Genomic DNA, 144,179 nt, shown 5'->3' on the forward strand with positions numbered 1-144,179 from the left:
CAGTGTCATGGGCGTACAGTGTCAAGGGCGTACAGTGTCATGGGCGTGCAGTGTCATGGGCGTGCAGTGTCATGGGCGTACAGTGTCATGGGCGTACAGTGTCATGGGCGTGCAGTGTCATGGGCGTACAGTGTCATGGGCGTGCAGTGTCATGGGCGTGCAGTGTCATGGGCGTGAATGTTAAATGTCATGATTGCAACCAGGGGCGTAGCGACCCTTCCCGGCGCCCGGGAACAACTTTTCAATTTTCAATTTGAACCCCACCCCTCAACCCATTTTGGCGCCCCTTAAGGTCGAAGCCCGGGGATATATGTAACCCCCCCCCCTCGATATGCCTCTGATTGCAACCAACGGAAAAGATTTTTAAGTTTTTAAAAGGGACGTAACTCCAGGTAATAGCAGACACAAAGATTAGGCAGTTTAAAATCAAAGTTTACTTGTCATATAATAAATTAGATCACAATATTAATGGATGATGTTGTCAATGATATGAACGACCCTTGCCTATGTAGTATGTAGGCTATATAAAAAAGACGAAAATCATTTCATTATATTTGTCTACATATTAGAATGCTTGCAGTTCATAGAAAATATGTAGTGTAGGCCATGTCTATTTTTAAAATTATGTCTTAAAAATCTATTTTAAAAAAAAGTTTCAGAATAAAAACATCCAACTGATTATAATATTATATATCTTGATTTCTAGATCTAGATATATATAACGTCACTGGGCGGTCCGCATCGGGTGACGCCACTTAGGGAATGAAACTAAAACGAAAAAAAGTTAAATATATCGTCAAAACAATGGTTTACCCACTTAAAATAAATTTGGGAGAGGGGTAATAACAAGTCGGAAAAAGTTTTAAAGGGGGGAGGAGGGACAACCCCCCCCCCCCATACACACACCTAGTGACCGAACAGGGCGACATCCGACCCAGTGACGCCTCTGATTCTAGTTAATCTATATATATAAAAAGCAATGTATGTTTGTTTGTTTGTTTGTTTGTTTGTCCTTTATGCATTACTACACCTCTCATCACATCGCCGTGAAACTTTGGGAAGTTGTTGAGAATATTCCTGGGGAGGTTTCTGCGAAAAAAAAAATTTCAAATTCGCAGGGGTGGCGCCCCGGCAGGGCGCGATTTGTTTTTCTCTATATACGGTATATAAAAATAAAAGTCGATTTTGGCTTGGCATCGTTCATCCGATAGCCATGAGACTTTGGGGAGCTCATTATACCACTCTAGGAAAGGGCTCTGTAAAAAAAATCATTTTTAATTTCGCAAGGGCGGCGCCACGGGAGGGTCCGATTTTTCTCTATATACGGTATATACAAATAATAAAAGTGAATGAGGGTCCGATTTTTCTCTATATACGGTATATACAAATAATAAAAGTGAATTGCAGTGACACCGTTTATCCGATAGGCATGAAACTTTAGGTAGTTGTTGAGAATATTCCTGGGGTGGTTTCTGAGAAAAAAAATAATTTCAAATTCGCAGGGGTGGCGCCCCGACAGGGCGTGATTTGCTTTTTTCTATATACGGTATATAAAAATAAAAGTCGATTTTAGTTTGGCATCGTTCATCCGATAGTCATGAGACTTTAGGGAGTTCATTATACCACTCTAGGGAAGGGTTCTGTAAAAAAAATCATTTTTAATTTCGCAAGGGCGGCGCCACGGGAGGGTCCGATTTTTCTCTATTTACGGTATATAAAAATAATAAAAGTGAATTGCAGTGACACCGTTTATCCGATAGGCATGAAACTTTGGGGAGTTCATTATAAAACTCTAGGGAAGGGTTCTGTAAAAGATCATTTTTAATTTCGCAAGGGCGGCGCCACGGGAGGGTGCGATTTTTCTCTATAAACAGTATATAAAAATAAAAGTCGATTTTGGTGTGACACCGTTATCCGATAGCCATGAGACTTTAGGGGAGTTGATTAGAAAAATTCAGGGAAGGGTTCTGTAAAAAAAAAAAAATCCTTTTTTAATTTCGCAAGGGCGGCGTTACGGGAGGCTGCAATTTTTCTGTATATACGGTTTATAAAATTTCGGTTTCACACCGTTCATCCGTGTACCATGAAACTTTGAGGAGATGATTAGATCACTCAATGGTAGGGTTCTGTAAAAAAAAGAATTTAATATTGCAAGGGCGGCGCCCCAGAGGGAGAGCGATTTTTTTCTCTATACACGGTATATAAAAAATAAAACTCGGATGCAGTTCATCCGAGTGCCATGAAACTTTATGGAGTAGATGAGAATACTCCTGAGAATATTTCTGCGAAAAAGAAAACTAAAGTTTCTTATGGGCGGCGCCATGTAGGGTACAATTTTCGTCAATACACGGTTTGGCGCCTAAAGTTTTAGAGCGACTATGTTGGCACTTGGCATCCGTTAATCGAGCGTCCTGCATAGCGAGTAAGGGGTACTACTATATTCAGCGGTAAAGCTACAACAGGCTTCTAAAAAATAACTTTGTAACGCGAGGAAATCCTTCTGTACAGTTTCGTCACCTTGCGAAAGATGAAAAAATAACTTTTTGAATATGAGGAGCCTACTGTAGAGTTTCGTCACTTTGCGAATGATGCAATAAGTATCTATTATTAGACGATCCAGTCAGAAATTGAGATCGAGCATCTAATAATAGACCATTAGTAACGCTACCATATTGCATCAGTCACACTGATGTTTAAAACACGTCAAATAATTTTTACGTGTTAAAGAAAAAAAATCCTGTTCATTTGTGTCACTTCAGCGAATGACGAAATGTGCATCATTGTTTACAGGATGCTATTTGGTACTCTGGGTTATCCTATGAGCACGATGGCGCCTGTTAGTTTTAAGGAGTCAGGGGCCGTACTCTGCGCCTATGCGATAGTGTAATCGGGGGGGGGGGGCTCCTGAGAGCGCCCCTCTACGTCCCTGACACATGGGTGGTCACCGAAGTGTGTTCTACCTCATTATTTCGGTGAGTGATTAATGTACACATAAGGTTTTCACGCGGTAGTGTAGATAAACCCGTGTCCCGGTATTTTTTATCCAAGCGCAGGCATTGTTTTCATTTAAATAACTTACTTTTAGAAAACAAGGTCACGAGTCTAAGAATATAGGATTGGTAACGCATGGATGAATACCTTCTTATATATTTCGTCGGACTATCTTCTATTCCCGCGGCAACGCGCGGGGACGGGTACGCTAGTGTAAAAATAAAACACGGACTTGAACATATCTTGTTGAACTCTCCATTTTTAACCATCATTTTTTCAATGTTTAACTGATCTAGAATCTAGTTTAGATTTAGATCAAGAAAAATCTAGAATCTACATCTGGCAATATTCAGTAAAAACAACAACCACTAGATCTAGATCTAGAAATACCTTGTCTGTTTATTTCTAGATCTAGCATACGTTATTTGGTTTCGATGAAACTTAAACAACTAGAGATCTAGATAACCACTCGCAAAATGTGTGGAAGGAAGAATAAGTAAGTTGATGTAGAGATCTAGAATCTAGATTTCTAGATCTATCTAGATTTTAGATCTACAAGTCTAGATCTGGAATCTATTTAAAACTGTTTTTGTTGGACTGCTGTTGTTTATTCTTTCGTTTGGTAAAAATATTGTTTGAGGAGATCATAACAGACTGAAAGCCAGAATAATTTGAGAATAAATGGAAATTTCAAGGGAACATTAAAGATTGAATTAATAAGTTCAACTCACATAGATATAAATAAAATTGAAAGCATGGAAATCAAATCTAGATCTAGAAAAACTAAGAAAAAAAATTAACAGCAAAATTGCTATTCAATTAAAATAATTTATACTATAAAAAATTACCATTGATAAATCTAACCAACAAAACTGAAAGAAAATATTACAGGCCTAGATATGTAGATTACAATATCATTCAATATGATGGATAAAGGATTTAGTATTATATATTATATAAGTAGATCTCTTAATAAATTTAAACTTAACTTAAAAGCTAAAATAAAACAGTGTAATATTTAGTAGTTAAAGACTATTCAGTTAGAAAGCTAAAAAATGGACTACATTTAAGTATGTTCCAGACATCCATAACTAAAATAAACTACTAATTATGTTTTTAACTAGGCCTACTATATTTAATTTTATTTGATTACTTTACCCCATTTCTCATAAATCAACAACAACAAAAAACCTGATAATTACATATAATTGTTTACATAACTGCAAATAGAGGGTAAAAAGAACAGAAAATATGTATTCAACAAAATGTTATGAATCTTTTTTTTAAATATTCAGCTTAGAAATTTTATACTTCCCCCTTTAAAAAAGTTTTATATATTTGTAGTTGATAGCACTTTGTTTTTCTGACATGATGAAATACATTTAAAGAAACAATAAAAGAATATTTCAAATCAAAGTCAAATTGGAATTAAAAAATAATTATAACTTTTAAATAAATTTTAAAAACAAAAAGGGATCAAAATTATTTGGGAGGGTCACAGGGCCTTTTATAGGTAGTTAACATATTACTAGTCACAAAGATTTAACACTTTCACTACCTTTACTTTAGTCCACATGTCTACTTTACTTTCAAATTCACATCATGACCACTAAACATGTAGGCCTAATTAAAATTCGCACCTTATAATTTAACTCACAAGACAACACATCTCTCACACAATAGCTAACAACATTTAATAAATGAACTTAAGACATGCAACTTAAATTAAAAATGGAAATATGAACAACCAAAAATTGTAGGTGATTTATTCACTGGGTTAATTAATTAATTCAATGGTAAACTTCATTGATATATTCAATGGTAAACTTCATTGATATATTCAATGGTAAACTTCATTGATATATTCAATGGTAAACTTCATTGATATATTCAATGATAAACTTCATTGATATATTCAATGGTAAACTTCACTGATATAGTCAATGGTAAACTTTAGTAATATGTTCAATAAAAAAAGTAAAATAATTTTCTATAATCACAAGAATGGGAACAAACTCAATAAAAGAATCAACAAAAATGTCAAATAAGACAGTAAAAACCTAAATAAATGTATTCGTTAATTCACACCTTTAAAAAGTTAATTTGTATTTAGCACCAGGAGAGGATGATGGATTTGGACTTGTGTAAATACGGGATATCATCAATTATACTGTGAACTGAAATCCTGCAGTTCAAAAGTTCTAAAAATGCAACTACATTCAAGATTAACATGCCATGATAAAGCTTAACATTTTTAAAGAATATGTGTGTGTGTGTATGCGCTATTAAAAGTTGAATATTAGTTGTCATATGACTTTTATTTCAAATGAAAGTGGCAAAAATTTTATTTAAAAAAATATTTGCCAGACAGAGCATAAAAACCAAATTAGTACTAAAGCAAAGAGGATTGAGAAGGGAAATACATCTATAAAAATTATTGTAGGTAAGAGTAAGAGTTATACAGACAAGTATGGCTAAAAATATTCATTTTTAAAATTCCGATATTTCAATTGACAACATCTGCAAAAAACATTGATTCGTTGATAACTATATAATTTACTGAGACTAAAATCTCTCTGTTTATTCAACAACAATTAACATCATAGTTTTTCAGTACATAATATATTTCAACATTAGTGTACAGGAGTCAAAACTTAATCGGAAAAGTCACTAACAAATGTTTCAAAATTAAAATAATTTTCTTGGTGAAAATAAAATTGTCATGAAAACAGATGAAAATAATCAGCTTGGGACGTTCACCTCAATAAAAGCCTCACAGTAACAGGTAAATTATGCCCACCATAGCAGGTAGATCATACCTCATTCACAGGTAATATTTCTGCTCTGGAATGGTTGTGAACATTTGCAAAAACGAAAACAATGATTCTATTTAAAGCCTACAAAGTTATAATAAAAATAAAGTAACTTTCGGCTAATACAATTTTACTTGTAGTTTATAAAGCTTTCAAAATAAGAAATCTTTTGTTTGGAGTTATTTATGGAGCCACCTTAGTGACAAATGTTTCATAACAGTCTCAAATTTGATAGATTTCAACTAGATTCAAATATTCAGCCATAGGTGTTCCAAGATCATGTGACCAAAATGTATGTAGCTATTGGTGGACCAAAGTTGATTCTATGTGTAGTGATTTTCTTATCTGATGGAAGACTTGATTTTTTATAGACTGTTTTGAGGGTGTGAAAATGTGTTTTGTTTAATAAAATCTTTTCATGCCTGTTTTTTTAAAGAAATTGTGTATGGTAAAAAGGTATTCTTTGAGAACTATATTTAGTTATGGGTTAGGTAAAATAAAATGAAATGTCCATATCACACGTTAAGTCACATGATAGGTCACAACAGGTTGATGAGTAGAGGAACTGCCCCAAGCTATCAATGCAAAAAGTGGTTTGCTTAAATCACAGAAAAGAAAGTAAAATAAACAAGCAACACCAACATCACAAATCAAGCATTATGACGGATTCAAAACAAAATGTTTTAAACAAATATTTTGCATAAAGTAAAAAAAGCCAAAAAAGTGTAATGAGACAGAGGCATATAAATTACAAGACGATTTTTCAAAAACAAAACAAATATTATGTTTTTAAAAAAAAACTAGTCAAAAATCCATAAAAGAATTATATCAACAAAATTGCATTGAATCTAGTTAAAATATAGGAACTCATTCTAAAAAAAAATTACATTTTAAAGTAAATATGATAAACATTATTCTAAAACATACACTAGGATTTACATTAAGAACCAAAAAATTCAATCACTAATATCTTTCTGTTAAAGTAATATTTTTATATTTCAGCTTTGGCTGCAGTATTTACATTGATGAAACCACTATGTACAGATGGTAGATAGATGACTCAAATGCTAGCAGCAGTTCTCAACTGCATGCCACAAAAAACTGATGGCTCAAAATGCTTTTGGTTAGGAAATGTACATTCTGCGTCAGCTCTCCCAAGTTTGGCATATAAATGTATAAAAAATGATGGCATAGATTTAGAACTGAATATTTACAAATGTTTAGCAACAGGGTCAGTAGATTCAATCAATTTGTATCTAATCAAATCTCTTTCACACATACGTTCATGTAAATTTTTGGTAAACTTTGAACAGACTCGTTTTAATTTGTTTCATTTTTATAGAGCTAAACAATATTTTTATAATCTCATCATACAATACGTGCTAAAACCACCCAGCTCTCAAAAGTACAGGCACACAAACTGGTAAATACTCTGCCATCTTACAAATCTCACAGTTACACAAACTGTCAATAGCTTGACCATTTTACAATTCACATACCCACAGTTAAAAGCTTGGCTATCTCACAAATCTCACACTTACACAAACTGTCAACACTTGGCCATCTCACAATTCTCACACTTACACAAACTGTCAATACCTCTCACTTACACAAACTATCAACACTTGGCCATCTCACAAATCTCTTTCTACCAAATCTGGACCGAAGTCGTCGACTAAAATATCTTTGGCTCGCTTGATGGCAATAATCAGGATGACCAGTTCTCTCCGTAGCTGGTCTCTGTCCACGTCTGAACTGTCCTCACTGACCACTAGCCCTGGGAAGATCACTTCCTCGTTCAGGTTGTCAGGGTGGGGTGCTATCAGCACATTTCTAAATCAGGGAGAAAAAAAGCAGTTGTAGCATGACTGGGGGGGTGGGGGGAGCTATCAACACGTTTCTAAATCAGAGGGGAAAATAAACAAGTTAAATACTAAATTTACCTTACATTCACTTCAGTTAAGTTCATGTGTCTTAGCTGTGTTGTATCACCCTATCCAGCCAGAAAAGATCAAATGACCATACCTGTATTGGCCTGATGTAAAAGTCCACCTTCATAAATTATCTTACCTGTATCTACCCTGATGTAAAAGTCCACCTTCATAAATTATCTTACCTGTATCTACCCTGATGTAAAAGTCCACCTTCATAAATTATCTTACCTGTATCTACCCTGATGTAAAAGTCCACCTTCATAAATTATCTTACATGTATCTACCCTGATGTAAAAGTCCACCTTCATAAATTATCTTACCTGTATCTACCCTGATGTAAAAGTCCACCTTCATAAATTATCTTACCTGTATCTACCCTGATGTAAAAGTCCACCTTCATAAATAAAAGCTCTTGAGATACGAATCAGCTTGTCATTAATTTCCAAAACATCAAATTCCCTGGAAAAAAAAGTTTTCGTGCTTAACTCAAGAATGGACCATTGTAAACATGAAGCTAGTAAATTCTGTAGTGTTTATAGTTTTTGATAACAAAACAAACCAATCAAGGATAAGTTAGTCTAGATTTTTCAGTTTGAAGAAGAATGATCAAAATATATTAGTATATTGTGATATGGAAGAAGAAATTTTAAAAATCTACAGCTGTAGATATGCGATCAAGCCAGAGGTTTTAAAGAAATATTGTAGACTTGCGTCAGAGGTTTAAGGAAATATTGTAGACTTGCGTCAGAGGTTTAAAGAAATATTGTAGACTTGCGTCAGAGGTTTAAGGAAATATTGTAGACTTGCGTCAGAGGTTTTAAAGAAATATTGTAGACTTGCGTCAGAGGTTTAAAGAAATATTGTAGACTTGCGTCAGAGGTTTAAAGAAATATTGTAGACTTGCGTCAGAGGTTTAAGGAAATGTAAACTTACGTCAGGTCTGTTTTGTTTCTGAGGGCTGTGTCAAAGGTTAAGGTTGCCTGTGTGAATTCTGACACTGCATCAGACAGCAGATCTGTTGACAAAATATAACTTGTTAAATGTTAATTAATCTAAAATATGTTACTAATGCTTGGCCATTTACTCAAAAAAGTGTATATATACATTTTTTTCTTAATTTGAAAAATAGAGGGACGTTTATGAAGTAGTGCAATAACGAATAATGGCCTTATTAGCATGAAAAGGCCATACACACACTAGATAGCTGTAGAAATATAGCTAAATATATAATTAACAATTAACACTCCTACAAAAACTTTAAACTGAGAAGGGGACAGTACTCAATTTAACTGGTGTTTCTTCTCTATACAGAGTTATTGTTCCTCATCCTTGAAAAGTTGATGATAAGTAGATAATGTGAGGTTTGTGATTAAAATATACATGACATTGTCTATGTCAGATGCATTAACCTGACATTAGCAGTATACCCACAGGTACATGATCCTAACATTAACAATATACCCACAGGTACATCAACCTAACATTAACAATATACCCACATTAACCTGACATTAGCAATATACACACAGGTACATCATCCTGACATTAACAATGCACCAACAATAACACCTACCTGAGTCATTACTTGATAAATGCGAGGTGAAAATGTGCCTAACTTTGGCAATGCCCTGGTTCATCATGGTGCTGTAGTGTGTGACATTCATTGGAATGATGGCAGAGTCTGCTAGTCTCAACACTATATCGCTGAGTACCTACAACAAGAATTGTTTTATTAGACATTCAATAATTAGAATTTTATAGTTAAAAACAGTTGGTGAGAATGTTTACAGTAATTCTATAATTAGATACTTAGTTTAAAAGATTTATGATTTGATAATTAGAAATACTAAAACTGTGTGGTTTGATATTAAGTTATAAAAAAATTTCTTTCTACAAAAACTGTGTGGTTAGATTGTGTAGGGCCCTAAAATGACCGTATGATTAGCAAGATGTATGAACTATTGGGGGCTTATACTTGCTGTCTATATTTTATGTGTATCACCTTCTCTTTCTTAACACACATTATGGTGACATTAATATGCGATTCTTAAACAAAATTCTAAACCAAGATCAAATTTAAAATGGGCTGAATTAATTATTGTTTTAAAAACTTAGAAAACAATGTTATTGAGAAGGCCTACTGAATTTAATTTGTTCACAATGTTGAACCATACCTGAACTAAAGCCGAGTGAAATAAATATTTCTTGTCGATGTTGAGCACATAGTCCATGGTGTCCTGTAATGTGTTGTGGGCGGGGTAGGTGGGTAAATTTGGGTATGCCTGGTGGGACGTTAAAAAATAAAATGGATATATTCAAGTGCATGAGATTTAAACTAAATATTCTATAACAATGACTCTCTTACCACCATGGCTTAAAACATTGCTGAAGACAGAAGATATAGTAAAAATACATTTGGTTCATTTTATTTCATGATAATATTTTAAATTAAATGCCTGCTAATATAATTAGAGGTTATATCTTGACCTGCCTAGCGACATTATATCCAATGTTTTTCATTTTTAATTTAATTAATGTTCATCTGTTGTAAGAGGATTTTAAAATTGTTGAAACTAAACTAGCTGAATCCAAATATCTACAGTAGAGAACATGACTGCTAACCTGAAATTGTAACCTCCATAATGCAATTATTCTACTGAAATATTAAAGTTAAGTAAAGACATTGATATTTTAGCCTACTTAGGACTAATTACTGATATTTATGTAAATACCTTCATATTTTAGCCTACTTAGGCCGAATTAGTGATATTTATGTAAATACCTTCATATTATATGTAAATGCAGTCAGCACTGAAGACATGCCTAGCCTGTACATAAATGGACTGTGGTCTTGGTCACCTGACAAATAATTTATCCTGGAATAAAACAAAAATACATTTAGCTTCATAAACTTTTTTAAAATATCATACTAATTTACCATCCTCAATTATTTTGTAACTAGATGACAATATTTTATGGAACAGCTAAACACTTTGAAATATATCAAATATTATTTTCTAAATTTAAAGCCTATTTAATCAAGGGAGAACTTTTACCAGGGTTCAGTGGCCGAGAATTCAGAGTTACTGGCCCTTTCCTTCCAGACATCATAGACAGACTTGCCATCTTGGCCTGGTTCTGGCCACTTCACAGACATAGCTGCCTTGTAAATTACATCATAGAGAAGTGGGTTGGATTCTGCATAAAAACTATAGTTACCTAAAACAAAAAGGACAAAAGATTTTTTGAAATATTCAAGTAAATCAAATTTACATAAATAAATTATGCAATTTTATGGACATCTTGCACACACACACAAAAAAAACCAAATTATATGGCAATATGGTGATGATACATTCTTCTCTTTGATATCATTTTACATTTAGTATTATTATATCTACTTGTTACACTAAAACTGGCTTCAATATATTAAAAAATTTAAAACGAAATTTACCATTTTTATATGGACTAATCAAGTGATTTTTCTCTATGATGTTGTGGACTTCAAGTTAATAGTTTATTTTTTAAAAATTGTTTTTTAGATACGGAAACTATGTTGTCAAAGTTATTACATAATGAAAAGGTATGTGATTGAAAGTAATGTGATTTTTTTTTTTTTTTTGTGGATGATCTCTGCAGACATTTTTTAAAAAATCCTAATCATTTATACAACTTCAGCAGCTATTAATTTTGATATTTGAGAAACAGGATTTGTTTTTAAAACACTTACCTCGTATAGCAGAATCTATGTTAATGTATGCCACACCACCCGTACTCAACTGCTTTTCATACTCCTGGGTAAAACACAAAAAATATGTTGGTAAACTAAAGCTAACATACAGACATATTAACACAAATTAGGAAGAAATGTAATACTAAAGTTGGTTTTCTTTACACAAAAATGACAACATTTTCTACTCTTTTTCTATTTATGATGCTTTAGTCAATGAATCATAAAAACAAAACAAGGTTAGTCAGTCAAATGTAGTAAAACAAAAAAAAACAAAGTTCAGTTACAAATGAAGTGAACCAACCTGAACCCATTCATAAGCACCAACATGGCCGTACTTTGAAGCATCCCATAATGCAAATATAATTGTCCTTCTCGGCCTCCAGCCTGTACAAGCAAGGGAGATAATTACATTCTGGTTGACACAAATCTTCATAATCTAATGGCACTCAAACTGGAACTGACAATGTACATTTACTTTTTGGGAAATGTCAAAACAATTTATTTTCTGATCAGTAAGATAATAATTAAGGTTAAATACTTTCTAAACTTACGTTACAGTTAATTGGAAGTGGTTATATACGCCATAGATTTGTTAACAAAAATGTTTAGCAAATAAGAAAGACATTTGTCCTACAATTATTTGGTAAGGTATTTTGGTAGTCCAAGAAATAAAAATTTTCAGGGAAGTATTTTAAATATACACAGATATGATTGTAATACTGATAGTGACTGAATAAAAATAACTAAAATCTTCAAGTAAATTTGATAGTCTGATTGTAAAAATAAAAATTAAGGTTCATGTCCCCACCCCCTTCACCTATCCTGGCAAAACAACTAAAAGTATAAAAACTCTTATCATATACAGGAAACCAGCTGACAGCTGACTGACTCACCATATAGGTGAGCCACTAAAACCTAGCTGACTCACCATATACAGGTAACCAGCTAAATGATAACTGACTCACCATCTACAGGTAACCAGCTAAATGATAACTGACTCACCATCTACAGGTAACCAGCTAAATGATAACTGACTCACTATCTACAGGTAACCAGCTAAATGATCATTGACTCACCATCTACAGGTAACCAGCTAAATGATAACTGACTCACTATCTACAGGTAACCAGCTAAATGATAACTGACTCACCATCTACAGGTAACCAGCTAAATGATAACTGACTCACCATCTACAGGTAACCAGCTAAATGATAACTGACTCACCATCTACAGGTAACCAGCTAAATGATAACTGACTCACCATCTACAGGTAACCAGCTAAATGATAACTGACTCACCATCTACATGTAACCAGCTAAATGATAACTGACTCACTATCTACAGGTAACCAGCTAAATGATAACTGACTCACCATATAGGCCTATAAGTGAGTCACTAAAACCTGACTCACTATCTACAAGTAACCAGCTAAATGATAACTGACTCACCTTTCCCCACCTGTGTGGAAAATGTCCTGGCCAAGTCCATAATGATAGCAAAACTAGTTCCAGCGTCAATGGCACCGTATCCCCAGGCGTCTATATGAGCTCCTATAACCACGTAATGATCTGAGGGACAATGAGAAGATCTCAAAAACTGTTTCACCTGTTTTATCTATCATCTACCCTTCTTTAATTCAATATGGAACATTTGTGACAAGAATTCAACTTATTTGTTATTAATGTTTGCACTTCTCTTTATGTATATTTAATGTTGCTCTCATCTTTAAAATCATTTATCATTTTGTATCAAATTTTTACTTATTTCAGAAAAGCTAAAATATTCCTCAAATAAGCAGAAAAAACATTCAGTGAGCATTGAGAAAAAGTCAAAACTTTAATTTTTTTTTCCAAATAACTAGTTAAAAACAGTCAACAAACTTTGTTCATAACATTTTCAGATAACCAGATATGAAATGAACAGATAAAAAAAGTCAACAAACTTTGTTCTTGACTTTTTCAGATAACCAGATATGAAATGAACAGATAAAAAAGTCTACAAACTTTGTTCTTAATTTTTTCAGATAACCAGATATGAAATGAACAGATAAAAAAGTCTACAAACTTTGTTCATATTTCCCCCGTAGGACAGCTATAACATTGTGGATATCTCTGTAGCTAAAGCTGTTGCTGATGTTCAGTTCAACTTTGCTGAAAAGATTCAATTCAGGTCAGTGACTTTATATAGACAACACATGAACTTATATACAAAATCTTATAAATTATAAATTTTTAATCTACAAATGTTTTCTGAGTAAAATGAAAAAAACAGTTTACATCTAAACAATTAGAAAATTCAAGCAATAATACTCAAGGCTGATTAAACTGAATTAAAACTGTACTTAATTAAATGCTGCAAAAGTATGAATTGAGTACGAAATAAAAAAAAAAATATTTATAAGATTATTTTCTGTGTAGTCTGTATCCATACATATTCATATTTAAGATAGTTCTGAGCAGGACACTTTGATCAAAGCAAACATTCGAATAAATAAAGTTACTGAAGAAAAGCTTGAAAATGTCCATTGACTTACTAGTCTTGCCATGGCCCAGTGAAGCCTGGTCCAGTGTTGTAGGAAACGTTAAGTCCACCTAGCCAATCTCCTGTAGTGGACGTCCCACCCAGGTGCCTACATTTAAATAATATGTTGTGAAAGTTGTTTACTCCATCAAAAAACTATACAAAAGTAAAAACATCATTAGAGCTGATGCAGCTTACGTTTGTATTAATGTAACATATTTCACAACAAAATTACATAGGTAATATACTGGAATGTTCTAGGCTTTGAATTACCTGAGCATCATCTCGGCATCGTTGTAGGAGATGGGGTAGACAGGTATTCCAGGTGTGCTGGCTGTAGAGGAGCCAGTTCTAGGGACACCTACTGTCAATAGTAGGGAAACATCAAACATGGTTCATTTTTTTGTTCGAACAGAAAAAATGTCAGAATATGTTATCACCATACCTAGAGCAGTCAAGTGTATGCTCTACTTAAGGTCAGAAGTATGAGCTACCTTGAGCAGGGTAGTCTGGTGTCTGACTTACCTAGAGCAGTCTGGTGTCTGACTTACCTAGAGCAGTCTGGTGTCTGACCTACTTAGACCTGTCATGTGTTTGACCTACTTAGACCAGTCATGTGTTTGACCTACTTAGACCTGTCATGTGTTTGACCTACTTAGACATGTCATGTGTTTGACCTACTTAGACATGTCATGTGTTTGACCTACTTAGACCAGTCTGGTGTCTGACCTACTTAGACCAGTCTGGTGTCTGACCTACTTAGACATGTCTAGTGCCTGACCTACTTAGACATGTCTAGTGCCTGACCTACTTGGACAAGTCTGGTGTCTGACCTACTTGGACCAGTCTGGTGTCTGACCTACTTAGACCAGTCTGGTGTCTGGCCTACTTAGAGCAGTGGTGTCTGACCTACTTAGACCAGTCAGGTGTCTGACCTACTTAGAGCAGTGGTATCTGACATACTTAGACCAGCCTGGTGTCTGACCTACTTAGACCAGTCAGATGTGACCTACCTAGACCGGTCTGGTGTCTGACCTACTTAGACCAGTCAGATGTGACCTACCTAGACCAGTCTGGTGTCTGACCTACCTAGACCAGTCTGGTGTCTGACCTACTTAGACAAGTCTAGTGCCTGACCTACCTAGAGCAGGATAGTCAGGTGTTTGACCTACCTAGAGCAGGATAGTCAGGTGTTTGACCTACCTAGAGCAGGATAGTCAGGTGTTTGACCTACCTAGAGCAGGATAGTCAGGTGTGCTGGGGTCACCTGTCAGCCAGTACCTGACGTGCTCACTGGGCACCTGATCCCCACGTAGCCACCAGGTGCCAGACACGTTGGTCATCCCATTGCAGTAGTCCGAGGGGTCGGGGTACAGGATGACCCCACTGGCGCCATTTTCTTCCGCCAGTTTGATCTACAGGGATAGATGTCAACATGTTGGCGAGAAGTTGTCAAGTTTTACAGGAACTATAATCAGTATTTAGTTTGGATGTAATTTCTAACTACTTATGGTTGCCATCCAAGAGAGATGAAGACAGACCCAGAAGACAGACGCAGACAGACCAAATAACCCATACCTTATTGCTCGGATGGACCTTGCCGTACCGAATGAGGTGAATGACCCCCTTCGTGTTGACCCCTCTCTCCTGCAGCCATCTGTAGTCAGATCTCCGACCAAAGTTACAGTAGACAATGTCCCCCTACACGTAATATAAGAGTTACATGTTGGCACCAAAGTTACAGTAGACTGTCCCCCTACACGTAATACTAGAGTTAAATGTTGGCACCAAAGCTACAGTAGACAATGTCCCCCTACACGTAATACTAGAGTTAAATGTTGGCACCAAAGCTACAGTAGACTATGTCCCCCTACACGTAATACAAAAGTTACATGTTTGGCACCAAAGTTACACTAGACTATGTCCCCCTACACGTAATACAAGATACACTAGACTACAGTAGACTATGTTTGAACACACAGAACCGAATAATTCAATGAACGTTATTAAACTTAAGGTCCGACTCGTTCAACCAAAATACACCAACAAAGGTTTCAGTTATGTGCCCGGAAGCCAATTGGGGAGACTAATTTGCCCCGTCATTAAAAATTAACGGGCTCACTTAATTACAGTAACCAATATTTTTTTTTAAATTTCCGTCAAAGGCATGCAGTCGTTCTCCCAATACTTTTAGCATGTGTGTTCGTGTGGCAGTGTGGGGAGGGAGTGGGCAGCGTATTTCACACGTGTGTGTGTGTACTGGCGGCCATACATAGGTCTACACGATAGTGGTAATAGAGGTTTACGTCATCGGGTGGTGTTCCTTGTAGAGTTCCCTAATGAGGTGGTGTTCCTAAAAAAAATGGATTCCCTCATGGTGGGGCTTCTAGTATCATTTAAACTGACAGTTCGAGGTAACCGTGTTTGTTTCAACGTCGATAGTAACGTGTGAGGCTTGTGTGAAACTTGTGTGAAACGTGTGTGAACACCTAAGGGTCTCAGGCTACTTTAGGTATCTTATTTGAAAAAGGGGGCAGGGGTCTTTCAGATTCTCTGTCTAGATTAAAGATCACGGTTAGAAATCACATGACCAAGACGCCCATACTAAAAATTCTCTGATTATTCTTCTAAAACTGTCTGTAAATTACGCCTCAAGGCATGCTCTAAAGACCGGCTCCTATGGCCTGTGATTGATAAAAAGAACTATTTTAAAGACCCGTGGTTGAGGAAATGGTGTGGTTGGGGAAATAATGTGAACGGTGACTGTGGTTGAGGAAATGATGTGAAAGATGACTGTGGTTGGGGGAATGATGTGAACGGTGACTGTGGTTGGGGGAATGATGTGAACGGTGACTGTGGTTGAGGAAATGATGTGAAAGATGACTGTGGTTGAGGGAATGATGTGAACGTACTGTGGTTGGGGCAATGATGTGAACGGAGACTGTGGTTGGGGAATGATGTGAACGGAGGCTGTGGTTGGGTAAATGATGTGAACGGACTGTGGTTGGGGAAATGGTGTGATCGGTGACTGTGGTTGGGGCAATGATGTGAACGGTGACTGTGGTTGAGGAAATGGTGTGAACGGTGACTGTGGTTGAGGAAATGGTGTGAACGATGGGTGTGGTTGGGGAATCACGTGAACGGTGACTGTGGTTGGGGAAATGGTGTGAACGGAGACTGTGGTTAGGGAAATGATTTGAAAGGAGACTCGGGTTGGGGAAATGATGTGAACGGAGACTGTGGTTGAGGAAATGACGTAAAAGATGACTGTGGTTGGGGAAATGATGTGAACGGTGGGTGTAGTTGGGGAAAGATATGAAAGATGAGCGTACCTCGACGTTCCCCGAGGCTGAGTAGGCGTTGAATGGGGATATGTCGGGGTGGATGTTGGAGTTGTTGGTCCACGTCTCGAACACCAGGGTGTTGTTGTTGGTTTTAATCGCCACGTGGTTCTCGTCTTGCCTGGTGAGAGGGAGAAGAAATTTTTTGAAAATCTTGACGAAACAATATTTATAGATAATAAAAAGTTTAAAATCTTAACGAAAAAATGATACAGTTACAGACAAAAATTTGGAAATCTTAAACAGTGTCCACAGACAATAAAAAGTTTAAAATCTTGATGCAACAATGTTTATAGAGAATAAAAAGTTTAAAATCTTAACGAAACAATGTTTACCGAAAATAAAAAGTTAAAAATATTTTAATTTTTAATCAATGTTACACGCAATAAAAAGTTGAAAACCTTAACGAAACAATGTGTACACACAATAAAAAGTTCAAAATCTTATGGCTACAATGTTTACAAAATCTATTTTTTAGTAATTTACTTTCAATAAAAGAAAAAAATTGATTTCTTCGTTTTTTTGTTCGAACTTGCTGCACTGGATTAAAATAGCTCTGTTTTCTTCATAGAAAAAGAAACAAAAACATAATAAAAAGTTTAACTGGAAAAAGTTTTACAGATCTAAACATTTTAAACAAATACCAGCACATAGACCGCCAACGACAGGCGTTAAAAAAAGACAAAAAAAAACACGTCTGCAAGTTTGATTTATTTTCCAGAACTCTAAAGAAACCTCTGGCATTCAAATCGACTATTTTTGTCAGCAGGTAAAGATGACAAGTTTATCCAGTTCTGATCGCGTGCTATATCGTCTGTCAAAATTTAAATTGCTTCGTTTGTCTAATACTTTATGCTGTACTTGAAACTATTTCAATTTGTTTCATTCGAAATGTCAGCCTTGGGTGAAGCATTTGATTTTCTTTCATTTGAGCGGGTATTGTATGGGAAATGGGTTGGTAGATGATTACATGGGATATGATGGGCTAGCCATTGATGATTACATGGGATATGATGGGCTAGCCAGAGATTACATGGGATATGATGGGCTAGCCATTGATGATTACATGGGATATGATGGGCTAGCCAGAGATTACATGGGATATGATGGGCTAGCCATTGATGATTACATGGGATATGATGGGCTAGCCAGAGATTACATGGGATATGATGGGCTAGCCATTGATGATTACATGGGATATGGGCTTACCAAGTGGCTGGTGCTAGACACATCTCGCCACATACACACCGTATCAGACAAGATTCGAACCCATACCTCTCCCACAACATGCACCCATGTTTACTAAATCCCATTCAGAATCTCAACGCTAGGCCATACTCCCCTTTCTAAAGTCTCATCATTTCCGCATGCATACAGCAACAAGTGATAAACTACCACGGCGTGTAATACATCTTATTTCTTTATATCTTTATCCCCCCCCCCCTTCCCCGGCGTATATATAAAATTGATTTCTTACATTTTTCTCGCCCCGTCTAGAGAACCCAAACAAGACAAATAGATTCCCGCCCTTTATCTCCCAACTTCCGTCAGACGTTATGACAAACCGCGAAACATTTTCCTCTGACGCCCCAATTCTCTCCAGACGTCCAGTCGGCCGTCTGACAACAATGGGGTCCGGTGGTCTCCCTTACCCCACCCCCTAAACCCCTGCCTTTAACAGGAATTATTCATCAAAGTTAGTTTCAATTAACCCTGTCTGACCTGGGACGTCAGCCATTTCATTTCTCTGTGTGCAGCCGACATTTTGAAAGGTTCGCGGGAAGTGGTGAACAAAATGTTCAAATTATTGTTCAAATTTTTCTCAAATATTTTTCTCAAAAACTTTTAATAAATATGTCAGTAAAATAGTTATAATAATTTGGTTGTAAGAAATACGTTATAATTAGGGTTATACATTAATGACGATCAATAGTTAATGTCACCCTTGGGCGAAGAGATATCGTTTAATAAATGTTTAAAATCTGCTTCCCGTAGGATGGCATAAAACTGTACCGATTGATTTAATATAAGCCAGTGGTCATAATCATTCTAACTTTATCAGGCCTCCATTACATAAAGTCACGCTAAAACTTTATCAGGCCTCCATTACATAAAGTCACGCTAAAACTTTATCAGGCCTCCATTACATAAAGTCACGCTAAAACTTTATCAGGCCTCCATTACATAAAGTCACGCTAAAACTTTATCAGGCCTCCATTACATAAAGTCACGCTAAAACTTTATCAGGCCTCCATTACATAAAGTCACGCTAAAACTTTATCAGGCCTCCATTACATAAAGTCACGCTAAAACTTTATCAGCCTACCTTACATAAACTCACGCTAAAATTTTATCAACGCCTACATTACATAAACTCACGCTAAAACTTTATCAGCCTACATTACATAAAGTCACGCTAAAACTTTATCAGGCCTCCATTACATAAAGTCACGCTAAAACTTTATCAGCCTACCTTACATAAACTCACGCTAAAATTTTATCAACGCCTACATTACATAAACTCACGCTAAAACTTTATCAGCCTACATTACATAAAGTCACGCTAAAACTTTATCAGGCCTCCATTACATAAAGTCACGCTAAAACTTTATCAGCCTACCTTTCATAAACTCACTCTAAAATTTTATCAACGCCTACATTACATAAACTCACGCTAAAACTTTATCAGCCTACATTACATAAAGTCACGCTAAAACTTTATCAGGCCTCCATTTCATAAAGTCACGCTAAAACTTTATCAGGCCCACATTACATAAAGTCACGCTAAAACTTTATCAGGCCTCCATTACATAAAGTCACGCTAAAACTTTATCAGCCTACCTTACATAAACTCACGCTAAAATTTTATCAACGCCTACATTACATAAACTCACGCTAAAACTTTATCAGCCTACATTACATAAAGTCACGCTAAAACTTTATCAGCCTAAATTACATAAAGTCACGCTAAAACTTTATCAGGCTCACATTACATAAAGTCACGCTAAAACTTTATCAGCCTACATTACATAAAGTCAAGCTAAAACTTTATCAGCCTACATTGCATAAAGTCAAGCTAAAACTTTATCAGCCTACATTACATAAAGTCAAGCTAAAACTTTATCAGCCTACATTACATAAAGTCAAGCTAGAACTTTATCAGCCTACATTACATAAAGTCAAGCTAAAACTTTATTAGGCCTACATTACATAAAGTCAAGCTAAAACTTTATCAAGGCCTCCATTACATAAACTATTCACCAAATTACATCCCTAAAGCTGCTCGCTGCAATCTAATTATACGCGAATACATTAAATTACACCCATAACCAAGCTTAAATCAGATCCCATAAAATGATATAAATCTTGTAAAGTAGGTAATCAAATAGAGCAGGGGATCTCAAACTCTATGGTGTGGAAGTGCACTTATGTATGAGGCCATAGCATCAGATCCTTAGATAAAACCGTCAGTAATATATAAAAAAGATGTCACACTAAAGTCAGATAAAATTGTCAGCATTATCTAAAACACTGCCCACAAATGTTAAGTTAAAACCTTTAGTATGTCTAAAAGCATGAAAAATCTAACCACTGACCCACTAATGTCAGTGTATCTAAAACCCTGACAGATCTAACCACTGAACCACTCACGCCACATAGTCGGGATAGACCAGCTGGACGCTGTAGTTCTTGATGGCCAGACTGTCGAAGTTGAAGTTCCTCCACCAGTCCCGCACGTAGATCAGGATCCGGTTGGTGCCGCCCACCCCCGACAGCCGTACGTCCCTCGTCAGTAGCCTGGGGTAGAGACAACAAAACTGGGTCAAGGTCATCCGTCGTAGTGTCATCTGTCGGTTAGTTGGCAAAGGTTCTATCATCGTCATCTTTCCCCGTTCGTGCCCAAAACACATGGGGCAGATGAAGTAGAGTTTATCTGATTCAGGGACCTCGGCATAAGAAGGGATAGTGTGGTCAGCACTATGCCCAGGTAATTTTGCTTCCCTAACGAGAGTTAGGTACGCATCAGAGCTGGGTGGACTCAGGGACGCTCTACTGACTTGAACCCGGATTCGAACTCGAGACTTTCGGGTTAGCAGTCCAGCTCTCTACCGCTGGGTCACGCCGTCCCCACAGTTTCTATATTTATACGATTCTATCAGAAGTAAACTGTAGAACTATCTGGGCAGGTGAACATTGGTCACGGCCATTACTATGTCGTGTAAGGCGAGAGTGAATCACCACTGCTGTCTTAAAACCTGACATACTGAGATGTGGTGACTGGCCACAAAAGATTGATTTCGTGTTTCCAATTTTTGAAATATCTCCGATTAAAAATTTCTATTTTAGGCGTCTAATGCCATTTGTGGTGGGATCATGGGAAATGTGTGAAATCGATGCTTCGGGATGACTTTCAGAAAGACCTTGATTCTCATTAGATTTTATTTCGCTCACGTCACTAATGGTGACGATTTTCGCCATCAAATATTCATACGCTAATGTTGAAAATTCGAACCTGACTTTGTCGATTCACCCGCCTGTTTTGTCAAATCTCTAGCATCGTGTAAAAAGGGAAACAAAGATTTGTAAAAGATTTTTCCTACAAAAGAAAATTTTGCTTTTCTGGTAAATTGTTTAACTTTTTAAAAAGTATATGTTACCGGCAAAGTGTAAAACCGACACTATAGAATACCTAGGCGGTGTGTACAATGCCTGCAATGGGCCGTCAGAGTATGAAATACATCAATAATTTATACGTTTCCTCGTCATTCTATAGAATAACAAATAACAAACAGGCTGAGCATAGAATAATAGCAAAATATCAAGGTTTAGGAATTGGGTTAAGGTTAGGGTTAGAAAGAAAAATAAATTAAGTGCAATTAAAAATGCCATTCTAACCTTACATTATGCAACCAATTCATTTTCTATTTTTTTTTTTTTTTTTTTTTTTTTTTTTTTTGACTTTTTGTTATTAAAGACTTTTGCAATCAGGGCATTTCACACTTTGAGCAGTTCTTGGCATTCTAAATAAAGCCTTGGCATTTTATGTAATGCCTGTGAAGTATAGAACAACGCTGATAAATGCCTAAAACGCCAGTAATTGTAACATTGCCTAGGTATTCCATAGAATGCCGGGTTTTTATCCATTGCCGGCAACATATATCGCAGGGTATAGTAGCAGTAGCAGAGTGACTCTGTCTGACGCTGTCTGTCAGTGTCTGACATCACAGTGACGCAGCGTCTAGTATCAGAGTGACTCTGTCAACGTCTGTCAGATGACAACTTACTGCAGGCTGTCCTCAAAGTTGGAGACGTGGGTCACACGGGCCTGTAGCTCGTCCCTTACACGTGGGTTGTAGTCCTGGCAACAGAAACAAACATCACGTGATCTCACATCATTAACATAAACTACGCTAAAATATCCCTTATCTAGTAATGCGATACACAAACTTGCATCCATTAGCACGAAGACCAAAGCATGTCGTGCGTGTTGCGACAATCAGTCAGAACATGAGCGTGTTGTAGAACAAACAGAACTATATATTTGTTGCAGAACTGAATGGAACATGCACAATCAAAATAATAAGTCGATCTGTCTACAGCTTTTCAAGGCCCACGATATATACCTCATTCTACCTTACTGAAGACTGACTAAAATAAATATTACCATAAAAGAACATTATCCTAAAATAACAAGTATATGAAATGACCCTGGATCTGAAATTAATACCCCGACAAGACAATTGATCTGAAATAACATGAATCTGAAATGACCTTGAATCTGAAATGACCATGGATGTGAAATGACCTTGGACCTGAAATGACCTTGGACCTGAAATGACCCTGGACCTGAAGTGACCACAGACAAGCACTAACCACCTGGACTGACCTGTTGCACGCCCAGGTACTTCTGTTTGATGGACGCCGAGACAAAGACCTCGTGGATGTTCCTCCTGATGACGTAGCCGATGATGAGGCCGACAAAGAGCACGGCGAGGATAAGAAGAGCCTGGGGAGGAGAGGACACACGCAAGGTCAAGGTTGAACTTTGGCAAGTCTGTTTTGTTTCTAAATGCTGAAGTTTAGTAGTGGAGTATTCTCATGGCCATGCTGTGGTAACTTGGCCTGAATGTTTGTGGTATTGCCAGGTAATTTTCTAAAGTCTCTAATTCAATCTCCAAATTGAACCACTAAACAGGGGAGTGGTGGGATTCGAAATAGTCAATCGAGTTACACGGAGCTAATCTGCTGCCTCCCCATCCCTTCCCTTCCAGATACAATAGGCGTGAGTTGGTATACCAAAAAGTCATTAATTCTCCCCCCCCCCCACCCCCCAACAACAATAGTCAAAACATACACAGATGAATCTGTGCTATAAATATTTATTAGATCGGTGAACTGGTACTCCGAATAGTTTACGACTCATACAATGGTAACCTGGTGCTCCGACGGTCATTAGACGCACACAATGGGTAACGTGACGCGTGACTCCAGGTTCATCCGGTACACTTGACCAAACTGATCGGAAGATCGCGTGATGGCGTCACAGTATCCGCCTCAATCATTTTTTTCTGACGATTCTTTAAAAATTGTTCCGTGGCTTTACAACTAACGATTTTTTTCCCTTCCCACAACTATTCTAGAAAATGTGACTTAATTAAAGAACAAGCATGCTTTAATTAGGAATGCTTAATCTATTTATAAGTTTGGGAGTTTTCTGAGTGAGTTGGTTATGTTGTCGATATAGAAAGTTTACAAATGTTTAACCTATTTATATAAATAAATAAAATAAATCCCTTAACACTTGGGTGGAGGGGCATTGGGGCACCACAGATTTGTGTGGTGTGTCTAGGGCTAAGTATTGCATGATGGCACCCATCCCTCTCCGTGCCTGACCACAGACGGATGCTTCCACCTAGGTGGCTCGCATTGGTCACGATCACAAGGTCGTTGAAGGTCATCTAGGAACTCTAGTGCCCGGGTCGGTGACTTTACTACAAGGTCATGCGCCCAGTGATGCATCACGTGTTTGATTTTGGAGTTGTCTCTCCTAGATGGGTTGCTGTCCCCAGGTGACAAGCCTCATCTGTCTGGGGGTTCGAACTCGGTACTTTTGATCTTTACCGACCCGACCACACCGACCCCGTTTAAACTATGCACCAAATCAAACAAATGTGACATTTTTAATCCAACTCTATCGTTAACAAGGGAATTCACAGAAAAAAAAATCAGCTTTCTTTCGCCAACACTTATGTTGTGTTAGTCTTTAAGTAACTACAAAAAAAAAAAAAAAACTAGCAAAAAGACATCAAAGACAAGTTTAAAACAATGTTATTACAGTGACTGTTTACACCATTGTAAAACATCTTTTTTGATGTGAAGTTTTGGAATCGTGAAACTAAACCGGATATTAAGTTCCCGATCCCAAACTGAAGTGGAATTCTGGGAATTATCGGCCTAAGACGGCTGACGCTTGACAAGTCCACAAAAAAACTAATCCGGTTAGAAAAGACGCCGGGAAAAAATATTTCCGGCTGAAAACAAAATAGAGATTTTTTTTTTTTAAACTATTGAAAAGTGACTCACGGTTTTATGCTGAACAGAGTATTTTTGGCCCAACTACATCAGACTACGCATGCGCAGATAAATGAGCAAATAAATACATGTTTATACTTGTTTGTATTTATTATCATACAAACATAGGGCACAAACACATACACATATACAAATAAAGTTTATGGATCTTTTCCCCATTAGAAATTATATAATACGAGCCGACCCGCGGCATATCATACGCCGCTATTTTGTTGTTGTTTTTTCTACTTTCAGTAATTCATAATTTGTGAATTCGACACTACCAACGCTGCCATTGAAAATATTTCTTTTAAACACTATAAGTAGCTCGTTAAGGACGATAACCCTCCAACCCCCCCCCCCCCCCCCCCGTTAAAGTAAACTCCACTTAGTTACCCCCCCCCCCTACGTTTAAAATCGTTTCAAACTAAATTATCCGCCCCTAATAGTCGTCACTAAGCCCGGCTCTGCTTGTAAACATTTAGCGTGAACCACAGCTCACTAGACCATGTAGGGGTGGGGGTGGTAGGGAGCGCGCTTACAGCTTGTTTTCTAGCGTCTCCCAGAAGAGAATTATATATATATACGAGCCGACCCGCGGCGTATCATACGCCGCTATTTAGTTGTTTTTTTTCTTCTACTTTTCAGTAATTTATAATTTGTGAATTCGACATTACCAATGCTGCCACTGAAAATATTTGCTTAAAAACACTAAACCCCCCTCCCCCCCCCCCCACGTGAAAGCAGCCACCTCTTAGTTACCTCCTCTAAGTTTAAAATCGTTTCAAACTAAATTATCTGCCCCTAATAGCCGTCACCAAACCCGTCTCTATGATTGTAAAATGTAAACAGCGTGACCACAGCTCACCAGACAATGTGGGGGTGGGGTGGGGTGGTAGTGATAGAGAGAAAGAGAGGGGACTGCAAGGAGGTGCTTGCAGCTTGTTTTCTAACGGCTCCCAGAAGAGAATTATATATATATAGAATAGATAGATAGATAGATTACAAAACAAGAATAATGTTTCTTGCTCCAAAAAACCTGAAGAATGTTTCTAGATACTGCAAATCTAAATCATATTACTAGCCCCTACCAATACTAAAACATATTTTTGGCTTCCACATAACGAAAGCACATTTCAAACTCCTACGAAACTAAAGCTGTTCTAGCTCCTACAAAACTAAAGTACACGGTGACTAGATACTGTCCCTTAAGACCCATTTCACTTTATGTGAGTTCTGTCCCCTGGGCTGGCTATAGTGCTGGCGACAGTGGCGCAAGAGATGAAATTACGTAAACGTACAGGGAGAGACCTGTTTAAAATACTGCTGTAGCAGGATCTATTATTCTAGTGAACTCTCGAGACTTTGTACACCGTTCTCTCCTGGGACCATTGCTTTAAATATTGCATGGTTAGTGAAAGATTACATTCATATTTATGGGATGCATTTTTGTATGTGTATGTATAATAATTTTTTTACATACACACATAGACCAGCATCAGTGACCAGTGCATATACTTACACCTACGTCAAGCATGTAAATCAGGGGTCTCCAAACTTTTTAACCCGAGGGCCGCATTACGTATCAAATATCAGTTCGGGGGCCAGAGTTTCTTCCAGGCATTTCTTCGGGACGGCAGACCAGCCCCCCCCCCCCCCGAAGAACGTCTACTCCACCCCCCCCCCCCACCCCCCACGACGAAATATAATTTATGTAGATATATATACACATTTCAAGTGTCCCCCTCCCGGAGAAAATACCGGAGCATAATACCGTGCAGGAGCATTGGTTGTAGAATATTTTTTCTCATTCGCTTGTCAAACCAAGCCTTTCTTTTTGCCACGCATGTACTTTCCTCCATCAACAGTCAGTTAACTGAGATTAGTCCAGTCCAAGTTATAATCATCAAATGTTTTTTTAACTCATTGAATATATCGTCTCCGGCTACAGTGATATACATGTTATGTAGGGAAGACAGCTCTTGTGTTAAGGTTCATGTCTTCATCCGCACCTCTAATGAACATAAGCAGTTAAGAGGTAGAACAGCTGTCTAGCGACTCATCCATTGCAATCAGTGTTTCTTCCAGACTTTTTTCTCCGGGTGGGCACTCGAAATTTTCAGGGGGGGGGGGGGGGGGCGGACACTGTTAAAAGTATATATTTTCTATATAAAGTATATAAATTTCGTTCGGGGGGGGGGGGGCGGTAAAAATTTTTTGGGGGGGCTAAGCCCCCCCCCCCCCCCCCCCCCGAAGAGATGCCTGGATGAAACTCTGATTGCAATGTTTTAAAAAATAGCAAAACTTGCTTGTATTTTTTGCTATTTGAGTCACAATGTTTTCACCAATGTCTGCAACACGGTGGGCAATTGTATTAGCACCCAAAGCTACATTTTCAAGTTGTTTTGAATTTTCTGGGCATAGATCCTCAGCCACCTCCAACAAACTTTTTTTCCGTGGACAAAAAGATATCCGCGGGCCGGATGAGAGGACTTAGCGGGCCGCATGCGGCCCGCGGGCCGTAGTTTGGAGACCCCTGATGTAAATGATTGTTGATTAGCAAAAAGTAAATGTCAAAGTAAAAAAAAAAATTGAATACCTTCCACAAACGAGTTTTGCCAGTTTGGAAAACGGCCACGGCCGATAACATGGACGAAGACGCTAATGTTAAGGCGGTACCCTGGTAGCTTTGTTCTTGCTACAACACCCCCACCCCTAACCCCTGATTTCACATTCATAGTTAATTACGTCACACACTTCCCAATAATGTCCCTTAAGCTGTTCAACCTCAACAGTAAATTGCCAACCCCCCCCCCCCCGGCTAATTTGAATGTGTTACCTTGATATCTCATCCCCCCCCCCCAAACTAATCTGACTGTTGTATTACCTTGATGGCTAATCCCTTCTTGCCACTAAAGCACTGTGCACATCTGATTATATTTACCTTAATGGCTAATCCCCCCCCCCCCACTAATCTGACTGTTGTATTACCTTGATGGCTAGCTAATCCTCCCACTAATCTCACTGTTGTATTACCTTGATAGCTAATCCCTTCTTGCCACTAAGGCACTGGGCCCACCTGGCTATATTTACCTTGATGGCTACCCCCCCCCCCCCACTAATCTGACAAATTCCCTTGATGGCTAATCCCTCCTTGTCACTAAGGCACTGGGCACACCTGGCTATATTTACCTTGATGGCTAATACCCCCTACTAATCTGACGGATTACCTTGATGGCTAATCCCTTCTTGCCACTCAGGCACTGGGCACACCTGGCTATATTTACCTTAATGGCTAATCCCCCACTAATCTGACTGTTGTGTAACCTTGATGGCTCATCCCCCACCCCGTCCCCACCCCCACCCCCACCCCCACTAATCTGACAGATTACCTTGATGGCTAATCCCTGTGACCTACTTAGGTCCAGTAATGTTTTATTTTGACATTGTGTTAATACCATATATGGATTGATGGTGCAACAACCGGGTTTTTTCCACTGTCTTACTAAGAGTGTCTAAGACGTAGAAATTTTCCATCAAGATCTGATTGATTGATTCAGACCAGATGACCACCCCATAGCTCAGTGGTTAGGATCTCGGCGCGCCACGGCGGCGGCCGAGGTTCGATTACTCGGTGTGGAGCTGAGTATAGTCTATGGTGTCTAGTGGTCTAGTGGCTTAGAATCTCGGTTTGGAGCCGAGTAGTGTGGCACAGTGGTTAGGAACACCATTAGTGGCCTAGTGGTTAGAACCACATAAGTGTCACACAATAGGAAACACAACCAGCACCAGGCAGTCCATTCTGACCAGGCAGTCCACCTTGATCAAGCAGTCTATCTTGACCAGGCCGTCCATTTTGTCCGGCAGTAGATTCTGACCATTTGAACGTGAGAGAGCTTAAGTCCTGAGTGTGCTATGCATTCTTAAGTTGTTTAAATATTCTAGTATTATATTACTTGTGGCCAAGTGATTCTTGATGCTATAGCAGTGTTGTGTGACCTGTGGCTATTTTTATACAGTGTTAGAATCTGTGATAGTATTTTTTCTTACGCTTTGTAAGTTGGGTTTTGTTATTTTTTAAACTAAATATTTTATGTTGTTTAACCTTGTGATCTGCCACAACTGTGTTCGCTTATTAAAGGTTGTATGCAGATTGAATGAGTTGTTAACTTCAATAGTTTCACTAGTTTTCCCTAGACATCGAAATCGAGCCCTAGTGTGATGTTGAGTTAATGTCCATTCATTTAGGCTTTAAGTCATTTGCATATAACCCCAAGAAAGAATCCGGGGGCGTTCACCATCTATCTGGCTGGTAGATAGGTGTCCGTTACATCCCTTCTTGCCACTCAGGCACTGGGCACACCTGGCTATATACCTTGATGGCTAATCTCCCCACTAATCTGACAGATTACCTTGATGGCTAATCCCCCCACTAATCTGACAGATTACCTTGATGGCTAATCCCCCCACTAATCTGACTGTTATATTACCTTGATGGCTAATCTCCCCACTAATCTGACAGATTACCTTGATGGCTAATCCCCCCACTAATCTGACAGATTACCTTGATGGCTAATCCCTTCTTGCCACTAAGGCACTGGGCACACCAGGCTATATTTACCTTGATGGCTAATCCCCCCACTAATCTGACAGATTACCTTGATGGCTAATCCCTTCTTGCCACTCAGACACTGGGCACACCTGGCTATAATTACCTTGATGGCTAATCTCCCCACTAATCTGACAGATTACCTTGATGGCTAAACCCTTCTTGCCACTCAGACACTGGGCACACCTGGCTTGCTGGACGGGCTTGTCCAGGTTCTTGTACTCGATGTCGATGTTGTCCGAGTCGGCCTCCCATCGCGACACCGGCTTGCCGGCTATGTAACCCCGGGACGGCATGCTGAAACACAGAGAAGAGCTTAAGTTAGGGCAGAGTTAGGAGCTTATGTTGTGGGGGGCAGAGTTAGGAGCTTAAGTCGTGGGGGGCAGATTTAAAAACGTAGACGAGGTAAAAAGAGAAGAGCTAAAGTGAACGTACATGAAACATTTAAGTAAAACATAGAGCATAAATCAACAAGCGGTAACATTTTAACGTATTTAGTTTTCTTCAACCAAAAAGAAAAAAAAAGTGTATTTCTCTGAGAGAAAAAAGTCATCTTCTCTTTTTAACTAAGTTAACGGCGTGAGTACACTTCTCCTGCCCGGAGTAAACCCTGGACACTGGGCACATTTACATATTAGGAGCCAAGTCTTGGGTTCGTCCACCTCGGTACAAACACGCCAAAGTCTACGGTACAATCCACAAGTTGAACGAGAAATTTGAAAAAGTCAACTGTACAAACTTAAATCTAAAGTCGCCTTGATATCAAATGTTACCTGTTAGAAATGTATCATCACAGAGCCGGTATAGTACGAGATGGTCAAACACGGATGTAGCAACCAAGGGCAGACAACACACTGAACGGACGAGGGTGAAAGCCGCGCCTGCCCGGGGTGGGGCGGGGTGACAAAGGTGGTCGCCCTCGACTGCAGGGCCGGCAACAATAAGGCTACAGTCCGAGTTTTTAAGTGACTCATTAACGCCGATATTCATTAGTGGGTGAGTCAACGGATCAATTCAGCGGTCTGGGGGTGGGGGCAGGCACGAGGTGGCGCGAGGCATTGATTCCCCATCCAGGTAACTTCCAGGTGAGATGGTCAGCCCCGATACGGCCAATCACACGTGACGGTGAGCGAGATAGTTCTTTGTTATTGCTCACGTGCCGACCCCTAATTAGCGTAGTTGTTGTTGGCGTTCTTCGTTACAGCCTAATGGCGCCCTTCGTTACCACTATACTACTATGGGCGTCTTAGGTAAACATAACGTTTGCATTTGACCCCTTTTAGCACCCAGGTTGGTTTTCTCCTATGCTTGAATATGTCAAGCATGTTCTCCTTATACCACTAGTAAATCGGCGTAGCGACATAGACAAAAAACGTACGTGATTTCGGCCTCACTTTCGTGCTCGTTGTTTGCATGAGAGAGGCTTAGAGTAAATGTTGCTGTTTTTTTTTATGTGGGTATAAGCAATAGCTCACCATCTTGTTCTGGGGAAAAATTGAGTACGTCTCCACACTAACCATTAAAATAATGGTCTTTGAAATAAGGTTAAAATTGCTTCAAGGGACAGCAACTCTTCTAGGAAAGACAACTCAAAAACTGCTTTTTTTTGTAGTTAGTTCTTTGTTGCACAAAGGCTATGGAAACCAAAAAAAAAGAATAATAATATTAATAGCAGGCTGAAATTGGAGCAACGGCCTACATGGCGCATAACAAGTTGACACGTAATAGTTGATTGAGTTGGAGGGATCCCACATTAAAAATTAAGAAAGAAGAAGCTTTAACAAATCACACAAAATCTGTTAGTAAAATGGTTATTTTGGCGTTTATGTATTTAATTTAGTTATTAGGGGGAAAAAAGTTCCAGTAAAACATTTCGGATCCACTGACAAATCCCCACGCCTCCCCGGAAGGAGCACGTTTGTGTTTGTGAGCCCCGGTATAAAACATCGGAACTACAATTTGAATTAAAAAGGCGCCGACATGTTCAAATTACAAACAAGCAAAGAAATAAAACCTGTACGCCTTTAATACTCGATGCGGGTAAAACGAAACGCAATTCGAGACGGACAATGGCGGCTGCTGTACGAAGCCAAAACCAGGTATAAATTTTAAATCGAGTGAGACAGGTTAATGGAACATCAACATGGCGGCATGTCCAATCCTCGGCTCGGATGGAAGGAAAACAAAATCTGAGTTCTAAAAATCTGGACTGTCCTGGGTGGACGGTTTAACGGACTGTGCTGATTGGTTTAACGGGAGACGTCTCAGGTAAACCCTCATCAGTCACGTGACCAGTTGATAGATCCGGCACATCAAAACAAAAACATCAAAGCCACGGCAACATTCGCACGTGCAGCATGACAGCTCGGGGGTGGACAAAACACGAAGCATAAAACATTGGGGTGGGGTGGGGGGGCAAAACACGAGACCGCACACAAGGGGGCGGGGGGGGGGGGGCGAGAACCACGGTTGGCGGTGGGGGGGGGGGGACACGATACCTCACACGTGGGGGGGGGGGCAAAACACGAGGCATCACACATGTGGGGGACGGTGGTGGGGGACAAAACACAAGGCATCATAGTTGGGGGTGAGGGTCAAAACACGAGGCGTCACACGTTGGGGGGTAGACAAAACACGAGGCATCACACATGGGGGAGGGGAGAGTAATAAACTTCTTACATCAAAGTGCGTGACACATGATGACATTCGGACAAAGATGTGTATAGAAATGGACCTCTAGTAAAACTGCTTGACCACATGTACACCAGGTCGCCTGACCTCATGTACACCAAGGTCCAAGTGGCGTGACCTCCCTCATGTACACCTCATGTGCTCAAATATAGTCAAAAGACCTAACCCTAACTTACAATGTCACATAACCTCAAGTGGTTATACCATCTCATGAAGTCACAAGACCCCATGAAGTCACAAGACCTCACGTACATCAGGTCATGTGACCTCTTCTCCCCCCCCCCCCCCACCCTCTTACATCGCCCCCAAACAACGAAACCCCAGCCTCTGCCCTGCCTACAAGCAGACGTCGCGTGCCACACCACCACAAGCCTGTCCGACACCCGGAACCGACACCCGGAACCGCCACACGATAACTCTGTAGGGGGACGAGAAGAGAGTTACTCCCCCCCTCCCCACCCAACGAGACATTGCATGCAGACGTGGACATTAACAATTTACGACCCGTACGGTAATCGGGGTCCGATGCTTGTGGACCCACAACCCCGCCACCAGAGGGAATCAACATTCAGCAGTAAAAGCATGTGTTAAATTTACATCCAACCTTGACATTCATGGCCCAAGCTTATCAACGCGGCGCTAGCCAGCCGTCGCACGTCAAGCTAGGTCACGTGATTTTAAAATCCCACCAATCAGCCGATAGATGTGGCGGTGGGGCGTAAACTATTAAAAGAAACACTAGAAAACTCTAAATAAAATAAACTGGGAGTGATCTCCCCTAAACTTTCTCGAATATTCTTATATAACTTGGAATATAGACATGATTTTTAATTACTTAAACTTTTAAAAATAGAATAGAATCTCATAGAAAAAAGAATTGCGCACCAAGCGAACGCCAAAACAAAATGTACATAATAGTGCGCAATATTATTAGTACTTTAGAAATTTACATGCGTTTTTTGAGAAATCGGAAATAGCGTAAATTAGTACTTCCGGTCAACGGAAATTACTCATGTGAAATTTCATTTATCTATCTGAAATAGTACTCAAGTTATAGGCTTTTGAAAAATTCAAAGTAGAAAAAGTACCACTTCCGGTTATCGGAAATCGTTAAAAAGTTGATACGGATCTATGATTTTGATAAAATACTTATATATGAAATTTCATAAACCTAGCTGTAACGGTAATCAAGTTATCGTGTTTACATACAGACAGACACACACACAGACAGACAGACACACACACAGACAGACAGACACACAGACATAAGGACAAGATTGCAAAATTATGTTTTTCCGTATCAGTGAGGTGTAAAACGTCGAGATATGTGAAAATCTCGATTTTTTTTTGCACGATTACAAGACTTTCTCTATACTTCGTATATACGAGAAAGTAAAAAGTTAATTGCATGAAAACTTCAGCAATTCTTTTATCACGAGCGCCTTCTCATTTGGTTCCATTTAGTACATGAACTTGTCACTAAAAATTTTCAGAGAAATTAAAATTGTGATGTCCCTACGAAAGTAAACAATTCATCATCAAGTCCAGGGAGGACTAGTTGCGGGGTCTCTCTAGCAAAAAATGTCAACCAATAGAGGCCAGAGTAAATAACGGCTAAGTTCATTATGGGACGTTACTATGGTAACGGGCGCCTGGAGCAGGCTCTAAGGTGGCACCAGTTCAAATCACAGCTAGATACTCTGGTATACCTCTCTTATACACACACTTTACACACATCACAGCTAGATACTCGGGTATACCTCTCTTATACACAGCTAGATACTCGGGTATACCTCTCTTATACACAGGTATACCAGAGTATCTTGCTGTGATTAAAGTCTCTCTTATACACAGACTTTACACACAGCTAGATACTCGGGTATACCTCTCTTATACACAGACTTTACACACATAGAGACACACGCATATGTATATATATAAGGTGTGTGTGTGTGTGTATAAACAGGTAAGTAAACAGTTTACCTGGTAATAAAGTCTAATGCACCAAGAACAGCTAGAAAAACCAGCTAGCACAAGCTAACCAAAATCTTTGAATTCACATTTGACGGTGCTTAAAATTTCTAAGATTAGTTGGTAACCAAATTTGGCTAAGCTACGAGAAAGTCTCACTTTCGTATGGTGAACACGTGGTGGTCATGTGGTCCAAGTCTCACTATTGTGTGGTGATCTGGCAGTAGAACTAGTAGAAGTGAGGCTCAAGTCTCACCATGCGGCCAGGAGATGCCGACACACATATAACTAAAACTATGTCAGAAGAAAAAAGTCGATGGGAAACTTTTGACACGAATATAGATCTATCCATTTCTGCATGTTTACTGTTGGATCATGTAGAGTCGACAAAAACCAACTGCGGAAATGTAATGAATACATAACACATAACAATCAACCAAGGGCGGTAACCCCACGTGATAAAAGGGGGGATAAACGTAACAATAATAAATTTTTCTGCACTAGAATCTTTGCAGCAGGTTGTTTTATGATTGAGTATTGTTTGCTGAGGCACGCTGGGAGCCGGTTATCTATAAATAGAATCAAGGTGCTCAGCAATAGCTCATGCACGTGTGTGGGTGACATGACCGCGAGTGTGAGCGGAATGACCACTCCATATCAATTTATCACTACAGGACGTCCGGGCTATAGAGATGTAATTACAACTCAGTAAATCTGAAATTCACAACCAGAATGGAGTAGAAGAAGTAGAGTTTCAGACAATCATATTGGAATTAAAAGATATTAAATTTTTACTATTTAAAACACAATAGTATGTTTTAAACTGCGATAGATTTTATAGACGATGAACAAACATTAACGACATTTACACACACAAAGTTTAATCTTTTTTATTCTGTAATAAATTTTGCTTAAATTAGTTTTATCCTATAGTGCCCCCCCCCTCTTTCATCATGATAGATAATCTAACAGACGCCATGGCATTTAACCGTATGCACGTGATGATATCCCTCTCCAGACGACAAGAAGTATCACATGTCAGTGATGACATTGCCAGATGACATCGGATATGACAGCAGTGATATGTGAGACCATCTAATGTGTTGTAATTTTCTGTGCTGATCGCGGAGTCCATGTTTGATTAAAGGTATCGGGTATCATGCCTAGGGTGGGGGGGTATGATGTCTGGGGTGGGGGTATCATGTTTGGGGTGGAGGGTATCATGCCAGGGATGGAAGGGTTCACTCCTGGAGGTGTGGGAATCACGTCGAGGATGGGGCATTTGAATACCATGCCTTCGGGGGGGGGGGGTGGGTAAGGCGTGGTATATCTTCAGGTTGTATTGTGTTAGTGTTACATAAACATACACACAAGAACACACAGACGAAATGATACACAAATATCAACCCGTCAGTAACCCTCTCACCCCCCTCCCCTCCCTATACCCCTGGGACAAATTCCCTCACAGTTCTTTGTATCATGTGACCCTATACCCACCTTCCAACGCCCTATCTCAGTCTTCAAGGGACGCACTAACGGGGGATAATTCCCCCAACTCTTTGTTGTATCGCGCAGCGTATTCGTCTTATCGATACTAATTTATCAATAACATCAAAGTGATATCGATCCCATCCATACACTGAGCGTAATTAGACGGATAATCCGCTTAGGATTGATTGGCGGATAGGGACCACGTGGTCACCGTATTCTGTGGTATCGTCCTGTTGGGATAACCTCCTTGCTCTGACTCAGATCACGTGACACATCAACAAATGGTCAACATTTAAAGACGAAAAACTCGCCTATACTTAGACACGATACATTCACCCACTATTGGGGCGAACAAGTCGCCGAGATTTAGACGACAATTCACTAGCGATTAATGACGAACAAGACTCCAGTTTTTAAAGAAATTTAATGGCGACCGAACTATTGACTATCCTTTATAGGCGAACAATTCACCCACTTTTAAAAACGAATAAGATACCCACTTTTAATGACGAACAAGATACCCAATTTTAAAGGCGAACAAGAAACCCACTTTTAAAGACGAACAAGAAACCAAGTTTTAAAGACGAACAAGAAACCAACTTTTAATGACGAACAAGAAACCCACTTTTAATGACGAACAAGAAACCCACTTTTAATGACGAAAAAGAAACCCACTTTCAATAACGAACAAGAAATTTACTGTTATTGACGAACAAGAAACCCACTTTAAATCACGAACAAGAAACCCACTTTTAATTACGAACAAGAAACCCACTTTTAATGACGAACAAGAAACCCACTTTTAATGACGAACAAGAAACCCACTTTTAATGACGAACAAGAAACCAAGTTTTAATGACGAACAAGAAACCCACTTTTAATGGCGAACAAGACACCCACTTTTAATGACGAACAAGAAACCCACTTTTAATGACGAACAAGAAACCCACTTTTAATGTCGAACAAGAAACCCACTTTTAATGGCGAACAAGACACCCACTTTTAATGACGAACAAGAAACCCACTTTTAATGTCGTGCTAGAAACCCGCTTTTAATGACGAACAAGAAACCCACTTATAATGACGAACAAAAAAAACACTTTTTAATGACGAACAAGAAACCCACTTTTAATGTCGTACAAGAAACCCACTTTTAATGGCGAACAAGACACCCACTTTTAATGACGAACAAGAAACCCACTTTTAATGACGAACAAGAAACCCACTTTTAATGACGAACAAGAAACCCACTAGACGAAGCAGACGTTATGACCTAGAAACTAAAACCTGAGCTCCCTAAACACGTGACCTGGTCAAACGTAAGATGAAGCCGTTTTCTTTAAATATTCAGCATGGAAATGTCAAGAAATGAACACAAAAAATAACTTTGCTATCTCGTTGCTTAGCCACAGTAATTGCCGAATAATGATTTTCTAGGCGCAATTAAAACAAAAAGCCACATAAATTGATGAATAATGATTTTTTGGCATTAATTAAAGCAAATTAATCAGTTCTCCCCAGTGAAGCAAATATAAACACTGCAGCACAGACATTCACGTGCCTATACGAAGATTCTTGACTTTACAAGTAAAATAGGTTTTGTACTAATTATTCAATGTTTTTATATATTTAACACGTGTTTTGTTAAAATACATAGATTTGTCTAGTTTAACTAATCTTCATAGTGATTTCTCTCATGAGCGTAGCGATCTATTCCGGCACCAGGGGCGAACTAGCAATCTCGTCGCACACCCCCCCCCCCCCCCCCGCCAATATTTATATTATTCTACCACTTCTATCGCTAAAAATGATATTTAAATTTTTTTTCTACCACTTTTGGCGCCCCAAAGGATGGGCGCCCTTATTGTTGTCGCCCCATCTCCCCTGTCCTAACTACGTCACTGATTTCTAGTTTTGAATGTCGCAACACGATCCACTCTCCTCACATAAGTCTAGATTAGTAAAAAAAAAAAAAAAAAAAGAACATCCTTCAGAATAACGATGAGATGTAAGAAGCTTTATAAAATCCTGGAATCCCCTCCCCGCATACCCCCCCCTCCCCCACACCCCCCGGGGTATTGATTGACGTAGACTCAGGCTACATCGTACCCCTGTCTACGGTGTCGTGAATAATTTATTCCATAAACAAATCAAACGCGGCCGAACATGACAGTTAATTACCAGATTAAATTGATGATGCGGGGGTCTATCCTGGTGATTTACTTTACGCTTTGAAATTTAATATTTAGACCCCCCCCCCCCCGGGTGGGGATGGGAGGTCGAGGTCGGTACAAACCAAATATAAGCGGAGTCGTCAGAATTTTGTTTCAAGCAAATATGGAATGTTTGTTGTTGGCTTCAAATCGTGGAAATGTTTATCATCAACATAATATCGTTTACAATCAACATCATTAAGCTCAACATTCAACATGCAGATGTTTATAATGAACACATTACTCCGGCTGAATCTGGCATATAAAGGTAGTGGGGCGAAAGGTCAGTTCTCCCCACGTCTACGTAGGTCTATGCCTGGTGTAGACATTTCTCTCAGAAGTTATAAATAACCAAATAGCGTAATGATGGCAAAATGTTATGGTTAATAGCTGGGCAAAAAAATAAAATCGTAAGGCCAACAACTCTAGCCAAAAATAAACTTTTAAGGACAATAATTCTAGGGAGAATGCGTTTTTAGGTAAAAATGCCAATTTAAGGCTAATTATTCTAACCAAAAATATAATTTCAAAACAAATTTCTCTAGCAAAAAAAAAATTAATAATAATAATTAAGTCCAACAACTCTGCCGAAAATACAGTTTTAAAGTCTATACGTCAAGGCAAAAACTTTTCTAAGTCCGATAACTCCAGCCTCAAATAAAATTTATAAGACAACACTTTTAAAATCTCTAAGGCCCATAATTCGAATAAAAAACTACAATTTAAAGGCCAATAACTGAAGCCGACATAAAATCTTGAAGCTCTCACAGCCAACACACACGAGCCACCGTATCAAATATTCAAAGACAAGTGCTCAGGGCCGTTCTGATTGACATCTAAAACTAGCCTCGCTGGCACAACGTTTTGGATGGAACATAAGGCTGGGCACAGTCTACACGGCTGTCATATTTGGTTGTCATACAGGACTGTCATACAGGACTGTCATACAGGACTGTCATACTTGACTGTCATACTTGGCTGTTATACAAGGCTGTTATACTGGGCTGTTATACAGGACTGTCCTAGAGGTGTGTTTAATAGAGGGTTGTCATTCAAGTGTGACCTACAAAACTGCCCAATATACAGCGTTGTCCATCCTATATTCCTGTATTACAGCTGTCCTTGAAGGCTGACTGTCCTAGAGGGCAGCTGTCTGGCAGATGCACTACAAAACTGTCCAACATGTTAGGCTGTACTAAATGTCTGTCTAACAAGACTGTCCAACATTTTAAAACCTGCGTTTTCTCCATGTCAGAAGAATCAAAAGACGACCAAATAAAAAAACGGATGTTTTTTATTTGATGGACCTCTAATGGGCTCGCTGATAAATAATGTCTGATAAAAGACAGATTTCAGATGTTCTATCATCTCAATTACATGTTGTAAGCCTGATGTCAGTGTTGGGATGTTCTAAATTACATCTGTAATTGTCAGGGATAATACGGCTGGTAATAAACATGTCCAACTAATTAAATGTTATTCGATATCCCCGGTTGTCATATAAAGCTTAAAAAAACCATGAGGGATATTTATGACTGAGCAAATCACTAAAATATCCAATGCATCAGATTTGATGAGTTGAACCATTTCAGTCCACCCGACACCGTACATCAGACTCCAATGATTTGATCACGTGACCTGGTCCCAAAAGTTCTTGAAATCTTGCCTCTCACATGTCAAGAAGGCAATTCGTCTGCTCCGTGTGGGTCAGCAGACGACCCAGACGGGGTGGCAGCTATGTTTGTTTGGATGCTGCTGGGTAGAAGACCCCCCCCCCCAACCCCGACCCCCCATCCCGGTGTCTAACAGCCGAAAGTGGAGGCACATTATTTTAATTTGTCAAACAGGGCCCGAGACGGGGAAGGATACAGAGACCTGGATGTCGAGAAGCTTCTAGAAATAGTTTTCCGTTAAAAAAAATCGAATTTTCTAGAGTGGCTTAAAATAAAAGAAGCAGACGACAGCTTAGCGGTTATAAAAAAACATGTTTTAAAATGTCCAGCCGACTCAATGTAAACATAGACGTGTTGGGTTGATATGAGATGTATACTCAGTTGGTGATTGGCTGAGGTACCTCAGTTGGTGATTCGCTGAGGTACCTCAGTTGGTGATTCGCTGAGGTACCTCAGTTGGTGATTCGCTGAGGTACCTCAGTTGGTGGTTGGCTGAGGTAACTCAGTTGGTGGTTGGCTGAGATACCTCATATGTCGGCTGTTACAATATGAAGAACTGTATTGGCAGACGTTATGGATCACGTGACCGTGGACAGCAGAAGAGACAATCAATGAAAGAACATCTTCTACCAAGAAAACCAAACATAAAAAAACCCATACAATAAAACCTACACAATAAAACAACACAAGAATACCCACACGCTCTAAGATTACTGAGAACCCTCACGAAGAAAGAAAAAAATACAAGAGAAGAGGAAGCCAAACACAGCGAAATGTGAAGAAAAATACAGCGAAATGTGAAGACAAATGTGAAGCCAAATACAGCGAAATTTGAAGACGACAGTTTTTGGTCAATGAGGTCAAGTATCACTAGCGTCGCCACGTATCTCGTGGAAGAAGTTATATCAGTTTTTGGATGTCTAATTTACCTCAGTTGTTGAATATCTAAGGTACCTCAGTTGTTGAATATCTAAGGTACCTCAGTTGTTGAATATCTAAGGTACCTCAGTTGTTGAATATCTGAGGTACCTCAGTTGTTGGATATCTGCGGTACCTCAGTTGTTGGATATCTGAGGTACCTCAGTTGTTGGATGTCTGAGGTACCTCAGTTGTTGGATATCTGAGGTACCTCAGTTGTTGAATATCTGAGGTACCTCAGTTGTTGAAGTACCAATAACAAGTGAAATGTGGAACAAAACTAGACAGATTATAGTCCAAAAGTACATTCCCACATCTGGTTTCAGTGAATATAAGATAAAAATATAGACCATCTTGGCCAAATCACGTTAACTTTAAGACAAACTTGGCCAAATCAGTGTTAACTTTAAGACAAACTTGATCACATTAATTCAAAGTGAAGACAAAACTGATTGTTTCCCTTACTGCTAACATAACAAAAGTAAAAGAGAAAAGAAATATCTTCACCATAACAGTTGAAAACATCACAAAAGTGATGTCAGAAATGTCACTGTATTATAGCAATAACTTTTGAAAACATCACAAATATGATGTCGAAAATATCACCGCAATAACCGTTGAAAACAAGGAATAAAGCGACGGTCTAAAAACGCCCGCGCTATTTTTAGCGACGTGATTCCCAATTTCCTGTCTGTTGAATGCCATTGTCGTCAGAGAGCGGATTTCTCCATACGTGGTTCCGGAACGTCTGAACCGCAAGGGCTTGTGGGAGAAAAACGTCAGCACCAGTTACTTGGCAGCGATGCTACGGTTCGCTGACCACGGTGATTGTAGCAGGCCCATTGCTGTCTACACACTCAAGGTAGTTATTCGCTTTCTGAACATAAGCTGCTATATAAATGTAACTGATTGTAATATAAACAATGTGTTAAGTATTCTAATAATAATATAAACTATGTAGGTAGGTATTGAGTGTGGAAAGTATAAAATGACGGAGATATGGACTATGTGAGGTATAGATGGAGGAAGGTATGGAGCGAAGGAGGTATAGCGAGAGAGAGGGGTGGTGAAAAGTATGTGGTTGGGAGGTATGGAGAGTGGGCAGTGTTTCTTTCAGACTTTTTTCCGGGGGATCGCGAGGGGGGGGGGGGGGCACTTGCAAATTTTGGAGGGAGAGGCGGAAAATGGTAAAAGTATATATTTTCTATATAAATTTCTCTTTCGTTCTGAAGGCGGACGGTACCCGCTGTTATGTGGAGGGGGAGGGGGGATCTGAAGAGATTCCTGAGTGAGGGAGGTATAAAGTGTGCGAGATATTAAATGTCTGACAAATGTGTCTGTAAGACAACTCCTATGATACACGTCATCTTCCCCTTACACAATATCTTCCCACTGCTCTCCCCTTACACAATATCTTCCCACTGCCCCGCCCAATGTTTGTTTAACTTTGCCAATAAGCCATAGCAGGGGGGGGGGGACAAATCTTTTCGTTTCAAGCCGTTTTCATCAATCAACCACGTGACCTTTTTGTAATTTCTTACAAAACAATTCAAGCCCCGCAAAGTGGCGCGAATAAATTATTCACGCTGACCCTTCAACGTCACAACTGGACTCATGGGAGTTCAGGGGCTCACCGAGTCCAACAGTTAAGTCCCTTGATTTCTTATTCACTCCCCTGGCGAGCGAGGGGATGAAAATGAATTATTCGGCCATGATTGTGATTCGAGACGCAATTTATTTTCAACAGCAGCTCAGTGGGTCAATGGCGGTCAGTGGTGGTCTTGTGGTGGTCTTGTGATGGATGTGTGGTGATGGTGTGGTGTTGGGTACTGATTGTGCGGCTACTGAATGTGTGGTGGTTGTCTATAGGTCGTATGCCAGTGAGTGGTGGTCGTATGGAGGTCGTGTGGTCAACCACCCATACTCTCCACATAACCCACCTGAATATCACTAGAACTACCACATAGACTCTTTATCAACCAACAACTTACAACACAAAACATCTATTTAGAGTTCCACCTAACAATTTACAACACAAAACATATTTTCTCCTAGTTAACAGCGTGTATGCTGCATCAAACATTGATCTAAATCCTGTAAATGCCTAAAATATTCATTACCATTTAATTATCCAATTTTTATTTTATTCCGGGGCGTCAAAAAATCTATAGTTTATACAATATACAAAAAGATTACGGCTAATGTTGCATGATAAAAAAATGGCTTACTGTAGACTATGCAGTAAATGGAGACAAAGGGGATAAACGTATTGCTGAGTTACCTAACATTTTTATTATTCAAAGATGGACGCCCTACACTCAAAATTACACTACAAGCCTCTTAGGCTGTACACTTATTTACACAAACATTGCACAACATTTTGCAATCAATATAACTCTAAGCCCCATGTCTTGGTTGATGATTAATTTGATTATGATTAAATAATCCTTAATCTCCCGCGTGTACACTGGGCTAGCCAAGATCAATAACTCTTCCGATACCAGCCTCCGTTTTGACAAATCTGACCTTTTAAAGATAGAGTTAATTTCTCTTCCCCTCCCAAATTAGACCTGCATTGTTTACACTGAACGACCGTCGAGTGGGAGGTTATCTGATAAGGAACAAACAGACAGCTCTAAAAGCTGAGACAAAGACAGGGGAAGGGGGGGGGGGGGGCACCTGATCTGTCAGGGCCCGGAGGAGTTACCCTAACGTGGAGACTACGAAGCCATACATTATTCAAACACAAACACTTTGGAAAAATACATTGAGTATCTACAGCGATATATAGCACGTAGTCGTTTTAGTTTTATCAACTCTGTTGATGGATAACTACATTTAAAAGATTTGAACAAGATTAGCTTACAACTAAAATAATGTGGTCTCGTTGTGTAATGACGCCATGATTTCTCTCTACTTCATCTACACCAGCATGCAAACATCTCACAGCTAATCGTAGTTCTAAATGTTAATCGTCCTTTTTACAATTTAAAACATGTTATTTTTTTTATAATGCTAAGGCGGGTTCGCACGCCCGTACACAATACGAACAATTTTAATCGTTGCGTTATTTCTATCGTGAATAAAAAAAAAACTAAACAAAGAATACACTGTAGCAGATCTTCCAGATGGTCACTTTAAGGCAACAAAATTTTGCACTGTAGTAGATCGATATGCGATCGATTGGATTGAATCAATGTCAAGGTAACCGGGTCTAAGACCTTGTGTCGAGACAGCTGGATGAGATGGATCCAGGGGCGGCAACTACGTTTTAATTCCAGTTTTATACTGGTTCAAATTTTAATAGCGCCGTGGGCGCCTCCAGGAGAGGGGGACAGTACGGGGGTAAGGGGAGGGGGCGTGTCTTGGAAAGAGGTAGACCGAACGAGTCTAAGGAAAGAGGGGGGTGTTATATCATGTAAAATTACATTTTAAAAATCACATGGCAATTTCTAGAATGTCAGCTGAGTTAATGAATCTATCTTACACATACCGTAACCGACAGCACATACATTAATGCTAAGATTACTAAAACATATGACTCCCCACATACACTTAACCCCCTCCACCCCCCTTCCCCCCCCCCCCCCCCCCCCCACACACACACATACAAAGACCCGAGCCCATATAACTAGCATGAGAAACACAAGTCACAAAATCCACAAAATCAAAATACACTTGACTTTTGTTTTATTTTTAAAAGTGTTTGTTTAAGGAGAGGTGCTAATTGATTAAGTTGATTGCATTTGATTTTAATCAGGACTGAATCCAGCGATTTAAACAGCAGTACCTGTGTTTGTATTTAACGTGTGATTTAGCTACGCTGTTTAGCTGTAATTAGAACGTGTGGTTTCCAATTTGTTTTGACTCCTGCTGTCATGTGGTTTAGTTATAACTTGTGGTTCCTAACATCACACGTGGTTTTATAATATCACATGTGGTTCCTAACATGTGTAGTTCCTACCATCAATGTGGTTCCTACCATCACATGTGGTTCCTACATCCCATGTGGTTTCCGTCTTGATGTGGATTCTGCTGTAGTCCCGTCCAAGCCTAGATGTCCAAGATACCCGGGTTTTATTTCGTTTCCTGTGGCCCGAGTTTGTTTTGCGATGTTTAAATCTGCTAATGATCTCATCACGTGATGCCCGCTAATTTGGTGTCATTAGCACGAGATAGCCGGACACGATAAAAATTGACCTCATCGATGCATGTCTCAGATCTCAACATTATCTTTGCCGATGTTTCCAATTTCAACATTATCTTTGTCGATGTTTTTAATTTCATCATTATCTTTGCCGATGTTTCAAATATCAACATTATCTGTCCGCTGTAGATGATTCAACTTTCAACATCATCTTTGCCTTTGTTTTTAATCTCAACATCATCGCCTTCAACAAACTTACAAAAAACTGGCATCAACAAAATTTACACAAACATTACCTTGTCTTGTGGGAATGTTTTTAAACAAAACCGTAACGAGCTCGTCAAAATACGTTTGTAGCTATATTTAGCTGTTTAATTCATCTCCTATAACTTCCATTTTCCCAGTGAATTAAATCTCCTTTATCAGAGTTGTTCCGTCTATTTTTGGCTGACCTATTGTTGCCACTAATATATGAGTAATACGATTAATATTTCTCCAGCGCTTGGATATCTCATAAAAAACCGGCCTTACAATCGTCAATGCGAACAAGCCGGCAGTTGTGTTTCATACCGCTGACCTGGCCCAAACAAAACCCCACCTAAATTAAAGCCGGAACAAAACCGGCAATGAAGCCGGCCATCGACCGGACGCACGGCGCGGACAACTTTCTGCTCTCAGCCGTTCCGCCTCATTGGCCGGCCGTTTGTTCCGCCTGACTGACGCCGGCCAGAGCGAAAGATTTTATCCTTCGCCTACCTTTTGAGCTGTTTTTATTTTCGCTCAGCTATTAAATTTTATTTTTATGGTAAGTTTCAAACTTTGCTTATTATGAAGGGAACGTTGATAGTTATTTATACATTTTAAATCGGCTCGCAGGCTTGAAGGAGTTAAGGAGTTAACAAAAGCTCGCTTTGTTAAGTAACGTCTTGCCTGAATCAAGTGGGGTAGGGGGGAGATTTACGATAGCTTTTTTTTTAGTTTTTATTTTCTTTTTACTGAAATTCAAAGACCTAATTAGTTCAAAGGGCATGACGTCAATAATTAAAATCAATAATTAATCGAGTAATTGCAGTGGTTGGTCTGCCGGAGAAAGACTCGGTGTGTGAAAGAACAATGGATTAGGGATTAAGCTGATCATTTATTGATCGATCTCTAATGGGATTAGGCTGTCTGTAAGGTCAAGTAACGCTCCTGGACTTAAAGGTCCCTAGGGGAGGGGAAGTAGAGTTTATCTGTTCTTGACCGAGGTAGAAGGCCAGTTGTTGTAAGACCGCGTTGCCCAGTAGAACAGCGCGGAGCTTATGTTTGTGGTCTGAGCTCGGAGCTTATGTTTGTGATCTGAGCTCGGAGCTTATGTTTGTGGTCTGAGCTCGGAACTTATGTTTGGGATCTGTGTTCTGAGCACGGCGGGGGGCGCTTGATGTGGTTGGTCAAAGAGAATCACTTTCTGAAAATTTTAGGCTACGATTGACAGCTTATAAAATACCAGCAAAAACAAGCAGAAGACAACTAGATAACCGGCAGAAAATCAGAAGAATAAAGACAAAAAAGTTTAAGAATTAGTTGACAGGTGACTAATTATAGGCGGGCAATTAAAGATGGCTAAAGTCACGTGTGTAGATCGAGTGCGGACAATTAGTGCCAACCTTAAACATCAAAGAGAAGGTGACTTATTAAAAGGATCTAAAATTACATCAGGGATTGAGTAGATGCTAGAGGTCTCTGAGACAGCAGTCCCTTATTGTATGGATTGAGAACCTGTGGCTATACAAATCTTGATAGACTGTATAAATATACGTTGCGCTAATGGCATTTCTTGTCATAAGAATTAAAAAACAAACTCACTTTTGATGCCAAATGATGTATCCAGAAATAATGTATTAATTGTTGGTTGCCATACAACAAAGGTCGATGACGCTGAGTCAGAACGAGGCAATCTTAAACTGCCTCACACTGCCCCACACAACCTCACACCGCCAACCGTCCTCAATCCGCCTCTGGATAACTATCTTATTAACATACCACATTAACATTCAACACTGAAACACGCACAACTTGAATGTTATGATTACGGTAAAATAACCGGGAATATCCGATTACCATGCAAGTAAAAGGGAATATCCAGTTACACGGTAATAAAAAGATAATAAAAAATAAAAAATTAATCAAAGAAAACAAAATAAAAGCTAATGAATGTAATCATACACTGTGAGTAGGCCGTCAAACATAATAACGTGAGTACATTATTCTATTGACGTGATAGCCCCATACCCAGGAGCCAATGCTCACCTACACAGGGACTGTTCATTATCGTGTACACACACAGCTAGCGTAGAACAAAGAGCAGGAATATCATTGTGTTAATTACTGTTTGTTTGTGACGCATACAGTCGTTATTAAAAAATACAGCAATTGGTCCTGAATACAGCTATATACGTTTTCTCACATTACTAAGTCACTCGAAACAAATAATAACACAAATTGGTCAAGATAGAATGATTTCTTTATACATACACTCACAATAATATATATATATATATATATATATATATATATATATATATATATATATATATATATATATAACTATGTATTATGTGTGTGCGTGTTGTTTTCTCTGTTAATTTTCTTACCTCCCATTCAATTATCGCCCTTTATTACTAAATGCCAAGCACAGTTCTGTACGACGAAAGCTTCCAGCAAATCGCCCAACGATGAATGAGTCGTTCAATATTCTAAATGTCATGTATCGACAAAAGCCGAATGGATGTGTCACTGAATCAATCACATAGCTGTACATACCAGCAGCACACGACATAACACATTTTGAAATAACAATTATAATTTCCACCAATGTAATAAGATTTACACCATGCTCGGAACCTTTATGTAGCCAGTTACACAAGCAAGCACTTAAGGGTAAAATCAATGTTAGTTAAAACCCGTTTGCCACGATATCCATCTGTCTCACTTTACATGCCTTTCAATAAACCAGCTTCCTTTTTCCATCTATATTTGATTGTAGAGATTCTTCTGGGACTAGGGCAGCGAGATAACTCTTGGCACACATTGACAGCAAGATTTCTCTCTACATTGACAGCAAGATTTCTCTATACAAAGACAGCAAGATTTCTCTCTACATTGACAGCTAGATTTCTCTCAATACTGACAGCTAGATTTCTCTCAATACTGACAGCTAGATTTCTCTCTATGTGGACAGCAAGATTTCTCTCTACATTGACAGCAAGATTTCTCTCTATGTGGACAGCAAGATTTCTCTCTACATTGACAGCAAGATTTCTGTCTACACTGACAGCAAGATTTCTCTCTAAATCATCTGACAGCAAGATTGCTCTCTGCACTATCTAACAAGATAGTTAAGCTTTGTTTTGGCTAGGTATTCGGCTAAACTCTAGACACCTGCGCTTGGATTTGACGCACATGAATTTTTTTTTTACAAATATTATTTATTCTTATCTTTGTATTCCACAAGCATTGAATCTAGCAGTATTAATATTAATATATCAGCAAACAGATTGAAAGCCTAGCTGGAATATCGAATTCACTCGCCAACAACAAAAAAGTAAAACAAGTTGGTTGAACTTTTGACCTCAACAAATCCAGAAATAATACACACACTTGTTAGTTGAAGTGCGGTTATGTGTCAAAAATTCACCCCTGTATAAATGAAGAACTAATGTCTTGTTTCTACAGCCATTTATGTTTTTCAACTCCACGTCTAAAACTGGTTTCTGCCGAAATTCGCGCCTTCTGCTCATTTGTTTCATACGTCTGCCATAGTTTCATTTACATACCACACTCGGGTCACCAAGGGCACATTACTCTAATCTAAACGAGAACAAACGATTGCATGCATTGCTTCAAGCGGCTCGCTGCGTGTCGTTAGAGACGACCAATCTATTCTAAAGGTCAAAGGTCCATGGCAAAGGTCGGAGGTCCATCTAGATGTCTCGTCTCTTTCACTTCCCGACTTGACTCGCGTCAGTCAAACTCCCCAATCAAGAAATCACCAGCACAGCTAGCTCTAACCCCTCCCCTGACCTCTCCCAGTGTGGGCTTCTCTCCCCCTAACCTCCCCTGTGTAGGCTTATCTCCCCTGACATCCCAAATTGTGGGCTTCTCTCCCCTGACCTCGCACAGTGTGCGCTTCACTCCCCTTGAATTCCTACAGTGTGGGCTTTTCTCCCCAGTGTGGGCTTCTCTCCCCTGTGTAGGGCTTCTCTCCCCCTGACCTGCCATCGAGTACCCCTAACCTCCCCCAGTATAGAACATCTCTCCCCCGACCGGGGGTAATCGCCATTACAGTTATCTCGGATCCCCCCCCCCCCCCCTCACTGCCGATCATACGTCCGCACGAGACATGTCTGATCAGATATCGATCACCCCAATCTTATTGCTGATTTGTACACTCAATTTGAAGATAAGAAAAGTGCACTAAGTACGACGGGTCAGACAAAGATGGACAAACACAGTACAGTACTCACGTGCTACCTGAGATAATGTTACATAATGTTAGTGTTACCGTTCATTACATTATGTTGTGTGTGTTTGTGTATGTAAGGGGGTATATACGTTGCCGGTTTATTTCTAACCCTGTCTAATTAGCCGCCACAAAGAACAGCTATTCATCACAAAAACAAGAAAGTCATTATCCAGTGGTTAATATTTAATTATTTTAAAAAGGGATTTTATATTCACTTTTAAAACAACGCTGATTCAACAGTAAAACATATCTGAATTTGATCGTTAAAGACACAAGAGATAGATACACCCCCCCCCCACTCCAAAAAAAAAATTATAATTTTATTTAATTTTTCTCTAATTAGACGTTTTTGCTCTAAATGTATTTGCCAACTAAATTTGTGATTCTTTACATTAGAGTCGATAAAACGTTATGTACGTGTGTTTGAGAGACATTGCAACTGTTCAGATATTGCTCTGGTGTTTTTAGGCAAATGTTCAGATATTGCTCTGGTGTTTTTAGGCAAATGTTCAGATATTGCTCCGGTGTTTTTAGGCAAATGTTCAGATATTGCTCTGGTGTTTTTAGGCAACAGCAAGAGCTCGTGCTCACTGAGAGCTCAGTAGAAACAGGTCGGTTACAAGCACGTGCGCTAATTGCTCACCCCGGAGGAGGGGGGGGGGGGTCATTAACGGTGACCCTGCGTCTTTCAATGGGGTCACTCCAACAAGATTTGTCCATCACGCCACGCTGTGTGATGCCAGATGACAGACGACAGATGACAGAGCTGGCTCCGGTGATGGATCATTAGAGTGCCCGTTGCATGACTGATACCAGGCATAATTGTCTCTCTGTCACGTGCTGGCCAGTAGGCATGCGCACTGAAACAACGGAAGTAAACGATCGGTTTTCTTTACTTAAAGGGAATGAATGTTTCTAGTGTCTTCCACGTTCTAGAAAAATCGTGCGAGTTTACCAAAATTTTATTTTCATTTTGTATGGAAATGGAAATGATTTTTCTTTCGAAAGAACTCACATTTTCAAAAGACGTTTTCAAAAAACGAAAATTATAGATTAACGTTTTAAAAAGTTACATTTTAAAACGGAACAAATGATAGAACTTTCGGGAAATCTCCGCCGAAGACTAAATTAGTATTATAGAACGGTTGAGAATGATCAAAATTATCTTAATGATCCGAAATACTCGAGGGAATCGAAGAATACGAGAAATTTGGGATTTTCTCTCGAAATCAAATCTTGAGTTGAGAACGAAGACGGACGAGGCGAAGGGGCAATTTACCGTGATGAGGGTCCACTAGGGCTGATTAAGTTTGAAAACGACTATTCAATACTTGTTAGTGGGGGGGGGGGGAATAGGGATGCATGCTTTGGGATGTCGTTGGATGAAGCTAGAGATCAAGTGAGATGTTTGTGTGGGTGGTGTGTGGGGTGGGATGTAGGTGGTGTTATGTGTGCTGTGTGTGAGGTGATATGTGAGCTGTGTAAGTGCGGGTTGTTTAACAGTATAATAAAATAAGTTAGGAACCAGGTTTGCCTCCACACCCACAAGCATTGACTGAAATATGACAAAAATTATGCACATTTATATTGACGTTGAACAGTAACTCTGGAACAAAAGGGACAAAACCACGAAAGATTACTGGTTGTAATTGTGTAATGTAAATTATGTAACAGGGACTTCTTTCTTCTTCGTTCTTATTTTTGTTGGAAGGGATCCCCTCCAACACAATTAAGTCAACTGGTTATGCGCCATTGATCTTGGCCTGTTTTTCTTTTTGGATTTGCTTCCATAGCCTTTGGACAACCAAGAACAAACTACAAGGCAGCAGTTGTTTGATTTGCTTCCATAGCCTTTGCACAACCAAGAGCAAACTACAAGGCAGCAGTTGTTTGATTTGCTTCCATAGCCTTTGGACAACCAAGAACAAACTACAAGGCAGCAGTTGTTTGATTTGCTTCCATAGCCTTTGCACAACCAAGAGCAAACTACAAGGCAGCAGTTGTTTGATTTGCTTCCATAGCCTTTGGACAACCAAGAACAAACTACAAGGCAGCAGTTGTTTGATTTGCTTCCATAGCCTTTGCACAACCAAGAGCAAACTACAAGGCAGCAGTTGTTTGATTTTGAAGTAACTGTCTTCTGCCCGAGGGTTCGAACTCGAGACTTTTCGGTTTAGCAACCATGAGCTTTACCTACTCGACCACGCCGACCCCTTAACGTAGGACAAAATCACGTAAGTTGAAATATAAATTATGTAAAAGGGGACAAAACAACAAAAGTTTACCCGTTTAAATGTAGATGTCAAAAAAGAATTACTATCTTTATATTTTCTTATCAAACATCTAGCTAGAGTCTTCCTTTTTCCTTAAATCCCCAAGATTCTTCTTCGACACCTCTTTACAAAAATTTTCTTCCAGAACCTTCCAACCTCTGGTACCATGTTCCTCCAAGACGTTGCTCACAGGCCCCTCCCAGTCTCTCCTATCCTCCCCCACTGTCCAACCACCACACCCAGACTTTCCTTCCAAGCCTCGCCTCCCACACACGACAGAGGCTCATGTATATACATTGAACTCCCCCCGCCTCGTTACATTGAGTCCCCCAGACCAGTCCGATACAATAGAATCTAATTCACTTTCTATCTCCGCCTAGTCAGACCCCCGTCTATCTCCGCCTAGTCGAATCCCCGTCTATCTCCGCCTAGTCAAACCCCCGTCTATCTCAGCCTAGTCAAACCCCCGTCTATCTCCGCCTAGTCTGACCCCGTCGATCTCCGCCTAGTCAGACCCCGTCTATCACCGACAGATCTATCTCGGGCCGATCTCAGGCCGATCTCAGGCCGATCTCAGGCCGATCGCAGCCCGGGCAGGACGCACAAGGTGTAAAATGAGAAGAGGGGCCGCCCATGAATATTGACAGAAGCAATCAGCCCGGGGCCGGGGGTCGGGCCGCCAGAGGTCGCTACTCGTGTGACAGTTGATTTAAATATATAGCTTCTGCTTTAAATAACGTCGCTCTCCTTCACACGGAGGTAGAAACAGCAGGCGTGTTACTGTGATGGACTAATGACTGAACCCCACCCCCACACCTTCAACACACACACATGTTTATATATACACATTCACGCACATTACATATATACATTGTATATCTTAATGGACAAAACTCGGGCGTTTCTTGAAGATCACTGCAACACATACTCGCAAATCTTTTGATATCTTTACTATAGACTGAGTAAGGAGGGGGTATTTTCTAAACTGAATATTAGTGTATACAGTTAGTGCACTCAATATTTCAGAACAAAATAAAAAGCCCCAAAATACATCATGACAAGACGCTTTGACCTGTAGAGCTTCACAAAAAAGAAAAAAAAAAGAAGACGTGGCTCCACTCAACAAGAACCCGGCCGAAAGTTCTTCAAACTATTTCGACTCCACTTTTCGGGCGACAGACAAACAAAAAAGTGTGTATAAATTTCCCAGCTAGAAGCCCCAGGGGTGGGGGAGTATCGACCCCAGGCCCCGCGAGCCCCTCTAGTAGTGTCTAGCTACTCAACTGACGGCCATGTTTGCTCGCGATGATACTGGTCTCGTCTCCGCCAAATAAATGTTCCCCGCCTCCCACCTTGCCAGATCAATTTTTCAGCTTTAGGTAATAACTTTTAATCTCATCTCTCAAGTCTAGCCCGCCCGACTTGACCTCGTCAGGGAACGCTTGTGTTACGTTGGATGGTATTGATGGTACCACCGAGGTTGTATCCGTTAACTTATCTTAAAGTAGTCATTTTAAGTGAAATTGGGTCCGATTGTGGTGGAGAATTAATTATACCATGTCAAAATGTTGGCCTTTTTGGTTCAACCCTCGCTATTTTCAAGCGACGTCAGGGAAAGGGGTCGTTCGGGGCACACGCAATGAATGGTGGAGACTTCCGGTAAAATTCCGCTTTTAAACTTGAGAGTAAATGTCTAGCGTTTGTTGGTTGATATCAATACCCAATGTCTAGCGTTTGTTGGTTGATATCAATACCCAATGTCTAGCGTTTGTTGGTTGATATCAATACCCAATGTCTAGCGTTTGTTGGTTGATATCAATCTCCAATGTCTAGCGTTTGTTGGTTGATATCAATCTCCAATGTCTAGCGTTTGTTGGTTGATATCAATCCCCAATGTCTAGGGTTTGTTGGTTGATATCAATCCCCAATGTCTAGGGTTTGTTGGTTGATATCAATCCCCAATGTAACGTCCATCTCCTAGAATAAACAGAGCTTGCTGACAAGGGGGTTATGACCTGGAGGGGTAGTACACAGTCTAGGGATAGTGTCCTATATGGTCAAACATCGTCACATGATGTGGTAAAACGTCAAACATTATGAGATGATGTTCTAGTAGATCACATAGTAAGATGGTGTGCTAAAATATCGAAGGTGGTGGCAGCAGAGAGAGAGGACATGGCAGAAAACATGCTGATGTTGGGATAATGTTACAAGATGTTGGGATAATGTCACAAGATGTGAGATGATGTCTAAACATGACAGAAGATGTCATAGACGGGTCATATATCACGCTGCAGGTGATATAAACGTACTCATGTGTGTCACTGTAAGCAGACACACATGTAACAATTACACCATCTGATGTAACTGATACACCATCAGATGTAAAGGATACACCATCTGATGTAACAGATACACCATCAGATGTAACTGATACACCATCAGATGTAACGGATACACCATCAGATGTAAGGATACACCATCAGATGTAAGGATACACCATCAGATGTAACAGTTGATGCAATCTGTTTGGGTGGGGTCGGGGTGGACGGGGTTAACAAACGCCCAGACATTGTACGTTACCACCACGACCAGGGGAGGACAACCCATGCAACCACACACAGCAGTAACGGCATCTGGTCGTAATGTGAATGTATTATTCCGCATCACAGTTTCACCGCACAAAAAATAAATGAAATGATGAATATTAATAGCCGGAGACAGATTTTTGTGTGTGTGATAATGTTTCATTTCCCCATAGCAACTTTATCAATATGCACGACGCTATATTAATTTGAAGTCAGGGAATATCATGGTATGATGGGGACATGACTGAAGAATGGCAACTCTTGGTACCATTAAAGTAACGTTAGGGTTAAACGATGTTAAAACCTAATCCTTTGACAGCTTCTATTACGAACAGGTGAATTCACAGTCTATAATCTAATGGATATCTGAGTCTGGGTTAAGATTAAAGTATTTTTTTTTAAATTAATTTCTCCGACTCTTTAATCTGATTTAACTTTTCAAATGTCAGGCAAAAAAACGACTATCTTTTCCCCGGCTCGTAACGTCGATTGAAGGAATATCCAACTCTGTAATCATATGTAACTGTACAGCTAATAATAGAACATCTAATAATAGTACATCTAAGCGATGGTTGTTTCCGCTGTCCGGTGATTATATTCGCTAATTAGCCAACCGCAGTGACCAATCTAATTAGCAGTAACACAGCCGTGTTTTGTGCCGGCATTGTCTCGCTGGTCGTAGCCTGGTGATCAGTCAATGACGTCTGATTAGGGCCAGGGGGCCCAGGGGACCTGAACGGTGGCTTGACTTGCTCAGCTTGTGGTCTAGTACTAGAAAACTGTGGTCTAGTGCTAAAGAACTCTGTGGCTAGTACTGGAGAACTTAAGGCTGTGGTCTAGTACTGGAGAACTTAAGGCTGTGGTCTAGTACTAGAGAACTTAAGACTGTGGTCTAGTACTAGAGAACTTAAGGTTGTGGTCTAGTACTGGAGAACACTGTGGTCTAGTACTAGAGAACTTAAGGCTGTGGTCTAGTACTAGAGAACTTAAGGCTGTGGTCTAGTACTGGAGAACACTGTGGTCTAGTACTAGAGAACTTAAGGCTGTGGTCTAGTACTGGAGAACTTAAGGCTGTGGTCTAGTACTGGAGAACTTAAGGCTGTGGTCTAGTACTAGAGAACTTAAGGCTGTGGTCTAGTACTAGAGAACTTAAGGCTGTGGTCTAGTACTAGAGAACTTAAGGCTGTGGTCTAGTACTGGAGAACACTGTGGTCTAGTACTAGAGAACTTAAGGCTGTGGTCTAGTACTGGAGAACTTAAGGCTGTGGTCTAGTACTGGAGAACTTAAGGCTGTGGTCTAGTACTAGAGAACTTAAGGCTGTGGTCTAGTACTAGAGAACTTAAGGTTGTGGTCTAGTACTGGAGAACTCTGTGGTCTAGTACTGGAGAACTTAAGGTTGTGGTCTAGTACTAGAGAACTTAAGGCTGTGGTCTAGTACTGGAGAACTTAAGGCTGTGGTCTAGTACTAGAGAACTTAAGGTTGTGGTCTAGTACTGGAGAACACTGTGGTCTAGTACTAGAGAACTTAAGGTTGTGGTCTAGTACTGGAGAACTTAAGGCTGTGGTCTAGTACTAGAGAACTTAAGGCTGTGGTCTAGTACTAGAGAACTTAAGGCTGTGGTCTAGTACTAGAGAACTTAAGGTTGTGGTCTAGTACTGGAGAACTCTGTGGTCTAGTACTAGAGAACTTAAGGCTGTGGTCTAGTACTGGAGAACACTGTGGTCTAGTACTAGAGAACTTAAGGCTGTGGTCTAGTACTCGAGAACTTAAGGCTGTGGTCTAGTACTGGAGAACTTAAGGAAGTCGTGTTTCAATATAGCTGTTACTTAATGGAGGCAAATTTTACAGAGCTAAAGGACTTTAACGTAACTGTTACCAAATGACTGGTAGAGTTGTACCCACACTACTCAGTGTTGTTATTATTTAACGCTACTAACACAGTAACCACAAAGTAGTTGGAATATCACTGTAGAAGTCACGTGATTCGGTGGGCTAGAGATCTGGCGCTTTGATAAAGGTACAGAGTTATGTAACACTGTCTTCACAGAGCATTGTACAGTACATTGTGCAGTACATTAAACTGAACATTTTATAGAACATTGTACAGTACATTGTATAGAACATTGCGATTACAGAAAAATGACAGAACATTGCACAGAGCATTGTAAAGAACACGGCATAAAACTTTGTACAAACGTTTTACAGAACACTAGGTTTAGAGAACATTGTACAGAACACAAAGTTTAGAGAACATTGTACAGAACACAAAGTTTAGAGAACATTGTACAAAACACAAAGTTTAGAGAACATTGTACAGAACACAAAGTTTAGAGAACATTGTACAGAACACAAAGTTTAGAGAACATTGTACAGAACACTAAGTTTAGAGAACATTGTACGGAACACAAAGTTTAAAGAACATTTTACAGAACACAAAGTTTAGAGAACATTGTACAGAACACCACCACAGGCTAGACAAACTCTAGAGAATGTCCTATCCCATTTGAAGCTGTGTCCTGTGTGTCTATAGAAGTCGCCATCAGCGTAACTTGATTCTTAGATCCAGCAATACAATTACAGGCAGGGGGGGGGGGGGGGCGCAAGATGGGGTGGGGTAAATGGGTGGGGTATGGGCTATCGGAAGTTGGATGAAAAAACAAGTATCAGATAATCAAATAAAGCATATGGAAAGTATTGACGTATTGGGATTTTGGGAGAAATATATTTTTATTATAAACCCGCATGTACACACACTTTCCTTAACACACACTTTCACACTCACACACACACACATACATATATATATATATATATATATATATATATATATATATATATATATATATATATATATATATATATATATATATATATATATATATATATATATATATGGAGTGATCTCAAATACGGAGGTCAAGGCGAATGAATGCGAGATATGGAAGCAGAAGCTGCCAGCTTGAAGCCAACACTATGCTTCAAGTCATCTCACAGCTTCACGAAGTTTTCCTCCTTGTGTTGTGTTCGACATAAATATTTATAGATGGGTTAAGTGCGTCTAATGACTCGCTGAATCAATCTCAACGTCTTGGTGTGTACTAGCTTCAGATCACAGCAAGAGCACTAACCAGGATTCCACACACTAGCACCCACACACACGCACACACAAATACACATCGAGTGCAAAAAGGGCAAGTTTATTAATTAATTTTACACATAATCAAGCTGCTCACTTTGTACAGACTCTAACCATTAACCCATTCGCAACCAATGTTCACGAACCGTTCGAGCATTTTCTTAGCGCATTTTAATAATAAATTCTTCACAAAGGTCACTCATTGTAGATTACCCCCCCCCCCCCCACCTCCCACAGCCTCAAGACTTCCTTATGCGAGTCCACTCAGAACACACCTACTCCAAAGAACCTCCCCTACTCAAAAAACCTCTCTGACTCCAAAGAACCTCCCTACTCCAAAGAACCTCCCTGCTCCAAAGAACCTCCCCTACTCCAAAGAACCTCCCCTACTCCGAAGAACGTCCCCTACTACAAAGAACATCCCTTCTCTAAAACGCCGGTAAATCTACACAACTAGTCTCGGGTGTTGTGAAGAAGCTCCCCTATATCTTAACATGACCCACCCAACCTCCCTAAAGCCTATTCCAATTTACCAACCCCAATATCCCTCCTCCCTCACCACACACAAACTAGACCCACACACACAAACACAAACTACACACACTACACACAGCCCAGCCCGACTCCCCGACACAGAAGAATGGATGGGCTAAAAACTCAATTCAATTTTCCACAAAGCTTTCTCTCGGGAATTAACTGAGCCAATTTTTACCATAATGTATCATTAACTTCACGCCGGGGTGGGTGCTAGGTGGGGCGGAGGGGTGGGGGTGGGAGTGGTCAGTGATGGGAGATTGTACACGTGTTGACCTACTTAAGACAGTGTACTCACTCGGTAGTTAGGTGTAACACAATGGATGTCCATTGCGTGCATTTCACGCTTAAGCTTGTGTAGGCAATGATATACATACAGACATATATGTATATATATACATATACAATTATATTTATATATATATATATATATATATATATATATATATATATATATATATATATATATATATATATATATATATATATATATATATATATATATATATATATATATATATATATATATATATATTATATATATATATATATATATATATATATATATATATATATATATATATTAGTTGTATGTGTGAAAGCATTTGCAACCAAAATTTCTTACAACTTCCATGGAAACAAAGTTAAACAAGGATTGAAAGCGAAAAATGCATGCGCCATTTTTTACCGGTTCAAGTGCGACAAAACGATCGCAATAAATATTTACACGTGAGTAATGTACGTGCAATTATATTTTTTTACCGCGAATAGCGCGTTCAATCCAATTTGACTCAATAATTATTATCTCACCGTGGATCATTAATTAATGCCGCTCGTTTGTAGCGCGCGGGCTCGCGTGATAAGAATGGTCACGTGACCGTGAGGAAGCGGGTCACAGTGACCGGGCCTATGAGGACAGTTTTTGTGTCCTATGATAAAACACCGTATCTGCGGCAAATTTGGTGGGATATTTTAGAGGGGGCAAACAGTGAAGAAAAAAATATTCTCATTTTAGCCCGAGGAAGAAACTGTTTTTTCTCATTTTGGAGATTTTCGGGCTGTTATTGAGATAACAGAGGAGTTTTTTTTTTAAAGAAATTAATCTACAAAGTGTTTTTTGTGTTGATAGCTGGGGAAATTTCTTACAGGACAGGGGTTAGATGATCTATGAGAGGTTTCGATTTTTTGGTCTGGGCTCATGGGAGATACTGTAGTGGTTGGGGGGGGGGGGCTCATGGGAGATACAGTAGTTGTTGGGGGAGGGGCTCATAGGAGATACAGTAGTGGTTGGTGGGGGGGGCTCATGGGAGATACTGTAGTGGTTGGAGGAGGGGGGGCTCATGGGGGATAGTTGTTGGAGGGGGGCTTCATGAAAGATAGAGCAGTTATTGGGGGTGGGGGCTTACAGGTGATACACTAGTTGTTGGGGGCGGGGGGATGGGGCTTATGGGTGATACACTAGTTGTTGGGGGTGGGGGGGGCTTATAGGTGATATAGTAGTTGTTGAGGGTGGGGGCTTATAGGTGATACACTAGTTGTTGGGGGTGGGGTGGGAGGCTAATAGGTGATACGGTAGTTGTTGGGGGAGGGGCTTCATGAAAGATAGAGCAGTTGTTGGGGGGTGTGGGCTTATAGGTGTCGTTTATTTGCATGGCGTCGAAAGGCATTGGGCCCAGTGCGTGTGGTCATACTTAGGTATCTGGACACACTCTGACAGAACACGGAAACACACTGACAGAACATGGACACACACTGACAGAACATGGACACACACTGACAGAACATGGACACACACTGACAGAACATGGACACACACTGACAGAACATGGACACACACTGACAGAACATGGACACACTCTGACACATGGACACACACTAAATGAAAGAAAGGCGTTGTTGAATAGACGGAATAGATAGTAGCTAGGCATTGATGCATGTTGCAAGTGGCCGTTTGTAGTTGTTTTTTGTAGATCAAGTACAAGTACCGTAGTAGCGCTGCACATATTTTTAGTTGTAAGTTTGAGTAGTTGTAAGTAAGTTTGAGTTGTTGTGAGTTTAGCTAGTTGTAAGTTTAGCTAGTTGTACCTTGTAGAAAACCACGAAACTGTGATCTACACATGTTTGTGCTGACGGATGCGGAAGTAACAAAAGATCAAGTATCCTCCAGAGACTTGCCCCAAGTCTTCAAAACATACGCCCCTTATTTTTAAGCACTCGCATCAAAAGAAATATCGATCATGTTATTCTGCGCATGCGCGCTAGTTTACACACGCGGATCGCTTCCCTTCGTGATGCAATTCTATGACGTCACTGAAGGGAAAAAAATTAAAATTCAACAATGTGATTTGACCAGTCTTAAAATTAAACCCTGAGAATGAGGGATGTGTGGGTGTGTGGGGGATATTTTAACACGGCGTTGTGTGGGGGTATCAACAGGGTATCCAGAAATCTCGGGGAGATAAAGGACCCGCCTATAGAAAGTTTGATGTTGCTATCTAGAAGTATGGTTTGACAAGGATAATCTATGAGCTAAAGCTGAGCTTAACAAAGATAATGTATGTGCGTGAGTTCAGTTTCACAGAGATAATCTTCAGCTAGTGCTCCGTTTTACAAAGATTATCTATGTGCTAGATTTCAGCTTCACTAAGATAATCTATGTGATAGAGTTCAGTTTCACAGAAATTATCTATGTGCTAGAGTTCAGTTTCACAAGGATAATACTGTGCTACAAATGAGCCTCACAAAGATAATCTTGAGCTAGAGTTCCGTTTTACAAAGATAATCTATGAGCTAAAATGAGTCTCGCAAAGATAATATGCCAGAGTTCAGCTTCACAAAGATAATCAGTGGGTTAGAGTTTAACCAAACAAAAACAATATAGGGTGGAGTTATGGTTAGACAACAATCAGTTGTTTACATGACAACCATTATCCAGCTGTTAAAACGGTAATTTGACACCGACAGTCGAAGTGTTGGGTCTTAATGTGGCCAACAGGTGTTGGGCCTTAAGAGTGTAAACTTTCATGTCGATCTACCACGATTTGAACACGATTTGAAAATTATACATAGCCTGGTATGAACTAGTTGTTATAGCTCTAAGATCTACAAGTTAAACCAAAAAAGATAAGTAGTTTAGTTTTGTACGTTCAATCTTGCAATGATAATCCTCATTAGGTTGTTAATCTCGAAACACCATTTCAATTGTCTGAGAACAATTTGCTAGTGAAACTAAAATTGCCTTGAAGCCTTCTCAAACCTAATGATATCCCCAGTAATAAACTGCCCAATAAAAGTGAAACTTTCAGTTCGTAATGCCCCATACACTGCCGATTAAAAAAGAAACGTTTGCTATGTTATGCCACATACACTGCCCATTAAAAAAGAAATTTACGCTATGTTATGTCCCATACACTGCCCATTAAAAAAGAAACTTACGCTATGTTATGCCCCATACACTGCCGATTAAAAGCGAAACTTACGCTATGTTATGTCAAATACACTGCCCATTAAAAAAGAAACGTTTGCTATGTTATGCCACATACACTGCCCATTAAAAAAGAAACTTACGCTATGTTATGTCCCATACACTGCCCATTAAAAAAGAAACTTACGCTATGTTATGCCCCATACACTCCCCATTAAACGGGAAACTTACGCTATGTTATGCCCCATACACTCCCCATTAAACGGGAAACTTACGCTATGTTATGCCCCATACACTGCCCATTAAAAAAGAAACTTGATGCAGAATGTGCCCGTCAACAGTTTCCTGAAGCCCCCTAAAGCTCACCAGATCAATATGGAGGGAGGGGGTAATGGAATATGTTTGTGTCGAGTGGACTGTTTTTTCGGAGTTTTACGGTTTTTTGTATCTGTAGCCTATAGCTTTTTTTTGGTGTGATGTGCGGGGGGAGGGGGGGGTACATTTTTTTTAAAGGTACACACTTTTTATGTGGGTATCTAGGGAGAGTAAAATGTGAGAAGAAAACAGTTGTGTGAATGTGTGAGCGCGATGTGAAATGTGAGATGTGTGTTAATGTGTGGATGTGTGAATGAGTCGTGTGTGTCAATGAGTGATATGTGTGAATGGGTCGTGAGTTAATGAGTGAATAGGTCGTGAGTTAATGAGTGAGGTGTGTGAATGAGTCGTGAGTTAATGAGTGATATGTGTGAATGGGTATACGAGAGTAAGATTTCTACCAAATCGCCAGTGATGTGTGATTGTTCTCCTTAGACTTACATGGTAGTCATGTAACGACTATGAAAAGTAAATATTGTGTAGCGAGATTATGCGACGTGTGTATGTGTGTTTGTTACATCGTTTCTTGTATTACATAATCATGGTTATGTCCCTTGACACTTGCACACATAACTTTTCACGGAATCAATAATTTTTAAAATAACAATTGTAATACATATAGAGAACCAGCGGCAATATTTTATATGTGAAGAAACAGGAAGTGGTCGATGTATTGTCATCTTTTACAGTGCGAAACAGCAGATACTGGTAAAGTTTGAGTAGAGAGTTAGAGAGAAGGTAGGGGCTACTGGTAAAGTTTGGGTAGAGAGTTAGAGAGAAGGTAGGAGATACTGGTAAAGTTTGAGTAGAGAGTTAGAGAGAAGGTAGGATTGGCACATACAGTTTTGTAAGTATAGCTGAACTATTGCTAGAGTGTTCACTAGACAGCATATATGGGGACACCATTACAAGCAAGACTTTGGTGCCAGAATTTTTAAAATAACAAAACGTTTTTAATATATTCAAATGTAATTTTACAATAGCACCATCAACGTGTCATAGTCAAATGGTTTGTAAATTGGAACTAGTTTGTGTTAAAATATTTTTCATTTAAAAAAAAAATCGATTAAAGGGAAGTAATTTGGAGGAAAGGTGTGACAAAAAGGGAGACGACAACAACACAGAAAGAACTACTAGAGAAACAGAATTAGAAATATATAGACGGCTAAAGGGAAACAACGATAATGGGAGAAACATTACAGTAAAGAGAGGCAACTATAGAGAGAAAAAAACATGCTAAAGGGAGACAATTTTCGTAAAAAATAAAAAAAACCATGGTTAAGGGAGACAAATTTAGTAAAGAGAAAAAAATAACTAAGTAATAAGAACTATACTAAAGATAGAAACCCGTGATAAAGGGAGATAAAAAATGATGAAGCGAGAAATCAATGGTAGAGGGAGACAATCATGAAATAACTCACAAGAAAATCTACGCTTTAGTCTTACCCCCAGCCGAACATCAGCGCCACGATCGATGACATACTCGATCACAGGCTGTATCGATGACGTCACGTGGTAATCCGGGTATGCACGCCTCGACTGGTGGTACCGGAAGTTACTGTTAGATCGGGTGGTTGGTGGCCGAGTGGCGAGGCACCTTCACCAGAGGCATCGTTGTCGTGGAACACAGAACACACCACAGCCATATGAAAGTCGCGGGTTCGCGGCCATCGCACACTTTTATGAGTCTACATGTTACCATCAACTTGCCCGGCAGAAAATGTTAACATCAACTCACTAGCACAAAGTGTTAACATCAACTCACCAGCACGAAATGTTAACATCAACTCGTCCGGCACAAAATGTTAACATCAACTCAGTAGCACAAAATGTTAACATCAACTCACTAGCACAAAGTGTTAACATCAACTCACCAGCACGAAATGTTAAATTAAAGAATTCTGTTATTTTAACACTCACAGCCACACTCGTTTTCCCAGTGAATTCGTGTATTTTATCCCACACGATTTGCTAACTTTGAAAGTTTGTTTCAGGTTTTAAACACAGCACATAAAAATGTTTCTGTGGCAATTGAACAAAACAATGCAACGAATCAAATTTCTAAACGCAGGTGTTGTTAATTACGGCGCCATCTTGATTCACAGTTTTTGCCGATTAAAGCTTTGATGATTTAGATTTATGAACGCGTGGATGAGCCTACAGGTAAGATGATTTTTACCTGTTACACATTACACGAAAGGTAAATTGTTTCTTAGCTGTAACACGCACAAAATTACACGCATGTTATGGAAGAAATTATCACTGCATGTTCCCAGGTTCTGTTAAATCAGGGGTCGCATTAATCAGGGGTCGCATGAATCAGGGGTCGCATCAATCAGGGGTCGCATTAATCAGGGGTCGCATCAATCAGGGGTCCTACTTAGATTTAGGTTTATTACAAAGTCTGTTAAAGGGGTTCCGGTATTGTTCGAGTCACACAATCTCATCACTTTATGACCTCACTCTGAGACCCCCCAACTTGCAATCCCCACCCAGTTTTAACATACCTAAAACACAAACTTGCTGTAACGTTAGAGCGAGAACCCATGCACGCAACTGAACTACCGAAAACTAATTACATTTGGACGTGGGATGTTCTCAGTGAGTGATTCCAAGCCACGGATCTGACTGCTGATTGTACTCACATTAGGGGAACATTTTGTTGATCTTGGGCAACACATTACACAGATCAAAGGCACTAGCGCTACACCATATAGATCAAAGGAACTAGTGCTACACCATATAGATCAAAGGAACTAGTGCTACACCATATAGATCAAAGGAACTAGTGCTACACCATATAGATCAAAGGAACTAGTGCTACACCATATAGATCAAAGGAACTAGTGCTACACCATATAGATCAAAGGAACTAGTGCTACACCATATAGATCAAAGGAACTAGTGCTACACCATATAGATCAGAGGAACTAGTGCTACACCATATAGAGACATGAGTGCTACACCATATAGATCAGAGACATAAGTGCTACACCGCAGATGCACTGGTTATGTCCACCACAGAGACTAAAATCATAATCTGTGTACAAAAACTCGTGTACAACACATTCCTCACATTGTTATAAATGAAAGAAGAAAAGTCATTCTTCAATCGACAGGTAAGGACAACTGTGAAACTGATAGTTAGAAATAACACTGTGGGACCCCTTCACTGTGGGATCCCTTCACCGTGGGATCTCTTCACTGCGGGACCCCTTTACTGTGGGACCGCTACTCTTACACAGGGTTCCCACAGCAGGGACCCCACAGCAGGGACCCCACAGCAGGGACCCCACAGCAGGGACCCCACAGCAGGGACCCCACAGCAGGGACCCCACAGCAGGGACCCCATTCCCCGTGGAAATCACTCGGCAGGTTAGATCACTGAGGGAAAACCTATTACACGAGGTTCAATCGGAGATCGAACCAAAGTCAATAAACCACACGGTGCGGTGAACGGTCTTTTAAACAACTGTACGTTGATCAAACGACGGAGGCATGACTCACGTTAGGGAACGTGAAGGCTGCTCTGTATAGTGCTGACCACATTACCCCTTCATGTGTTGAGATCAAATAAACAGGTGAACTCTACTTGACCTGCACCATGGACCGTCAGGTTCGATAGGGAGCTTTACGTTGTCGTGCTGATAAAACTCATGACTCCAGAATTGGACAGCTACAACTGTGGTTTAAATCCCGTTATTGTGGGTTGACTATCAACATGATGGGATATCAAGACAATTAACATCATATTGTATCACCTTACTGTACCATCCACACGTTCAACCTCCAAGACGTAGTAACAATATCAACATTGATGTACCATTATACCATCGACGGGTTGTATAATCAATTGTTTAAACCATCAATAGGATGTACAATAAAGATGTTATACTGCTGTATCATCAACCTCTTGTACCATTGTACCATCAAGATGTTGAACTACTGTACCATCAACAGGTTGAACCATCAACTGTTTATACCACCAAGACGTAGTAACATTATCAACATGTAGTACCATTGTACCATCAAAATGTTATGTCATTGTAACATTAACACGCAGCGTAATCAACACTTTGTGTACTACACAGCAGAATATTACCATGTGTACTATCCAACAGTCTGTGAACTATCTTTCCAAAAGTCTGTGTACTATCTATCCAACAGTCTGTGTACTATCTATCCAACAGTCTGTGTACTATCTATCCAACAGTCTGTGTGTACTATCCAACAGTCTGTGTACTATCCAACAGTCTGTGTACAATCCAACAGTCTGTGTGTACTATCCAACAGTCTGTGTACTATCCATCAGTGTTAAGTCCACGTAAAATTTTTCCCTGCGCCATCTTGTAACTGGTTGCAACAAGTCTTTCCCCGGGGTATCTCCTACTCTTTCCAATCCTGCCCCCTCCTCCTCACTTCCAAATTCCCCCTCCCCCCCCACCCACCCACACACCCACACATTCCCCGGAAGCAAAAATGTCCAGCTGATCCCTAACAGTACAACAACACACTGATTAACGACAGCAAAGATTTGAAAATGTCAGGGGCTATCAATAAAAACTGAAATAAAATAAAGATTTCAACAATAAAACAAAATGACATTTCATAACATGTATTTCGTCACACAGCAAACTTCCTCTTTGATCAGTGTGAGGGCGGGGGGTAGGGTTCCAGGCTGGGGTGGGGTGGACAGTGGTTTGACGGTAAACAATAGTTTACTTCTTGTAAAGCGTGGGCATCTAGACGTAACCTGACACGTAGCAGGGGTCGGGATGGTGGTCGTGGGGTCGGATGACTATAGGATGAGGGGGTGGGTCTAGAAAATAAAAACAGTGAAACTAGAGATGGAAAGAAAATATTTCATCTTGACCTTCACCTCAGTACCTGAATTCCAAGTTTGGGTGATCGATCTCATTATAGCTGTAATGCTCTACGATACAACTGTGTACAATTTAGATTGACAAAGATATTTGAAACATCAACATCATCAGCGGTACCTGTGTATAACCTCAATCAGCGGGTAGAGACCGAGTGCGTGTTATTCAAGCTATGAATCTGGCTCGGTCGACATGTTCTGTCGTTGTCATCTTACTGCACACCCCAGACGTTTAGCCAAACTTGCCGGGAGGGTGTGGTTGTAGGCCAAACTTGCCGGCTTGCCGAGAAGTGTTTCCCAAACTTGCCGGATTGCCGCAAAGTGTTACCCAAACTTACCGGCTTGCAGTGAGGTGTTACCCCAACTTGCCGGCTTGCCGTGAAGTGTTACCCAAACTTGCCGGATTGCCGTAAAGTGTTACCCAAACTTGCCGGCTTGCTGTGAAGTGTTACCCAAACTTGCCGGCTTGCAGTGAGGTGTTACCCCAACTTGCCGGCTTGCCGTGAAGTGTTACCCAAACTTTCCGGCTTGCTGTCAAGTGTTACCCAAACTTGCCGGCTTGCAGTGAAGTGTTACCCAAACTTGCCGGCTTGCAGTGAAGTGTTACCCAAACTTACCGGCTTGCAGTGAGGTGTTACCCCAACTTGCCGGCTTGCCGTGAAGTGTTACCCAAACTTGCCGGATTGCCGTAAAGTGTTACCCAAACTTGCCGGCTTGCTGTGAAGTGTTACCCAAACTTGCCGGCTTGCAGTGAGGTGTTACCCCAACTTGCCGGCTTGCCGTGAAGTGTTACCCAAACTTTCCGGCTTGCTGTCAAGTGTTACCCAAACTTTCCGGCTTGCAGTGAAGTGTTACCCAAACTTGCCGGCTTGCAGTGAAGTGTTACCCAAACTTGCCGGCTTGCCGTGAGGTGTTACCCAAACTTGCCGGCTTGCCGTAGGGGGGTTACCCAAACTTGCCGGCTTGCCGTGGGGTGTTACCCAAACTTGCCGGCTTGCCGTGAGGTGTTACCCAAACTTGCCGGCTAGCCGTGAGGTGTTACCCAAACTTGCCGGCTTGCCGTGAGGTGTTACCCAAACTTGCCGGCTTGCTGTGAAGTGTTACCCAAACTTGCCGGCTTGCCGTGAGGTGTTACCCAAACTTGCAGGCTTGCCGTGAGGTGTTACCCAAAACTTGCCGGCTTGCCGTGAGGTGTTACCCAAACTTGCCGGCTTGCCGTGAGGTGTTACCAAAACTTACAGCCCGGGTGTGAGGTGTGAGCCCATCCTAGCAAGCCGCCTCTCACTACTTAGATTTATCTCCCAACCCCCCCCCCCTCCACAATTATTGACAAAAACTCGCTGGCTACGAAGTTCCGTTGAAAGAAAATCTCCGTGATTTTAAGCTCCTGAAATATGCATGACCTGTGGATCTTAAAGCTCTGAAATATGCATGCTCAGCTGAGCTTAAACGGGAGCGACAACGGGACTAAACAGAGTATCCCCACTCTATGTGACCAATTCTTTCACAGATTTTCGGCGACAATAATTCAAGTTCCAATCCTAGCCACATATAACACTATGTATAGTTCTGACTAGTTTTTAAAGAACACAAAGGCATAGAAGAAAAAGATATGGAGTACTTGTGAGGACGGGGGAGGGAGGGGAGGGAGGCGGTTAGTCGCCGGCTTCAAGAGGATAATGTTCCAGTCTTTGGCGGACGGGGGCGATTTGGAGTAGGACTTGCATGGGATAATAGAGCCTGGTCGTCTATTGATGTTCTTGTCCGTTTGTCTTTGTGTCGTGGGGTATTTGTAATCTGGGGGTTTTAGATATCAAGACACTGGAGTCTTAAAATCGCGTCACTGACAAGTGCATGACGCAAGATTAATGAGATGATATTGACGTTTTAAACAGAGTTCTGAAAGGGATTCTCGCAGTCAAAACACTGTGGCATTTGATGTGATCGTTGGTCTACTCTTTGATGAGAACATCTCATACAAGTTAGTCTTGATACTAGATGCATCATATCAGCGCCACTTTAAATGTGTACTTTTATAATGAGATGATCGATGTAGAGGGTACAGCAATGATGAGGAAGCTTAGGGGTGGGGTTATAACATGACAGAACATATCAGGACTGAATAAAATAGTACACAATATCCGGGAAACAAATATCGGAACACCGAATATCTTAAGAAGGAAATGTCTTAGCATGAAAGTAATAGCATATAAAGAAACATCGTAGGAAGAAATAGCATAAGAAGAAATATTTTAACAAAAACTAACTTATGAAACAATATCTTAAGACAAAAATATCTATTTCCCCTAATTGGTATATCCATTACATTTTACTATCATTAAACTGGAAAGTCCCTACTTCCTATTGTCTAACATTTCGAATGTCGCTACATCAACGAGTCCCTAGCCATTCACAGTCTCTAGATACAGCGGTACCAAGTGTTTGTTCTGTAGTTCTTGAGGCATCTGCGTGCTACAAAATGTCCTCTTCTTTAACTAACATATTCATCACATACGGGCAACATCATACAGTGATAAAATTATTCAACATTTAATTATACACGGACAGCACATCGACGTGTTGTTGCTTGATCCGATCCAGTAACGCAACATAAACATACTGGACAGAATTACAAAGCGCCAGATAAAAAACTGGACAGATTTACAAAACACTATATACACAAAACGTTCCACTACTGAACCAATTCGACTCCACTCGCAGCTATCCCAGTTAAAGCTACCCACCAGACCAATTCGCTATTTGATACCACTCAGCCGTAAAGGACGAAACAAAAATTAATTGGCTAATAATCTAATCCGTCCAGCGTTGATCTTTAAACCTGAAACCTAATCCCTTAACGCTAATTGAATATTTAATCTCCTTCAGCCTAGCGCGTCACTAAGCGGTTTAACTCGGGACTAATCTGATATTTAGCCAACACCTCAGTTATAAACTGTAAACATGATTATAATCTTGGAGCTAGGAACAGACGTATGAACTAATCAACACCTCAGTTATAAACTATAAACATGATTACAATCTTCGAACTAGGAACAGACGTATGACCTGTGAACTAGCTAACACCTCACTTATAAACTATAAACATGATTATAATCTTGGAGCTAGGAACAGACGTATGACCTATGAACTATAAACACGGTTATATTAAAATGTATGAATTATAAGCAAAATATAATCTGGGAACTATAACTGAATCAAGTGATCATCTTGGTACAGTAAACAAGGTTATATTACTAGTACTGTAAGTAAGTTCATTATTTGAACTCCATTGACAAGTATAAAGACGCTACATCAACAGAAATTATACCACAAGTAGAGACACAATACCATCAAACACACAAAACCCACAAACATACAAGTCCAACAAACATACCAACAAGCACAATAACAACAAACACAATACCAACAAAGATACAAACACAATACCAAAGACAAAAGCACAATACTAAAAAACACAATACCATCTAAGACACAAGGCCCACAAACATACAAGACCAACACACATACCAACAAACATAATACCAACAAACATACAAACACAATACCAACAAAGACACAAGGCCCACAAACATACAATACCAACAAACACAATACCAACAAACACAATACCAACACAGATACAAAAACAAGATACGGACCTCCACCATCGTATTGGTGACCAACGAAGACAGACAAATGTAGACAGATTTCCGAGAGAAGACATTAGACAGACAGATAAAACAGGATAATCAGCTTGACATCTACACTGGGGCATAGCTCCAGACAGGAGGATGAACTTATGATATTAGCTCCAGAATAGCAGAGAGGCTGCCGTCACATTTAATTAGGCTAACGACGTCATTGCAAGTATCTAACGACCTCGTGTTTCTACGTCATTGGTCACGTTACAGTCAAAATTCATATTGATTGGTTGATTTCTACCAGGAAAACAAGGATACATATATATATATATATATATATATATATATATATATATATATATATATAATAGATAACTAGTTGATTGCTTAACTGCCATGTTTAGAATCGCAATCATGTGATTATGCTGACACAAACAATAGTGTACGGAGGATATTTTCAAAATCAGCAGGTAATTAAAAAGCCTTATACCAGTGATTCTCCATCTCCATAACGACATGGTACCACAGCTGATTAAGGGGAGGGTGTGTATAATATGGGACCCGCCATGATAAGGGACCCTCCAAGATATGGGACCCTCCAAGATATGGGACCCACCATGATATGGGGCCCTCCATGATATGGGAACCTCCATGATATGGGAACCTCCATGAAAGAAATCTAATGCTGGTTCTAGCGGAGTCTACATCCTATTTGGACAGATCGTTAACCAACGGCGCCCTTCTGTGTATCAATACATCTTAGACGTGGGTAGGTTTTTTTTTATTTCTATTGATTCATGTAAGTGCTATCGTATGTTGAATCAATATGTTTGTTTATTTCTATTATTTTTATCGGGGTAAAATTGTGTTACTGTGTAGTCGAGTTTGTCATGAACGATTGTTAAGTAATCCTTGTGCTGAAAATATTTATATTGAGTAAGCTCAGTGTCATTCTGTGTGAACTATAGTGTTGTCTGACGTAATGTCTAAGCTCTAAAACTGTGTGCTATAGTGCTGTCTACTGTCTGAGCTTCAATACTCTCTAAAGCTCCCCTACTGTCTGAGCACTATTGCTGTCTGACTTAACTTCCCAATTATCTAAGCTCTATTTGTGTCTCCGCATTATGTTGTAAATGAAATAAGCCTTTTTACATGTATATGGTTGAAACTAATACAAACATATGCAAAATACATACAACATACATGGCATAATATAATCTTACAACAGGAATATTCAACACATAACATAAGAATAGAACATAGACATTAAACTTAAACACACAACAGTAAACAGTCGAAGGTATTTACAAATCAAATACCCTCGCTAGCAAACTGTCACTAAAGGTTATTACTTTTATTTTCAGCACTATTTAATAGCTAAACGACCACCCATAAACCAGCCCTTTTGCATGTGCAATGATAAAAAAAAATTCTCCATTTTCCTCTTTCCTTGGGGGCAAAACGTTATTGGGTATAGAGGGGCTCTCGTCTAGAAAACCTACTTTGTGCAGATCAATGCTGAGCTTAATCCCAAGACAGACACTGGTTGGGCCATTTCACAGATCTGTGGCCCCACAGAAAGGAACCCGCGCTGGGGTGGGGGGGGGGGGGAGGGGCAGCACGTCCGAGAGATGGAGAAATGATCCACGTATTTATTATTTATTGGGTTTGGTTTTTCAGACGGAAAAAAAACACACAAGATTTTTATGAAGATGATTTACGACAAACACACAGGCTGAGGAAATAAGACGGAGACTCGCCAATAATTTAGGAGAAAAATGCTAGACTATCTAGTAGACATCCCATTTATATTGTTAGGTCAGCTAAACTGTTTTTGTATTAAGTGTGTCAGTCCGACTTTAGGTCAGCTTTTCTGCAACTAGATGTAGTATGAACATATGCTCATATGAGACGAGTTTGAAACCACAGAAAGTATTCGTGCATCAGGTCACATACACACACACATACACACACACATACACATAACTAAGACGTGTGTTTACATCAGGTCACACACACAAATACACACACACACATACAGCTAAGATAACCCCACTGTTTGTGGACCTAAATATATTTATTTACCAAAGTGGCGGCGGGGATTCAAAATGCAAGATTATTTTTCTTGGATAGAATGAGGATCGAATCTTAGCGACAGACTGAAATTCGGGCTTCACTAGATGGACAGAGAATCAGATTTTTTCAATAGACAGTATCTGGTAAATGCAACTCACTATAAGTTCATCGTCAGGTAAACGAATGGTCACATTTCTTAATAGACTGAGGTTTCGTTTACTTTTATAACAAACAAATCACTGAGACAAGTATATTGTTTACAACCAAATAAACAGAAAAGGGCCTTATCAGAATGTAGTTATATTTACCCCAACCAGTTTAAATGTTGAAATGTTCGCTATACATGGAGAATGTTCTCTGCTAGTTTCTAGCAGTGTAAAATCTGTGCTGTGCTCTGTAAAAATATTGAACACACCACCACTACCATGTTGTGTTCTGTGAAAGTATTGAACACAACACTACCCCAGCCCCAGTCTATTTCAGTCTACTCTACTAGTTACTCCAGATCTATTTAGCTTACAGCATATCACTCTCTTTTCTTCAACAGACAACAGAATTACTTGAAGCTATGGAGATAGAGACATGAGACCGGACAGAGACACACAAAAACATAAGTGGATTGTAGATCTACATGTATGCATGGAGTTTGGAGCTTTTCACGTTCTAATCCCATGGCTGGATTGTAGGGCTTCGGAATTTCCCGTTCAAAGACGCAAAATAGAATGTGCAGCTCCGCGCGAAGTCTTAAATTTCCGTTTCTAAAAACAGAGCAGGATCTTAAGGCCGAACATAGGGGCAAGGGAATTTCCGTTTCTACAAATCTAGACATAGCAATCAAAATTAGAAACAAAATCAACCGGGGGTAATCTCCCCTAAACTTTCTCGAATATTCTTATATAACACTACGGGGATGACAAATAGATGGCAAATTTTTAATCCATTTTTAATTACTTAAACTTTCAAAAAAAATAGAATCTCGTAGAAAAAAGAATTGCGCAGCAAGTGAACGGTAAGCAGTATGTGTTTAATAGTGCGGAATATTATTAGTATTTTATAAATTAATATGCCTTTTTTTTGAGAAATCGGAAATAGCGTAAATTACTACTTCCGGTAAACGGAAATGACTCAAAATTTGTAAGAAGGCAGAAAACAAGATCTTTTACTTATATTTGAAATTTCGTTTATCTATCTGAAACAGTACTCAAGTTATAGGCTTTTGAAAAACTAAAAGTAGAATAAGTTCCACTTCCAGTTATCGGAAATCGTGAAAAGTTTATACAGAACTACAAATTCGATATAATAATCTTATAAGAAATGTCATCAACCTAGCTGTAACGGTACTCACGTCATAGTGTTCACAGACACACATAAACACATGCATACACACATACAAATACACACACAGACACGCGGACAAAATTGCAAAACTTTGTTTTTCCGACTCAGGAACGATTAAAATACTTCCTCTATACTTCGTATACGAGGAAGTAAAAACTAAACTAAACTTTACAGTAACGTCAAGTGTAAAAGTTTTGTTTCTATCTCGCCTTTTTAATGCACATTTTTAAGTCAGTATATTTAGTTGAGTTTTAAATAACCAAATTAGAAGTGATCGTTGAACTCGGACAAACAGAGTAGATAATGAGCACCATTACGTCACGCCCACCCACCAACTAGATCTTTTTCTTTATCCTGGTCCTTGAGTAACCAGATTTATGTCTGAAGAATTAGAGTTATCCTTCCTGCGCTAAACATTAGAGAGTTAACGTTCCTTCACAATGTTCTGCTAACGTCCGGATATCTCCCAATTAAACGGTGCCATTAAATTAGAATAACGGTCAAGCAAGATCAATCTATCTCGCAAGCGAGACAAGTCGTGTCAACATTCAGCAATTTCATAACATAAATATATATATATATATATATATATATATATATATATATATATATGCCATATATTTACGGATGTATATAAGTATTTATGTATTTAGATATGATGTATCAAGCTGTATCTGCTTTACCTATGTTTGCACTACCAAACCCTAAAGTAACAATCCTAAACCAAGTTAATGTTACCCTTAAGTTCAACACAACAGCAGCATCCGACTAACAACAGTAGAAAAAGTGACGAAGAATGGAAAGCAAACTCCAGGCACCGATCACATTAGGAATTCATGGAAGAAAATAGTCCATTATCAGGCGGGTATCAGCCCGAACGGCCGTCCAAATAAGAAGGCATTCAGTGTTATTAACAGCCACGAGTTGCTCGGCCCCTCTTTGCGCTTTTCACGGGGCGGTCTATTGATCGGGCGTCAAGCGCTGGGGAGACGGTGCCAGCATCGGTACACAAAAACACGACGTCGCAGGACTGGTGGCACTAGCTGGCTGGGGTGTGGGGACAAACCCACGGGTAGCTGGGGTGTGGGGACCGACCCACGAGCTGGCTGGGGTGTGGGGACCGACCCACGGGCTAACTGTGGGGACAAACCCCGGGGCTGGGGTGTGGGGACCAACCCACGGGCTAACTGTGGGGGCCAACCTACGGGCTAACTGTGGGGACAAACCCACGGGCTAACTGTGGGGACAAACCCACGGGCTAACTGTGGGGACAAACCCACGGGCTAACTGTGGGGACAAACCCACGGGCTAACTGTGGGGACAAACCCACGGGCTAACTGTGGGGACAAACCCACGGGCTAACTGTGGGGACAAACCCACGGGCTAACTGTGGGGACAAACCCACGGGCTAACTGTGGGGACAAACCCACGGGCTAACTGTGGGGACAAACCCACGGGCTGGCTGGGGTGTAGGGACCAACCCACCAGAAAAATAGGGGGAAAAGTTAACCCATAGCCTTCAAGTCAACTTAATTCATAAGATAAAACACACGAAGTATCAACTGAGTCTAACTTAGATATTAATTGTTTAATAGGAAATATGTGCGGCTTTTTGTACAACAAAGCTGAATGATGCTCAATTTATAAACGTGCCTAATAGAAAGCTCCGCCATTAACAAGCATTAGATCACCTGCAGAGGACCCCCACCGATCACAATGCTTGTTGTTTATGACAAGCACATCATGTCTTACCTCAAACTTTGTATCTTACATTTAGAATTTGTTCAACAATAGATTAATTATTTACAAAGTTTTATTAAATTATTAATGAATGTGTTAATGTTAACCAAGAAGTTTTAATTCTGTCGTGAAATTCTATAGTTATTTCACCGTTAAAAAACGTAAATTAATGTTAGTTTAATTAAGATTTGAATTTAGATACACCATTTAAAGTCATGATCAAGGTGAATGATTGGACAAATCAGGCTAACAACAGCACTATTGATACGATTTTTTAAAGTATTCTTAAAACAACTATCTCCACAATGTGTTTTTTTTCAAACACTATTTTCACGGTGATTCTCAAAAACAATTATCTTCAGAATGTTTCTCAAAACGATACCTGGACCTTATCAAGGTGGGGGTTATCTGCCATACAACATGACACAATGTAGGTACAAGTAGTGGTTGATATAAATCTATATTGTGATTTCTATATAAGACCTAATGAGCTGGTCAGCTGGTTATAAAATGGCACCAAGGCTAACGTCAACAATAACGCCAAACTCATTAACGTAAGGTTAAGACAAATTAGGAGAAGTGATAGGTTTAGGGTTTAGGCTTGAGAATTATTTCTATATGCGAATAAGCTGATTAAATTTGTTGCCGGCTACCCTAGGAATTTTATAAAATCCTCAGACACCTAGGCCCTTTTCGGGCATTCTAAAGAATGCCAAGATTCACACTTTCAGGTAACTTTAAAGTAATTACCATAGGGGTGGGGGAGTTGACAAAAGCGGGGGGGGGGTTACTGGTAGGGGAGTGTGGCAAGAGGGGGAATTGAGCTCTAGAACACCGAATAAAACTGTTAATGTTGAAAGCAAATAATGAAAGATGTCTGTTGAAAGCTAATGTTGAAAGATGTATGTTAAAACTTTTAATGTTGAAAGCTAATATTGAAGGATGTCTGTTGAGATTTGTAATGTTGAAAGCTAATGTTAAAAGATGTCTATTAGAAATTTACTTCAGATGTTGCTGAAAGTAAAAGGAGGATATTGTCAAATAAAGTCACAGTGACGGAGATCATACCTAGATGAGATATGTCGTTAAGAAATAATACATGATGCTAGTCACAAAGTGATCTGAAGGAATGGAGAATGGTTTTCCAAACTTTTCTAGGAACTTTCACAGTGGAAACCCAAAGATTTCTGAGATGTAACAGTTATCATGGTCAGGATGTAACAGTGAGAGATTGGGATGCCAGGGTGTAAGAGTAAAAGGTTTTAAAACATTAGTGTATTCCAGAGAAACAAATCGGTAAGACAAATCGTTCCACCCTCCCACCCCCACCCCTCAAATGGAAGATTCGAATCCAAAGACGTCCCAGCCACAACACCGTATCAGATACTGCATTAAAGGGAAACCATCGTGACAAAAGTTCGCAGAACAGTTTTTAAAAAAAATTATGTCTAAAGGAGAGAAAAAAACCTGGACCAAAGTTTGGAAAGCGAGGACCAGACTCATGGCTAGCAACAAACTTGTGTAAGATTCTGTTGCTTTTTTTTTTCAGTAGAAACAGTTTTAAAGTAATGGAACGTTCGATGTTTATGGAGTTCTTTCCCTTTTCTCGAGATTGACTTTGAAAATCAAGTTTAAAACACGAAATGTTTGAAGCTCGTACTGTTCCGTTGCAACCAAAAATCTTTGTCCTTAACATCACCTAAAGTATCAGATGCTAAATATGTTGATTTACTACATCCCATAAAGGTTGATCAAGTAGATGATTCACGTATGTTTAAGTACCAGGTGGTCAATATGTTGATTTACATCCCATAAAGGTTGATATCAAGTAGATGATTCACGTATGTTTAAGTACCAGACGGTCAATATGTTGTGTTGATTTACATCCCATATAGGCGGATCAAGTAGATGGTTGGCGAATGCTACTCTATCGCTAAATATGGTTGGACAAGAAGTTCACTGAAGTGAATTCAACTTCCGGTGGAGGGACGGGGAAGAATTTTTGTATTGTATCCAGCGACTTTGAAGATGGCAATTGAAGGCAAGCGCAGCGGATGAATGGACGGCAAAATGGCCAGCTTTGATCGAAAATCGGCAGTTTGTCTGCGATTTGTCATCAAGTAATGGACGGCGGCTGGGCGCCCCACTCCATGCGACTTGCAGATTCCGCGCCCTTTGTTCTTCCCCCGCTTACACTAATATTTCACAAGAGCTATTGATCAACCGGACCCGCGTCATTACAGGAAATTTATGACGCCCTGAAGACGGCTATAGAAAACAGATCGCGTGACTCGATGCTTCTAGATGTGCGGGCTTTTAAAGTAAATGTCCCGATTGTTATTTTATTCCCTTTTATTATCGGCTTACTTAATATATCGGTTCTGGCCTTTATAAAAGGATATTCGATTACTTTTTTGTTAAAATAAAACTTGTTTTGACCTGCGTGAACTCCTGACCTTGCATTTACCAGCACGTGCTGTCGTACTCAGCCAACTCGCGTGCATCCTCCTAAAACGTCAGTAATAAGATCAACCCCCATCCCTTTCTACTCCCCCCCCCCCCCTCCCCCCTTCTCTGCCTCCCTAGACTTAACTGCCCAGAACAGATCCTAAAGCTAATGCCATTTACATACGTGTAATGGAATATCAAAGCCTGGCCCGTAAAAACGACACAGATGATATTATTTATCCACATGCCCGTCTCCTCGCCATCGATTTTGGGGGCCCAAGCAAAGCCTCGCTCAGCGAAGACGCCAGCCCGGGTGTAATGGAAAAGGGCCGGGGAAAAAGTGGGGAGATGGAAGGTAAAAAACAAGAAGCGGAATTTCACAAACGGAAATGGAGAAGCCGTAAAGTTTATGGTGCTTTGGGTTGGGGCTGGAGTGGAATACATTTAAAGATCGTTTTAAGTCACTGTGTAACGCCGGTTGTGTCCTGAATGTGTCTCGTGTCTTGCAAGGGTTGTGTATGTGTCCTGAATGTGTCTTGTATGTCTAGTGTCTTGCAAGGGTAGTGTCCTGAATGTGTCTTGTATGTCTCGTGTCTTGCAAGGGTAGTGTATGTGTCCTGAATGTGTCTTGTATGTCTCGTGTCTTGCAAGGGTAGTGTCCTGAATGTGTCTTGTATGTCTCGTGACTTGCAAGGGTAGTGTATGTGTCCTGAATGTGTCTTGTATGTCTCATGTCTTGCAAGGGTAATGTATGTGTCCTCTATGTGTCCTCTATGTGCATTAATTGTCACCGTGTTTGTGTATATATTCTGTATGTGCTGTATAAATCCTGAATATGTGGTAACTATATATATATATATATATATATATATATATATATATATATATATATATATATATATATATATATATATATATATATATATATATATTCTTGAAGCTAGAGCTACACTACATATTTGTGTGTGTTTCTCACACACTTGAACTAAGTCCAAAGTGCTTTAAATCTACCCAATCAACTGCCACGTATAGATTGACTTCATTGTTTACATCAAACCAGTGCTGTGTGTCAAGCCCTCAATGAGTTGCCCTTATAGGTTTACAAGTATGATTACGTGTGGTTTAAAGTCAGAGTACAGAAAATATGTAGAAATATTATCCTAAGGCAGCTAGATTTTATCGGATGTAAATTATCGTCTGCACATAACAGTCGGATTCGCAGACGGCTGGGGATCGAACACCGGAAATGTCAAACATCTCGAACACCGGAAATGTCAAACATCTCGAACACCGGAAATGACCAAGATGAAAGAGCTAAGAAATCTTTGCTACGAACTCGCGAGGGTGGTAGTAATAAGATAATGATTCAGTATTTTGCTCGTCTGCTAACAATCTTCAGGTCTTTCAAGAGTTGGAGGGGTCGAAGTAAAACATAATGCAAGCACAGAACAAGAGGGGTCAACACTTGGGGTACATGGGGGTTTGTACAAGGGGGACAGTTTTTACTCCATCGAATGACAGCGTCATCATGAGGTTAGGGCATCCAACCGTGACTCGTTATAGACTTAAAACAACAGTAGGTCATAGATGGACAGGTACAGGTAAGACAAAAGCACATACAGCCTGCAATAACTGGAACAAACTCATATTTCAAACACATACAGCCCGAAAGTTTACAACAAAGACATACATTCAAACAGTTTACGACAAAAACATAGATTCCAAAAGTTAACAACAAAGACATACCTTTCAAAATGTATAAACATAGGCAAAGCCCAAAAGTTAACAACAAGGCATACAGTCAAAATGTTAACAACCAGACCCAAACGTTAACGACAAAGACTGATTCCAAATGTCAACGCCAACATATGGCCCATCAGTAGATCACAATGACCTAAAGATGGTAAGAAGATTGTAAACACCACCCCTCCCCCTCCCCCACGTGTTTATGGCATAGAAAACGCCACAACTGCTCATACACTAAGAGTCCATATTTGAACCCATGTAATGTTCTATAAACCTGATAGAAAACATCACACGTCTATAGTTGTTACAAGAAAGTGAGGGGAGGAGGGGTGGGGAAGGGGGGGGGGGGTCACGTTCTGGGCGTGGCTGAGAGATGGCTAACTTAATTACTAAAGCTTCATATCTATTGAGGACAGTAAAATCTATAACGTAATCACTGCGGGGGGGGGGGGGGGGAATGAGAGGTGTGGGACGGGGGGGGGGTCTATATTTTAATTGCCCTGTCTGTCCAGAAATAGTGCTCAGACAGAGAAATCTTTAGTGGCGAGCCGCTTGGTGTAATGGGTGGCTGGAAATCGAGTTAGAGATGGGGGAGGTAGGTGGGGGAGGCGGATGGTGGATAGATAAGAGGGTAGGATGGTAGGGGGACGTGGGTGGGTGTAGAGACGATGGTAGGATGGTAGAGAGGTATATGGAGGTAGACACAATGGTAGGGAGGTATATGGAAGTAGGCACTAGGGAGGTATATGGAAGAAAACGATGTTCGGATGGGGGTTAAAAACAGATGGGGATAGAGATGTGATAGAGTTTGAGATTGAGAGAGACATTGTGTGACGTGTGGCTAACATCATTGTGAGGCGTGCGGCTAACATCTTTGTGTGACGTGTGGCTAACATCATTGTGTGACGTGTGGCTAACATCATTGTGTGACGTGTGGCTAACATCATTGTGTGACGTGTGGCTGACATCATTGTGTGACGTGTGGCTAACATCATTGTGTGACGTGTGGCTGACATCTTTGTGTGACGTGTGGCTAACATCATTGTGTGACGTGTGGCTGACATCATTGTGTGACGTGTGGCTAACATCATTGTGTGACGTGTGGCTAACATCATTGTGTGACGTGTGGCTAACATCATTGTGTGACGTGTGGCTAACATCATTGTGTGGCGTGTGGCGTGTTGCTAACATCATTGTGTGACGTGTGGCTAACATCATTGTGTGGCGTGTGGCTAACATCATCGTGTGACGTGTGAATAACATCATTGTGTGGCTAACATCATTGTGTGACGTGTGGCTAACATCATTGTGTGGCTAACATCATTGTGTGGCTAACATCATTGTGTGGCTAACATCATTGTGTGGCGTGTGGCTAACATCATTGTGTGACGTGTGGCTAACATCATTGTGTGGCGTGTGGCTAACATCATTGTGTGACGTGTGCCGTGTGGCTAACATCATTGTGTGACGTGTGGCTAACATCATTGTGTGACGTGTGGCTAACATCATTGTGTGACGTGTGGCTAACATCATTGTGTGACGTGTGGCTAACATCATTGTGTGACGTGTGGCTAACATCATTGTGTGACGTGTGGCTAACATCATTGTGTGACGTGTGCCGTGTGGCTAACATCATTGTGGACGAGGTTTAACCGAAAGGTCGACAAGTCTGCCCTGGTGGAACAAGCCACAATTTCCTCAAATGGACGCCCGACGAGCCGGCAACGACTCCCGTTGAGCGGGCGATCGACCGGAAATCCGGTGTCGTCATGGGAGCAAGAAAAGACAACCCAAGGCCGAGTTTGTTAGGACCGGCAAGCTAAAGTAAGCAATCACAGCTCGCCCGAGAGAAGTGCGGACGGCCAGGGGGCCACGGTGAAACAATACCTTTTTCTCACATGGCCCAGAGTTGTTATCAGAGCCCTCTACGCTAAGACAATAATTACAGAAGCGAGGGCAATTTCAGGGGAGACCAGAAACAGAGGAAAAACAATAAAAAAACAACACTCAAGTTCAACAAGGGAGGGAAGTGGTAAAACAATACAAGGGAGAGAAATTACATAAATTTTTAAAAAAAATAACGACAAACACATTAGCTGTCTTCATTATGAGATGGGGCATGCAAGTCGATAGCACTTGAGTGTGGGGAGAAACAAAATGTTTGTGGTCCTTAACTCAACATTCCACGCTAACTAAATAGGATTCTAGTTTTAATTAAAGAAATATACAACGCTAGCTAAATATTATACTAATTGAATTAAAGAAATATAAAAAGCTAATTAAAGCAATTGCCTTGTACTTAATACGCCGTTTCTGAAAAGAGTGTTTAAAAACAAATTGCCATTATTGTGTATGTACATCTCCCAAAGAAAGGTATTCCTAACACACAACAGTCGAAGATTACAAAAAAAAGGTCTTCAAAACAACAGCTCCGTCACCATAGTGACTGTTGGCGGTGACCCCAACTTTAAACATAGTGGGGGGTGGTAGCCATGGACCAGATAACGAAGCGTGACATTCTTGTTGGTCATTGACATGGATCAGGTTCTCAACTCGTCCAGTGGATTTAGTGCGAGTGGACTAAGTGTGAGTAACTCATAACATCTTTGTACAGCATATAGGGGGTGTCTTGTGTGGAAGTAATGGTAGCGTGCAACGTGTGCTTCAAGTCAAGTGTGTTAAGTCATTTCTTATCTTCTACAACACCATTACCACAACACCATTACCACAACACTACAATCAAAACACTAGCACCCACCAAAACACCACTATCACAACATCACTACCATAACATCACAACATAACCATTACCACAACACCATTACCACACCATAACTACCACAACACAACTACCACTACTCCATTACCACACCATAACTACGACAACACAACTACCCCATCATCACTACCACAAAATGACTACCACAACTCCATTAACACCATCACTACCACAATATGGCTACCACAACACCACTACCACACCATCACTACCACGACACTAAAAACACAACATCCTAGCCGGTGTCTATAAGGACTGTGAACAAGCCAGGCCGACACAACTCTAAAAGATATTCGAGAAGGGTGGCGGTGAAAAAAAAATCTAAATTCGGAAAGATTCGATTTGTCTCTACTTATATTTACATTATCCCCCACACGGATTGGAGAGGCTCGAATTCGGCTCGACTTACCCTCCCCTCCACATGCTTACAATAGCCTCCTCACTCCCGCTCCTAATAGAGCGGCACCCCCAGATTCCAATAACATCCTTACCCCTACTCTAGCTCCTCCAAACACCCCCCACACACACCAATAAGACGAGACACCAATGTCTACCCACCCCCACCCCCCCCCCCCCCCCCCCCCCCCACCCTACACCACTATCAATAAGATCGGCTGCGTGTTTGAGTTGACGGCTTATCTTTCGGTCCCATTACGACATTTTCACTTGGTACTGGGACCAAACAAAGTCCTGGACATTGGGGCTCATCTCCGGGTACCACGTGATTAGGTTTCTGCTCCCAGGACAAGCAGACGGAGGTGGTACAGGCATCAGACAAGGTATCGATTAGAGATCCTGATTTGGTCGGGTGGGATCTACAGCAGGGTCTACGGCAATCACGCAGGGCATAAAGAAACATCTGGATCTTCTCCGGGAGGTGGGGGTGGTGGGGGGGGGGGGGGGGGGGTAATCTCCGTGACTAAAGTTTCGAGGGTTGTGCCGAAGTGGTGGGGGGGGGGGTGGGAATGGAACATAAAGGAGGCCGTGGGAGGGGGGGGCCGCTTAAATAATAGTCCCGATAGGTGCCCGCGTAACTCAATCAGAAACCTAGAACCATCGCTAGTTAGCTTTGTACGTCTGCGAGTATACACACACACACACATATTATATATATATATATATATATATATATATATATATATATATATATATATATATATATATATATATATATATATATATATATATATACATATATAAACGTGTATCCATTTGTTAATATAACATAAATGAATACAGACATGTACAGTTACATCACGACATCACTTGAGTGTGGCCATTCTATAAATCTAAACACGCCACTGACCTCCCATCAATTGTATAGCTCTAGCAGATATAGATATATCTGCTAGATATAGATATATCTGCTAGAGCTATACAATTCTACCCGTCACATGAACAAAAATTGCACGCTCGTGACAACTCGCCTTTTTATTGCTTTAATTGCTCATTTCTGTGTGTGTGTTTCATAACGTATTTTCTTTCTGCGGTTTTTATTATAGATTATACAGTGTATCTTTTCCTACGTTTTTCCCTGCAAGATTATATCGTGCAGAATTCGTAGCGTTTTTTCCTGCAAGATTATATAGTGTATCTTTTCCTACGTTTTTCCCTGCAAGATTATACCGTGCAGAATTTGTAGCGTTTTTCCATGTAAGATTGTATAGTGCATCTTTTCCTACGTTTTTCCTTGCAAGATTATATCGTGCAGAATTCGTAGCGTTTTTCCCTGCAAGATTATATAGTGCATCTTTTCCTACGTTTTTCCCTGCAAGATTATATCGTGCAGAATTTGTAGCGTTTTTCCATGTAAGATTGTATAGTGCATCTTTTCCTACGTTTTCCCTGCAAGATTATATCGTGCAGAATTCTTAGCGTTTTTCCATGTAAGATTATATAGTGCAGCTTTTCCTACGTTTTTCCTTGCAAGATTATGTCGTGCAGAATTCGTAGCGTTTTTCCCTGCAAAATTATATAGTGCGGCTTTTCCTACGTTTTTCAAGATTAAATCGTGCGTCATTCGTAGCGTTTTTCCCTGCAATATTATATTGTGCGGCATCTCTGCATTTTTCCCTGCAAGATTATATCGTGCGGCATTTGATGCGTTTTTCCTCCCATGCATAATATTGATGTTAAGCGCTAATTCTGGAGACTTGGTTAGGCTTGCTTATGAAATTAGAATATCGCATTTTAAAATTCTTTCAGGGAGAGTGCTAGTGGAAAAAAATGAAAATCGTCTTAATCTGACATGCGTCATTTAATTAACGTTAATTACCTGAAGTTGAAGACGAAAAAAAGGTAATAAGTTGAGAAAAATAATTAAAAAACTTAATTAAAACTGAAATGTCACACATTTAATATTAATATTCAACATTCTTTCCATGTTTGTTCCGTATTTTTGTATCTACACTTGTATAAGTGAGTTTTTAAATAACCCATTTCGCAATAGTTCTAGTGCCACTAGCATGAACAAGGAAACATTTGTTACATTCATATTCAGGACGGAGAAGAAATGGTATGTCCTTGTGTTATCAACATGGAAACATCTTTACCATACAAGTTCGATTATTATGGAAAATGGTACATAGTTTCTGTTAACACAGTCAACATGCAAAATGTTCCATTCACGATAAGTTTCATCAAAAACATCCATGAACAACTTCCATCAAAATAAAGCAAGTTCAATCAACGGAAGAAGTTCCATCAACAAGTTCCATTAACAAGTTCAATCAAAAAGTTTCACCAACACAGAACAAGTTCGACCAACATAGAACAAATTCAATCATCAGAAGAAGTTCCATCAATGTTCCATCAGCAAGTTCAATCAACATGTTCCACCAAGAAATTCCACCAAGACGTTCCATTAACAAGTTGCATCAGCAAGTTCGATCAAAAAAGTTCCATCAACAAGTTCGCTCAACCAGTTCCACCAACCAGGAAAAGGTTCCATTAATAACAAGTATCCACCAACAAGTTCCACCAAAAAGTTCTATCAACAAGTTCCACCAAAAAGTTCTATCGACAAGTTCCACCAAAAAGTTCTATCAACAAGTTCCACCAAAAAGTTCTATCAACAAGTTCCACCAACAAGTTCCACCAACAAGTATCCACCAACAAGTATCCACCAAAAGGTTCTATCTACAGGTTCCCTCGACATGGAGCGAGGTCCACAACACCCTCCCAGACTACCAGAAAATCTCACTCCGCCAAGCCCTAAACATTTCAATACGTTTTGAAGCAATCGATATTATCTCTATTATCTTTTAATTTGCGGCTGGCCAAATCAGTGGCTAAAATCGCCATTATTTACACTATTGAAAAAAATATATCATTCCCATCTGTATCGGCGAAATTCCTATCACTTCATGCTGACGAAATCTCCAACATTTTACTTTTTATTTGTTTAATTATGTTGGCGAAATGAACAACGCATCATTAAACGTGAACTTATCTCACAAACCAACGAACCAAACCAATTTATTTTCCTCACTTTAAAATGACCCGGTTTTTTAATTAATTTAGTACATATCTGGATACACGACAAATGTCACGGCGGTCTGTTTACTTATCCAGTCCAGTCTTCTAGTACCTCGCTGTCTCTAAGCTTGGGTGTTGGGTTCAATAGGTGCAGCCATCACTTGCTTGTAACTAGTTCTATTAATAACAAAAACTGTCCCCTTCTAAGTGGTTTTATCGGACCCGTGGAGGGGCAGTGCCCATATTGGCAATCCGTCATCCACTTAAAGTTGGACGTTCGTGCTACCCCTCCCCCCTACATACCCCCCCCCCCCACCCCCACCCCTGGGGTTAAACACCCGGACCGCCACAGTGTCACATTCTACAAACAAATCAAAGTGGCTCTAGCAAAGGTCCACAGATCAGTCCGCAGCCCACAATTTGGGGTGGGGGTGGGGAGTGCGTGGAGGGGGAGCCCGTAAATCAGTGGGTAGCCCATTAATTCGGTTGATGTGCTAAAAGCCCATAAATTAATGTGTAGCCCAATAACTGGTGGTGTACCAAAATCCCAAATATATACATGTAGCCCAGTAATAGAGGTAATGAACCAAAAGACCAATAATTAATGTTTAGCCCAATAATAGAGGGATGTACCAAAATACCAATAATTAATATATAGCCCAATAATAGAGGTGATGTATCCAAAGTACATAAACAGGAACCCACATATTTGGCTAATATAAGTCTGTTAAAAGTACATTCCACCCAACAACTGTCTATCCTATAAGACAAGGTGTATAAAAAGCCACCACGACAGAAGCTCAAAGACCGTTTCATAACGTTACACGATGGATTAAACAATCGAAACTAAAGAAAAATATTTATACACACGAGGGTCACATGAAACACCATCGCTGATTGGAGCAATATAGAGCACGACCACACAGAGAAGGGCCACACAGAGAAGGGCCATACAACATGGGGTAGAGCCACACAGAGAAGGGCCATACAACATGGGGTAGAGCCACACAGAGAAGGGCCATACAACATGGGGTAGAGCCACACAGAGAAGGGCCATGCAAATTGGAGTAGAGCCACACAGAGAAGGGCCACACAACAGAAAGGCCATACAACATGGGTCAGAGCCAAACAGAGAAGGGACACACACAGAAGAGCCACACAAAAGGGCCACACAAATGGAGCAGAGCCACACACACAGAGGTAACTCAGCTTACAAGTAATACTACCGTTAAAAATCCTATCAGAAAGATTCCCTCTCATTTAATGTCAAATAAATCCTAGACGACTCCCCTAATTAAATACATCTCACATTCCATTTTCTCTCTTTACTTACTCGAATTCCTTTTAGCTGATTCGTCTGTTTTCTCGCTACTAGTTATTCAATATTATCAGTGGGCCTGGGAGATGAAACAAGTCAATTAGTGGATGTACTTTGTTCAGATTAGAATAATATTATCAGTGGGCCTGGGAGATGAAACAAGTCAATCAGTGGATGTACTTTGTTCAGATTAGAATAATATTATCAGTGGGCCTCTGAGATGAAACAAGTCAATTAGTGGATGTACTTTGTTCAGATTAGAATAATATTATCAGTGGGCCTCTGAGATGAAACAAGTCAATTAGTGGATGTACTTTGTTCAGATTAGAATAATATTATCAGTGGGCCTGGGAGATGAAACAAGTCAATTAGTGGATGTACTTTGTTCAGATTAGAATAATATTATCAGTGGGCCATGAAACAAGTCAATTAGTGGATGTACTTTGTTCAGATTAGAATAATATTATCAGTGGGCCTCTGAGATGAAACAAGTCAATTAGTGGATGTACTTTGTTTAGATAAGAATAATAGAAGGAGTAGACACGTCAGGCTAAACCCGCGTCCCCACACCCTTCAACTGCCCCACCCCCACATCAAACAAAACATTCTGAGTACTATGGTGTGGTCAAGCTATTCTAGCCAGATCACCACAGATAAAGTGAGCAAAAGATTGCAGAAATATCTGTCTCTCTCAACCATAGGTGTTGGTGGTGGTACGTACAAGTCACTCACTCCACTGAGGAGTCGAATCATCACCTAGTTAAACATTTTTTTTTAAATTAATAATAACAAGCTTTAAAGGCTTTGAAAATAAAAATAATAATAGCTTACTTTCTGTTGTAAAAACATTCGTCGAGTTTTATCTATAAATGGTTTAAGTTTATTTTAATGTCTTAGCATCACTATATTTACAAGTTGATTATTTTTCAAGGTTTTTTTTTGTACATTAGTTTAATTTTTTTTATTAATTTAAAATAATAAGATAGTAAGTAGGTATTTAAATTTCAAACACAATTAATACGCCAACTTAATTTTTTTATTATTTTTTTTTATTTTGTATTCCACTCATAGTAAATCAAGTGGACAACTAAAGGGACAAAATGTTGGCTTGAAACCTGATCACCAGTTTGCGATTTCTACAAGACAAGTATGTTCCTTTTCTTCATAACGTCGGTGCATGGTCGGTTCTTATTCGTAAATAACGATTGAATATTCTATTGTCATCGGAAACAAAGCTTCCCTGAAAATTCCAGCGCGCTAGCTAACTGGGAAGTGCCCGAAATTTCGATCGCAAGATTTGATTGGAGAACCAAACAAACAGACGCGAAAGCAAGTTAAAGAAAACGTGGGAAAAACAGTTCATAACAGTTCACCCCGCTGATCGAGGTATCACTAGTATATAAACATGTTATCTCCCCTTTTGTATTGAATACATTCATACTTTAATTCGCTTTTAAAGATCAAATAATATAAAATTAGATGAAAAATTAGATAATGTTGTATTGTTTGTCGACAGTATATCTGGAAACAACTCAATCGATGCACTAGAAATTGGACTTATGAGTTATAAGATTAGCCATAAACAGACAGAAGGAAAGAAATACATTATGAAAAAAAATAAAAGGTTATAAAGCCGCAAACTATGGGTAGTTCAGTAGAAACAGTTCAACACAGTCGTATTGCAGTACAATAATATTACCACCCAATGATAATGCTAATAGAATAGGGCTAGAAAATAGCTTTAATTACTGAATTACTGTTTTGTTTTTTTTTTGTTGCTATCTTTGTCCACACAATCTGTGTTTTGAAATATTAATTGACCACGAAGTGGATATCGGTTACAATTTATCAAGCTAATGAAGCAATTAAATGAAACAATTTTTGTTGGGGTCATGTCTTGTGACGTCAGCTGTCATGTAGGAACATCGTGTTCGGAGGTTTGATGACGTCAGCTGTCATGGTGGAACATCTTGTTCGGAGGTTTGATGACGTCACTGTCGGACTACACGGCATTTCGACATATGTTCCCAAGATGTCTATCTGCTATCTATTTCTTGAAAACCACGCTGACGTCGATAAATTGTCGTGGACGTCATCACGTCAGACTAATAACAGCTCATGTGCCTACATTACCTACTAGTTCACCTGCCAAACCTTTCAACACTTCTCCAACTTACTATAAGACACGAATGTAGGCCTACAGTACCATCGAGTTCACCTACCAAACAGTGTTTCTTCCAGACTTTTTTCTCCGGGGGGACACTTGATATTTTCGGGGGGGGGCGGACACTGTTAAATGTTTATATTTTCTATATAAATTCCATTTCGTTCGGGGGGCGGTAGACTTTTTTCGAGGGGGCACTCCCCCCCCCCCCCCCCCCGAAGAGATGCCTGGAAGAAACTCTGCTACCAAACTTTTCAAAACTTCTCTAACTTACTACAAGACACGAATGTAGGCCTACAGTACCAACTAGTTCACCGACCCGTGCTTTCAAAACTTTCATTACTTCTACGACTTATATTTCAACAACCCCCCCCCCCCATCTAACCTCTGCCCTCTCTCATTGAACGAAAAGTTCAAATCTCAAGGTCGTGGATCAAGTTCAAAGGTCGTATTGACCAACAATGAATCAAAGCCTGACGACTCGGGCCGGGCTATTTGCCGATGCGATCGATGGAAGAGATAAGAAAAACAGGGAAGATGTTTCTCGGCCATTTAGGCACACCGCTAGGGGTGCGGTGTGGGAGGGACGTTAGCTGTGGGAAAAATGTTGATTCCATTACAACGCCAAGCACGCAATAAAAGAAAGTCGCTTGAAAAATAAAACTTCGCAAAATTTGAAAATGAAAAAAATAAAACCTCGATCTGAACAATTTTTAGAAACACGCTGCAAACAAACAGGAAAGAAAATGGCATTCGTTAGCTTTTGTTGCTGGCAAAAATACAGAGTGTAGAAGGTGTCAGAAGATGGGCTTCAGGAGTGGGACAAAAATACAGAAGGTGTCGGAAGATGGGCTTTAGGAGTGGGACAAAAATACAGAGTGGGGGGGGAAGGTGTCGGAAGATGGGCTTTAGGAGTGGGACAAAAATACAGAGTGGGGAAGGTGTCGGAAGATGGGCTTTAGGAGTGGGACAAAAATACAGAGTGGGGGGGGGAAGGTGTCGGAAGATGGGCTTTAGAAGTGGGACAAAAATACAGAGTGGGGGGGGGAAGGTGTCGGAAGATGGGCTTTAGGAGTGGGACAAAAATACAGAGTGGGGAAGGTGTCGGAAGATGGGCTTTAGGAGTGGGACAAAAATACAGAGTGGGGGGGGAAGGTGTCGGAAGATGGGCTTTAGGAGTGGGACAAAAATACAGAGTGGGGAAGGTGTCGGAAGATGGGCTTTAGGAGTGGGACAAAAATACAGAGTGGGGGGGGAAGGTGTCGGAAGATGGGCTTTAGGAGTGGGACAAAAATACAGAGTGGGGGGGGGGAAGGTGTCGGAAGATGGGCTTTAGGAGTGGGACAAAAATACAGAGTGAGAGGTGTCGGAAGATGGGCTTTAGGAGTGGGACAAAAATACAGAGTGGGGGGGGAAGGTGTCGGAAGATGGGCTTTAGGAGTGGGACAAAAATACAGAGTGGGGGGGGAAGGTGTCGGAAGATGGGCTTTAGGAGTGGGACAAAAATACAGAGTGGGGGGGGAAGGTGTCGGAAGATGGGCTTTAGGAGTGGGACAAAAATACAGAGTGAGAGGTGTCGGAAGATGGGCTTTAGGAGTGGGACAAAAATACAGAGTGAGAGGTGTCGGAAGATGGGCTTTAGGAGTGGGACAAAAATACAGAGTGGGGGGGGGAAGGTGTCGGAAGATGGGCTTTAGGAGTGGGACAAAAATACAGAGTGGGGGGGGGAAGGTGTCGGAAGATGGGCTTTAGGAGTGGGACAAAAATACAGAGTGGGGGGGGGAAGGTGTCGGAAGATGGGCTTTAGGAGTGGGACAAAAATACAGAGTGGGGGGGGGAAGGTGTCGGAAGATGGGCTTTAGGAGTGGGACAAAAATACAGAGTGGGGAAGGTGTCGGAAGATGGGCTTTAGGAGTGGGACAAAAATACAGAGTGGGGGGGGGAAGGTGTCGGAAGATGGGCTTTAGGAGTGGGACAAAAATACAGAGTGAGAGGTGTCGGAAGATGGGCTTTAGGAGTGGGACAAAAATACAGAGTGGGACAAAAATACAGAGTGGGGGGGGGAAGGTGTCGGAAGATGGGCTTTAGAAGTGGGACAAAAATACAGAGTGGGGGGGGGAAGGTGTCGGAAGATGGGCTTTAGGAGTGGGACAAAAATACAGAGTGAGAGGTGTCGGAAGATGGGCTTTAGGAGTGGGACAAAAATACAGAGTGGGACAAAAATACAGAGTGGGGGGGGGAAGGTGTCGGAAGATGGGCTTTAGGAGTGGGACAAAAATACAGAGTGGGGAAGGTGTCGGAAGATGGGCTTTAGGAGTGGGACAAAAATACAGAGTGGGGGGGGGAAGGTGTCGGAAGATGGGCTTTAGGAGTGGGACAAAAATACAGAGTGAGAGGTGTCGGAAGATGGGCTTTAGGAGTGGGACAAAAATACAGAGTGGGACAAAAATACAGAGTGGGGGGGGGGAAGGTGTCGGAAGATGGGCTTTAGGAGTGGGACAAAAATACAGAGTGGGGAAGGTGTCGTAAGATGGGCTTAAGGAGTGGGGAAGGTGTCGTAAGATGGGCTTAAGGAGTGGGGAAGGTGTCAGAAGATGGGCTTAAGGAGTGGGAGAAAAATACAGAGTGGGGAAGGTGTCGGAAGATGGGCTTAAGGAGTGGGGAAGGTGTCGTAAGATGGGCTTAAGGAGTGTGACAAAAAACACAGGAAATCGTGGAGGACAAACATGACAGGGACTGAGAACGAGATGGGAGACAACTTCCTGTGACAAGTGGGATACTTTAGGGGGACTTGTGGGGTAAAACATATGTGGGGGGGGGGGGGGGGGTTAGGGTGACATATGGGGTAAAACATATGTGTGTGGGGGGTGGTTAGGGTGACGTGGGGGTATAACTGGGGTTGGGGCGTGTTTTATGGTGACTTGTGGTGTGACATATCTGTCTAGTGTGAGCGTGTTAAACCAATTGTATCGCAGAGCATGCTAAAAACTTGTTTCTTTAGACATTAGTACCAGAAACGGCGTACTATAATTTTCCCAAACTCCAGTTCCGTGAAGTCTAAGAGATCTGATACATTTGCTAACACTTTTGCCAAAATGATATATAGATTTACATAACAAAATATTCGCCAATACGACTTGATAGATTCAATTTACATCTTCCTCCAACTGATCTGATAGTTTTGCTTTGCTAGAATATTTGCCGAAATGATTTGAATGATTCGTTTAAAGAGAGCTTTCAGTGCAGGATACAATTTGACGGCTTGTTTCTCGAATGTTCGGGACAAGACGTCACGGAGCTGGAGAAATGCTGGCCCTTCGTGTGACCTGGCCATGGCCAGGCGTCCAAAGGGCCATCTATCATTGGTGGGCGGGGACAGTGTGGGGGGCTGTAATCTAGGCCGTGAGAGAACAGCCTGGTGGAATCACAGCAACATCAGCTGTAGTGTAAGGTACGTGCTACAGCAACATCAGCTGTAGTGTAAGGTACGTGCTACAGCAACATCAGCTGTAGTGTTATTACAACATCAGCTGTAGTGTAAGGTATTGGTTACAGCAACATCAGCTGTAGTTTTAGGTACGTGCTACAACAACATCAGCTGTAGTGTAAGGTACGTGCTACAGCAACATCAGCTGTAGTGTAAGGTACGTGCTACAGCAACATCAGCTGTAGTGTTACAGCAACATCAGCTGTAGTGTAAGGTACGTGCTACAGCAACATCAGCTGTTGTGTTAGGTACTGGCTACAGCAACATCAGCTGTAGTGTTACAGCAACAGCAGCTGTAGTGTAAGGTACGTGGTACAGCAACATCAACTGTAGTGTAAGGTACTGGCTACAGGAACATCAGCTTTAGTGTTAGGTACGTGCTACAGCTACATCAGCTGTAGTGTTAGGTACTTTCTACAGCAACACCATCTGTAATGTTACAGCAACATCAGCTGTAGTGTTAGTTACGTGCTACAACAACATCAGCTGTAGTGTTAGGTACTTTCTACAGCAACATCAGCTGTAGTGTTAGTTACGTGCTACAGCAACATCAGCTGTAGTGTTAGGTACGTGCTACAGCAACATCAGCTGTAGTGTTAGTTACGTGCTACAGCAACATCAGCTGTAGTGTTACAGCAACATCAGCTGTAGTGTTAGGTACGTGCTACAGCAACATCAGCTGTAGTGTAAGGTACGTGCTACAGCAACATCAGCTGTAGTGTAAGGTACGTGCTACAGTAACATCAGCCTTAGTGTAAGGTACGTGCTACAGCAACATCAGCTGTAGTGTAAGGTACGTGCTACAGCAACATCAGCTGTAGTGTTAGGTACGTGCTACAGCAACATCAGCTGTAGTGTTAGGTACGTGCTACAGCAACATCAGCCTTAGTGTAAGGTACGTGCTACAGCAACATCAGCTGTAGTGTTAGGTACTGGCTACAACAACATCAGCTGTAGTGTTAGGTACGTGCTACAGCAACATCAGCTGTAGTGTTACAGCAACATCAGCTGTAGTGTAAGGTACGTGCTACAGCAACATCAGCTGTAGTGTTAGGTACGTGCTACAGCAACATCAGCCTTAGTGTAAGGTACGTGCTACAGCAACATCAGCTGTAGTGTTAGGTACGTGCTACAGCAACATCAGCTGTAGTGTTACAGCAACATCAGCTGTAGTGTAAGGTACGTGCTACAGCAACATCAGCTGTAGTGTTAGGTACGTGCTACAGCAACATCAGCTTTAGTGTTAGGTACGTGCTACAACAACATCAGCTGTAGCGTAAGTTACGAGCTACAACAACATCAGCTGTAGTGTTAGGTACGTGTTACAGCAACATCAGCTGTAGTGTTAGGTACATGCTACAACAACATCAGCTTTAATGCTACAGCAACATCAGCTGTAGTGTAAGGTACTGGCTACAGCAACATCAGCTGTAGTGTAAGGTACGTGGTACAGCAACATCAGCTGTAGTGTTACAGTAACATCAGCTGTAGTGTTACAGCAACATCAGCTGTAGTGTAAGGTACTGGCTACAGCAACATCAGCTGTAGTGTAAGGTACGTGCTACAGCAACATCAGCTGTAGTGTAAGGTACGTGCTACAGCAACATCAGCTGTAGTGTAAGGTACGTGCTACAACAACATCAGCCTTAGTGTAAGTTACGTGCTACAGCAACATCAGCTGTAGTGTTAGGTACTGGCTACAGCAACATCAGCTGTAGTGTAAGGTACGTGGTACAGCAACATCAGCTGTAGTGTTACAGTAACATCAGCTGTAGTGTTAGGTACTGGCTACAGCAACATCAGCTGTAGTGTTAGATACGTGCTACAGCAACATCAGCTGTAGTGTAAGGTACGTGCTACAACAACATCAGCTGTAGTGTTACAGCAACATCAGCTGTAGTGTAAGGTTCAAGCTACAGCAACATCAGCTGTAGTGTAAGGTACGTGCTACAACAACATCAGCTTTAGTGTTAGGTACTGGGTACAGCAACATCAGCTGTAGTGTTACAGCAACATCAGCTGTAGTGTAAGGTACGTGCTACAGCAACATCAGCTGTAGTGTTAGGTACTGGCTACAGCAACATCAGCTGTAGTGTTACAGCAACATCAGCTGTAGTGTTAGGTACGTGCTACAACAACATCAGCTGTAGTGTAAGGTGATATATGTGTGACAGCATGTTGCTGTAGTCTTATCATATTGAGGCTAAGATGTACGTCCAACGAAAAAGAAGCTGTAAAATAACGTAAACGTCCTACAGCCAACCTACACAAGAAACCATACAAGCCATAAGTCGTGCAATCCTCCAGACGGGCTGACGTTACTTAAATAAAACAAACAGCTAATTATTTTTCTAAATTGATATTTAAATTATTTAGATCTAATTAAATGTTTTTAGCTGTATAGATAAGAAACAGTTGGAAACCTCAGGTACGGCATCTTTCAGTAACGTCATTAAAAGTAACGATTCTCTCGAGAATAACTGGGATAAAAATCTAGGCTAACAATTTCTCTCTACACCGGCGAGTCCATTGTGATGTTTTACCATTGGAGTTGGGGGGGATCTCAGCCTACATCACCGTCTTGAGCTGCCCTGAGGAGTGGGGGAGGGGTGGGGGAGGAGGAGTAATCTGATCCAATCATCTTGTTAAACGTTAAAACGGTCAAATTATCTCAACTTACTTTTCCAGCGAAAAACATTCGTTCTACTAAAACGTGATGTTGGTATATTGTTGTGTTGTGTTGTTTTTGTTTTGTTTTGTTGTGTTGTGTTGTGTTGTGTTGTGTTAAAATAAATAATGTTGTGAAACAAGAACGTGACTGCCCAGAGCCTGTAGTCCCAACGTGACAGTCCAAATAAGACATCCACAACGTGACATTCACAACGTGACATTCACAACGTGACATTCGCACCGTGACAGTCCCAACGTGACAGTCTCAACGTGACAGTCCCAACGTGACAGACCCAACGTGACAGTCCCAACGTGACAGACCCAACGTGACAGTCTCCACATGACAGTCCAAACGTGACAGACCCAACGTGACATTCACAACGTGAGAGTCCCAACGTGATAGTCCAAACATGACAGTCCAAACGTGACAGTCTCCACGTGACCGTCCCAACGTATCATTTCTAACATGACATTCACAACGTGACAGTCCCAATGTGACAGTACAAACGTGACAGTCCCAACGTGACACAGGGGAGAAATTGTTTTCCAAAATTTAAGTGACAAAAAAGACAAAAATGACAAAAACAACAAAAAAATGAGTTATGCACACCATCGAGAAAAATCATGTTAAAAAATCGATTATAACTTTGTATTTGTATCGATCAAATATTGTTTTACAAATAATAAGTAAAATATACAAATTGTTTAATGACTTAATTAACAAACCAAGATTCCCATTAACTTACTGCAGATAATTGGTTACACGTCATTTCCGGTCAATTAGCATAAACTAAATAGGAGATCCACCGGATGTTCCAGAGCACTAGAATTTTAAATCTGGGACTTGAAGAACTCAAGCCGCCATTTTACAACGGCCAGGTTTACTTGTCGTTAGTTCAGTCGTCTCGTTAAGTCTCGCGACAATTTGCGGAATCGCGAGATTTAAAGATCGTTTGCTCGTGAGTGGGTGAAAATCCTGCAGGATTGACGCGGCTGGGGGGTGGGGGCGCAGGGGGTGGGGACAGTAAACAAGATTGGATGAAAACCAGAAGTGATACATCCACGAAAAATGTAAATTTGACATCGTTTGCATGACGGAGTAGAATTAGTATAAAGTGGTGATGTTGTCGAATAAGTATACAGTGGTGATGTTGTCGAATTTGACTGGGTGGGTGTGGAACATCTGTTTCAAGATTCAAATCCGAATTTGTGGTTAATGTGTTCTATGGCGCTGTAAAATTATCATCAAACGGTAAAAAATTGTTTGAAATGTTGTATAACAATGTAGAATATTTACTTTATGGTAAAAGTCGGTAAATTCAGACTTGACCATAACTTAACATGAAATACATTTCTGAACATAAATAAGCGCATATAGATCTATAAACTCAATCAAATGATAAAAGATAAGAAAAAACATGTTTACAGCGGTTGCAGTTGCAGGAGCGTTTAAGGTATGTTAATTAACCGCAAAAGTGTTGTCCAAATGGTTAGTACATGATAATATAGTGAAAGTATCCAGAACGACTATGCTTTAAAGATAAATTTACAGTAAGGGTTTATTTCAAGTTCAGTAAAAGGGCAATACCTAACGCTCGTGAATAGCACTGCCTAAGATTGTCTCGAGACGTGTAATTATGTCTATAAAGACTATATTGTCTAAAAGCGCTGTGCTTTACGTACTCGAGAAGAGCTACACATAACTCGACTAGAAAGGTGGTAAGTTGTCAAGAGGTGTTTTACTTAAATCTGGGTCCACTAGGGTATAAACAAAATCTGGTCTAGATACAGTAAACCTTACGAGGTCCGAGCATTTTACTAAGGTTAAAGAATTGTGGACTAGACCATTCAAGGTGTGAACACTTCACTAAGGTTAAAGAGTTGTGGACTAGACCTTGCAAGGTCCGAGCACTTTACTAAGGTAAAAGAATTGTGGACTAGACCTTACAAGGTCCAAGCACTTGACCAGGGCCGAAAACTGAGACATGCACAACCAATGCAATCACCACGATGGGTTGTAGTGCCGGTGGCGCCCGAGTTGGGACCCACTCAGATTAAAACAATGTCCATCTTATGTGGCAAGACGAGGAGAAGTTGCCAGTTAAAAAGCTACTTGGCTGAGCCTAAATTCAATTTGGAGTTTGGGATTGGTGGTTCGGGTTTGGCGTCACTGTAGCGCTGGGTATCGTACACACGAAGATGGATCGATTCTTCTCGAATCTTCGAGTACAAGGGTCCTCACGGGTGGGAATACTTGACCTTGTGAATTATGGGAGAACTTTCCAGGAAAAACATTTCTTTTTCACCAAATTGTTTTAAAATAACATATTACAAACAATATCTTAATTAAGTTTTATAGAATAGCACCTATGGCATTTTGTACATCTTTTATTTACGTTTTCCTTTGTATCTAGGACGGATGAAGTATACTTACTATAGTGTAAGAACCCTTCGTGTTGTTTCTGTTTGGATAAGGGGGGAAGGGTAGTTGGTATCGGTGTAATATCAACTTTTAAGTAATCGCCGTGATTTAGACGGGGGGGGGGGGGGGGGGGGGTGAGGAGAGGGGTAAATCGGTTCCAATTTTTGACCAAATCCTTTTATAATGGCGTGATTTTTCTTGAACAGACGAAACGAATTTCGTTATCAAGGCTTCGAGGGATGTCCCGGGGGAGGGGGAGGGGGAGGGCCCGATGCAATGAGATTTTTCTGATCAAATGGGGAGCTTGTATTGGTGTGCGTGTCGTGGGGTCGGGTGTGCGTGTGACGTGGTTTTTAGCGCGTGTGACGCCGCTTTCATTTAAGTATGACTACATCTTGACGTTCGGGAGATGGAGACTAAATGTTTTTGTCGTGGTGTCTATGTATTCGCGTGACGTCATCTAGATGTGACGTAGAGATACTACGTGTTGGAGCAAAATGTCAGAGGTATAAAGGTGAAGGGTGTCTGATTTCGCAGTTGGGTTGTAGGAAGGGGGGGGCGCTAACAGGAGTCAGGGAGTCAGGCGCTAGGTTAATAAGGCGTTACACGAGCTAGGCAAAAATTTCTGTCAGGGACTGGGCTTAGGAGTCGGGTGCTGGGTTAACAAGAGTCAGGCGCTGAGATAACAGGAGTCAGTCGCTAGGCAAAAAATTCAGTCAGGGACCGGGCTAAAATGAGTCAGCAGGCTTTAGGGTTGCACTTATCTGTGCTTCAGTGTCACCTCGTGTCAACAGGTAGTCAGATGACATGTCAGCAGATAGATGACACATGTCAGTAGCTGACACCACAATAAGATGGAATGTGAGGAGGTCACTGACGTCAGTACAAATAGTTCATCTGACGTCAGTACAAATAGTTCATCTGATGACAGTACAAATAGTTCATCTGACGTCAGTACAAATAGTTCAGCTAACGTCAGCACAAATAGTTCATCTGATGTCAGTACAAATAGTTCAGCTAACGTCAGCACAAATAGTTCATCTGATGTCAGTACAAATAGTTCAGCTAACGTCAGCACAAATAGTTCATCTGATGTCAGTACAAATAGTTCAGCTAACGTCAGCACAAATAGTTCATCTGATGTCAGTACAAATAGTTCAGCTAACGTCAGCACAAATAGTTCATCTGATGTCAGTACAAATAGTTCATCTGACGTCAGTACAAATAGTTCAGCTCAAACCAATGGCAGGTTGTTCAAATTTCTATTTCTGGGTTCATTTTATCAGCTGAAGAGATCAAATGAGGGGGTGGGATAATGGGATCCACGAGGATAATGGGATCCACGTGGATAATGGGATGTGGGTGAGTGGTAATTGGTGAGGCTCTGTGTGATTGGATAAATTGGGAGAACGGAAAACTTTAACGGGATAATTTTACTTAAGATGTAGAAATGTCTACTTGAAGGAAATACGCTTCAAAATGGAAAAAAAAAATTTTTAGCTTGGTATCTTAAGTAAAAGGTGTTCCTGCTTTGTAAAGTTTAGTGTTTGGTCTTTCTGATGTTTAGCGGCTCAAGGCATAAGCTGATGCCTTTGACCATCAACAATAAATGATTGTTGAATCTAAGATCCTTTGACCATCAACAACAAATTATTGTTTGATCTAAAAGCCTTTGACCATCAACAACAAATTATTGTTGAATCTAAAAGCCTTTGACCATCAACAACAAATGATTGTTGAATCTAAAAGCCTTTGACCATCAACAATAAATGATTGTTGGATCTAAAAGCCTTTGACCATCAACAACAAATGATTGTTGGATCTAAAAGCCTTTGACCATCAACAACAAATGATTGTTGGATCTAAAAGCCTTTGACCATCAACAACATATTATTGTTGAATCTTAAAGCCTTTGACCAACAACAACAAATTATTGTTGAATCTAAAAGCATTTGACCAACAACCATAAATGATTGTTGAATCTAAAATCCTTTGACCATCAACAACAAATTATTGTTGAATCTAAAAGCCTTTGACAATCAACAACAAATTATTGTTGGATCTAAAAGCTTTTGACGATCAACAATAATTTATTGTTGGAAGTAAAATCCTTTGACCATCAACAACAAATTATTGTTGAATCTAAAAGTTTTTGACCATCAACAACAAATTATTGTTGAATCTAAAAGCCTTTGACCATCAACAACAAATTATTGTTGAATCTAAAAGCCTCTGCCATGAACCAGCAGCCTCTAAAATTGGTTGTGTTAGCTTTTCCAGATTCACCCAACCATGACCGTCACACCATTAAAAAAAACTTAAATACCTTTGACTGGCTTGTAATCGATCGTTTAATTGAGTTTGAATGCATGTTCTGGGTGAGTGGTCTGTAGCTGTTACATCAATGTTTGAGTACAGAGTGTAATGGCATGCAACGCTGACATAAACCTTTAAGTGAGCATGGAGTCTAATGGCCTTACGCCATCAACAGTTTAATTGTCGGTCCTATCTTTTAAATAACAATACTTGGATGCGATTCTCAAACCAATTGTCACTATTGACATTCACTGACCCAAAAATATGCCTAGATCGAATTAATGAGTGGCCAAAAAAGATGTTGACTTGCACAAGCTCTGGTGCTAAGAAACTGCAACCCACTGCACGCCAGATAAAAATGCTGCTTACATTGCATACTTACTGCTGCTTATACAGCACGCTAAACCAGATATCGGGGATGAAACATACACGCCGGAAGACAAATGGGAACATTAGGCCGCGGATTTGTCAAATACATCATTGTTTAGTTGTCTGTAGAAACGGATGTGCCGCCATGTTGTAGGAATAAAACGGGCGTCAACTAATATGGTGGTGTTGACGGGCGGCGAGAGATGGGCGAACACCGTACAACGATCGTTGATAGATGAAGTCGTTCGTCTGGAGCGGATGCCGAGAGAAAAAATGCCAGTTACATGAGAGATGTGGCGCGGTGTAGTCAGATTTGTTGCAGCGTGATCATGGCCACGTGATGGGGGACTACTGGTTGTCACGCTTCAGAGCAGGTTGTCACGCTGTAGGGAAGATTGTCACGCTGTAGGGAAGGTTGCCACGCCTTAACGTGTGTGGTGGTTACATTTAAGTAAAAGGCGTCAAGTCTAGGCTCTATTTGTCACGTTTGTGAGGGTTGTCATCTTTGTGAGGGTGTCACGTCCAGACGTTTGTAGTCACGTCTAATTTGATCGCCACATCTAGGCAGTAGTTGTCAATTTGGTGTTGGTTGTCCCGTCTATATGTTGGTTGTCACGTTTTAGTGCTTTGTCACGTGATCACGCCTGAGTGCTGGGGGTGACGTGAGAACACTTAAGTCACGTGATCTGGTGCACCCCACCAACGCCATTAACGCCCGTGGCTAGAGGACCTTTGGTGACCCAGAAAATAAAGTTTGGACTTTTGGTCGGAGAAATCTTGGTCGTCGGTGCATGCTCAGTTGGAAGATGGTGTGAGTTGGTGAGTGGTGTCAAATTGTGTGCTCAGTTGAAAGATGGTGTGAGTTGGTGAGTGGTGTTAAATTGTGTGCTCAGTTGAAAGATGGTGTGAGTTGGTGAGTGGTGTTAAATTGTGTGCTCAGTTGAAAGATGGTGTGAGTTGGTGAGTGGTGTTAAATTGTGTGCTCAGTTGAAAGATGGTGTGAGTTGGTGAGTGGTGTTAAATTGTGTGCTCAGTTGAAAGATGGTGTGAGTTGGTGAGTGGTGTTAAATTGTTGGATTGACTGGTGAAGTATGCTCATAAATATGTGTAAACTATGTTAGCTGTGGTTTGGTTGGTGTATCGTGATAGCTGGTAAGTGTACACTGTACAGATGGTCAGTGTACAGATGGTCAGTGTACAGATGGTCAGTGTACAGATGGTCAGTGTACAGATGGTCAGTGTACAGATGGTCAGTGTACAGATGGTCAGTGTACAGATGGTCAGTGTACAGATGGTCAGGGTATGGTGTACAGATGGTCAGTGTATGGTGTACAGATGGTCAGTGTATGGTGTACACATGGTCAGTGTATGGTGTACAGATGGTCAGTGTATGGTGTACAGATGGTCAGTGTATGGTGTACACATGGTCAGTGTATGGTGTACAGATGGTCAGTGTATGGTGTACAGCAGGACAACCATAGCCGACCTGCTCATAGTTACCTGTCAGCCCAACTGGCCATGTGATGATTAATTTCTAGCTAATAAACGTGAGTGCTAAGGCAACAATCCACTCACCACTGAATGGTGTCAGACGGACCGTTCGATGTAACGATCGATGAGCAATCGAATTAATCACTGAACAAAGATGAACATTTCATGAACGCAATCACGGGACATCATCGATTTGTACATTTCAAACAAAGCATTTAAATGGCGAGAATATATAATTAAAAGGGAGTTAATTCGCTTCAAAAAAGCTATTTAATTTCAAGGGAAATAATAAAATATAAAAGTGTAAAAAGATTAAATTGTATGATTTAAAATGAAATGACATACAATTTAAAGTAAATTATAACACAGAATAATGTAATACATTACAATGGAGTGAACGTGTAATTTACGGAGCTCTAAAACATGATTTAGTAGTAAAAAGAATGGTAAGGCTGAGCTAGGGTGACTTAGATAAGGGAAGCAACCTTCGCCACAAATACCGCAAGAAGCTTTTAACTCTTGTATAGTATTCTCAGGAGTAAGCTTGATGGGCAACCACATGCATCTTTTATAAGGACATGTTAACTGCTATAAATTAATTTTTGGTTAGCTCTGACATGTCACGTAGTCTTAATGACAGTCTAAAACTTTTGTTGGAGTAGAGTTGTGGAACATACAGCATCAGATGGAGGACATACAGCATCAGATGTAGGATTGGATGACATACAGCATCATATGTGGGATTGGAGGACATACAGTATCATATGAAGATGTTCAACAAAGTCTTTTATATCAGAGTTTTTGGTTAATTCCCCCCCCTCCCCTCCCCGATTTCGTGACGTCATTTTCTCCTGTGCCTGTTCGTACCCCTTTAACTAACGATGTTGTCTCTGGTACATCTGGATTTGCTTGTACATCGACACGTGTGTTTATCGCTGCCTCCTTATTTTGTCAGGGGCCTAAACAATTTTTCTTGATGAATAAGAAAACAAGAACGTTAAGAGATTAAAGAAAACAAAAACTTTGAGAAAAAAAAATCAATTCAACTTCAACGCCCCTCCAACGTTGAATACGACATTACAATTTTTTTCTTGCGTTTTAAACAAATGGCACACAAACAAAAAATTCTCGAGTTTCTTTTACTGGTTTCTATCAAGTTTGAAGAATTGGCCGAGCACCGAACTTGTCAATCGCGATGAACTTGGCCTTTTTTTCTCTATATTAGTTTCCCCAAAGGGTTTGGCCTATTTAAAGAAAACTCCCAGGAAAGTTGTAGGCCGCTGGGGAGACGGCCGGTCAACAGTCGGGACTCACTGTGTCCACGGAACACACCCAAGTGCTGGCTAGACTGGAGATTATATCCCAGGGGGTGGCCCCCGGGGGGGTCCCCTTGTCTGGCACTTAGGCATCGACTGATGATTGTAGTCACATCGCGTTACCAGCACTGAGTTTGTTTTATTGGATAAGGAGGCGGGAAGGGGGGGGGTAGAAACTGGGAGGAGACGGAGAGGGCGTTCAGTCTCAAAATAATAAGCAAGTCTGGCACATGCGTCTAGAGAAAACAGGATGAAAATTGGGTGGTGTGATGAAAGTGGGGAACTAGGTCTGATACAATGGGAAGGTTGAAAATAAAACCGCGGACAGCGAAGTTTAAAGTCGAGACGTCGCGCGGTAACTTGAAGACGCAGACGTGGAACTCGGGCTCTGCAGACGTGCGCGGCTAATCCCCGGACGAATAAAGCCAAATCCTTAACTCGGGACGATGGCGGGAATCAAAGCGGCGTAATGAAACGTCGTCTGTCTCGGCGTCTGCTGGTGGTACTCGCCATTAAACTGTTAGCCCAGTCCCGGCTGATATACCAACACGTCACACAGCTCCACTTCCGGTTGGAGGGCACGCGTGGGAGGTGGGGGGGGGGGGGGGGGGGGTGGGGCGCTCATTTTTCAAAGGAGGGTTGCGCTGTCGAGAGGATGAGGCAAGGTCCGTGACTCGAGGGAATGGAGCTGTTAAAATTTAATTCGACAGTCTGTAATCTGGTGAGGGGGGGGGGGGGGGGGGGGGTAGGGGGGTGGTGTGATGGGTGGGTTTAGAAGATTCTGGTTGAAAGGGGGAAGAACCAGAAACGTGTGGTAGATGGTGGGCTTCCCGCATGACGCCCACTACAAGGTCTACTGTAGATGGGAGGCTTCACGCCAACAAGGTCTAGATAGGAGGCTTCACGCCAACAAGGTCTACTGGAGATGGGAGGCTTCACGCCAACAAGGTCTACTGTAGATGGGAGGCTTCACGCCAACAAGGTCTACTGTAGATGGGAGGCTTCACGCCAACAAGGTCTACTGTAGATGGGAGGCTTCACGCCAACAAGGTCTACTGTAGATGGGAGGCTTCACGCCAACAAGGTCTAGATGGGAGGCTTCACGCCAACAAGGTCTACTGTAGATGGGAGGCTTCACGCCAACAAGGTCTATACAAGGGAGGCTTCACGCCAACAAGGTCTAGATAGGAGGCTTCACGCCAACAAGGTCTACTGTAGATGGGAGGCTTCACGCCAACAAGGTCTACTGTAGATGGGAGGCTTCACGCCAACAAGGTCTACTGTAGATGGGAGGCTTCACGCCAACAAGGTCTACTGTAGATGGGAGGCTTCACGCCAACAAGGTCTAGATGGGAGGCTTCACGCCAACAAGGTCTACTGTAGATGGGAGGCTTCACGCCAACAAGGTCTAGATGGGAGGCTTCACGCCAACAAGGTCTACTGTAGATGGGAGGCTTCACGCCAACAAGGTCTATACAAGGGAGGCTTCACGCCAACAAGGTCTAGATAGGAGGCTTCACGCCAACAAGGTCTACTGTAGATGGGAGGCTTCACGCCAACAAGGTCTACTGTAGATGGGAGGCTTCACGCCAACAAGGTCTACTGTAGATGGGAGGCTTCACGCCAACAAGGTCTACTGTAGATGGGAGGCTTCACGCCAACAAGGTCTAGATGGGAGGCTTCACGCCAACAAGGTCTACTGTAGATGGGAGGCTTCACGCCAACAAGGTCTAGATGGGAGGCTTCACGCCAACAAGGTCTACTGTAGATGGGAGGCTTCACGCCAACAAGGTCTAAATGGGAGGCTTCACGCCAACAAGGTCTAGATGAGAGGCTTAACGCCAACAAGGTCTAGATGGGAGGCTTCACGCCAACAAGGTCTACTAGATGGGAGGCTTCACGCCAACAAGGTCTAGATGGGAGGCTTCACGCCAACAAGGTCTACTGTAGATGGGAGGCTTCACGCCAACAAGGTCTAGATGGGAGGCTTCACGCCAACAAGGTCTATACAAGGGAGGCTTCACGCCAACACGGTCTACTAGATGGGAGGCTTCACGCCAACAAGGTCTACTGTAGATGGGAGGCTTCACGCCAACAAGGTCTAGATGGGAGGCTTCACGCCAACAAGGTCTACTGTAGATGGGAGGCTTCACGCCAACAAGGTCTACTGTAGATGGGAGGCTTCACGCCAACAAGGTCTACTGTAGATGGGAGGCTTCACGCCAACAAGGTCTATACAAGGGAGACTTCACGCCAACAAGGTCTACTGTAGATGGGAGGCTTCACGCCAACAAGGTCTAGATGGGAGGCTTCACGCCAACAAGGTCTACTGTAGATGGGAGGCTTCACACCAACAAGGTCTACTGTAGATGGGAGGCTTCACGCCAACAAGGTCTACTAGATGGGAGGCTTCACGCCAACAAGGTCTAGATGGGAGACTTCACGCCAACAAGGTCTAGATTGGAGGCTTCACGCCAACAAGGTCTACTAGATGGGAGGCTTCACGCCAACAAGGTCTACTGTAGATGGGAGGCTTCACATCAACAAGGTCTACTGGAGATGGGAGGCTTCACGCCAACAATGTCTAGATGGGAGGCTTCACGCCAACAAGGTCTATACAAGGGAGGCTTCACGCCAACACGGTCTACTAGATGGGAGGCTTCACGCCAACAAGGTCTAGATGGGAGGCTTCACGCCAACAAGGTCTAGATGAGAGGCTTAACGCCAACAAGGTCTAGATGGGAGGCTTCACGCCAACAAGGTCTACTAGATGGGAGGCTCCACGCCAACAAGGTCTAGATGGGAGGTTTCACGCCAACAAGGTCTAGATGGGAGGCTTCACGCCAACAAGGTCTAGATGGGAGGCTTCACGCCAACAAGGTCTACTGTAGATGGGAGGTTTCACGCCAACAAGGTCTAGATGGGAGGCTTCACGCCAACAAGGTCTACTGTAGATGGGAGGTTTCACGCCAACAAGGTCTAGATGGGAGGCTTCACGCCAACAAGGTCTACTGTAGATGGAAGGCTTCACGCCAACAAGGTCTACTGTAGATGGGAGGTTTCACGCCAACAAGGTCTAGATGGGAGGCTTCACGCCAACAAGGTCTACTGTAGATGGGAGGTTTCACGCCAACAAGGTCTAGATGGGAGGCTTCACGCCAACAAGGTCTACTGTAGATGGGAGGCTTCACGCCAACAAGGTCTAGATGGGAGGCTTCACGCCAACAAGGTCTATACAAGGGAGGCTTCACGCCAACAAGGTCTACTGTAGATGGGAGGTTTCACGCCAACAAGGTCTACTGTAGATGGGAGGCTTCACGCCAACAAGGTCTAGATGGGAGGCTTCACGCCAACAAGGTCTAGATGGGAGGCTTCACGCCAACAAGGTCTATACAAGGGAGACTTCACGCCAACAAGGTCTAATGTAGATGGGAGGTTTCACGCCAACAAGGTCTACTGTAGATGGGAGGTTTCACGCCAACAAGGTCTATACAAGGGAGGCTTCACGCCAACAAGGTCTACTGTAGATGGGAGGCTTCACGCCAACAAGGTCTAGATGGGAGGCTTCACGCCAACAAGGTCTATACAAGGGAGACTTCACGCCAACAAGGTCTACTGTAGATGGGAGGTTTCACGCCAACAAGGTCTACTGTAGATGGGAGGTTTCACGCCAACAAGGTCTAGATAGGAGGCTTCACACCAACAAGGTCTACTGTAGATGGGAGGCTTCACGCCAACAAGGTCTAGATGGGAGGCTTCACGCCAACAAGGTCTACTGTAGATGGGAGGCTTCACGCCAACAAGGTCTAGATGGGAGGCCTCACGCCAACAAGGTCTAGATGGGAGGTTTCACGCCAACAAGGTCTAGATGGGAGGCTTCACGCCAACAAGGTCTAGATGGGAGGCTTCACGCCAACAAGGTCTACTGTAGATGGGAGGCTCCACGCCAACAAGGTCTAGATGGGAGGTTTCACGCCAACAAGGTCTAGATGGGAGGCTTCACGCCAACAAGGTCTAGATGGGAGGCTTCACGCCAACAAGGTCTACTGTAGATGGGAGGTTTCACGCCAACAAGGTCTAGATGGGAGGCTTCACGCCAACAAGGTCTACTGGAGATGGGAGGCTTCACGCCAACAAGGTCTATACAAGGGAGGCTTCACGCCAACAAGGTCTACTGTAGATGGGAGGCTTCACGCCAACAAGGTCTACTGTAGATGGGAGGTTTCACGCCAACAAGGTCTAGATGGGAGGCTTCACGCCAACAAGGTCTACTGTAGATGGAAGGCTTCACGCCAACAAGGTCTACTGTAGATGGGAGGTTTCACGCCAACAAGGTCTAGATGGGAGGCTTCACGCCAACAAGGTCTACTGTAGATGGGAGGTTTCACGCCAACAAGGTCTAGATGGGAGGCTTCACGCCAACAAGGTCTATACAAGGGAGGCTTCACGCCAACAAGGTCTACTGTAGATGGGAGGTTTCACGCCAACAAGGTCTAGATGGGAGGCTTCACGCCAACAAGGTCTAGATGGGAGGCTTCACGCCAACAAGGTCTAGATGGGAGGCTTCACGCCAACAAGGTCTATACAAGGGAGGCTTCACGCCAACAAGGTCTACTGTAGATGGGAGGTTTCACGCCAACAAGGTCTATACAAGGGAGGCTTCACGCCAACAAGGTCTACTGTAGATGGGAGGCTTCACGCCAACAAGGTCTAGATGGGAGGCTTCACGCCAACAAGGTCTATACAAGGGAGACTTCACGCCAACAAGGTCTACTGTAGATGGGAGGTTTCACGCCAACAAGGTCTACTGTAGATGGGAGACCACTTGCTATCACACAACCGACATTAGAAAAATATAACATTGGCATCAATGACATAGAAAACTTGCATTCTAAAACTATAAGAAAACAAGCACATCCAAATTGATTTTTGGAGTAAAGAAAAAAATTCAAGGGAAAATGTCTAAATTTTTAAATATATAAAAAAGTTTCTGACCTTGAATCACGCTAGAGAATTTTAAACTTTGTAAACAAATTACTAAATCATGTTATCCATTTAATTTCTTTTCAAAAATATATATGCGAGCGTCACTTTTGGAATTTTTTAGGACGTGCGTATCTTACTTGCAAAATCTTTTTCCAATTTTGGATCAGACGAATGAAGAACACCGTATAAAAACTACGACATACAGACATACTAATTAAATAAGACTTACAAACACATCATCGTCATATTTTCCCGTTCGTGTCCATGACACATAGGTTAGCTGAAGTAGAGTTCATCTGTTTCAATTACCTCGACATACAAGGGGATAATGTGTTCAGCACTATACCCAGCCGCCTTTCTTTCCCCATCAGAGCTGGGTGGACTCACTGACGATTTGAATTCGGATTCGAAGTCGATACTAGCAGTCTAGCTCTCTACCGCTAGGCCACGCCATCCCTTTACCAAATACATACATTATTTGTAATGCGTCAGAATAACTAAGACATAGAGCAACCACCGTCTCAGTAAACGGTTTGTTGTACGGGAGTTTGTCTTTGCGTTTAACCGGTGTACGCTGAGCCGGTAGAGACGGGTTCTTAAGAGATAATCTCAGAGCCAAAGGTCAGTCCGAATCTTGTAGAGCACTGGAGCCCAGTCTTCTTAAGTAAAGACTGGTCAATCAATACTGGCACCAGGGCTCTGGTCACTCGCCTGGTCTTGGAGTGAGGACCGCTTGCAGGCAGCGCTCTGGAAACGTGGCGGTGCTAAATGGCCGGACGGGTCGCGGGCTAGCCGGAATGTAGGAGAGGGCCGGAGAGGGCCGGAGAGGGCCGGAGAGGGCCGGAGAGGGCCGGAGAGGGCCGGAGAGGGCCGGAGAGGGCCGGAGAGGGCCGGAGAAAATGAGAAAAGTAATGACCGTGATGGGAAGCGATACCGACTATTTGGAATAAAAGAATTGGGGAGGTCCCACGCGTACTACAAATGCAAATTCGGCAAAAGTGGAATTTTTTTTTCTCCAGACAGCGGTGACTAGGGGTAGTCTATTGGATAGGATAGTGGTAGTCTAAAGGATGGTGGTAGTCTAACGGACAGCCGTGGTAAGGTTGGTGGTAGTCTAATGGACAGCCGTGGTAAGGTTGGTGGTAGTCTAACGGACAGCCGTGGTAAGGTTGGTGGTAGTCTAACGGACAGCCGTGGTAAGGTTGGTGGTAGTCTAACGGACAGCCGTGGTAAGGTTGGTGGTAGTCTAAAGGATGGTGGTAGAAGGATGGTGGTAGTCTAACGGACAGCCGTGGTAAGGTTGGTGGTAGTCTAACGGACAGCCGTGGTAAGAACAGTGTGTAATCTATTTCAAATAACTAACGGCCGAAACAAACGGCAGTAGGGAATGTAGGCACTAACTAGACGGGAGCCAACCAACTTTCTCAAGGTACCGGAAAAGCTTCCGCTGTTTCATCATTTCCCGTGCTAAAACCTAACAGCATGTCCCCAATTTTATAATATCTGAAGTGCCTTGCGTGTGCTATAAAGCGTACAAGTTGCTGAAACCTTTTAAAGAAAAGTTCCTGTGAATTTTTAGACGGGCTTTGACCTCTCCAACGTCTAATCCAAGAATATCACAGATCAGGTGTATATGGCCAGGGTCTTCCATACACTTCATCAACGCAGTACCCAACGCAACATCATAGATCAGGTAAATTTGACAAAGGTCTTCAATCACAATCCAGCACCGAACTAATACCACAGATCAAGTAAATTTGACAAAGGTCTTCACACCACAACAAGCATCGAACCTAATACCACAGATCAGGTAAATTTAACAAAGGTCTTCACATCACAACAAGCACCGAACCAAATACCACTGATCAGGTAAATTTAACAAAGGTCTTCACATCACAACAAGCACCGAACCAAATACCACTGATCAGGTAAATTTGACAAAGGTCTTCACATCACAACAAGCACCGAACCAAATACCACTGATCAGGTAAATTTAACAAAGGTCTTCACATCACAACAAGCACCGAACCAAATACCACTGATCAGGTAAATTTGACAAAGGTCTTCACATCACAACAAGCATCGAACCTAATACCACTGATCAGGTAAATTTGACAAAGGTCTTCACATCACAACAAGCATCGAACCTAATACCACAGATCAGGTAAATTTGACAAGTCAACACCTCACCACCACCACCCCTACCCACAGCGCCCATGCCGTGGGGTAGACCTTGTGTCCATTGTCCCTAGAAGCTACCCGACAACAAAAATGTAGAGGAAAAGGTTAATGGAGCGACCGGCAACCCTCGCGAGCAAGTTAAAGAACATTTTTGTTGCAGCTCTGCCGGCCTGAGGATGAAATGACATCTCTAGCGATAAATAACTACGATCTGCTTTAGAGGGATGGGGAGAGGGGGTGGGAGGTGGTTTTTTTTTAAAATAACATCATAAATCAAAGATTAATCCTCTATATCTACACCATGTCGTGTTTAAATTGCGGTCGTCACGGGGAAGAATTTAAACTAATGACAGAAGCTGGAAAACTTTCCGTCCTTCAATGATCTCCCTTGGTATAAAAAAAAATAAAGTCAAGATTCCTAGCTAGAAAAAGTGGCACTTTAAAAAAAATATCAAAATAAATAAATCATTTTTGAACTGTCAATAATCATTGGGACACGCACGGGCGGGGTACAGGAAGGGGATGATCACGTGACTTGACGCCTAACCCACAAGATGCGAGAAGGGAGGTCACCCTGTCAGCTCCTATCACGCTGCGCTGTCGGGTTGCTATTAGATTTAGACAGATGATAGATGATCACATTGTTTACACACACGCACGCACAGATTATGTGTGTGTGTGTGTGTCTGTGTGTGTTTGTATGTCGGTATGCATGTGTATAGGTGATAGATGATCACATTGTTTACACACACGCAAATACAGATTATCTGTGTGTGTGTCTGTATGTATGTGTATGTATGTATGCATGTATGTATGTATAGATGATAGATGATCACATTGTTTACTCACACGCACGCACAGCTTATCTGTGTGTGTGTGTGTATGTATGTGTGTGTGTATGTATAGATGATAGATGATCACATTGTTTACTCACACGCACCCACAGATTATGTGTGTGTGTCTGTGTGTATGTATGTATGTGTGTGTGTATGTGTGCATGTATGTATGTATAGGTGATAGATGCTCACATTGTTTACACACACGCACGCACAGATTATGTGTGTGTGTGTCTGTATGTGTGTGTGTATGTATGTATGTGTGTATGTATGTGTGCATGTATGTATAGATGATAGATGATCACATTGTTTACTCACACGCACGCACAGATTCTCTGTGTGTGCATGTGTGTCTGTGTTTGAATGTGTGTATGTAGGCCTATGTATGTATGTATGTATGCATGTATGTATAGATGATCACATTGTTTGTGTGTGGGGGGGGGGGGGGTATGTGTGTGTATGTACAGAGTGAGACAGATTTTAGATTATCATATTGTTTACACACACGCACACAAAGACAATGTGTATATGTGTTTATGTATGTATGTATGTATGTATATAAATACACACACACACACATATATATTATATATATATATATATATATATATATATATATATATATATATATATATATATATATATATATATATATATATATATATATATATAAACATAGCCAACTGGCCCACTATTCCTGGGTTAGTTTTTTCACAAAAGATATTACTAATCGTTACTTAAGGGTGGGAAGGTCATTGCCATGGAGAATGGCCACAAGATGGCCTTAGAGAATGGCCACAATGGCCACAAGACGGTCAAGGGGGAAGTGGACACAAGACGGCCATATATCTCAATCCTGCTCGCGCTCTTTTCCCATGGGGAATACGGGGTTAAATGATGTCGTTAGTTGAATGGTAAGCTGATGGTGTGGTCAGCTGATGGCGTGGTCATCTGATGGTGTGGTCATCTGATGGTGTGGTCAGCTGATGGTGTGGTCAGCTGATGGTGTGGTCATCTGATGGTGTGGTCAGCTGATGGTGTGGTCAGCTGATGGTGTGGTCAGTTGATGGTGTGGTCATCTGATGGTGTGGTCAGCTGATGGTGTGGTCAGTTGATGGTGTGGTCAGATGATATAGTGGTCAGCTGGTGGTGTGGTCATCTGATGGTATGGTCATCTGATGGTGTGGTCATCTGATGGTGTGGTCATCTGATGGTGTGGTCATCTGATGGTGTGGTCATCTGATGGTGTGGTCATCTGATGGTGTGGTCATCTGATGGTGTGGTCAGCTGATGGTGTGGTCATCTGATGGTGTGGTCATCTGATGGTGTGGTCAGCTGATGGTTTGGTCATCTGAAGGTGTGGTCATCTGAAGGTGTGGTCAGCTGATGGTGTGGTCAGCTGATGGTGTGGTCAGCTGATGGTGTGGTCAGCTGATGGTGTGGTCAGCTGATGGTGTGGTCAGCTGATGGTGTGGTCAGCTGATGGTGTGGTCAGCTGATGGTGTGGTCATCTGATGGTGTGGTCATCTGATGGTGTGGTCATCTAATGGTGTGGTCAGCTGATGGTGTGGTCATCTAATGGTGTAGTCAGTTGATGGTGTGGTCATCTGATGGTGTGTTCATCTAATGGTGTGGTCAGCTGATGGTGTGGTCATCTAATGGTGTGGTCAGCTGATGGTGTGGATGGTGTGGTCAGCTGATGGTGTGGTCATCTGATGGTGTGGTCATCTGATGGTGTGGTCAGCTGATGGTGTGGTCAGCTGATGGTGTAGTCAGCTGGTGGTGTGGTCAGCTTATGGTGTGGTCAGCTGATGGTGTGGTCAGCTGATGGTGTGGTCAGCTGATGGTGTGGTCAGCTGATGGTGTGGTCATCTGATGGTGTGGTCAGCTGATGGTGTGGTCAGCTGATGGTGTGGTCATCTGATGGTGTCGTAGCTGACGGTGTGGTGTGTGGCAAAAATAGTCAGCTGACGTTGTATCGTCAATCCAGTATCGATCTATAAATAATCTGCAACAAATCTGCACGCTATAGTTACCTAGATTTGTCAGTGTCGAGTAAGGTTGTTCTTTCATGGGTAGGTGGGTCATTAGCTTATCCTCTACTCAACAAAATTTTCTAAACGGCACCACTAAATGTGTCCAGCACTGGTCTAATACTTGTGTCTTTAAAAAAACAAAGGCCGGTAAATTTTGCACGGAATTAAAACAAAGGCCGGTAATTTTTGCACGGAATTAAAACAAAGGCCCATAACTTCTGTTTTAAAATAAAGCACATTCCTTTCATTCTTTATTTAAAAAAAAAAAAGTTTGGAAAAAAAAAGAGTATTTTAAACCCCAAAAAAATTGAATTCAGCATTAGGTTTTTTAACAATCACGAATGTATAAATATTTAATATCTTTAATTATTTTCACCGCTTCGCTAAACCGTTAACGATTTTTTTCCTTAAATTTTTACGTTACGTCAGATCCGGTAAGAGCGAATGTTTACCACAGGAACAATTTAGCTTTTGGAAAACTTTTTTTTAATGTCAGGGAGATAATATATTCCCATCCGCTAAAAGTTTCAAATGCTGACAGAAAAAAAAATTTTTAATGGATTAGCTATAACATAACGTGCATGAAAAACATGAAATGACACTAGCGGAATCGAAATTTGACAGTTCTTGATTACGTTATGTAATACTTGGTAGACGAGCTATATGTGACAAAACTAAAACTATTTTACAAACACTCAACAATTGTGTACACAATTTGACCACTTATTAGGCACCATCTTATAAACTTTTAAAGTGTTTTATTCTAAATTAATAAAGCGGGAGTAATCTCCCCATAACTTCTTCGTATACCCCTATCACATTTTTTTTTAAATAGGATAGAATTAGGTTGAAAAAAACAAAGGCGTTCAAAATAAATATAAACATAACACAATGTTTGTTTAATAGCGCGGAAAATTGCATTTTATAACAGAAATGTCTTTTTTATGTTAATGTCAGTGTGTGTAAGTTGGCATTCAAAAAATATCATGAGTCGGAGGATTATATAAAGGGGCAGCATGTATCAAACTTATAAACTAAAACCTAAGATATAAACTAGAAACGTATGAACCAGGATATGAACTAGCACACAGACTAGGGTATAACTAAGATATTAGTAACCTGTGATGGCCAAATTATCACATGATAAAATTGGCAGGTGTTTGAGGTTATCTTTAAAAGAATGCCTAGTTTTCAAGACACAAGCGCAAATGGGAACGGATTGGACACACCTTGAGTCAACCAACTAGCACAGGGGTCTCCAAACTTTTCAGTCCGAGGGCCGCATCAACTATCAAATTTCAGTTCGGGGGCCAGTTTCTTCCAGGGGCCAGTTACTTCCAGGCATGTCTTTGATTTTTCTAGGCAAAGTTCCTCAGCTATCACCAACAAACGTTTTTTCTGTGGACAAAAGGATCTCCGCGGGCCGGATGAGAGGACCTCGCGGGCCGCATTCGGCCCGAGGGCCGTAGTTTGGAGACTCCTGAACTAGCACCATCAGCAGACAGGCACTAACTGGAGTCCCTAAAGAAAGAGGAAAGTAGGCAGGCCAAAACAAACGTGGAAAAGGTCAGCTGTAGTAGAAGCAGAAGCAGCCGGAATGACGTGGACCCAACTTGGAGGAATCACCAAGAACCGAGTACGATGGAGATGTGTGGCTGCGTCCATTTGCTGCACAAAGTGATCACAAGAATGATCTGATCATGATTTCAATACATTAATCGTATCTCGAACTATAGTTTGGAATATAAATAAATCATGCAATAAATCATGTGAGTTACTGCAGTACATAACCCAGTAACTCGAGTAATCCGACTAATTAGGAAATCCAACTACAAAAGTTATCCAAGAACTACAGTAATCTTGGTTCTCCAGTTAACCGAATACTACCGTAGTCAGGCTACTAAAGTATTCCAACTACCACACTAATCCAACTACCTACTAATCCATTAACTCCAGTAATCCTGAGACTTGATTGCCTGTTTAGCATTCGCCCGACTGAAGATCCCCCCACCCCCCCCCCCCCACCGACGTCAACCAGACGTCCCCCAGACGTCCCCCAGACTCCCATCACCAGATGAAGGGACTAACGGCTGCATGTAAATCGTCAGCGCGCGACCGCACGTGCTCTCAAATGACCTTCATTAGACTGTCAGGTAGTGCTCACACAGAACCAGCCAGTGCTCACACACAACCATCTAGCGGGTATCAGTGCAGCACCGCTCATCGCTTTATTCAAATCACTAAATTGGATTGCTCAAACTGATTCAGGCGTTAAAGGAGAAGTGATAGGCAGCGAGATGCAGAGAGGGAGATAAGTCGGCAATGTGAGGGGCTTTGTGTGAGGGGGCTTTGTGTGAGAGGCTTTGGGGGGGTGAGTGTGGGGCTTTTTGTGAGGACTCTATGTGAGGGGGCTTTGTGTGAGTGGGGCTTTTGTGTGAGGGGGGGCTTTGTGAGAGGGGATTTGTGTGATGTGCTTTGTGTGAGGGGGCTTTGTGTGAGGGGAATTTGAGCGAGAGTGTAGCACACACGCCTTGGGTGGAGCATTTGACGCCATGCCCTCCATTGTTAATTCTGCCGGGGCATAATGGCAGATTAAAAGCTGGTTAGAAAAACATTCCTTTAGAAATGCTTTCAAGTGTTACATATGGTTAACTGGTTGGATAGGGGTGGATGCCTGATGAATGTTTCTTAAGAACTAATAAATACTTTTTCTGTTTTTGTGAGGGTTTTTTATCAGAATGACTGTTGGAATATAGATAGAAAAATCAAGATATAAAATAAAATCGCGGAACTTGCAGAAAAACTGTGATTAAAGGGCAGCAACTACATAAAAGAAACTTTAAAATTTACCATTTCATACGTTACCTCCCTTACATTTAAAACTAAAATTGCATTATTGTGATTTCAGGGTTTTACTTTTTTTCTACTTTATTTAATGACTGGACATGATAAAATACTGCCACTATAGAAAAGCCAGTGGTAAAATAAACTTTGATCACTGACATTTTAAAAAAAAAAAACGTCTTAGAAAAAACCAACTTTAGATCAACTAAAATTCTCTGACTTACAGAATCTGAAACAGTGCGGCGTGCTAATATCAGGATTTACAACAGTTTCACAACACTGATTGTATTAGGAAAATAGTTTATTTTAACAGGAACACAACTAAGATTAATGATAAAATTCTACAAGGTCAATTGTTGGATGGTGAAGTTGGCCCTTGATGTGTTTACATACAAACACAATAAATGTGAAACCGTAAGGGGAAGAGATCAGTATAATAACTGAATAATAAATAGGGGCAGATAAATGGGGCCATCCATTCCTGAGGGCAGGGGTAATGGGGCCCACGCTTCTTAATTGGGGGGGGGGGGGGGGTTGAAGGGGTAACAGGCAAGGCAGTAATTAAAAGGAGAGAGGTAAGTAGGCGGTGTTTAAGTAAGATGGGTGGTAGGTGGGCCAACACGAAATTATGGCAGGGATAACTAGTCAGCACCTAGATGAACATTCTAAATGGGGTCAAGAAATTCTGCAGACAATTAAAATGGGAAGTAACTGGACATTTAATGGAAATGGGAGGTAATAAAACATATATTGCATAATATGGGAAGTAACTCGACGTACACAAAAATAGAAGGGGAAGTAATCGAACAGAGAGTGAACATTACAGGGGAGACGACCGCACCCACCTTTTACAGGGGAGACGACAACACCCACCTATTACAGGGGAGACGACAACATCCACCTATTACAGGGGAGACGACCGCACCCACCTATTACAGGGGAGACGACAACACCCACCTATTACAGGGGAGACGACAACACCCACCTATTGAGACAACACCCACCTATTACAGGGGAGACGACAACATCCACCTATTACAGGGGAGACGACAACACCCACCTATTACAGGGGAGACGACAACACCCACCTATTACAGGGGAGACAACAACACCCACCTTTCCGCCTCCAGGAGCGGCGTGCTGACCACCGACAAGTTCGTGCAGGAGCCTCCAACCTCCACGGGAGTCTCCGACGTAGGGGAGCGGGGCAGGGGCGGCGACGATATTTTCAGCTCCCACGTGCCTGGCGATCCGGGCTCCATCTGTGGTGACCTCATTATCCCATGGCAGACGACCCGGGGGGGTGTGGCCGGTTGGAACAATTACTCACACTCTCCCGTGTCCACCTCAGCAGGCCCAACTTTAAGGGCACCTGATTTGGTCGACACAGTCAGGCGCAATCACAGCGACGGGAGCTAACTCTGATTTCTCTTGAACCAACTATGGCATTGACGTATACAGAAGTCACAGGGTTTAAAGTCAACTTTCAGAAGTCATAAGACGCCAAAATATTTCTAGCATGGTTCTTTTCGAATGTCCTATAGACACGTGATATTGCGTGTTATTTTATCCAATCAACGACATCACTTCTACACGGCACTACAGCTGAATCGTCTTCGAGTAAGGGTTAACTGCTTGACACTTTACAACAAAATATAAATACATCGTAAGACCAGACGTTATTTTTATCTAGTTAAGACATGAAAATCGTATAAGAGAACGGGTCTTGTCAGACGACAGCTGATCTGACCAGGAAATGTGATCAACTCAAGCTTCAATCGGTTCTGTGTTTGCTATCAAGCTGTCCCCCATTGCGTGATGGCTACCCATCAATTCACCTTCAACTATTACCGTTACGGAACTCGTGATTTCGGCGTCACAGAATTAGCGTAACGGAACTCGTGATTTGGACGTAACAGATTTACCGTTACGGAACTCGTGATTTGGACGTAACAGATTTAGCGTTACGGAACTCGTGATTTGCACGTCACAGATTTACCGTTACGGAACTCGTGATTTTGGACGTCACAGATTTGACCAACCAAAATAAACCTAGCGAGGTAAAAAAAAAAAATTATTGGACGACATACGAGACGAAATTTTTTCCTCTAGACTCTAGATAATCACATCTGGTCTTTGGACATCCAGATAAATCTCACACAGACAAGTAGTCAAACACATACAGCAAGTTATTCCTATTTCATCAAACACAGAGGAGGTACTAGGTACACAATCAAATCTTAAATGAAAAACACAAACTGTCCGCACGAAACAAGTTTCTCAACACACCAGACTCAGCTGTTAGCGAAAAATTCGTCCCCACAAACACCACACTAAACGGTGAACGAAAGATGTGCTTTTCCTTAAACCAGTCTTAGTTGCACAATCAACACTCAAAATAAAACCGCACCGTAGTTTTCACCAGTAACGCCTTCACATCTTTTAATCTGGCTCTTTCTGAAACCCGTCAAGTTTTTTGTTGAATTTGTCAAGTTTTTTACTTGTATTTGTCAAGGTTTTTTTTTAAACGAAATCCCACCCACATGTATTTTACTGTCACTCCGTTCACAGAAGGTCCCACACGCATGCAGTCGCACGCACGCACGCACGCACAAACACACACACACAGATTCCCCCCCCCCCCCCCCCCCGCCCCACCCTACTCACCAGCGCGACCGACGAGGGCAGAGCACTACAACCAAATTATTTTGCCATTAGCTGTTTCTTGACCTTAAAAAAATAAATTTCTTTCCTCGTTTGTTATTTTACAATTACTTTCCCAACTCACCCTCCCCCCCCCCCCCTCCCCCACCCTCTTCTCCTTTAGGTATCGAACCAAAAAAATCCCTAAAAGTCTAGCTATTTAAAGCATCGAGCTAGACCAACATTCAGACAATTTTAGAGCGAAATCAGGTCCAACTTTAGTGCAGCAGAAATAAATATCTGGCGCGTAAAATAAACACATTTCCTAAATATATGTTGGGTAAAATAAATACAGTGACTAAAATATACGTCCTTTAGATATCTGGCGCGTAAAATAAACACAGCGACTAAAATATATCCTTTACATATTTGATGTATAAAATAAATACATCGCCTAAAATATACGTCCTTTAAAAGCTGAAAATAAAGTGGACAAAATGATCGATACAAAGTTAAACTCGATAAATCCGTTCTTCTCCTTTTATAAAACTCAAGGGAGATCAATCACAAGGGAATAAAATGTGAAAATTTACAGCAGAAAACATTACAAGTCGCCTCCCTTTGAAAAAATGTGGCAGTCCTATGTAGGACCATTGGGTAAAACATATTTCTGATTGAGTCCTTTTGACGACCACACGCCCCTGCTAGTTCCAAACCCCACCCCACCCCCCGCCCCCAACAAGTACAACCATTGTTCCTAACTCCACAATAAAGACGTACAACGTGATCTCTAACGTCCTGGATAAAACTAAACAAACGCAAGTCAATGTCACCGAACCTGTCTAGTTTCCTCTCTAAATTAAAAAAAAAAATTCTATTTTTTTAATCTTAAAAGGATTTTTTTCTTAAAATGTCAAAGAGTTAGAGATCACAAACATCTTCACGACCAGCAAACTTATCCTGGTGCAGCTATTAATATTTTGTTTTTGAAACCATAATTTTATCATACTAATAATTTTATTAATTCCTTATTTATTTTTATTTTTCAATGGTTAATATATATTTTTATTTCATTTTGTTTTGTAAAAGTGTTTTTATTTAAGAAAACCATATCGTGGTAGAAAAGTGCATCAAACTGCAGTCCCTCTAGTGGGTTGCCATCTGCATAGAGCACTACGGGGCTGCAAGGTACAGCTGCAAATCTCGTCAGCCGTTGTTTTTTTTAACTCAACTTTTCTAACCTTCGCAAGTGCTCAATTGAAGAGTTACAGCAATACCCTTAACACTGGGGTAGGCTTCCTTTCACAATCACTCACACACGCTCACATATACACATGCATAAACACCCACTCACTCACACACACTTGCATACACGCATACATAAACACACACACACACACACACACACACACACACACATACATATATATATATATATATATATTGTATTAGGAGTTAGGGTGCGTAACCCAAGATGGACGCTATAAGTCAAGGGGAGATACCTCCAGGGGCGGTAACTCCGAGGTCGAACCAATTTTCTCCCATTCTTGTTAAGGGTGACTGCACTCGCGGTAGGAACCAGCGGTCAAATTACCCGCCTGATGAATGGCTGGAAGTAGGATGTTAGTACAGCGCTGACCAGTGGTCAGCCTTCAATCATGGCCCGACTGGCCGTTTATGGTAGGTATTTATGGTCGTCGTAAAAGCCCGGGACTAGGCAGAAGGTTCTGGAAAACATGTTGACCACAGAAGGGAGACAACAGCAGATAGCTATACTAAGGGAAACAACAAAAGATCTTAATATTGAGGGAGAAAACAGCATATATTTTATATTAAGGGAGAGAACAGCAAGTCTGTAGTTTAAAGGAGAAAAAAGCATATCTTTATACTAAGGGAGACAATATCAGATCTCTAGACTAAGGGAGAAGATTTTTTTTTTAAATTGGGCAGTAGCTCTAAATAGAAGAAGGATAGAAAGAAAGCGTAAAGAGAGCAGAACTCAATAGGAAATAGTGAGAGGGAATAGGCAGAAGGTATAGACAGTGAGAATAGACAGGGGGAATAAACAAAATATAGACGGGAATATACAGAAAGGATAAGAGAAAATGCCGTTGTAACATTGACAAAAGAAGACAACATAAATCAAGATAGACGATTCTTGATACAAGGAAGCAGAACATATAAACAATTGCTTCATTAAGACCACTAATTATTGGACCATTAATTATTAGACCATTAATAAAACTGAAGTCAAGAAGCAGTCAAGTATGAAGACCTACAACCAAACAGTTAAATAATGTAAGAAGATAGAATAAAGAATTGCTACACAACATAGTGCATACTGAATGAAAGAATGTTGGCTGAAAGAATAAACGTTGTTTATCGAACAGAATGAAGATCTATGGCCAGATAGAACAGAATGAAGATCTATGGACAGATAGAACCAACGCAATAACCAATAGGATGGAAGTGTTGAAATCAATAATTACCAGCTGAAGAGCTCCACACAGATAAAAACTACCAGCAGATTGGAAAACTCTGATTAGAAAGACAAGCTCCAAGCAGATTGAGAGAGGAACTTCGGGCAGATAATGAGAAGAACTTTGGGCAGATAGAGAGAAGAACTTTGGGCAGATAGAGAGAAAAGCGCAGGGCAGATAGAGAGAAGAACGGGCAGATAAAGAAGAATTGCGGGCAGAGAAATTAGAACTCCGGGCAGATAAAGAAGAACTAACAGCAGATAGAGAGAACTAACAGATAGAGAGAAGAACTCAGGGCAGATAGAGCGAAGAATAAGCAGATAAAGAAGAACTGCGGGCAGATAAAGAAGAACTCCGGACAGATGAAGATCTCCGGGCAGATAAAGAAGAAGCTATGGGCAGTACTTGACTGAAGAGGCCACGACCTACCGCTGAGATCAAATTGACAAGTCCCCTGGACTGTGACAAATTATAGCAGCATTACGGTAATGAGCGCCCCATGAAGCATTGTTAGGCCTGCTGATTGGTGAGTAGTGCTGACCGGGGGGGGGGGGGTCTGGCGGGGCTAAGGGTGGGGTCGCCGGGTGGGGATGTTGTAGGGGGGGGGTGGCTCCTTGTGGGGATGTGGGGGGACGCCTGGTGGGGTTCGGGGTGGGGCCCAAGAAACACTACTAGAGGGTACTGTATGGTGGGCTTGTGTTGACCATGGGGCCTGGTGGGGCTTGGGGGTGGGGGCCCAAAAAAACTGCATGCGGCGACTGATTTGTGGGCTAGTGTAGACCGCGGAGGCCTAATGAGGGTGGGGGCCCAAGATACTTGGGATTAATAGATGGATTAGTCAGTCACGTGACATCCATGGCCAGTTGACAGGGCAGCTGTCACATGGCACTGACATATTGCACTGTGATATGGCATTGTCATGTGTTTGTAGGAAAGATAAACTAAGAAATAGTTATATTGGGGGGAGGCTATGAGACCCCCAACAGCAATCCAACAGGAAAAACAAGGGAAGCGAAATTCAGCAGACATCAATAGACACAAACAGATAAACAAACAAACATAAACAAACAAATCGACAAACAAACAAAGACAAACACAGACACACATATCAACTCTATAGGGATCATAAATTAAGAATCAATATCCTCAACCAATTCGATTGCTCCTCTCATATTTCGCCCTAATTGATATTTTCAAGCAAGGTGGATCGGCGTAAAAACTTAGCCAAACAAAACATTAAAAACATGAAGCGTCCCCAATCAAGTTAGAGAAAAAAAACCACGTCGCTTGCGAGATTTGAAGGAGATAAGGGAATGTAAACAAAGGCTGGGAGAGGTCGAGGTCAAGATGCGACAAATGGCCGCCTGTAATTGGTTGTGAATGGCCGACGATCTTTTTATGACCGCTAATTTATGTGCGTCAGCTCGCGCTAGCCACGCTAATGGCAGACGATACGGAAAGAGCCGCAGACGATACGGAAAGAGCCGCAAACGATACGGAAAGAGCCGCAGACGATACGGAAAGAGCCGCAGACGATACGGAAAGAGCCGCAGACGATACGGAAAGAGCCGCAAACGATACGGAAAGAGCCGCAGACGATACGGAAAGAGCCGCACACGATACGGAAAGAGCCGCACACGATACGGAAAGAGCCGCAGACGATACGGAAAGAGCCGCAGACGATACGGAAAGAGCCGCAGACGATACGGAAAGAGCCGCAGACGATACGGAAAGAGCCGCAAACGATACGGAAAGAGCCGAGGACGATACGGAAAGAGCCGCAGACGATACGGAAAGAGCCGCAGACGATACGGAAAGAGCCGCAGACAATAGGGAAAGAGCCGCAGACGATAGGGAAAGAGCCGTATGACTGGCGGACATGCCGTAAATATCCGAATGAATGGCGGGGAATTTATTTCGCACAAGCTGTTACATCTGATTTCAATAGGGACATATGGTCAGTGGTCAGTTCTGGTCTGGACAAACAGCTATTGGTCAGTTCTGGTGTGGACATATGGTCATTGGTCAGTTCTGGTGTGGACATATGGTCATTGGTCAGTTCTGGTGTGGACATATGGTCATTGGTCAGTTCTGGTGTGGACATATGGTCATTGGTCAGTTCTGGTGTGGACATATGGTCATTGGTCAGTTCTGGTGTGGACATATGGTCATTGGTCAGTTCTGGTGTGGACATATGGTCATTGGTCAGTTCTGGTGTGGAAAAATGGTCATTGGTCAGTTTCGGTGTGGACAAATGGTCATTGACCGAATATGTTATGGACGAATGGCTATTGGTCAGTTCTGGTGTAGACATATGGTCATTGGTCAGTTTTGGTGTAGACATATGGTCATTGGTCAGTTTTGGTGTGGACATATGGTCATTGGTCAGTTTTGGTGTGGACATATGGTCATTGGTCAGTTCTGGTGTGGAAAAATGGTCATTGGTCAGTTTTGGTGTGGACATATGGTCAGTGGTCAGTTCTGGTGTGGACAAATGGTCATTGGTCAGTTTTGGTGTGGACAAATGGTCAGTGGTCAGTTTTGGTGTGGACATATGGTCAGTGGTCAGTTCTGGTGGAAAAATGGTATTCGCCAACTAGGGTGTGTTAAGTTATGAATGAAATATGCACCTGTCAGAAATCGTCATCCCCCGACTGCATACTTCGTAAAGCTAATCGATGGGGGGGGGGGGGGGCTACATTGAATGATTAGACGAAGTTAATCTGTCACAAGTTTAGATAATGAGTTCGGTGTTACAGCGAATAAAAATTAGGATTTGATGTTAATACGTATTGTAGATTATCACTTAGTTATCGGTCTATCACTATAAGTAAATGCTGAGGTTAGTGATAAATAGTTTGTAACTTGAGATTAACCCTTAATCTAACAGATAACAGCGGTTATATGTAACGATTAGGGTAAGGTTAAGACTTTAAAAATATGCGGTTATGTCTACAAAAATCTAGGATGTGGTTAAGTATATACATATTTAAGGTTAAGATTACGTGGGTTCGATAAGAATTCATGATTTAGGCAATGTCTACTACAATTTACGTTAAGTCTACATCTTACAATGTGGATTTAATTCTATGCCAATTTAAAATGTATACCGTATCTAATAAATCTATAGGATAAAGCTGGATAGATTACAGTTTAGAGTTATTTCCCTTTCCACATTACACATGTAAAAAAAAAAGCTAATTTTAACAAATATTTTTTACACAAGTTAAAGATAGCGGCTCACTGCTCGTTGCCATGATGTGTGTGGGGAGGGGGGGGGGGCACATAAAATAGGCGAGACGTTAAATCTATTTCCTAACCCATCTCGCCAGAGCAAGGATAACCCGCCTCCAGAAATCTGTTTTGTGTGGCATTAGCATGCGAATAGAGCCGGTCGAGCCCATGCATATTCGCCGGTCTTCCCACCATCAGAGGACCTACAGTCCTCATATTCGCCGGTTTTTCCACCATCAGAGGACCTACAGTCCCCATATTCGCCGGTCTTCCCACCATCAGAGGACCTACAGTCCCCATATTCGCCGGTCTTTCCACCAACAGAGGACCTACACATGTAGTTATATTATTCGCGTATCATCCATCTACCTTTGTTATAGTCTTATTGGAGGATTGGTGCAGTCTCGTGCACTTTTTCCTACCACTATAACTACAGATACACTGAGTTGCAGTGTGTAAATACACAAAAAAAAAAAATTTATATCAAAACCAGTCAATACCTTCGTCACGCCCCAACACCCACACCCCAACACCCACACCCCAACACACACGCACACTCGCACCTACCTAACAACTTTTTCCCTGTGGATGTCAGTCAGCGCAAAATCTCCAGCGGACGACAAAAATATTGGTGAATTACATCTGGTGAGTGAACTAACGTTTCCTCCTCCCACAAGAGGTTTCTCAACCCCCTACCCTTCCAGCCCCTCTCCTCCTGCCCCCCCCCCCCCTCCATCCAGGATTAACTAAGGATAACCGGACATCACATTCCCTCCCCCTACCCTCCACGCTGATTAGAATACACAAATTGTCGCCCTCCCTCCCTCCCCTACCCTACGCACTGAGCAGAATACATAAATTGTCGCCAATCGATGATGAAGTGATGTCTTTGACCAACCCTTTAAAAAAACCGACAAGAAATGTAATGACGTCATCATACCGGAAGTAAATACAATCACGTGACTTGAGCCTTGTACTCTTAAGATGCACTAAACGAGTGCTGAGAATTGTGGGTAGCCAAATAACGACCCATAGTCCTGTAGCGTGTATTAAACACTTTTGGTACCTGCCGTCGGCACAAGTTGCACTGACATGTTGCAACAGAAAAATGTATTGAAACATGTGATTTATTTAGCATGTCATGTGACCCAGGTCACTCAATCATCACAAGCAACAATCATGTTGCAACAAAAACATGTACTGAAACATGTGATTTATTTAGCATGTCATGTGACCCAGGTCACTCAATCATCACAAGCAACAATCATGTTGCAACAAAAACATGTATTGAAACATGTGATTTATTTAGCACGCCATGTGATCCAGGTCACTCAATCAACACAAGCAACAATCACCAAAATGGCCAGAGTCATGTTATACCAAACATTTCTCCTAAACTGATTTAGTACAACAAAGTGTACGCATCTGATAATGTTACTTGTACGTACAGTGTACACACTTAGAACTGTTCCCTAACACAAGTCTAGCTCCGTTTGAGAAGAGCCGCATTTTGTCAATGAGCCATAGGCGGCGCATGAGCCTACTGTTGCGACTGTTTGTCTAGGGTTCCTGAGTGACATACTACAAAGTTCAAGGGCGATACAAATGTCAAATCCTCCATTCAAGTTGACATAGTACATATAAATGGTTACTGGTGGGGTGCATATGGCAACTCACGAAGAGCAAAAATGGTGACAATATCATGGTGACACTGTCATGCTGACATTGGCGGGGTGACACAATTAAAATAAAAGTATCATGGTGACTATGTCATGGTGACACTGTAATGGTAACACCGCCATGGTGACAATGTCATGGTGACATTGGCGTGGTGACACAATTATAATAAAAGTGTCATGGTGACAATGTCATGGTGACATTGTAATGGTGATACAGTCAGGGTGACACACGCCAATCACACATCCCAATAACCTTGACATTGCCGTCTACCCCTTATTGTTTCAGCTCCCCCTGACGCCACCAGGCCTGGCCTTGTTTAATTAATCAAACGCCTGAGCCTAATCACATGGCCTGGCACTGAGCGCTAATTAAATCAACCCCCGACAGCCAGATTCCAAGAGTAAACAAAATGGCGGAGCGACAAGACGGTGCTTCCGTTTATCTTTTCAGTTTAAAGGGGTAAAAAACGTCACTATTCTATTTCCGGTCAATGCGAGAATAACCTGCCGCGGAACAATAGGAGAGATCGATATTAAAATCACTAGATCGATGGGTAATCTGGCGATGACTGGCGCTAGTGTTTCTGTTGGTTAATTAGGACATCGTGAAGCTGAAACATTGGTGTATGGGAGATACGTCAACTTCAGGGCAAGGGTTATCTGTCTGTTGTCTGACAGGGTTGTCTGTCTGTCTGTTGTCTGAGAAGGCACCTTCAGGGATGTCTGTCTGTCTGTCTGTTGTATGACATGTCACCTTCAGAGTTGTATGTCTGTCTGTTGTATGACATGTCACCTTCAGAGTTGTATGTCTGTCTGTCTGTTGTATGACATGTCACCTTCAGAGTTGTATGTCTGTCTGTCTGTTGTATGACATGTCACCTTCAGAGTTGTATGTCTGTCTGTCTGTTGTATGACATGTCACCTTCAGAGTTGTATGTCTGTCTGTTGTATGACACGTCACCTTCAGGTTTGTCTGTCTGTCTGTCCGTCTGTCTGTCTGTTGTATGACAAGTCACCTTCAGTGTTATCTGTCTGTCTGTTGTCTGACACCAACTCGTAGTAAAAAGAGTTATCAGTCTTCGATACCAACAAATCAGGACAACATTTCTCAGTCTGATAGCAAGGTAAGTCCAGTATTGTATAAGGCAGCTATGTTCAGGAATGATAGTTGCATAGTTGACACCGGGCGGTCACTTTATTTAATGTCGGAGACGAGTTTCTCCCACGGGAGGAGCTGGATCAACTTAGCATGGAGTAGTGTTAAAAATATAAACACGGCGAACATTCACCCGACACTTCACGAACATCAAAGTCCATGTGTCGTGTGTGTGTGGTGAGGAGGGTCTGGCTGCCGAATGTTCCAGAACGTTCTCAAAACTATCCGTCCAATGTCCATTAGGAGCGCTACTCTAGACCAAATGTCGGCTGTATTCTTCTGAACCCAGCGCGCTAGGTCCAACAGAAAGCAATAACACAATGAGGGGGATAATGAAATTTGGGCCGGGCCAAGGGTCATTTATATCCATTGGCGAGCTTTGGCTCATCAATTTGTTGAGGCTCTCCTTACTGCGTCCACTCGGCCCGTCCATGGCCATTGTTTATCCTGCACTCCCCCCCCCCCCCCCCCCCCCCCCCCCCCGACTCATAAAGACAGGGCCAAAATTTTAGTTTGCAGTCTTGAGAGTTTGGTCATCAAAAACTACAGTGTTAGCCCCGGTACTGCGATAGTATGGAAGCTGTGGTATAGCCGTTAGCAGACTTCAACAGCTGTGATCCCTTCACTAGAGGACTAAGGATGCGGCGATCCCATGGTGAACAAATTATGGGAGCTGTTATCCCGACACCACGTGACGCACTTTGTGATCCCAAAATCATCACCAACTGTACTTACAATTTTACCGTTAAAACTCGTCATGACTAAAGTCACGTTAGAGACATGGGCAGACAACAAACAGTAAAGACAGTCTAGTCAAAGACAAGGGGGACAACAAGCAACAGTCTAGTCAAAGACAGGGGGACAACAAGCAACAGACAGTCTAGTCAAAGACAAGGGGAGACAACAAACAGTAAAGACAGTCTAGTCAAAGACAGGGGGGGACAACAAGCAACAGACAGTCTAGTCAAACACAAGGGGGGGGGGGGGGGGGGCGCAACAAACAACAGACAGTCTAGTCAACAAGGGGAGACAACATGCAACCAACAGACAGTCTAGTCAAAGACAAGGGTAACAACAAACAGAAAAGACAGTCTAGTCAAAGACAAGGGTAGACAACAAACAGAAAAGACAGTCTAGTCAAAGACAGGGGGGACAGCAAGCAACAGACAGTCTAGTCAAGGGGGGACAACAAGCAACAGACAAGGACAAAGACAGGGGGGACAACAAGCAACAGACAGTAATCTCTCCCAGCCCACCATTCTGTCTCCGTTGTTTCCTCAGCTCCCATAAACACGGTTAGACCCGGAACTAATCACTTGAAAGCTGGTCAGCCATTGACCTTAAGGGTCACTACGTCACATTACTGTCCACCAAATCCTACGGCCGACATGTTATCTCAAGGTATGGCCGGTGCTAGAAAAGTGATTACAAATGGAGGGGGGGGGGGGCATGAGTTCCGTGTATCATGTAGTGGGTTCACGTTCAGGTAATACCTCAGACACACGGGGTTCAACTACCATTCAGGGTTTGGGGTTCAATCTAGCCGTTTAGGGTTCAAGTTACAGCCAACGATGCTGCTCCTAAAACACTATTCACTCACCGTAACACTCTAATGACTGTCCAAGTTCTTGAGTACAACAACGTTATGAAAGTAGATCTCATGAAAGTATATCTCATGAAAGTAGATCTCATGAAAGTATATCTCCATAAAATAATATATCTTGAAAGTAATCTCATAAAAGTATATCTCATGAAAGTATATCTCATGAAAGTATATCTCATAAAATAATATATCATGAAAGTAATCTCATAAAAGTATATCTCATGAAAGTAATCTCATAAAAGTATATCTCATGAAAGTATATCAACTCATGAACAGTAATCTCACTGTCTTGTAGTTACTGCTTACATAGCTAAACACTTTTCTTGTAACTTTCCCCGTTCATTCCATAAATCAAATACAAGGCTCTTCCTTAAATCAAATAGAAACATGTCTATATTCAATACTTCAATACATAGATTAACTGTATTGTATATGAACATGACTAATTGACAGTGACTGTATATGACATGACTTATTGAGAGTGACTGACATGACTTATTGAGAGTGACTGTACTGTATACTGACAACTACGTCAGACAGACAATACACCTGAGCTATTCATGTACTTCAAGACCGTTGGATATAAACGATTTGAACCTAAAGCTCGAGTGCGTAACCACTTGTGCTATCGTTCGACCACTCACCCACCCCACCCCCCACCCCACACACTAGACATGACTCGATAAAACGTAGATTCTGGAGATTGAAAACAGCCCGCATTATGTCCCCTTACATATACAAATCAATGAAACGAAAACATTGTTGTGTTTTTGTCTCCTCCCTCGTTTGATATTTCAATTGAAATGGCTTTAAGGCAATTGTTATTTCCCTGTCAGGCAGGGCTCTGAAAGCTTAGCACCCAAGGATTTCTGTTTTATCTCCAATTTAATTTTTTACACAATTCATAACACAAAACGTGTGAACGCGCATCCAATTCAGTTTTAACTCATCATTCAAATTGCATTGAACAAAATACATTTTTAAAAGTAAATTTCAGAAAAATTACGCGAGGCTAGAAAAAACACGCACTTGATGAGAATAAGCATTTCGCGATTCGAATACTTTCTGTTTCGAGGCTCCCCCGGGGGTGTCCACGCCAAGGCCGCCGGCCCCCCCCCCCCCCCCCCTCACAAAACGCTGTAACACAATTTGCGTCTCTGCTTTGACGCGAACTCGGGAACAACTCACGTATAAGCGCACGCCTTGGGTTTTTATATGGGATTTTCTCGGTTAGGCTTTTGTTTAAAAGGTGGCCAAAAATAACCCGCAGATATCGTATTGCATTCTTCAAATCTGTGACGTCATTTCCTGTCTTTTATAAAACAAAATCTGTCGCGGAACTTGACATACAGTGAAGTATCAGACACAAAAGATAAGGGGGGGGGGGGGGGGGGGGGGGGGGGGAGGGTTCAAATTGTTGAAGGAAATGTTCATTTTTGTTGACGACGGAAATGCAGTTGTGTTTTACGGTAGTTTATGAAGTTTTTAAAAAAAATAGTTCACCTAATTGTAGGCATTTAGAGTTGCGATTAAAGGACGCGTAGTTCGGCTTTATTTCACGTTCAACCGTCATTGCATTATACATATCTAGCCAGACCACCTAAAACGGCAATAAAAACCCTCAAACAGACCCCTTAAACTTTTCTTTTACCCGGCTAAACATTGTTTTGACAGTAAATTTTAAGATTTTTCTTTTATTTAGTGTCATCCCCCCCCCCCCCCCCCCCCCCGCGCTTAGAACAAGTGCCACAACAAATCCTGCAAACTTTACTACAAACCTACACACAAATAGAAACGCATGTCGTAGCAATCAAATTCTATTTTCTCAAAGCCTAAAGACAACAAAGACGAAAATACAAAATTAGAAAAAAAAATTAAAATGATATTAATCTCTCCATCCCATAATTTCCACCGCGGTCTGGAAATCAATTATCTTTCAGTTAATTACACGTGTGTGTGGCACGATGCCAGCCAATCCATAGAATTTTGTTGCCAGAGCAGGATATGACAGGTGATTATAAATATTACCTGCAATCGGTCTCTCAGACCTGCTTATTTCACGTGTTTAAAATTCAGATCACGTGACTTCAATGGGCGGAGCTACAAAACATCATCGTCCATATTGACTGGGGAAAGATCACGTTGTTCGAGATCATGATGTAGGGGGATCACGTTGTACGGGATCACGCTGCGGGGATCACGTTTGTGGAGATAATTTTATTGGGTGAGGGTAAAGACATGTGGGAAGGGTGTGGGGAAGGTGTGGGGAAGGTGTGGGGAAGGGTAGACACATATGATAGGGTGAGTTGAGAATTGTTAGACTTTTTTAGGTGTAGAATTTGCAGAACAGTAAAAGTAGCAGTAGAACAGTAGCAGTGATGTAGTAGCATGGTAGTAGTATCAGTGCCATTCGAGTGACATTGTAGTATGACCGTGATAGCCGCAGCAGTATAGTGACAGAGGCTGCAGTTAGGGGATGGTTGTAGTATATTGACAGTAGCAGCACTGTAGTGACAGTGGCAGTAGTATTGTAACATTGGCAGTAGTATAGTGACATTGACAGTAATATTGTGACAGTGGCAGTAGTATTGTGACAGTGGCAGTAGTATTGTGACAGTGGCAGTAGTATTGTGACAGTGGCAGTAGTATTGTGACAGTGGCAGTAGTATTGTAACTCAAAAGTAGATGCTATAGCTAAAGAAAAACAATGAAAGATGATAGACCTAATGGAGGGAAGATAACGATGATGTCAACAGTTGACTGAGGGAAGATGTCAAGACAGTTACATTTAGGGAAGGGAGATTGATCATATGCTCAGTGGGGAACAATAAAATATAGGATTTATTAGTCGATGTCCTACTTGCTTTCGTGAAATCGGTCAGTAGGTCAAGAATATCGTGGACAAGTGGGACAACCTAATTTTCTACAACTGGTCAGCTCAAAAACACAACCACACAACTGGTCAGTTCCACAACTCCACAAATGGTTGGTTCAACAACACAACACAACAACACACCTTTATCGGTCAGTTCACGCCAACTGGTCAGCTAAACACACCAGCCCTTGGCATAACCTCCACCGCCCCCCCCCCCCACCCCAACCGGAGTGTTTGTGTCGACAGCCATACTGACCAGCTTGTAATGTGTAAACAATTCAAATATGAAACAAGCTTTCGACTAGAACTAGCCTGGGATTAACACAGAAAGCTGGATCTGTAACTAGCTTATGGCGCTGATGTACTTTGAGCGGTTCGTGTTGTTTCACTGCTTCAGAAACCAGCGTCCTATACATACCAATTTAGCTACCGAATCTAGAGTTATATGACAACTTTGCTTGACACATCCTGAGAAGTATTTGACTACTTTAGTTGTCTAATCCACAAATTTTTAATATAAGGTGACATACCGGGACAAATCTTATGATAAAGGAAGTAGAAAGTAAAAGAATATAGTGTTAAAGAAGAACTAGTTAGCCTGAATATTAGCCTTGTGCAGATGAGCGGTGTATCTAAACACTGGGGCTTGTCTGTGGGCTTTAATGCCGACTGATTGTTGACCTTTTTAAAACGTGTCGTTTATAGCATCGAAAGAAGATCAAATCAGCGATCAGCAATTTTTTTAACTTTTAATATATTTAAAGGGTCCGTACTTAATAAAGTTGATGGTTTTCCATGTAAACTATGATCACCAGATATTTCTAAAATCTAAAATATATATATAGAGGGATGATGGAAGCATTTTAATAGTCATGATTAATAAAATTTAGGATAATGATCCAAAAGTGTTTTTATTATTGTTGAATGTATGCGTAATTTAAACGACGATTGGGAACATAGTTATTGATTGTCTCCCTTAACTCATTGCAATTAATAAAAGGGAAGTAGCTGAGTAATTCAGTGTTTTTTAATTATTTTTTTTTTAAGTGTTAGTACTACTGCCATAAACTACGTCATAATCATGAAAAATAATTTACTACCGTGGATACAACGAAATCCAAGTTACAAGTCGGCATATTTAAAAAAAAAAAAAAAAAACTAATAGTGGCATTCTCTCAATGATGCAGTTATACGCCTTATCTTTATGACGAGGGTCCCTCTCGAAAGCCCGGATTATGAGTTGACCAGTGGAGACGTCTGACCAAGGGTGGGTCACTTCCCAATCAATCTATGAAATTTATCGATGGGACCATGGGAGCTGTTTTGTTTCATCTGGCGTAAGGCGATACCGCTTCTCGATACGACGGATACCACAGTGGTATAAATCATAGTATCGTTTAGCGCATGCGCAGTGAACGACTTCCGGTATCGGGACCAGATTTACGGGAAGGGGGGGGGGGTGTGAGCCCAGGGGTGAAGAATCGCTGGGGAGAGGCCGTAAACCACTTTCTCAAAAAACATCTCTGGGTGGGGTTTTGTTGCAAACTTGATTCACTGTTGATATAAATGGTGGGTTGTACGTAACCTTGTAACTTTATGCTTTTGATATAAATGGTGGGGTTTTTCGTATCATTGTAACTTTATGCTTTTGATATAAATAGATCGTTGTAGCTTTATGCTTTTGGATTGACTACAAACTGAGCCCCAACTTTGACACTGGTATATCTGAGGTCATATATCTGATCTTGGTCCAACACACATGGTAAATGTCCAACATTTTTCTTACAGCTGATGTGATGTGGTGACGCACTTCTTCACAGGGTGATTTAACCCTGATTGGTTGCAATGGTGCTGTTAGCTGGATAGTGGTGTTAGATCGATGGTGTTGATGGTTGGATGGTGTTGTTGGTTGGATGGTGTTGTTAGTTGGATGGTGTTGTTGGTTGGATGGTGTTGTTAGTTGGATGGTGTTGTTGATTGGATGGTGTTGTTAGTTGGATGGTGTTGTTAGATGGATGGTGTTGTTGGTTGGATGGTGCTGTTAGATGGATGGTGTTGTTAGATGGATGGTGTTGTTGGTTGGATGGTGTTGTTGGTTGGATGGTGCTGCTAGATGGATGGTGTTGTTAGTTGGATGGTGTTGTTAGCTGGGTGGTGCTGTTAGATGGATGGGGTTGTTGGTTGGATGGTGTTGTCGGTTTGAAGAATCATGACTGTGTTTTGTTGGTCTCAGTAAGTACACAAACAACGGGAACTGTCTATGTTTACGTCCACACGTCCATGAGATACAAATAACAAAATAACGATACCCGGCCAAAATCAATGGAAGAATACGGACGTAGGTTATTTAAGCCTAGGATAAAATACCATAAAAAATCCGGACGATGAAATAATTGAAATTTCAATCAATTAATGTTGTTCGTCTAGACTAGAGTACCAATAGACTAGACTCTAATGTATTGAAAGGGACTGGGGTAACTCGGCCCGGGAAAGAAAATATTGAACTGGTCGCTTGCGTCTTGTTTTCTTTTAGAATAATTCCCTGACCTTTCTAGTCCAAGCGTTTGTTTTTCACGGATGTATGGGGTGAAAATTATGTTTTGATGTTAGTAAAAGATCTGTAAGATTGACATGTATACCTAGCTTTGCCTGCGATGTATTTCTCTGGCGCACCATCAAGCAAGACGTTCAGGTCTGATAGTTAGAGACTGACGGCCGGGGGAGGGGGGTGAGAGGACAGTTCGAAGAGTGGGGCTGGTTGATAAAATGGCACGTTGCAAAGGAAATCGTGCACGCCCCTACAAGATTTCTGGTTATTCGGGTATCTAAGGTTCGACAACTGTTAGTTGTTTTATATCCGTGGCTAAACATCCGTGAGTTGTTTATGTCTGTGGTTAGGCAGTCGTTAGTTGTCTAATATATGTAATTTAACAGTCGCTAGTTGTCTAATATATGTAGTTTAACAGTCGCTAGTTGTCTTATATATGTAAACAGTCGGTGTCTTAAATCAGTGGTTAAACATTCGTTAATTGTCTTAGAAATGTGGTAAAACAGCCGTTAGTTGTCTTATATCTGTGGTTAAATAGCCGTTTGTTGTCTTATAAATGTGGTAAACAGCCGTTATTTGTCTTATGTCTGTGGTTTAACAGTCTACCATTGGCTGTGTTAAGAGGCCCACCACTCACATGTGGCTGAAGATTCCTCCGGTACGTGACTCAGCTTACGAAAAGTTTCAATTTTTTTTTAATTCAACGAATTTCGACTTAAGACCAGGGAGCAAAAAATAAAACGTTGGAAGACTTCAGTAGGTCTTCAGATCCGCATTTTTCTTATCACACTTCTCCTTCACATTTCGGATCCACATTTGTCCTTCACATTTCGGATCCACATTTTCCTCCACTTCTCCGCTTCTCGTTTGTTACGGTGTCTACCCCCGCCCCCCCCCCCCCCCCCCAAGCAGCGAAAGGGGACATTTTTCCCTCTCCTGATCGACTTGGGGACAAAAAAAATTAACCATGGGACGTGTCGACGTATGGAAGTCTTAGAGGCGCGCGGGGGTGGGGGGGAGGGGGTGTGGGGTCAGGGCGTCGTCTCAACAACACCCTCACAGAAACGACGCTCCCCGCCCAGGGCCACGAGATCTCATTTCCGTCGTGAGCCGAGGGCCGCCCGAGTGACAAGGGAAGCCCTGTCTACATGGGACGCCCACAGCATCCATGCCAAACAGAAGATGACAGCAGCGAGGCAAGAGCGGAGGGAAACTTTTCCTTTTGAAAAGACGATTGAAAAATTTAAATTTAAAACTTGGTCTGAATGGATGTGCTTTTTATTTTTAATCAAAGAGGTTTAATTATTTAAAATCAACCAATACAGGACGAACAGCGGGGGATTATGGGAAGCGTAATAAAAAAATTATACATTTTAAAAGGTAGAAAAAAAATACCAATTACTTTACGATTATTTCGTAAAATTTGATTTGGGAAAAAATGCATTGTGTTTACGCATGGTTTTAGATCTTGTTGTGTATGGGATTAATTAAAATTAGCCTGACCACACGTTGTGATTTGTTAATTTATTTTGATGGAAGTTTCAAAGGAAGATAGTGGTGTAAGAGTTGAGTAAAATACATTAAAAATACGTGGTGCTTTTAACTGAGGATGGCAGTGTATTGTAGAGTAAAATACATGGTGCTTTTAACTGAGGATGGCAGTGTGTTGTAGAGTAAAATACATGGTGCTTTTAACTGAGGATGACCGTGTGTTGTAGAGTAAAATACATGGTGCTTTTAACTGAGGATGGCAGTGTGTTGAGTAAAATACATGGTGCTTTTAACTGAGGATTATTCTTTGTTGATGGGTATAGTACATGGTGCTTTCAAATTAGTAAGACTTGAACTTTTCAAATATCGTAAATTGTTCGTCTAGAATCCTGATATAGAGTTCGCTACCAAGCTATAACTTCCGGCTAAACTTGTCTTTAGACAAATCTGATAGTGAACAGGAAAACAATTAAAAATATAAACAATCATCACAAAAATACCGCAACTACTATCTAATGTGACTGAGAAGTAATCATATCCTACTAGTCAAATTTAAATTTTGTTTGATTATTGATAATGTGGAGCCTATCAGATATGTCCATATCAAAATTACTTCAAAAATAATGAAACGTCCAGCTCTCTTCAACACTGGCTAGGGGAAATCTTTCATCAGCCAGTGTTGACAGAGGGCTACAACATATTTCAACTATCTACATATTCTACATTGCATATCATTTCAACCCCACAGCGTGTGAAAGTGTAGATATATCCATGCCTGCTAATATATTAGCTCAATGTTTCTGGCCTATAAGTGAAAACAATAACCATACAAACTACATCATCCCGTCTCCCCCATACCGAAAGTGTTCCTGACTTACGTAAACCCTCCATCAAGTCGACCATTCTCCATCCATCACAAGTACAAACAGCTTCCACTCGTTTAAACTTTGAGTCCATCGATCTAGTCGATAGAACTGGCCTACCGCCCCTTCAACCTACCCCCACCCCCAGCCCCCCGCCCCCAAGACGAAACCAGTAGACGGATGTAACAATGTTTGCGGACACTTTAAGATTACCAAATGAAATTGACCGCGTTAGGACAAAGAGAGGATCGAACCCTAAAGTCACGGCCGTGAGCACCGTCAGTGTGTACATAGTCCCGTGATGACTTGCGGCTCCATGATCGGCAAAATTGGCGGCCCTGTAATTAGACGTGGCTCCATAATCGGCCTAACTGGTAGCCTTGTAATGCGGCTCCATAATCGGCCAAAGTGTCGGCCCCGTATTGCTCCGTGGCTCCACAATCGGCCAAACTGTCGGCCCTGTATTGCTCCGTGGCTCCACAATCGGCCAAACTGTCGGCCCTGTAATGAGCCGTGGCTCCAAAATGGGCCAAACTAACAAACCGATAATTGGACTAGCCAGAAAATCACACGGGCAGAATTTCATAACATTTGGTAACCGAACGATTTTCGTTAACGGACTTCGCTGAAGTGATTCGATATCTTCTCAACAACAACTGTTTACACTGGCGTCTTGTAGACCCAAATGTCAACATGTTGGTCGCCCACTAGAAGATTAGCACCACTGTGCACTCAAAATTCGACCAAATATTTTTGTACGTGTCAAAATGTGCGAAAGTAAAACGTTTGAAAAATAAAACTAGCGGATGGCAAAGTTGTGATTAATCTGGTCATGTGATGGTTGTTGTATGGGAAGCTGATTTAACTAACATACTACATATGTGTTTGTTAAGCGTACACGGACACACACAAATATATATATATATATATATATATATATATATATATATATATATATATATATATATATATATATATATATATATATATATATATATATATATATATATATATATATATATATATATATATATATATATATATATAGATATATATATAGGGTCTACGACAAGTTCCCGAAAGACACTTGCCCGAATACCGTTTGCCCGAAGGCCGATTTCCCGAATGGACACTTGCCCGAATGCGACAAATGCCCGAATGGACACTTGCCCGAATGCGACAAACGCCCGAATGGACACTTGCCCGAATGCGACAAATGCCCGAATGGACACTTGCCCGAATGCGACAAATGCCCGAATGGACACTTGCCCGAATGCGACAAATGCCCGAATGGACACTTGCCCGAATGCGACAAATGCCCGAATGGACACTTGCCCGAATGCGACAAATGCCCGAATGCCACTTGCCCGAAGGCCGTTTGCCCGAAAAATGTTAACATTATATATTACCAAAGAATCATTCGTAATCAATTTAAATTTGAAAAGTTGATACACAAAACATATCTACGCAAAAAGAAAGGAAAAAAATAATATTAAAATTAATTTGTATTTGCTATATAAAAAGTGTAGAAACATACTTTGTCTTCCCTCTATAAAAAATGACAAAAAATACCATTTTCGTTTATCACAAGTTTTTAAAATGAATTTTGCTTTCTTTATTAAGTAATCGCTTCAACACATAGTCTAAACAAGGTGTTTTAATGGAGATCTCACGTATTTGACTACCTTTAGTTTTGTAAATACGCCGCCTAGACCACGCCTCGTTCTATTGTGAAATGATCACCCCACAAGTTTAGCATTACAAGACAGATCAAACAAACGCGCCTCTGTTCATTGTTGCGAGACGCCGCGCCGCCCACACCATGTCAAAAGCGTTGTATAACCACCGCAACACGTCGGCTAAACAAGGTGTTCAAAACTTACATCAAAAGAATGCCAGGACATCGCCGCCAACATCACCTTACATTTATTAAAGAATAAAGATTTTTTACAGCCATTTCTCAATTTAAAAAAAAAAATCTACATTTTAAAATTATAAAGAAGTTTGTTTTTATGCTTAGAATTGTGATTATCAAAATTTTAAAATTCTTTAGACAAAGAATCTCTATTTGGTAATATTATTTATCATCTAATATAAACATTTTTCGGGCAAACGGCCTTCGGGCATGTGGCATTCGGGCATTTATCGCATTCGGGCAAGTGTCCATTCGGGCATTTGTCGCATTCGGGCAAGTGTCCATTCGGGCATTTGTCGCATTCGGGCAAGTGTCCATTCGGGCATTTGTCGCATTCGGGCAAGTGTCCATTCGGGCGTTTGTCGCATTCGGGCAAGTGTCCATTCGGGCATTTGTCGCATTCGGACAAGTGTCCATTCGGGAAATCGGCCTTCGGGCAAACGGCATTCGGGCAAGTGTCTTTCGGGAAAACGTCCGGCTCCCATATATATATATATATATATATATATATATATATATATATATATATATATATATATATATATATATATATATATATATATATACAATATATATATATATATATTAATATATATATATATATATATATATATATATATATATATATATCAGTTCTGAATTGACTGCGTCGAATTTAGGTGGTGCACTTTTTTAAAACAATTACGTGTCAGCGATTTATCTTCCAATTTTTAGACCGCTCTTAAAATGCACATGTAATCTCTTTTCTCAAATCAAAATATCTCCCCGTCCCCATGAGAAGCCTTTCTCCATTTCCGTCAATCCAGTTCTCTCTTGGGCTACAGCCACGCTTCAAATCTTTCCTTTAGCCGGATAAGTTCATTGAGATGGAGAGAGGTGGATACAGAGAGGTGGGTACAGGGGGGATACAGAGAGGTGGATACAGAAAGGTGGATACAGAGAGGTGGATACAGAGAAGTGGGTACAGAAAGGTGGATACAGAGAGGTGGATACAGAGAGGTGGATACAGAGAGGTGGATACAGAGGTAGATACAGAGGTGGATACAGAGAGGTGGATACAGAGAGGTGGATACAGAGAGGTGAATACAGAGGTGGATACAGAGGTGGATACAGAGAGGTGGATACAGAGAGGTGGATACAGAGAGGTGGATACAGAGAGGTGGATACAGAGGTGGATACAGAGGTGGATACAGAGAGGTGGATACAGAGAGGTGGATACAGAGAGGTGAATACAGAGGTGGATACAGAGGTGGATACAGAGAGGTGGATACAGAGAGGTGGATACAGAGAGGTGGATACAGAGAGGTGGATACAGAGAGGTGGATACAGAGAGGTGGATACAGAGAGGTGGATACAGAGAGGTGGATACAGTGATGTGGATACAGTGATGTGGATACAGAGTAGTGGATGCTGCCACGGACTTATAGCTTGACTTGTGATTGTAAAAGGGTATCAAGCTAGGATAAGACAGGGATTCTTCGTAGCGGAGTAAACATTTTGAGTGGGTGGAGAACAGATGGTGTAAACATTTTGAGTGGGTGGAGAACAGATGGTGTAAACATTTTGAGTGGGTGGAGAACAGATGGTGTAAACATTTTGAGTGGGTGGAGAACAGATGGTGTAAACATTTTGAGTGGGTGGAGAACAGATGGTGTAAACATTTTGAGTGGGTGGAGAACAGATGGTGTAAACATTTTGAGTGGGTGGAGAACAGATGGTGTAAACATTTTGAGTGGATGGAGAACAGATGGTGTAAACATTTTGAGTGGGTGGAGAACAGATGGTGTAAACATTTTGAGTGGGTGGAGAACAGATGGTGTAAACATTTTGAGTGGGTGGAGAACAGATGGTGTAAACATTTTGAGTGGGTGGAGAACAGATGGTGTAAACATTTTGAGTGGGTGGAGAACAGATGGTGTAAACATTTTGAGTGGGTGGAGAACAGATGGTGTAAACATTTTGAGTGGGTGGAGAACAGATGGTGTAAACATTTTGAGTGGATGGAGAACAGATGGTGTAAACATTTTGAGTGGATGGAGAACAGATGGTGTAAACATTTGAGTGGGTGGAGAACAGATGGTGTAAACATTTTGAGTGGGTGGAGAACAGATGGTGTAAACATTTTGAGTGGGTGGAGAACAGATGGTGTAAACATTTTGAGTGGGTGGAGAACAGATGGTGTAAACATTTTGAGTGGGTGGAGAACAGATGGTGTAAACATTTTGAGTGGGTGGAGAACAGATGGTGTAAACATTTTGAGTGGGTGGAGAACAGATGGTGTAAACATTTTGAGTGGGTGGAGAACAGATGGTGTAAACATTTTGAGTGGATGGAGAACAGATGGTGTAAACATTTTGAGTGGGTGGAGAACAGATGGTGTAAACATTTTGAGTGGGTGGAGAACAGATGGTGTAAACATTTTGAGTGGGTGGAGAACAGATGGTGTAAACATTTTGAGTGGGTGGAGAACAGATGGTGTATCATGCTTGCCGGATTAGGACAAATATGAAACAAGTCTCTTCAAAAAATTAACTAGAAACATTGGTCATTTGCTTCTAAAACAAAGTGGATTTGATCGCTGGATGATTGACGGGATGAACGGTTTAAGACTGACAGAAATTTGTCGATAGTGTGTAGATGTTTTTCGACAAGTGGTGCGGTGCGGGGGGGGGGGGGGGGGGGCGACTACCGTGATGAGATTTAGAGGGTGGACGTCTAACGTGATGAGTGTGAGGATGGGTTGGGGATGTGGAAGAGGGTTGTCTAAATTTTATAGGGGTGGGGATCTACTGGGTTAAAATTGGCTACGTAGACGAAAGCTCTGGAAACTTCAGCTGAACGCTGGGATCTTGTAAGATGTGGGGTGGGGGCTGGGATCTTGTAGGGATGTGGGGTGGGGCTGGGATCTTATAGGGATGTGGGGTGGGGGCTGGGATCTTATAGGGATGTGGGGTGGGGGCTGGGATCTTATAGGGATGTGGGGTGGGGGCTGGGATCTTATAGGGATGTGGGGTGGGGGCTGGGATCTTATAGGGATGTGGGGTGGGGCTGGGATCTTATAGGGATGTGGGGTGGGGGCTGGGATCTTGTAGGGATGTGGGGTGGGGGCTGGGATCTTATAGGGATGTGGGGTGGGGGCTGGGATCTTATAGGGATGTGGGGTGGGGCTGGGATCTTATAGGGATGTGGGGTGGGGGCTGGGGTCTTATAGGGATGTGGGGTGGGGGCTGGGATCTTATAGGGATGTGGGGTGGGGCTGGGATCTTATAGGGATGTGGGGTGGGGGCTGGGGTCTTATAGGGATGTGGGGTGGGGGCTGGGATCTTATAGGGATGTGGGGTGGGGCTGGGATCTTATAGGGATGTGGGGTGGGGGCTGGGATCTTGTAGGGATGTGGGGTGGGGGCTGGGATCTTATAGGGATGTGGGGTGGGGCTGGGATCTTATAGGGATGTGGGGTGGGGGCTGGGATCTTGTAGGGATGTGGGGTGGGGGCTGGGATCTTGTAGGGATGTGGGGTGGGGGCTGGGATCTTGTAAGATGCGGGGTGGGGTTTGGGGGTGGGGAATCAGCTCTAGACAACAGATAGCTGCTTCAGCAGATAAAAACACTTTGCTATTCGATCAACTCATTCCTTCATAAATCTAGAATACAAAAAAAATAGTTTCCCGTAATCAAATTTGAGATGTTCGTTAACAACAAGTGTATGACGAGAAGAAAAAAACAATTAAAATAATTGATTTTGGAGTTACTTGATTAGCATATTAAATAGTGATGGCTGATAACGTACAGTAGGGGGTGGGACCTACGTGAAGTAGAAGTGTGAAAAGAGGTTATCGTGTGTGAGAGTGTGAGGGCAGGGGGGGGGGGGGGTAAGCTTTAATACAGGTGTCTAGGTGTGGACCAACCTGTCACACACAAGGCCAGATCTCAGTTCTAGATTAACTCTACACATTGTTGTGATCGGGTAGAAAATGGTAGCTAGCACACACACATTACATTACTTGACACAGAGTCATTTTATTGTTTACAGGCAGCATTTGTCGGGTTGCCTGTGTGTACTGAATGAGCATGTATAAGTCAAAGTCCTAAGTCAAAGTCATAGTCCTAAAGACAGTCCTACAGAAAAAGTCCTCACGACAAAGTCCTAACGACAAAGTCCTAGCGACAGAGTCCTAAAGAAAAAATTCCTAAAGAAAAAGTCCTAAAGACAGCCCAAAAGTCCTAAAAAAAGTCCTTAAGACATAGTCCTAAAGAAAAAGTCCTAAAGACGAAGTCCTTAAGACAAAGTCCTCACGACAAGGTCCTGAAACAAAGGCTAACAACAGCATGATGACAAGGGCGAGAACTCCTGGTCCCAACAAGAAAAAACCCAGCTAGTGACGGTGAAGTGACTTGCCTGAGATACGTCCTTGTCTTTCGATTAGGGACTATGTCACTGTGCAGGGTATAATGTCCACGATGATGGGCGGGGGGGGGGGGGGGGGGGGGGAGAGAAGGGGGGGGGTGTCCATGTTCATTGGGTGTGATATCAATGCGAGGGGTACTTGTTTGTGTTGGTGTCGTGTACTGTGTACGTGGTATGTCCATATTGTCTAACCATTATCGTGTGAGTTTAACCACCTCGACATAACACTAACCAAAACCGATTAACATTCTTCTTCAGTTACATCTAGCCTAACACGCTAATCGCTAACACTAGCCTGCATCTACCAAAGTTAACCACTAAACGCTAATGAACTTAAACTTAAACTAACACCACAACGCCCCACCCCAGACGAAGCCAAGTTGTATCAGGTCTAACAGACACCCCCGGGGCAGTCGATGACGTCACGTGGTACAGCACCAACCGCGTAGACTGGCACCTAGGAAAGTTCCAGAAAGCCACCGTGTCTTTAATCAGACGTGATTCTAAGATCGTCTGAGCATGGAATCGGCTTGTCCCCGGCACCACGACACGGCCATCTATTTAGGACGGGGAGAAAATTACAAGACAGTAAGCCTAGAGATGATTCTGTTAAAGACTTTGTTTATCGTGGGGGCAGGGGTGGAAGACGGTGGACGGGAAAAGTTATCCGCTCGGGTGAATGAAGTAATTGACAGTAAATAACGGAGAAATACTTTGCTGTGATTTACTGCTAAAAGGAAAAAAATGTTGTTTTTTTTTCAATCATAATTTGTGGACTTGAAATAGTGATATAATTAATTAGATAATGTTTAATTAGATGAGCAAGTTCAGTCATACCGCTGGGTCAAAGCCACTTGTTCAAACCACCTAATCGAACCACCTAATCAAACCTACTAATCGAACCACCTGATCAAACCACCTAATCGAACCACCTGATCAAACCACCTAATCGAACCACCTAATCAAACCACCTAATCGAAACACCTGATCAAACCACCTAATCGAACCACCTTATCAAACCACCTAATCGAAACACCTGATTGAACCACCTGACCAAACCACCTGATCGAACCACCTGATCGAACCATCTGATCGAACCACCTAATCGAAACACCTGATCAAACCACCTAATAAAACCACCCGACAACACCACTTTATAAAACTACATGTTGGCACCATTATTAACGCATATTACAAATATGAAATTATTATTTTTAACTTTCGAAGTTTACAATACCTGGGTATACTCACGAATTATCAGAATGCATGTGT

The 144,179-nt window shown here is 41.4% G+C and overlaps 1 protein-coding gene across 1 annotated transcript; it reads right to left on the reverse strand.

The window, feature by feature from the left end:
- Positions 1–7,198: 7,198 nt before the first annotated feature.
- On the reverse strand, positions 7,199–63,179 carry LOC131954140 (putative N-acetylated-alpha-linked acidic dipeptidase). The gene is made up of 21 exons (XM_059317669.1): positions 62,900–63,179; positions 29,657–29,810; positions 23,220–23,339; positions 22,618–22,691; positions 20,984–21,130; positions 17,324–17,453; positions 15,570–15,692; positions 15,226–15,406; positions 14,265–14,355; positions 14,005–14,100; positions 13,536–13,621; positions 12,920–13,039; positions 11,773–11,855; positions 11,469–11,532; positions 10,795–10,957; positions 10,521–10,614; positions 9,913–10,020; positions 9,312–9,450; positions 8,672–8,753; positions 8,105–8,197; positions 7,199–7,637 (listed from the first exon to the last, which is right to left on the reverse strand). Exons 1-21 carry the CDS (start codon positions 62,932–62,934, stop codon positions 7,439–7,441), a joined length of 2,382 nt encoding a protein of 793 aa, XP_059173652.1. The 5' UTR covers positions 62,935–63,179; the 3' UTR covers positions 7,199–7,438.
- Positions 63,180–144,179: the final 81,000 nt, after the last annotated feature.

Source organism: Physella acuta, unplaced genomic scaffold (assembly GCF_028476545.2).
Source record: "Physella acuta isolate Inbredline_101_S28 unplaced genomic scaffold, ASM2847654v3 ptg000975l, whole genome shotgun sequence".
Lineage (NCBI taxonomy): Eukaryota > Metazoa > Mollusca > Gastropoda > Physidae > Physella > Physella acuta.

Excerpts from the sequence above, each read along its gene's own strand:
- LOC131954140 (XM_059317669.1), bottom strand. The coding sequence starts at position 62,934 with ATGTCATCGATCGTGGCGCTGATGTTCGGCTGGGG. Across the intron at positions 17,454-20,983 it reads GTCTATCCCGACTATGTGGC|GCAAGACGAGAACCACGTGG; the intron begins GTGAGTGGTTCA and ends CCCTCTCACCAG. Across the intron at positions 10,615-10,794 it reads TTCTCGGCCACTGAACCCTG|GATAAATTATTTGTCAGGTG; the intron begins GTAAAAGTTCTC and ends GTTTTATTCCAG.